Source organism: Perognathus longimembris, chromosome 3 (genome assembly GCF_023159225.1).
Source record: "Perognathus longimembris pacificus isolate PPM17 chromosome 3, ASM2315922v1, whole genome shotgun sequence".
In the NCBI taxonomy this organism is placed as follows: Eukaryota; Metazoa; Chordata; class Mammalia; order Rodentia; family Heteromyidae; genus Perognathus; species Perognathus longimembris.
The window spans coordinates 116,362,827-116,484,722 of record NC_063163.1 but is presented as its reverse complement, the minus strand read 5'-3'; the positions used below and the strand labels follow the sequence as shown (position 1 = coordinate 116,484,722).

Sequence of the window (121,896 nt, the reverse complement as noted above, 5' to 3'; positions counted from 1 at the left end):
GTGTGCGCGCGCGCGCACGCGTGTGTGTGTGTCCTGAAGCCCGGGTGATAAAAGTACTCTTCTGCCCCTGGGACACGGCGCTCCAGATTCCGTTCCTCCTGGAAATGTGTGTGGCATCTACGGAGAACCAAGGAGTCTCTCTGCCTGGCTAGCTAACGAGATTCTGGTTCTACTGAGACTGTGCAAGGAGGCAGAGTCCCCTGGCATGTCTTAAGTTCGCTCATGTGGGTGTGTGTCCGGGTGCTAAAGTGGCCCCAGGGAGGACTCAGGAGGCAGCAGAGGAGCCCAGCCACCCACATCCACCGGTCTGTGTCTCCACGGTTGCCCACACCGGGTCCGGCCCCCTTTCCCCTGTGGTTCTATCACACCTAGGCACTTGGGGGACCAGATCTGGAGCCTGCCGCCTCCTCACCTCTGAGCCAACCTACCAAGTTAGTTTCAAGGGCAGCTCCTCTGTGCTGCTTTGATTGAGATCATTTCTTCTCCTCTATGTGCCCACCTGCCCTTTATATCTATATCTTTATGTATGCATGTGTGTATATATAAATATATATGTATTTTTTTCTGTCTTTATATCTCTTCACCCCAGCTCACCCTGCCTTCTTTCAGGGCTTCAAGGAAGTGTATTATCTGGGGTCCCGGGGAGGCATTTGGTAACAGTTTCATCCTCTGGTGAAGCAAAGGATAGAACAGTTGCCATGAGAGTTAGAACAAGAAGTGGGGCTTTGGGGTTTTGGACTGATTTGACCTGACTATTCCAGTCTCTGCTCTACCTTAGACACCCCCCCCCCCGAAATGGTACTCACCGTTGGCTACTTTCTCTGGCCACTGGTCCTCTTCCTGGCTAGTTTCTGCTTGTGCTATTTCTCCCGTTCTTTGGCCCACAGGTGTGCAGCCCGTGTCTGGAGTCAGCACTGCTCAGGGTGAAGGTGATGCCTTTACTCCAGTTGTACAAAATGAGTGTGACGTGGTCAGCCAGACCTGGAGCTCAGCCTCACAGAGAGTCCAGGTGGGAATGGGACCCCACGGTGGGAGTTAGCCCTGAGCACACCCCAATCGAGAAGTCAGCCGTGGGGGGGGGGGGGGCTGGGGGAATCTATGTCCCCTGTAAGGGAAGAGAGGGGCAGGGGCCTGAGGTCGCCAGTGCTTCGTGGGTGCTTTGAGCCCTGTGGATGGGGCGAGCAGATGGATGCTGCTGGGCTATCCACTGCGGTTAGTACTCACCCGGGGCTTACCCCTGACGATCAGTAGCAAATGTGACTTCTTTGTGATCACGTGTTTGACGGCTGGCAAGGAGCAGGCTCCACGGGGCCCTCCCGGATTCCTGTGGGCACGGGTGCTTTCATCTCTTCCGTCCTCTCCCTCTGTCTGCAGCCTGCTGCTCTGATGCCGAGAGGGAGGCAGAAAGTGCCACATTCGGATGCCCCCCTGGGCCTGCCCACCCGCCTCCGGCGGGAGCTAGCCGGGCTCTTCTTACTGGTCCCCTGGGTCATGGGCCTGGCCGGGGCAGGTGGGCCTGCCACCCAGAGCACAGGGGGGCTCAGCTGGGCTGTGCACCTAGACAGCCCGGAAGGTGAGTGGGAAGACGAGAACCTGGCACAGCAGGCAGAGGCCGTGGCTCAGGCCGCGGGGCTGGTGAATGCCGGGCGCATCGGAGAGCTCCAGGGCCACTTCCTCTTCGTCCAGCCAACTGGGCACCAAGAGGCAGCGGAGGCGGAGGCCGCGCGGCAGCGGACGGAAGCCGTGCTGGCCGGGCACGCAGCCGTGCGCTGGCACTGCGAGCAGAGGCTGCTGAAGCGGGCCAAGCGCAGCATCCACTTCAATGACCCCAAGTTCCCACAGCAGTGGCACCTGGTGAGTGCTCTGCGTGCGTCCTTGCTGACCGGCAGGGTCTGCTCCTTCCCCCAGGTCCCTAGAGTGTGTATGGTGCCACCAGGCTGCCCGGCCCCCACCCCATCTCCACACACACACACACACACACACACACGTGCCTGTGGGCAAGCTGCTTCCCCTCCCTGTGCCTCCGCCTCCCCCATCTGTAAGACAGATCGTAACGGGAGCTACCTCCCGCTCGAGGCTAGGGTAAAGGAAGTAATGCATATCAGCCACCTAGAACTTGCCCGGCACCTGGCACACGCTGGTCCCTGCATGACGTCACGTTTCACGTGGACCCTGTCGGTCTACAGCCTCTGCCTGGCTCTTTAGTGGAGGCCCCCCGGGGTGAAAAGGGCCCGCCAGCTGTCGTTTGCCTGTCTCTGGGCCAGGCTGTGTGTCACTGCGTTCCCACCCCCATCCTGCTCACAGAATAACCGACGGAGCCCTGGCAGGGACATCAACGTGACCGGCGTGTGGGAGCGCAACGTCACCGGGCGAGGGGTGACTGTGGTGGTCGTGGATGACGGAGTGGAGCACACGGTCCAGGACATCGCACCCAACTACGTGAGTGGGCCGGCGTGACCTCCCCCCCACTCCCGCCGCCACGTCCTCTCTTCCTCATTGCCCCATTTCTGGAGGGCACTGTGCCAAAGCAAACAGCCTGGGAAGTGGGATAGAATTCTCCCTCCTGCCCTGGCACAGGAGGGCAATCCCAGGCAGCACTTCCTGTTTCCTGGGGCTCCTCTCTCTCTGAAGGAGACTTCCTTTTCCACTCAAGTCTCCCTGTGAGGTGTGACGATCGACAGCCCAGTCTCCTATCCCAGGCTTCCCAAGCCAGGGAGCAGTGGGCACATTCCTGCACTAGGCAAGAGCTGTGGCCTTTCTCAGTTTGCCCCAGAATCCTTTGCTCTTACCATGTAGCCCTGATTTGGGAGGGGGGGCACAGAAAGTTGCCTTGCTGCCCTGGCTTGGAGTTGAAAACTCCCAGGTCCTCTAGGACCTGACCACTTGTACCCAGCGAATGACCACGTGTCCTCTCCCCATTGTTTCAGTGCCCGGAGGGTAGCTATGACCTCAACTCTAATGACCCCGACCCCATGCCCCATCCAGACACGGAGAACGGTAACCACCATGGCACGAGGTGTGCGGGAGAAATCGCTGCCGTGCCCAACAACAGCTTCTGCGCGGTGGGCGTGGCCTACGGGAGCCGCATTGCAGGTACCCCCCCCCAGAGGCTTCTGTGGGCACAGTGGGCATCGCCTCCCCCTCCTCACCCCACCATACGTAGCCTAGAGCAAAGGGCAGCCCCCTAACAGGGCTGATTTTTCACTGCAGTAGTGTTTCCAACATGTATTTTAGCAGCAAGCCCTGCTATATAAAACAAAGAAAAGCAGAAAGGCTCTTGATGTGGGCCAGAGGCCCCAAGCTACACCTGCCCTGCTCACTCTCTTCTTCCTTTCTTTTTGTTGTCCCCTGGCAGCACGGGGCTTTGAACTGAGGGCCTCGCACCTGCTAGTCAGACGCTCTACCACTTGTGCCACACCCTCGGCCCTTTGGTTGTTTTATTTATCTTTCAGATAAAGTCTCTAGTTTCTGCCCCGGTACAGGTTCCACAAGGCAGAGATCACAGGTGCACATCCCCACACCCTGCCTGTCCGTTGAGACGGCACTTAACTTTTTACCCAAGGGAGGCTTGAACCTTGCAGGTTTCTGCTTCCCAGGTAGCTAGCTGGCTTTACGGGCGTGAGCCACTACACATGGTGTCCTCTTTTCTTCTTCTCATCATGGCTATGTCCTCCCAATGATCCACGTCATTGTAACAACTCCTCGGACATGACTGCATCATGTTTATAATTTACCAAGTGCCTTCTAATTCCCTCCACAGTCCCATCTCTTCTGTCCCTGGCCCCTTCATGCAGTCACTCTCCCTCCTTTCAAGACCCCCCAGTCCCCCACTAGAGGTGGTTGACAGCCCCTTCACCTCAGTCTTTCATCGGTCAAGCAGGAGACAAACGGAGTGAAAGGGGAACCCCTGTCATGATTCCTAGGGAACACTGGAGAACCTCAGACCCCACAGCCTGGCTGCAATACTCTTCCTTTCCAGCAGAGGGCTGCATCTCTCTGCACATGACATGATGGCGGGGGGGGGGGGGGCGGATAGTAAACTTTCAGGGTTTGAGCCCCTTCTTCTGAAAGCCCTATCTGCCCCTATGTGGTTACTAGGACACAAACTACTCCCATTTTAGGGACAGAAATTAGGCATTACCTGGGAGTACCTGGTCATGAGTACCACTTATTGAAAACCTTTTTTGAGTCAAGTACTCAGAGACCAAAAGTAAAGATAAAGGCATCTTGATTCCCCCCATTCTAGCCTGTCTCTTTTGTCACCAAACTCCAAGACTATTAAGGTCCCAGCATGACAGTAAGAAGCATTTTTTTTTTTGGACAGATCACACACTTACATGCTATAAGAATTCAAAAAGGACAGAAGAGAGTACAGGGTGGGGGTGAGTCTCCTACATCTAGGGTGGTGGGGCCCCTCATCGGCAGTCCTGAGCTGCTGTGCTTCTGTGTCCAGGCATCCGGGTGCTGGATGGACCGCTCACAGACAGCATGGAGGCCGTGGCATTCAACAAGCACTATCAGATCAATGACATCTACAGCTGCAGGTGAGGCAGAGCAGGGAGCAAGCAGAAAGGGAAGAGGGGAGAGGGGCGGGCCACCCAGCCACCCCACCCCCGCAAAGAGGGCTGATATGGGCGGAACCTCTCGTGGGGCTCATCAGATAGGGATGTTGCCCTTATTTCTTCAACTCTCAGCCAGTAGGTGTTCAGTCATCCCAGTAATCACAGCACCCCAGTCTGCCCCACACTTATTTTCTATTTCATACGTCCCCTGGGAGTCAGTGGGCTTTTCTTCTGCAACCACAGGCAAGTGGAATGCTGGTGCCAGCTCCCACCATGCTGAGAAGGCACCCGCAGTGCGGGCTGTGGCTCTGGGAGCTGTATATACAGGAACCTAGGTTGGCTGGTCCCTTGACACATAGGGCACCTGCTCCTCCCCCTAGCCAGTAGCCCTTAAATGGTTGCCATTATCTCAGAGATATTTCTCCTTAGAGAAAGAAGCAAGAATTCCTCAGCTCAGCTAAGAACTTACCCACAATGCCCCTGCCCTCAGCCTGCCCCACCATCAAGCCTCTAGATCACAGAGAAGTGAGGCTGTCCCTCTCTGCCTCTGGGGACGTCTCCCGCTCCCTGGGACCTGAAGAAGGGGCAAGATAAAGTTGCCCTAAGCTGGGGACATTCCAGGAAAAGAAGAACTTTAGCACAGACTTCCATTTTCCATGGTGGAGAAGGGGTGGACCTTTTAAAATCACAAAAGTCCTATGGGACCAGAGTTAGAGCCCCAGGCAGAGGAGTGGCCAGCTTGGGCCCTGGGTGGGTAGCCCCAGGCACAGGCAGAGGAGTGGCCAGCTTGGACTGGGGCCCTGGGTGGGTAGCCCCGACCTGGCCCTGCACTTCCCTCTGGGTGTTTCTTAACAGCTGGGGCCCAGATGATGACGGGAAGACAGTGGACGGCCCGCACCAGCTTGGAAAGGTAAACAGGCTGCATGGAGACGCCAGTCCTAAGAAGTCCCGAGAGTCAGCCCTCTTCCTACACATTCAACTCTCAGTGCCCAACTTAGCCATTTAGCCCTGCTAGAAAGAGGCACCTCGCTGGGTGTGGTGGCACACTCCTGTCATCCCAGCATTCGGGAAGCTGGTGCAGGATTATCTTGAGTGTGAGGCCAGTCTGGTTTCAAAGTAAGATGAAATAAGAAAGAAAGAGACAGAGAAAGAGAGAGAAGGAGGGAGGGAAGACAAGGAGAGAAGAAAGAGGAGGGAAGCAAGGAAAGGGGAGCTGACCCTGGGGCAGAGGAGGGATGGGTGCTGAGTCCTTAGAGCAGTGGATAGAAACGTGGAGTGGTTGCCTCCCATTCTACACCGGGCGCCCCTTCCTAGCCTCCTCTGTCATCTGATAAACACACAGCACCTAGCAAACGATGTTCACCTCGGGCTCCCTCCCCATCTGTGCCATCTCTCTATCCCCTCCTATGCCCAGTGCCCTCTGAGACTTGTTTCCTTTTCTTTCTCGATGGGGCAGAGGTCTTTCCGTGAGCTCCTCAGTGACCGCCCAACATGGCTTTTCTCCCCAGGCTGCCTTGCAGCACGGAGTGATGGCAGGCCGCCAGGGCTTCGGGAGCATCTTCGTGGTGGCCAGCGGAAACGGGGGCCAGCACAACGACAACTGCAACTACGACGGCTACGCCAACTCCATCTACACCGTCACCATAGGTAGCGGCCTAGGGCTCTGTGTGCATGGGGGGGTGGGGGGGAGGTCCCTAGCTTCAGATTATCACCTATCAATCGTGTGAGTACCAGTGTCTCTGGGCTCCGATGGCCCAGCCCTGATCTCTGAGGACCCCAGCGTTTCCCCCTCCTGCCCGGCTGCCATTTCCACCACTACTAAGGCCTCTGCTTTGGCCTCTCTTTCTGTGGGCCACTTGCCTCCCAATTGAAGCCTTCCTTCCCTGCCTCCCCATCAGCCTAAACTAAGGACCCTCTGCCTGTGCTCACAACTGACTTCCTTCCTTACCCGCCTCCTTGAGACCAACCTAGCTGTGGATCCTTAGCTCCCAGCGACCGCATGCCTCTCCTCGCTACCACCCTCCTAGCACTCCACTCCTCCCGGGATGAGGCATTTGTTTGCCTTAGGGCCCTAATGCCTAGCATAGTGTGTGACTCGCAGTGTCTGCCCAGTTCGTAGTTTTGTGAAAATGAAGCCAGGCACCTGTGTGGCTCACGCCTCTAATCCTAGATACTCAGGAGGTTGAGATCTGAGAATCACAGTTAAAGTCAGCCCCAGCAGACAAATCTGAGAGCTATGTCCCACTAATCAGCAAAACCCCAGAAATGGAGGCATGGCTCGAGTGGTAGAGTACTAGCTATGAGCAAAAAAAGCCAGCCAAGAGGGCAAGGCCTAAAGTTCAAGCCCCAATACTGGCACCAAATAAAAGGCAGGCAGGCAGGCAGGCAGGCAGGCTAGGTATATCAGTGGGCCTTGCCCTGGGGTCTTTGAGAAAGACACTTTAAGGGACAGCCCTCTGCCACTCACGCTGCCCGCGCAGATCGTTTCTAAAGCTCGACATCACCCCCCTGATAGTACCTCAAAGTGACACGGGCCCCCGAGGCCCCAGCACAGGCCTGGCTCTTTATCTGGGCTCCCGTCTCCCCGTGTGGCCAGGTGCTGTGGACGAGGAGGGACGAATGCCTTTCTACGCAGAGGAGTGTGCCTCCATGCTGGCGGTCACCTTCAGCGGTGGGGACAAGATGCTCCGGAGCATCGTGAGTGCCGCCCTGCCCTCCTCACCCCTGCCCCGGTGGCCAAGATTTGTCTTAGCTAGGTGCCGATGCCTTGAAAAAAAAGTATCTCAAGGACGGCATCCAGGCCCAGAGTTCAAGCCCCAGTACTGGCACACACACAAAAAAGATCTCAGGTATCACTAGGCGTTTTCCTTGTTCCCAGCTTCCTGTCCCCGCAGGTCAGTATCTCTCTGAAGGCATGCCACCGCTGGGGAGAAGCTCCCAGGACTCTGAAACGCCCCACGTGTGGGACTGTCCACATTCTTGGAGGAACAAGAGTCGCCTTGATTAAACAGTCTCTGTGCAAAGTCTCCCTGTGGTAGAATGTGGGCCTTTGCTACTTTGTGTGGATTTTGCTTTGCTGTCCAGCCTTACGTGAATACTGAGTCTGTGGGTGGGTCTTCAGGCGTATCTCACGGGAGTAGGGGTGAATAGGGGACTCCGAGGACGGCCGCTTCCCTGCCCGAGATTGGAGCCGGGGAGTGGAGCTGCCCCCAGCCCCTAGAATCCCGTGGCGGCGGGGCTGCCAGTCAGGGTGGGAAGTGGGGACAGAAAGCTCCGGGCCGAGTTGCGCCGGCCAGCCGTGGGTGGGCCACTCCCGGGGCTGGCTCGGGACAGCTCTCCAGGGCCCCTGGCGGGGAGGCTGCTTCATCTCCCCGCAGGGTCAAGCCCATTTTCCAAAACTAAAAATCTGTTATGCCAGTAAATGACTTCTGGTCAACACAGTGTTCCAGGGCTCTGCGCCAGCTGGTCCCTTCTCCCTCCCCGCTCCTCCCCCCCCCGCCCCCCCGCCTGTGGGGGGAAAAGGAGCGGACCACAGCGGGAAGAAAAGGCAAGACAGGGTCTGCAGGCCGCCCCTTGAGGCCGGGCCGGGCTAGCAGGCTGTGTTCTTCACCCATGGTGGAGCTCCAAGGACCCAGCTCACCCCTGGCCCAGGCCTAAGAAGGGTCCAGAGCATACATAACCCAAGCTGTGTGGAGCCTGCTCGCCCCTCCCCCCGCGTCCCTCTGCCCTGTCATTTGTCCAGAAATGAAAAGCTTTTATTTAGCCAAGTTCCCATCTCCAGAATGTCTTGCCTTGGGAGCCTCCTGTTGCGGGTTTCTATCCAATGGCCAGGGCAGCGGGGTGAAGCTGTTTCCGGGGGGGGGGGCAGGTGGGGGAGCTTATGCTTCCCACCCTCTGACTGGCTGGAGAGCCTCCCTAGCTGCCCCCCTCTTCCCCTGCCCCCAGGCGGCCACCGCCATGGCCAAGTTCACAGGCTTCATCGCTGCACAGTAGACTGTCGCCATAGGGTCATTGCCTTAACAGGAAAAAATCAATCTGCTCCCTGGCACCGGCCAGGCTCCCGCGCTCATTACGACTACAACTTGGAGCGTGTTCCCCTTCCTCCTGCGAATGTACAGTGTCTGGGTGAAAACGACATGTCTTGGCAGCTGCCCTAAGAGCTGGGAGGGGGGAAGTGGAGGAAGCAGCCTCGGATGGATGCTGGCACCCCAGTCCCTGACCCAGAAGGGAAGTCAGGAAGAGGCGTTCTGCACGCTGTGCCAGTTCCAAGTGCCTCCGCACGATGGGAAGGTTTAGCAGGACCCTGCTCAGCAAAGCCTTTGCTTTTTACTTTTTTCTTGTCAGTCAGAGGGCTTGAACTCTGGGGCTGGGCACTGTCCCTGAGTTCTTCTGCTCAAGACTAGCGCCTGCCACTTTGAGCCATGAGCACCACTTCTGGCTTCCTGGTGGTCCATTGGAGATAAGAGTCTCGTGGGCTTTCCTGCCCCGGCTGGCTTTGAACCGCGATCCTCACATCTCAGCCTCCTGGGTGGCCTGGATTACAGGCCTGAGCCGCATCGCCCGGCTAGCAGAGTCTTTCCTTTTTTGTTCATTTTGGTTTTTTGGTGCTGATCCTGGGGGTTGAATTCAAGGTCTGCACACCGTCCCCTGACCTTTTCTTTTGCTCAAGAATAGCATTCCGCCCCTTGAGCCATAGCACCACTTGCAGCTTTTTGGCAGTTTATCGGAGATAAGAATCTCATAGACTTGTCTGCCTGAGCTGGCTTCGAACCACAATCCTCAGATCTCAGCCTCCTGAGTAGCTGAGTTTACAGACGTGAGCCACTGGTTCCTGGCTGTTTGGCTGCTTTTGTTTTGTTGTTTTTGTGAGACGAAGTCTTCACTCTGTAGCCCCCCAGGTTTGAGGTTGTCCTCAGACTTGCTGTGTAGCTCAAGCTGACCTCAAACTTGCAGTCCTGCCTTTGCCTCTGGGGCGCTAGGATTATAGACGTGCGTCACCATGCCCAGCTCTTAGCAAAACCTTTTGAGGTGTTGAAGGGACGTGAAAAGAACTTGATACCAGGCAGAGGCTGTCTGTCCCCACTCTTACCGCCCTCCTGAGAGCCTCGTGGAAAAGAAGGGCTCATGGGAAGTCCACCAAAGCCCCTGTGGGCTGGGGAGGCAGCTTGTCCTGTGGACGGCCGGTGGGCCGTGTCGCTGTTGAACCCACCGTGGGCTGCAAGCTCACCGCTGCACTGCCAACTTGCGTTTCTTCGGCTGGGGCTGCCGTTGCCCAGGAGCCCCGCGAACCGCGACCCCGGGCTCCATGGCAGGAACTAGAGCGTTACGGGGTGGGGGGGGGAGCAAAAGAGGAGAGGACCCAGATCCTCGTGTGTGCCCCGCGCTTTTCCCACCCCACCCATTTCATCATGCGGAGGGTCTCCTCTGATCAGCCACACACAGGTGCCCGGAGAGGGTCCCAGCCACAAGACCGGGGACTTCAGGCTCCTCCGTCCCCAGCACTGCTGACTCCACGTTCCACTTCCCAGGTGACCACCGACTGGGACCTCCAGAAGGGCACGGGCTGCACCGAGGGCCACACGGGGACGTCGGCGGCCGCGCCCCTGGCAGCGGGCATGATCGCCCTCATGCTGCAGGTGCGGCCCTGCCTCACGTGGCGGGACGTCCAGCACATCATCGTCTTCACCGCCACCCAGGTGAGGGCCCCGAGCTGGGGGATTCCAAACGTCCCGATGGCTGGGGGCCAAGCGCCCCATCCAGAGCGGCATGGTTGAAGGGGACCCCATCAAGGCCACACCCCTGTTGGGCCCCCGTGGCTCGCGTCTATACCTCTAGCTACTCAGGAGCCTGAGATCGGAGGCTGTACTGGGCAGGAAAGTCGATGAGACTTCTATCGCCAATAAACTACCATCAAGCCAGAAGTAGAGCTACAGCTGAAGTGGTAGAGTGCTAGCCTTGAGCAGAAAGCAAGCTCAGGGGCAGCGTCCAGGCCCTGAGTTCAAGCCCCAGTACCGACGTACCCACACACAGCCTGAGCTGACACATGCCTCTTCCGCTGGGGCACCATGACCCGGCCGGGCCCCTTCCCTTAGGAGCCGATTCCTCCTGGCTCCCCCACCCACCCCCCGGAAGCAAGCCACTGGGGCGGTGACATCATGGCGCGCTGACCTTTTGTCTCCGCTCCCCTGGGGGAATCCATTCCTAGCAGCCTGGGTGGAAGCGGCTGAACTGAGACACGCCAGGCTGGCGAGGTGGGAAACGAACCCGGGCCCGTGTCTTTTCAGTATGAGGATCGCCGGGCAGACTGGCTCACCAACGAGGCGGGCTTCAGCCACAGCCACCAGCATGGCTTCGGCCTGCTCAACGCGTGGAGGCTCGTCAACGCGGCCAAGGTGAACGGGTGTTGGCACGGCAGGGCGCTCGGGGCGGCATGAACTGTGGGGCACAGCCCGGTGCCCGGGGCACTGCCTGACGCACTGTAGACGCTCAGTAACTACTCATTCCACGGGCCTGACCCCTCTCATCCTCCCCCCAGCCCGCAGCCATCTTTCCCGCAGAGCGCGCGCAGGCTCAGCTCCGTAGTGATAGGCGGACGGCCTGAGCGCGGCCGGGGGCCGAGGATGTGCTGGTTCTCATCTTCCGCCCCAGACACGGCCATTTCCTCTGCTTCCTCATCCTGGTGACCCCATGAGTATCTGGGCCGTGAGCAGGCGCCCCAGGAATGAACATGATGAGACGGAGAGAGGAGCCAGAGAGCTAGGCTTTGACGATCTCATTGACCCCTACATGCATGTGCTCGCGCATGTATGCACACGCACACACACACACACACACATTCACATGTGCATGCATTTTTGAGAATGTGAGCGTGGTCCGTCTTGTTTGTTGATCTTCCACCCCCCCCCCTCCTTCCCTTGAACAGATCTGGACGTCCGTCCCTTACTTAGCTTCCTACGTCAGCCCCGTGCTGAAGGAGAACAAGGCTATTCCGCAGTCCCCCCCGCTCGCTAGAGGTCCTGTGGAATGGTAAGTAGTCAGCACAGAGGGTTCATCTGAGATCCAAGGCCCGGGGCGGGTGCTGAGGAAGCCAGGCTCGTCCTCCAGGGTCCTCCCCTCCTTCCTTCAGGAGCTGAGCTCCAGCCAAACCTGTGGAGTTTTCTTTGACCATTTTAGGACATGTTGCTGCTTCTGACTTGGCTGGTGAGCGGGACCTTTCTCCTGCGCTCCTCTGGTGGGAAGGAGCTGCGAGCCCCTCCCTGGGAAGGAGGGGGGGCGGAGGAGGGGGGGGCTGGCGGCAGTTCCTCCCACTCCAGCCCCGCGGCCTTTGGATGGAGTGGAGGAGTTGGGAACCCCCTCCTCCTTGGAGGGGAGAGAGCCAGATGTCATCGCAGGGGGGGGACAGAGGCATGAAGCCCCCCGGACTGCAGTTGCCCCTCCTCTGCCCCCAGCTCCATGGCGCCCCGCTCACTAGAAATGTCTCAGGGAGTGTAGGGGTGGCCCCCTAAGTCAGCACAGGGATAGAGGCCCTTCCCCGAGGAAAGGGAGGCTGGGTCAGGGTGCTTGTGCTAGAGGAGTCCTGTCTGCGCCATTCTGTTGTTCTTGATGTTGTTGTTGTTGGGGTGCTTGCAGTGGAACCCAGGGCTTCACACATGCTAAGCACAGACTGTGCCACTAAGCTATACCCCAGCCCCTCCGTCCGTCCATCTGTCCGTCCGCACACTTCCCGATTTTCACTACCCTCAGTGCCTTGGGGGATTTATCCCTCCCCACCCCCCCCAGTACTTTTGACACACAATCTTGCACATTCCTTTTTCTGGAGACTGATGGGTGCTGAGCCCCATACCCACCGCAGAGCTTGGTCCTTCCTTTTCCTATGCCCCAGGAAGTGTGTTCAAACCAGAGGCCTGGTAGGGGGAGAAACGGCTGGAGCAGGAGGACTTGTGCAGGGAGGGGGTGGGGAGAGGCAGCCCCCATTTTCAGTGGCGGTCCGTGTGGGAGAGTTTCTCTCCGTAAGCATGGCCAGCTCTTGGCAGTCCCCTTCACGTGGACGGAGACCTGAGGCCCAGTCATTGCCTTTTCTGTGGAAGGAATGCTGTCTTGGAAAGGGCAGAAAGCATCAGTTCAGAAACAGGCCCAGGAATGCAGCTCCCTCCCAAGCCCCTGGCTCCCACTCGCCCTCCTTCGCCTCTGTCCCAGGAAGTTGGCTGAGGGCGGTGGTCCTGGGAGTGGGGGATGGGAGGTGGGGAGGAGCTCGCAGGGCTGGGAATGTGGCCTGGTGGTAGAGTGCTTGCCTCGTTGTATACATGAAGCCCTGGGTTCGACTCCTTAGCACCACATATCTAGAAAAAGTCAGAAGCGGCGCTGTGGCTCAAGTGGTAGAGTGCTAGCCTAGAGCAAAAGGCAGCCAGGGACAGTGCTCAGGCCCTGAGTTCAAGCCCCAGGACTGGCAGGAGAGGGGGGGCACGCAGAGGGGAAGGGGATGACCTGGCTAATGGGGGGTCTTCATCTGCTTGGACAGCAGTAGGCAGGCCTGCCACCCATTTCAGAAGCCAGCAAAGGTGACTGCTCTGAGCAGAAGGAACAGATGGGCCGGTCACTGGTGGCTCACACTTACAATCCTTGCTACTCAGGAGGCTGAAATCTGAGGATCAAAGTTCAAAACCAGTATACATGAAGCCCTAGGTTCGATTCCCTGGCACCACATATATAGAAAATGGTCAGAGGTGGCGCTGTGGCTCAAGTGGCAGAGTGCTATCCATGAGCAAAAAAAAGAAGCCAAGGACAGTGCTCAGGCCCTGAGTCCAAGCCCCAGAACTGGCAAAAAAAAAAAAAAAATTCAAAACCACCTTGGTGGCAAATCCATGAGACTCTTATCTCTGATTAACCACCAAAAGGCTGGAAGTGGAGCTGTGGCTCAAGTGGTAGAGCATTATCCTTGAATGAAAAAGCTAAGCAACAGAGCCCAGGCCCTGAGTTCAAGCCCCACCCAGTACTGGCAACAGAAGGAACAGGTGTCAGCTGGAGGGTTGGCATGGTGGTTGGTTGGAGGAAGGACTCTCAGATGATACAGAACTGAGAGCCCCGAGGCACCTCGTCCCCTGCAGCCAGCGGGATTGGGTGACTCCGGGCCTGGAGCTGGAAGTCAACCTTTCAAAAGCAAGAAGTGGCTGGGTGCGCCAGGGCCTCACACCTGCAGTCCTAGCTACTCAGGAGGCCGACAGCTGAGGATCATGCTTTGAAGCCAGCCCTGGCAGGAAAGTCCTTGAGACTCTGACCTCCAATTAGCGACCAAAAGAAGCCAGAAGTGGCGCTGTGGCTCAAGTGGTAGAGTGCTAGCCTTGAGCAGAATACCTCAGGGACAGCGCCCAAGCCATGAGTTCAAGTCCCAGGACACCCCTCCCCACTGCACACACAAGTAGAAGAGGAGGCGGGGAGCATTGTCCCACAGGACTGTCCGTCAGGACAGAGACGCTCTGGACCCACGCCACTGTGAATCTGGTGAACATTTCACATGTGGCCAGGGGGGCTGAGGAACCCAGTTTTTCTTGAGATTCAGTGGTAGTCAAGCGGGGCTGGCGGGGCTGCCATGCCCATCGGCACACCGAGAAAGCAAGCTGGGCTTTCATGCTTGCACTGACAGCAAGCTAGGAGGTGGAGAGGAAGGCGCCGGCCACCAGAGGCCCGGGGGCGGGGGGGGGAGGGGGGGCCACCAGGATGTGTCTCCTCCTCCACCAGAGGAGCTTCTTTGCCTCCCACTTGCACCTGGCCTGTGTCCGGGGGTACTGAATGCTCCACTGCCTACACCCCGGCCCTCCTGCCTTCCACTCCCCGTGCCCTCCCCACTCGGCCTGCCCTTCCCTGACCTGCTGACTCTCCCCCCTCCCCGCCCCCATCTTCCAGCCAGAGGCCCTGCTAGGGCTAGAAGAGAAAGAAACTGACACCACTGCAACCCAGAGCTCACTCGGCCTCCTCCGGTCTCCCTTGCTCTCTGTGTGCGTGCGTAGCTGCGTGCAAACACCACAGCCAGGGTCCTCTGTTGCCTTTTCACGGCTGCATACACCCCTCCCTTTCCCATCCCTCAACCCCGGGAATTACACAGTCGGAAGCAGCCATTCCAGATTGGTGGTTTTATTATTATTATTATATTCAGCATAACTTCCTCAAAGTTCATTCCCTTAAAGTCATTTCTGAAGTGACTTTTGTGCACAAAAGTCATTTGTGCATATATGGGACTTGAACCCCTTGATGTTTGTGTTCTAGAATCCTTTCTGTCAACCCGTCCATTTCCTTCTTGAGTTCACCTCCCTGCTCTGCGCCTCTCCTCGTTCATCTCATGTCTTCCCCTTCACCCGTTTTGCGTCTCATGCATCATGCGTGGGTGCAGGCGGGCATGCCCGGCGTCTAGTGCAGAGACCGTCTTGTAGGAGGGGTTGCAGGAGGTAATTTGCAGATGGAGGGATGACCCATGGTTCTCGGATGAGCTGGGTGTGACATGAGAGCAGTACCGCCGCCCACCGCTCGGGCACACAGCCCCCTTGTCTTCCACGCTGGCCTCCGTGACGGCGGTGGATGTAGGGTGCAGTGAAGGGGGAGGTGGGGGCTGCTCTCCCAGCTGCCCGGCCTGACTTCCTGTAGTCAGCAGGACGGACCTGGACATGTCAGGGCTGAGGACGCTGGAGCACGTGGCCGTGACGGTCTCCCTCAGCCACCCCCGGCGCGGCAGCTTGGAACTGACGCTGTTCTGTCCCAGTGGCATGATGTCCCTCATCGGCGCCCCCCGCAGCATGGACTCGTACGTATGCCCACCCCACCCCACCCCCCGCCGCCCCAGCGGGCCGTGCTTGCTTCAGGGGCTGGCGGCGGGCTTGCCGTCGCACCGCATGTACCCTTTCCCGCGTCCTTTGGAGAACTCTGGGGCAGGGTACACCTGTCCACACCTGCAGTCCCAGCCCTCGGAAGACAGGCAGGCGATCGGCACGCTGAAGCCCGCCTGAGCTCCAGAGTAGACGCAGACCTCCCCAGACACAGCGAACAAAAGCCAGCCAGTGGCTCACGCCTAGAATCCTGTCTAAACAGGAGGGTGAGATCCGAGGATCCCAGTTCAAAGCCAGCCTGGGCTCAGCTGTGGCTAGAGTGGTCAAGTGCCAGCCTTGAGTGAAAAAGCTAAGGGACAAGGCTGGGAATGTGGCTTAGGGGTGAGTTCAAGCCCAGCCAGTGCCTGAGACTGTAAGGATAACCCTGTGGGCTCGGGGACTCACAAGCGCAGTGCTCTCTCCACGAAGGCATTTCCTACACCACCAAGGCGCACGAGCCCCTCTCTTCCCGAGACCCCAAGGGCACGGCGCAGCGCCTGAGGACCCCTCCCGTCACCCTCCCACAGGGCTGCGGCAACTTCGTGTTTGCGGGAGGCGGAGGCGGCTCCCGCCATGATCTCGGGCTTGGTTCTTTCCCCAGGGATCCCAATGGCTTCAACGACTGGACCTTCTCCACCGTGCGCTGCTGGGGGGAAAGGGCACGAGGAACCTACCGACTGGTGATCAGGGACGTGGGTAAGCTCCACCCCGCCATCGTCACCTCCCCACCCCACCCCACCCCACCCCCGCATGGGGAATCCACACGGTTGCCAGTGGTGAAGAGGGTAGATGCGAGAAATGGGCCCCCCCATCCCAAATCAGGGGCACTGATCCCCGACACGAGACTGTTTACTTATCCAGCCTCTCTCGGAGAAGTGACTGATCCACTCTTCCTTAGGATAGCAACAACAACCCCCCCCCCTCCCAAATCCTTGTTGACAAGCCCCATTTCAAGTCATTTCTCATATTCCCATCCTCTGGCCAGCCCTGGCAGGCAAGGAAGGGCAGGTCTCCTTTTCACCATTTGGTTTTTTGGTTTTGTTTTTTAAACTGAGGCCTCGAGGTTTGAAGTGACTCCCATAAGATCCCATCAGCAGTGAAGGCCATGTCCTCGGCACACATTGAAATGTCTGACCTAGGCATTGGTGGGGCTCACTCCTGTAACCCTAGCTACTCAGGAGGCTGAGATCTGAGGATCGTGGTTCAAAGCCAGCCGGGACAGGAAAATCCATGAGACTCTTATCTCCACTTAGCCATCAGAAAACGAATTGGTGCTGTGGCTCAAAGTGATAGAGCATTAGCCTTGAGCGAAAAAGCTCAAAGATAGCACTCAGGCCCTGAGTTCAAGACCCATGACCAACATCAATTTAAAAAGGAAGAAAGAAAGGAAATACCCATGCTAATAGTGAGGAAATAAGCCCAGTTATCCAGTCGAGTGAAGTGTTCACCTAACCCTTCCTTTTCAAACCTGCAGTGTGAGAGAAAGTCTTTTCTTTTCTTTTTCTACTTGACAGTTGTGGGGTTTGACTCGGGGCCTGGGTGCCGTCCCTGAGCTTGCCGCTCAAGGCTAGCACTCTAGCACTTGAAGCCACAGCACCACTTCCAGTTTTCTGGTGATTAACTGGAGATAAGTCTCAGACTTTGTTGCCCAGGCTGGCTTCGAACCTTGAGCCTCGTATCCTGGCCTCCCGAGTAGCTGGGTTATGGGTGTGAGCCTCTGGTACCCAGCTAAGACTTTCATTTTTTCTTTCAAACAAAATTCCTGGGATATGGGCGATAAAGGCAAAACTGTTTCCAGTACATGTTCAACCTCCCTGTTCCCCGGGGTACCGGGTGGCCTCGCCACACAAGCCCTGGTCTAGGGGACCCAGTTAACACAACCATGACCACACCCCAGTCTGCGTCTGGTGGGGGGGCGCTGGCTCTGCCGCGTGGGCCTGGCTCATCGCGCACCCCCTTGGCTCCCCAGGAGACGAGCCGCTGCAGGTAGGCATCCTCCAGCGGTGGCAGCTGACCCTGTACGGCTCCGTGTGGAGCCCCGGGGACATCAGGGACCGGCAGAGGTGGGTACGGCCACGCGTGTCAGTGCGTGCTCGCGAGGGGGTGGGGCGGAGGCCGCCCAGGGCCCCTCCCCCGTCTCCCACACCCCAGCTCCAGACTCAAACCCGAGGTCAGAGCCACAGCCGGGGAGCCCGTGCTGTACCGGGGCAGCTTTGCCGCGGGGCTCCCCCTCCCCCCAATCTCCAGCCCCTGGTGGGAGGGCGGTGTGGGAGCCGCGGGCCTCTTTCTTCCCGGCAGGCTGTTGGAAAGCGCCATGAGCGGGAAATACCTGCACGACGGCTTCGCTCTGCCCTGCCCCCCCGGGCTGAAAATCCCCGAGGAAGACGGTTATGTCATCACGCCCAACACCCTCAAGGTACTGACACCGAGACCCCACCGCACAGGCCACCAGGATGGCTCCGGGGCGGGGGGGGGGGCGGGGGGGAGTCAGTCTTTGGTGTTCCTCAAAGTGAGCTAGGGGATGAGAGATTAGGACCAGCGGTGGCCGGTAGCCTTGCTCCCACCTTGCTAGCTGACACTTGGGGTGGCCCCTGGGGTGGAGGAGGGGGGTGGGATTCGGGAGGGCAGTCCCGTGAGGGAAGCCCATGGTTCTAAGCTGGGGCAGCCCCTGACGTGGGGGTTCGGCCGGCTTCCCAGACGCTGGTGCTGGTGGGCTGTTTCACCATCTTCTGGACCGTGTACTACATGCTGGAAGTGTACTTGAGCCAGAGGAACGCGGCTTCCGGCCCCGGGTGCGGCGGCCCCTGCCACTGGCCCCCCCGGAGGCGGAGACCCAGGGAGCAGGGCACGGAGCTGGAGTCCGTGCCTCTGTGCCACAGCAGGGCTGCGGACGGCACGGAGATGGAGGGTGGGGGGCCTTCCTGTACCTCCGGCCCCCTCGGCCCAGGCCTGCGCCAGGAAGGGGACTGGAGCCCGTCCCGGAGCAGCCCCCCGCAGCCCCGGCCCCCCGACCTGCTGCAGGGAAAGGAGGCGCAGATCTGCTGACCCCAGGGCCTGACGACTTCCCTGCGGGACGGGCTCGGCCACCCCCCCACCCGGGGAGGAGCCCCGCTTCCTCCCGGCACGGACGCCCTAGCAGCCCTCTTGGGCCGCCCCCGGCGAGGGGGCCGCTGGCCGGAGCCCCAGGGCCGCCCGCAGCCATGGGGGCTGTGGGCGAGGACGCGCGGCACGCGTGAGAGCGCTCGGCACCCGCACCCTTGGGGGACCCCGGCCCGCGGGCAGACGGCGCAGATCCCACACACCACAGAAACCGCCGCGGGGTCAGCGGGGAAGAGGGCACGGGGGGGGGGGGGGCGGGGGAGAGGCTGGGACGAGCCCCCCGACGGGCCAGTCCCCTCGGCGGCTGCCTCCCGACCTGAACGAAGCCAACCTTGACCACGCCCCGCACCCCTGCGCCTCACCCCGCCCTCCGTCCGCGCGGGCACAGCGAGGGCGGGCGCCACTTGCCCCCCCCGCCCCCCCCCCCCGGCTTGTGCTGCCACGTTGAGGACGTCGGTGACACGGCGAGACAAGAGTGTTTTAGGGGGGAGCCCGGGGGCCCCTGCGCCCCCCACCCCCGGCCCTGCCACCCGCCGTCTTCCTCCGTAAAGTGCTCAGGGAAATGGCCTCTGCCACCAGGCCGGCCGCCCCCCTCGGCAGCCTGCGACTCCCCCCCCCCCCACCGCCCGCCTCCTCCCTGCTCCCCAGCTAGTTGATTTGTTTTTAATACCTGAGATTCGATGAGTTACTCTTTTCACAGCAACATTTTCTTGAATTTTTTTTTCTGCAACAGCTTTTCCAAAATAAAATCTATTGAGTGACCTGCAGCCTCCCTGGCCTTTCCTCCCGCCAGCCTCCCCAGCTCCCCCTCCCCGTCCCACCTGCCCTCCCCAAAACCATCGCCAGGGGCACCCTGCTCCCCGCCCGGGCGCCCCAGAACCCCAGCAAAAGGCTGCCAACCAGGCCTGAGAAAAGACATGGATATATTTGTTTCTTTTTCTGAATTTCAATCCCAAAAATATTCCAGCAAAAGAAGGGGGGGCAAGGAGGCGGGGCCGGGCCTCCTGCAGGCGCCTCTGCGGCCCAGGGGGACAGGCTCTGTGCCCAGGCCCACTGCCCCCCGCTGAGCCCGGGGGCCGAGAGGGGAGAGGTGGGGTGCGGCCGGAGGGGCCAGGGCCACGGTGCTCGGAGGGAAGAAGCTGGCTGAGGCAGGGGCGTGGAGAAGCTGCCTGCGTGCGGTCACCTCTGCCCGGGGACAGCCCCAAAGCTTGGCCAGGGCTAGGGATCCCCACAGGTGTGGGGGAGGGGGGCCGGCGAAGCAGGACGGGGCTGGGGGGGGGGGGGCAGGGCTCTAGCTGATGATCTGCCGAGGCCGGCCGTAGCCGGTCATGCCCGCCTGGGAGGCCCCTCGGTTGCTGCCCATCTGCAGGCCGATGACATGCTTCCCCTCCTGCAGCTGGCTCTCTGTGAACTCCCTCTTGTGCTCCTGGGATTTCCTGCAAGAGGACGGACAGGATAAGCCTTGGGAGAAGGCAGTCTTCCCCACCCATTTTCTCGTCCCTCTCCTTCTTTGCCCCGTTCCATCCCCTTCCTGTTTCCTTCTTCTCTCTCCCCTCAGTCCAGCTCGCTCCATGAGCTGGGGATCGAGCACAGGAGAGCAGAAAGGAAGGATGACCGGGTGCCAGTGGCTCACCCCTGGCATCCTAGCGACTCGGGAGGCTGAGAGCTGGCGATTATGGTCGGAAGCAGGCTGAGCAGACAAATCTGTGAACCAGCCCAAATCAAGAAGGGGAGGCATCGCAAGAACAAAAAGATCTGAGTTCAAGTCCTAGTACCAGCACCCCAAAAAAAAGAAAAGGATGGAAGGAAGCATCAAGAAGTATAAAGGAAGCCAGGAGCTTGCTGGCGGCTCCTGCCGGGAATCGAGGCGATGTGGAGCTCGAGATGATGATCGCAGTGTGAAGCCAGCCCAGGCAGAAAAGTTTGTACTCGGAAAAAGCTGGAAGTGGCGCTGCGGTTCAAGTGGTAGAGCACTAGCTTGGAGCAAAAGAAGCTCAGGAACAGCGCCCAGGCCCTGAGTTCAAGTACCAGGGCCAGCATACACACATACACAAAAGATATATAAAGGTCCTCTTTCCTTTCTACCCTCATCGGGTACCTTCCTGGCTCTCTGCCTCACCTCACTGTCTTCCTAAGCTGACCAGTCCAAGCCCAGCCCCCCTCCCCGAAGAGACCCAAGCTTAGAAGGCAAGGATGCCTGAGGGCCACCTACTTCATGAACCAGTTGGGGTCCCCGCGGTAGTGCCCGTCATTCTTGGTCACGGCCAAGCTGCCCAAAGCCATCACTGTCCTTTGCACTGCTGCCAAATCTTTGCCTGTGAGAAGAAGAGACGGTGAGAGGACAAACTTCAGCACTGTCTGGAACACTCGAGCCCGCGCCTGCCCCAGCCTCTCAGGGAAAAAAGAGAAGGCCAAACGAAAGGCAGGTGCCCTTGGATCCAACAGGACCTCTGTAGATCCCGCAGCGAGTCTCTGCGTGTCGTAGCACGGTATAAACTTCAGCAGGGATTGAACCCAAGGCCTTGTGTGTGCCAAAGAACACTGGGCCGCTGAGAAACACCCCAGCCCCTGTGGGGTGACTTGAGTGTGCTATTCCATTCCCTCTAGGCATAGATGAGCAGAGCCCTGGTTGTGGCCCTCCCTGCCTCCGAACCTTCTCCACGTGCCCACCAGCCCCTGCCTCTGCGTCCTCTGTACCTTCAAAGAGGTCAACGGTCTGGAACATGTCCGTCTTGGTGACCCCATAGTCCTCAGCGGCCTTCAGGAACTGAGCCACCTGCTCCATCTGCTTGAACACCATGGAGGGCGGGTTCTCGGGCACCTTCACCGGCTTGGAGCCCTCGGGATACAGGCTGTTCACCAGCTTGCTCAGGATCTGCCAGGCGCGGGACACAGAGGGGTGCACCCTCAGAGAGCCCGCCTGCCACGCGCGGGACGGGACCAGCCCAGCCCCGGGCCCGCGGGGGGCACTCACCACGCCGTTCTTCAGCCACACCTGGAAGCCCAGGCGCCCGCGGTCTGGACGCCCCACGTCGGGCCCGCACTGCATGACGATCCACTCCACTAGCCGCTCCTCCAGCTCCTCGTCGTACTTCTTCTCGATTTTGGATTGCACCTCGCGGCTCATGCCGTAGGAAGGACCCTTGTTGGCCATGTTGGGGCAGAGCTAGAGCGGGACGGGGCAGACGCGGCAAGGTCAAAGGGTCAGGGAGCAGCCCTGCTTCCCCTGCGCCAGGCGGGACTTCCGGCTCTGCGTGGGGCCTCCACAGACCTACCCCCCCCCCCCCCCCCCGCCAGGCTTACCCCAGCGCAGAGGCTTCCCTCCAGATACTAGACGTCTGGAGGCCTAGAGCAGGGGTCTGCAAACTTTTTGTGAAAGGACCAGATAGTAAATACCTTAGGACTTGTGAGTCTCTGCTACTGTGGCCGGAAAACAGCTGTAGACAATATGGAAGCACGTTAGTATGGCTGTGTGCCAACAAAGCTTTAGTTACAAAACTCCACTACAGGGCTGGGGATATGGCCTAGTGGCAAGAGTGCTTGCCTCGTATACATGAGGTCCTGGGTTCAATTCCCCAGCACCACATATACAGAAAATGGCCAGAAGTGGCGCTGTGGCTCAAGTGGCAGAGTGCTAGCCTTGAGCAAAAAGAAGCCAGGGACAGTGCTCAGGCCCTGAGTCCAAGCCCCAGCACTGGCCAAAAAAAAAAAACAAAACAAAAAACTCCACTACATGGCTGGCACCCGTGGCTCACACCTATAATCCTAGCTACTCAGGAAGCTGAGATCGGAGGATCGCAGTTGGAAGCCAGCCCAGACAGGGAAGTCCGTGAGATTCCTCTCTCCAATGAACCACCAGAAAAACTGGAAATGGAGCTGTGGCTCCAAGTGGTAGAGTGCCAGCCTTGAACCCAAAAAAACTCAGGGACAATGCTCAGGCCCTGAGTTTATGCCCCATGTCAAAAAAGAAAAGAACAGTCCAATCCAATCCAAAGCCACAACAGGCTAGATTTGGCCCATAGACGTCAAGGAATAAATTGCCTCCACCTCTTTATCCTCTAGGCCAGAAGCTAGAAGCGCCAGACTTCCGGGCCTTTGCCAAGTCTGCCTGGCCTCTGGCCTGCAGCTGAAGAGGCTCAGATTTACCCGCACCTGGCGAAGCCCAAAGCATCTGTATCCTAGGGCAGGGGTTGGGGATGGAAGCGTCTAGAGAAGAGAGGACCTCCGTCGATTCCCCTGCCGTCGCTGGAGGAGCCAACAGGCAGAGTCCTCAGGGGACACCCAGGGCCACGAGCCTGCCTGCCAGCCAGCGGGTACAAAGCCCACGGGGGAAGCCGCAGCAGCAGCAGCCCAGAGGGCCCCGGCCGGCCACTGCTCAGAGGCCCCGTGGGCAAAGAGGGAAGATGGCTACCGGGGCAGGAGGGCAGTCACTGGGAAGACGGGTAGAGCCACCACTGGATGTAGGAATCACGTGCGGTAAGATGTCATCTGCCCAGTGACTGAAGAACTCTCTAGAAGAGAAGCCGAGGAGGCCCAAGACACCCCTCAGCCTCAAAAAGTGGAAATGTTGTGAGGCAGGTTCCCCCACCTGGGGGGAACCTCTGTACCCTGGGACGGCTGAGCCCGCTCCCCGCCTCCCCGCTCGCTGCCCGTGGGAAGCAGAGTGAGCGGCATCACAACCCTCCGCTCCCAGCCCGCAGCCGGGCCTGCCGTCTGCCCTGCCTCCCCTCCCCGCGCTGACGGCCTCCTGGAGCTCTGAGAGGTCCCCCGCTGTGGAGAGGAGCGGGGATCTGCCTCAGAGGCTGCGAAAGTGAGCGTGTCTGCGAGCGCCTGGCGGGGAGCACAGCCTGGGAGAGGGCCAGCAGCCAGCCGCTTCCTCTCCCCAACCTCCTCCTGGGTCCCCACCCGGGAACTCTGCGCTTGCCGGATTGGCACTCCGCCACTCGCACCGCGCCTCTAGCCCTCCTGTTGGCTGGTTGTTTTGGAGGCAGGGTCCAGCAAGCTTTCTACCCAGGCTGGCCTCCAATCACAGTCCTCCTGACCTCAGCCTCCCCAGCGGCTAGGATGACCCCGGCGCCTGGCCTCATCCCCTTCTTCACGTTATTCTGTGGTCCGTGACCAAGTTTGAGAGAAAAACACCAATGTCTCATCTCAGTGCTGCCAGCAATCAGAAACCTCGCTTCACTGAGTCTGCTATATTTCTTATTCTTGCCAGTTGTGGGGCTTGAACTCGGGGCCCGGGCACTGTCCCCGAGCTCTTCAGCTCAAGGCTAGTGCTCCACCGCTTGAGCCGCAGCGCCTCTTGCTGGCTTGCTTTTGAGGTGGGGTGGGGACCAGCACTGAGGACATGGATTTCCCAGCATCCTCTCCCAGCAGGTGACTCTGAAGGACACAGAGGTGCAGGCGGCTGAGTCTCTCCGTCCCTCACCCTGCTCCTCCCTTCGCCCACAGGCTCTTGGGCAGAGTAAGCCGCCAAGGCCAAGGGGCCAGGTGACTGTCGCCATGGCTCCCCTAGCTCCTGCCCTGCCTGTGTCTCCCTCGCACCCACCTTCCCTCCAAGCAAGGAAGGGGAGGGTGGAAGGAGACTGCCCCTCCCCTACAACCTGCGGACTTCAGAACTGACAGGCGAGGCAGTGAGTGGAAGCTCGGGAAGGCAGAGCACCCCGTGATGGCTGGACATGCAGAGGCGGTCTCGGGATTTGGGTCCCAGCCAGGGAGGGGAATGGAGCCCCACTCCCTGCTGCTCCCCAGCACCACCCCAGCTCCCCAGCTGCTTCCTGGCAGAGTGTGAGAGCAGAAAGTCCCAAGAAGCCCCAGAGTCCCCCAGTAAAAGCCTCTCCTGGGAGCGGAAGAGGGGGTCCCAAGCGGGAAGCTTGCACCCGGCTTGGCTTTGACAGGGGTCAAGTCCGGGGTATGCGGTAGCGCCTCCCAGCAGGAGCCCCAAAAGACAAGGAGAACCAGGGGTCTCTCCAAGACAAAGCAGCACGTGTGGGAGCCCTTCTGGCCCCTCAAGCGCGCATGCGGGCACACAGAGGGGCCAGGCCACTGTGTGGGGGAGATCCAGCCTCCCGCTGCCTCCCAGCCACGAAGGGGAACCACGCACACCCTGCGCGGGGCCACGTGTGCCCGGCCTGACCAGACACCGCTGCCCAGCGCCTCCCCCTCAGGCTGGAACAGCACACGGCCAGAAGAACAGCATCTCACCAGGCCCTGCACCCCGCCAGCCGGCCTGTTCTGGGTGGCTGTGGGCGTTGTTCCGTGGGTGGCAGAGGGTGAGCCTAGCACACACGGAGGCCCTGGGTTCGACTGCCAGCCCTAGAAACACACAAAGCTCCATGCTCCTTCACAGTTCCTCCCTGGGAGTCCTGGGGAGCAGCCAGGGGCCAGGGCTGTGTAGAACAAGAGGACTCCCCACCCTTCGCCTCTCTCAGAGACAGACAGACAGACAGACAGACGGAGAGCTGGCCAAGCCAGACAGCCTGAAATGGGGGGGCCGCCGTCTCGTCCCCAAGAGTTCCACCATCAGATCTTTTCCACCAGCCAAGTCGGCCCTTTGAACAAGACCAGGCAGCCTTGCTGGGGGCTCTGTGGCTTTGTGGCTATCCCCCACCCCGGGGATCCACCCACCCAGAAGGTATGGAGTCCCCATCATCTGGAGCCCCCCGGCAGGGAGCCTGTGCTCAGAGCCCGGCCTGCCCGGTGGCGAGTCCCCTGGCACTCACTGGCTGGCGGGGTCGCTGCGGGGCTGGCGGGGCCGCGCTGGTCTCGGTGTCTGGGCTGGGCAGACAGGCCGGGCGCCCGGGGGAGAGGGGTTTAAAGGGCTGCGCGGCGGTGATGTCAGCCGCCCCCCGCCGGCTCGCCCCTCGCCCCCTCCCTGCCGGAGGAAGCCGGCCCTGCTCCCCACCGCCGGCTCCCCCAGTCACTCCGCACAGGCTCCATATTTGGGGAAAGACACCAAGTCGGATCAGTCTGTCCGGGCTGCCCGAGACATTCCCCGCGTGCTTTGGGGATGGAGCGGCTGGGGCGGGGCGCGGCCGGGGCGGGAGCCGGCCGGGAAAAGCCTTTTATGGGCAGGAGCTGCAGGCCTCGCCTGCTCTTGGGACTTAGGGCTGTTCCTTCCTTCGTGGCTCCCAGCTCCCGAGTTTGAGCGCAGGAGATAGTCAAGCGAGCTTAGCCAGAGAGGAAAAGGGCTGGGGGGAGTTGGGGGTTCCTGGGGCTTGGGGGGGGCAGCAAACAAACCCCCCTCTCCTCTGGGGGCCGTTAAGCCTGGGCGTCAGGCACTACGCCCAGTGTGCAGGCCAGAAAACTGAGTCTCAGAGTGGGAACCCGGCCCTGTCCAGAGGGCAGGAACAACGGGGGGGGGGGGACGGGACCCGGGGGGGACGCCCCAGGACCCGGCAGGGATGGGCACCAGCACTGGAGTGGGAGGCCAGGGAGCCAGGTGCTTCCTCTTCCCACCCCATCTATCCCGCTAGACGCCTCCATCATTCCCCTTCCATCCTATGCACTCCCCTCTGTGGACCCAGCTGCAAGGATCTCTTGCAGGGACGGTTGAAGGAGGTGAGAGACGTTACCCTTAGGTTGGGGTTTGTGGCACTCTCCATCCTAGGCCACTTGGTGGGGAGATCTTAACACTCTCTGCTGTATACCCAACACACACACACACACACACACACACACGCACACGCACACGCACACGCACACACCCCACCTAAGACAAACAGGGATCCAGGACAGGGGCGATCAAACCTGGCAGGCAGGGGAGGAGTTGCCTCAGAAGCTCCACCCACCATTGCCAACCTGGTGAGGAGCCCGGCGGAGGGAAGAGCCAGGGCGCCTCCTAGTGGTGTCTACGTGGAAGAGCAGGGAGGGACGCCCACACCCTTTAAAGTCCTTGTGTCCAGAATTCACTCTTCCACCCCTAAACCTTATCATCCTTTTGCCTGCTGAAATCTAAGTCACCCCTCCAAGATGTCAAATCTCCCTCTTCAAGCAGGGAACCAGCGGCTCACGTCTAGAATCCTCGCTATTCTGAGGATCAAGGTTCAATGCCGGCGGGGCCAGGAAAAGTCCATGTGATTCTTACCTCCAATTCACCACCAACAAGCCTGAAGTGGCGCTGTGGCTCAAGTGGTAGAGCTCTAGCCTTGAGCAAAAAGAGCTCAGGGACAATGCCTCTGTCCTGAGTTCAAGCCCCAAGAGCAGCACACACAGGTGCACACGCACGCACACGCACACACACACACTGCCAGAAGTGAAGCGGTGGCTCAATTGGTAGAGTGCCAGCCTTGAGAAAAAAACAAGTTAACTGGGGCTGGGAATGCGGCCTACTGGTAGAGTGCTTGCCAAGCATGCATGAAGCCCTGGGTTCGATTCCTCAGCACCACATACACAGAAAAAGCTAGAAGTGGTGCTGTGGCTCAAGTGGTAGAGTGCTAGCCTTGAGCAAAAAGAAGCCAGGGACAGTGCTCAGGCCCTGAGTTCAAGCCCCAGGACTGGCAAAACAAACAAAGAAACAAAAACATTAACTGAAATCAGCAGGCCTTAAGTTCCCAAACTGGAACCCCAAACCAAAACTTCCTCTTGATGCCTATCACCTTGTCCTGCATGTTCACCACCACCCACGAAAACCAGGGCAGAGGGCACTGCCAGGCTGGCGGAAGGAGGCTGACCTCTGCCTGGTGGGTGGGGCCAAACGGCAGAGGCAGGTGGCGGTTGCCGGGCGAGGAGGGCATCGCGGTGGGAGGAGCTTGCCAAAGGCTTTTCCAGCACCTTGCCTCCGCGGAGACCCCTGGCCAGTGCTTCCTGAGTCCGTGCATTCCTGAGGAAAACCGCAAGGCAATCAAGAGGCTGCAGTTCCCAAGGTGACAGTGATGTAGGAACCAGGGAAGCGAGAAGAAATGGGGCCTGGAAGACCCTGGCCCAGCCCGGGCTTCATATTCCCACCCAGGCCAGGAGCAAACAAAGGCACAGGAGCAGAGTCTGGTTCTTTATTGAGTGCACTCATTCATACGAAACAAATGCAACCGTAGCATGGAAAGACATAAAACAGGGCTCTGACACCAAGACCCAGGCCCCCTCCTCTCCCCAGACCGAGGAGAGCTATAAAAACAAGTCCAGGGGAATGAAACACATTCCCAGCTCCAAGGCGGAGGCCCAACCTTGCTCGCCCCATCCTTGGCATCTGGAATGGACCCGGTGGGGTGAACGGAGCCAAGGATCAGAGCCACTAAGGGCCCAGAGCTGGGGCGACTCCATGTAAACTCCAAGGCTGTGTGCGCGCGCGTGTGTGTAATTAACACAGAACTTGGCTGAAGATGGACGGAAACTGAAGAGCCAGCCCTAGGTCCTGGCATGAGGCTGGGACGTAGGACACAGAGGAAAATGGCAGGTCCCCTCTCAAGCCCCTTCCTCACACAGGCACTGGGGCTCCATGGTCGCAGGGAGGCGGGACGGGCTGGGTTCTCGGCAGCACCCCCTCCTTTGCCCCTGGACATTCTTGGGCAGTGTGGATGGCACTGAAAGGCCCCCCAGCAGGGGCTTGGCAGGACGGTGGGTGCGGAAATGGACAGGTGAGCCCCAAGTGTCTCCAGTTCTGCCGCTGGCGTCAGTCTGGAGGCTGATGGCATGAGGAGCTGACCTCTGAGCTTGGCTGATCCTCATTGCTCAAAAGCCAGCGTGGAACACAGGTGGGGGGAGTGTCTTGCTCGGGGGCCCCTTGAAGGCCTTAGCACCGAAAGCCTGGCACCAGGTGGCCAGCCCCAGAGTCCTAGGCCCGCATCCGTTCTGGCTGACCAGAGTGGGCAGTGATGGCAGCCAGGTGCGGCCCCAGAGAGAACTGGAGCGAGAGAGGAAAGGCTTCGGGTCCCAGGCTGCAGGGGAGGGGAAGACGGCAGAGTGCAAGGCATGAAATGGGGGAGGAAACGCCTTCACTCCTTCCTCCTGTAGTGGGCTAGACAGACAGAGGGAAAGAGAGCCAACAGGCAGGGGCCCAGGAGGGCCCAACACTGAGAAGAAAGCAGCAATCTGTCCCGTGTCCAGGGAAGCAGGGGAGCGGCCTCCTCCCCGGCCGAGGGCAGCGACAAGGCTCAACGCCCCCCGCCCCCTCCATGACTGTCCTGACCCAGGCCCGGGCTAGACCTCACTGTCCCACCGATGTCCAGTGCTGGGCAGCCGGGCTGGGACTCACCCCCCAGTGCTACCGAGGCACCTGGCAGGGCACGCAGGGGAACTCAGAGCTCCATCAAGTGCAGCGAAGGGTCCGGTGCAGGCTAGAAGACGTAGATCTTATCCCGCTGCACTGTATCCAAGTCATCATCCAGGGTCAGCAGCACCTGTGGAGAGGACGTGGGGTCAGCCTCTCCCCCTCTCCTCCACCCTCCAGGGTCTTGGCCAGGGGACCCCGGCCTACCAGGAAGGACCCGCCCACCAGGAAGGGCCCCACCTACCAGGAAAGACCCGCCCACCAGGAAGGACCCCACCTAACAGGAAGGACCCGCCCACCAGGAAGGACTCGCCCACCAAGGACCCCCACCTACCAGGAAGGACCCCACCTACCAAGGACCTGCCCACCAGGACGGACCCACCCACCAGGAAGAACCCGCCCACCAGGAAGGACCTGCCCACCAGGAAGGACTCCGCCTACCAAGGACCCGCCCACCAGGAAGGACCTCCGCCTACCAAGAATGACCCGCCTACCAGGAAGAACCCTATCTACCAGGAAGGCCCCCACCTGTCAGGAAGGACCCGCCCACCAGGAAGGACCCCACCTACCAAGAAAGACCCGCCCACCAGGAAGGACCCCACCTAACAGGGAGGACCCGCCCACCAAGAAGGACCCCCCCACCTATCAGGAGGGACCCGCCTACCAGGAAGGACCCTATCTACCAAGGACCTGCCCACCAGGAAAGACCCACCCACCAGGAAGAACCCGCCCACCAGGAAGGACCCCACCTACCAGGAAGGACCTGCCCACCAAGAAGGACCCCGCCTACCAAGGACCCACCCACCAGGAAGGACCTCCGCCTACCAAGAAGGACCCGCCCATCAGGAAGGACCCTACCTACCAGGAAGGCTCCACCCACCAGGAAGGCCCCACCCACCAGGAAGGACCCCCGCCTACCAGGAAGGACCCGAACATGGCGATGGAGGACAGGAAGTGCCAGATGTCATGGTCATCGAAGAAGTCCAGGAGGATGCAGTCCCGATTGTGCTCCCTCGACTCGGCAGGGGTTTTCTGGGGTAGGGACAGGGAAAGCAGCCTGCCAGGCCTGCTCTGGCCAGGCCTGAGCCACTGGCCCCCTACCCCACACCAGAGCACCGACTCCCGGCCTCAGGCAGGAAAGCATGCTCCCCTCCCCTCCCCTCCTCTCCCCTCCTAAGAAACAGCCCTGACAGATTCCCATCCTTTTGTTTCGCAATTGTTACAAGGTTTCTGTTCTTCTCACTCTGCTCCCTTTAGACAACCCCCCCCCCTTTATCTTAGGGCAGAGGCTGGGGTTGCCTGCAGCCCCCTCCAACTCAGACATGCCAGAAAGCCACCGCTCTGCCTTGGACTTGACCCTGCTCTCACCCACCCTCTGAGTCAACATACCACATACCAAGCCGGATCCACATGACCTCAGGGTCATGTGACACTCATGGTCCTCCTTGCTTAGCCCACAGACAGGCTTCGATCCCACCCAGTGTCTGCCACAGTCAGTATTATGCTTAGGGCCCGCCCTGGCAGGGCTCTCAGTCCTCATCGATCAGCACCTTCACTGACCTCCTTTTCTGCCTCCTTCATTCCCGCCTCTGAATCCTGACTTGGAGCACAGCATCTCTGCACCTTGGAGTCCCGGGTCCCATCACTCACAGACTTGACACCCAAGAGCAAAGCACAAAGCCTCCCCCTCCACCAAGGTTTCCTGGGCCTCACCAGCCTCTCCCCTGGGTAGTCCCCCTACCCGCCTGGCCTTTGCACTTCACCACATTGTAAATGACATGAACTAGGGGCTCAGGGTAGAGCACCGGCTTCCTCTGAGACTCAGCTGCCTCCTAAGTAAGATGTGAACGACTAGAATAGTGAGTGCTGGGAAGACTGAACAGGAGGGCAGTTACACGGAAGTGCTGGGCCGAGGGAGGGACAGGCCAGGCAGTGGCTCGCGGGGAGCTCAGGTACCCACTCACCTGCCAGGTGCTGAGCCCCTGGAAGAAGAAGAAGAGTGCAAAGCCCCAGACCACAGAGGTGCAGACGATGCAGAGCAGGGGGATGAGCTTGATCGTCTCTCCACTCCGGAGCTGGCACGGGGACAGGGGTGTGCGCTGAGGGCCAGGCCTCCACACAGGCCACTTCCTGCCCTTCCCAGTCTCCCCTCCCAGGGCCAGGCCGGGCACTGAGGGCCCATCCTGCAGGAAGCCTCGGCCGGAGCTCAGGCAGCCTTCTGTCCTCATGTCTGCACCTGCAGAGGATGCTTTCCTCTGGCTCGGATGGCATCTGGTCCTCAGGGGACTGAGATGCCCCAATACCACCCCCTTCAGCTCCTCCTGCAATAAAGGGGCTCCAGATTGGGGTGCAGTTTGGTGTAGGGCACCAATACGTAGCAGATGGCCCCCCAGGAGCACACGAAAGAGCTCTCATCTCCCCTACTCTGGCATAGATAGAGGCCCACGCAGGCTGGGCCTGAGATCCATCTCCACCCGCACAAATCAGCAGGGCTTCTGCCAGACACGGCTCAGCCCTGCCCTCCCTACCTTCATAATAATGTAGAAGGCAAAGTAAAGCAGCAGGTTGCAGATGCCGATGGCCAACAAATAGGAGGCGAAATCATTGGGGCGCATGATGAGCCCATAGGCAGCCCTGCCAGGAGGGGAACAGAGCTGATGACGCCGAAGGCCTCTCCCCGGGCCCCTCCGCACCACACTTTACACTTATGCTAAGTTGGACTCAGAAGCCCATAGAACATTCTAGAAACTCAGAGCTAACGCCTGTCTTCTCATCTCCCGCCCCCCTCAGCCCCCATCCCCATTCCCTAGAGTTCCTGAGGCGGTCACAGTTGCCAGGGTCCTGGCTGACCACACCCCCAGCTGTCCACCGGGGTCAGGGGCCACCACAGCCAATGGCCACACTCACAGCGACCAGTTGATAATGTTCCCCATTACCAGCAGCACCATGCGGTCCTGGGGGGAAGCAGAGACACGGAGACTGAGAGGGGGAAGAGAGACAGGGAGAGAAGTGGCAGAAGGCCCGAGTCAGATGGTCCCCACCCCTGCCCCGGCCTCCCCAGGGTGAGAAGCGAGTGAACTGAGAAGGGAGAAGGGGCCGGGGCGCTGGGCAGGTACCACGTAGAGGGGCCCGCTGCACTGCCGGATGCAGTCCGTGTAGAGCACGAGCAGGATGCGGCGGAAGATCCCCGAGTCTGCAGGGAGAAGGGCACGGTGCTGAGCAGCGCCGGGGGTGGGGGGGGCGGGGGGGAGGAGGGGGACCTCCTGTGCCGGAGCCTTGGGGCGTGCACCTGCTGAAAGGCACTAGGCCATCCGGGGGCACAGCAAGGCCGGGGTCCTAATTGTTCACTCAGTGATTCCTCCGGGCCCCCCACTCAAAGGATATAATCCAGCCGTCTCCCGTGGGTCCAGGAGTGTGAGGTGGCCGACCCCTGACCCCAGGCGTCCCCCCAGGGCGTGCCCCCTCACCCAGCTTCCAGCGGCCCATGTAATAAAGCTGTGTGCTGAGGAGCAGGGTGGCGACGATGTGGATGATGGAGAAGACGATCCAGAACGCCGTGTTCCCCTTGCCAAAGACCTGCCGGGGAGCCTGCTCAGCCGGGGGCGGGGGGGGGGAGCGGGGAGGCAAGGGACTTGGGTGTCAGGTGTCAGGCCCTCACCACGCCCAGCACAGAGAAGAAGATGACGATGGCCAGGCAGGCATAGGCGCTGTACGCGCTGGCGTTGATGTCCGGGTGCCGCTTCTGGTAGAGCTTCAGCATGCAGAGTCCGGCGATCATGTACATGAACGACGTGTCTGTGGCGGGAGTGGTGGCCAGTTGGTACTTTAGCTCTGATCTCTTAACCATCCCTGATACTTTAGCTCCAGTCCCCTAACTATCCCTGGTACTTTAGCTCCAGTCCCCTAACCATCCCTGGTACTTTAGCTCCAGTCCCCTAACCATCCCTGGTACTTTTTTTTTTTTTTTTTTTTTTTTTGGCCAGTCCTGGGCCTTGGACTCAGGGCCTGAGCACTGTCCCTGGCTTCTTCCCGCTCAAGGCTAGCACTCTGCCACTTGAGCCACAGCACCGCTTCTGGCCGTTTTCTGTATATGTGGTGCTGGGGAATCGAACCCAGGGCCTCGTGTATCCGAGGCAGGCACTCTTGCCACTAGGCCATATCCCCAGCCCCATCCCTGGTACTTTAGTCCCTTAACCGTCCTGGTACTTTAGCTCCAATCCCTTAACCATCCCTGGTACTTTAGCTCCAGTCCCCTAACCATCCCTGGTACTTTAGTCTCTTAACCATCCTTGGTACTTCAGCTCTAATCTCCTAACCATCCCTGTCACCCAGAAGGAAGCCTCTGGGAAGGAAACTTAGGGTGTCCATCTGTAAGCAACCTGAGATCAGGGAGCATTTCTTGTTATCTTCGCTTTCTCAGCATTTCTGCAGGAAAAGCTCAACAAACGCTCGTTTTCTATATGCCAGGACCGGTACACATTCATTTGCACTTCATCATCAGAGCCACCTACAGGCTGAGTCTTGGGGGGTGTGTGGGGGACCCTGTGGGTGACTTGGAGATGGTAGAAAGCTCGGGCAGGTCCCCTGCTCTAGGTTCTACCCGAGAAGAGAGGGGCTGTACTCACCAAACTGGAAATTGGTATAGTTGGGGCAGACGTGATAGCAAGCACTAAGCAGCCCCTCCATCATCAGAGCTGTGCCCATGGCATAGAACAGCCCGAAATGTTTAGGGATCCCACATTCCTGTGCAGAGAGAAAGAAGGGAAGGCAGGGCAGAGGTGAGGTGGGAAGGGAAGAAGGAGACCTGAGAAGGTAGAGGAGGAAAAGGGGGTGGACTGTACACTGAGTGTGTATGTGTTCAAGGCATGGCAGGGAGGAAGATCAGGTTGGGAAAGTCTGGGAAGGGCAGGGCAGTCCTGGGTAGGGAAGGCCTAGGCAGGACAGAGCAGGACTGGGCATGGTAGGTCAGGTCAGGGCAGAGCAAGCCTGGGCAGAGCAGGCCAGAGCTGGCCAGGGAAGGCCTAAACGAGTGAAGAGAGAGCTGGGCAGGGACAGGCTGGGAGAGGGAGGACAGGAGAGATCTGGGCTGAGCAGAGCTGGCTGGGCACAGCTACATCTTAAGAGCGGGGGCACCAGAGCAGCAGGAGCCAGAGAACAAGGCCTCAGCGGGCAGGCAGGTGTGGGCTCACCAGGGCGTAGAGGTCATTGCGCATCAGGGCCCGGTTGTGGTTGATCTCCCGCTGCAGGATAATGAGCAGGAAGAGCAGCCCCAGCAGGATGTACCCCAGGTTGCTGAGGATGTTGTTGAAGGCGCTAAAGGGGACAATGCCAGGGACTTGGCTCCAACCTCACACCGGACCTCTCTCTCCTGGGGCCCAGATAGGCACTCATTCACAACCCCCTCCCCCCAGCCCTGCCCTGGTCACCCTGAGCCTGCAGAAGGGGCAGTCCCCACAATCCCCAGCACGAGGCCCACCTGAGGTTGCCCAGTGGGTGAGCACAGAGGAAGTTGTAGTAGCAGATGTCCTGATTCCCTGTGACATTCACCACCTAGGGGTGGAGGGGGGGGAGAAGGGGAGGCCGGGGGTGGAGCTGCTCACACGCCTGCCTTGGTCCACAGCCCACACACACCACACCACCCGCCCCTGAGCAGCCAAACAGAGCAAGCGCCTTCCAGCCAACAACACAGATGCACGTGATTCCTTTTTCTTTTTTTTTTTTTTTTTTTTTTGCCAGTCCTGCGCCTTGAACTCAGGACCTGGACACTGTCCCTGAGCCTCTCTGTGCTCAAGGCTAGCACTCTACCATTTGAGCCACAGCGCCAATTCTGGCCTTTTCTGTTTATGTACTACTAAGGAATCGAACACAGGGCTTCATGCACGCTAGACAATCAATCCCTCTACCAGTGAGCCACATTCCCAGCCCAACACCTACATGTAATTCCTCAGGCACATGTTCTCCATGACAAGATACCAAATGGCACAGTCACTGTCCCCTCTTTTTAAAACTGTGTGCCAGTTGGGCTTGAATTCAGAACCTGGGTGCTGTCCGTGAGCTCGTGTGCTCAAAGCTAGCACTCTGCCACTTGAGCCACAGCGCCACTTGAGGCCTTCGGGTGGTTAGAGTCTCATGGACTTTCCTTCCCTGGCTGGCTTTGAGCCATGATCCTCAGATCTCAGCCTCCGGAGTAGCTAGGATAACAGGTGTGAGCCACCAGTACCAGGTCTGTCCTCTCTCCTTACATGTGGCTGGAAACCCCAAGAAGGGCTTTGACAGTTTTTGCCACACAGTACAGAGAAAAAAAGGAAGAGAAACAAACACGTGCGAAGTGCATGACTCCCGTTGCACAATCCCCACTGCAGTGCTGCGGAGCTGCTAGCCCCACAATTTCCAGATGAAGAAGAAACTGACGCTTGGGGAGGTTTTATGACTTGACCAAGGTCTCTCTGCTGGGAAAACAGAGGCAGAATTGTGTGTGTGTGTGTGTGTGTGTGTGCACATGTCTACACGCACATATATGTGGGTACCAGTACTGAGACTTGAACTCAAGACCTAGCCTCTTTCCCTTAGCTTTCATTTCCACAAGGCTGGCTCTTGAGTGACAGCTCCATGTCTGGCTTTTTGTTAATATAACTGTGAGACCAGAGTCTCACAGACTTTCCTGCCTGGGCTGGCTTTGAACTGCGATTCTCAGATCTCAGTCTCCTGAGCAGCTAGGATGACAGGGTGTGAGCCACCGGTGCCTTGGCTTCCAAGATGGCTCTTAAAACCCGGGACCTGTGCTCACTGCAGAGCCCCTGGCTGGTGGCTCCCCAGCGTGAGGCCGAGGTGAGCTGGCGCCTGCCCCCTCACCGTCTGGTAGGTGATCACCAGCTGCACCACAGGAAGGGCGTAGAAGACAGCAATGGTGGCGATGTTCCTGAGGAGAGTAAGAAAGGTGTTAAGGAGGGCAGGACCTGGGGAGCCGCCTTCCTCACCCAATGACAGGGCCCTTCCTGCTTGGCCTGCTCACCAGAAGTAGATCTGGTACTTTTTCCGCAAAACACGTTTGTCCTTCCGTGCCAGGTCGGCCACACAGAGGTATTGCTGGAAAGAAGCGAGAGTCAGGAGCCTCCCTGGAACAGGTTCACATTCCGGTGGGCAGGGTTCTAGGCTACCCCCCCCCCCCCCACTGCCAGTTAAACCAGGCCCAAAGGGTCAGAAGGCCAGTTAGCTTCTCCCGGCATGCCTCCTGCCCCACTCGGCTTCCCTCTGCCTCCCCCCTGCAGCACAGTGGACCCAGACTGCATCTTCCTCCACAAAGCCCCGACTGCGCCCCCACGGGGGTCAGACCTTGGTGCGGATGACATTCTTGTCAGAATCGATGTCGGTCAATGTGTCATAGTCATCCTCCTCCACGGAGCTCATGGAGTCCAGGCGTGGCCGCGAACCTACCGGTTCAAAGGAACGGTCTGGCAAGGCAAGGAGGAGGAGGCTGGGCTGGTGGACGCAGGGCCTGAGGTCGGCCCCCACCCATCTGAGGCAGCTGTCTAAATTATTGGGCACTTGGGAAGAGGCCAATTATGGTCCAGGGCTCAGAGCAGGGCTGCAGGTGGGCGCAGGCCCTAGGAAGCGTCAGGGAGGGAGGAAAGGGAGCCCTCCAGGAGGCCGGCACGCAAGGCCAGCCCCAGCTCTGCCCCACTCCTGGCTCCCCTCCCTGAGCTAGGGCTCCCCAGATCAGTCGCTGAGCAGATCCACAGCCCTGGACACAAGCAACAGAATTCAACTCTGCTGATCACACTGGCTGCAAAGTGCTCAGTCTTGTGGCTTCTGAGGAGATACTGCCTGGGCCACCCCTAGAGGAAAGCCACGGAGGGCCCGGTGCACGGAGGCGAGAGGCTGCCACGAGGCTGCCTTCAGGGGCTCTCAGAGGCCAAGAGGCCAGGGAGAGAAGGAGCCAAGACAGCAAGCTAGACCATATGGCCCGGGAGTAGCCAAGGTGCCTGTCCGCTGTCACTGGTGACCAGTGCCTATTTCAGAAGCCACATGAGCTGGCATCATTGGCATTAGATGGGGAAGCCATGCACCAAGCGTCCTTCTGGCTCTGGAGCTGACAGACTCCAGTCAACCAACCGCCCTGGCAGGAGCTGATTGGCAGGGCAGCCCCGCCCCCTCCCCACATCTACCCATGGCAATGCACAGCTGCCGCATCTGGCCAGAGGGAAGGCGTCGCTTGAACTGGTCGTGCCCTTCAAAGGAAAGGGAAAGTTACAGAGGGGCTGAGGTCAAGGAGGAAAGGAAGAGGGAGAGCAGGGGGAAGGGGAAAAGCAGCCCTTCCCTGGTTCCAGCATCTGGCAGAAGAGGCAACCGCCCACCACGTTTCACCCAGCCAATAGCAGCCCGGCACCACATGCCCCTCCCTGCCTGGCCCACTCACCCTGATAACTGTAGGAGAGATCCCCAGTACCCGAGCTGTCGGCCAATCCATCAGTGGATCCAGAACCAGTGTCTGCAGGGAAGACAGGAAGGGAGATTGAAGGGAGTGTCCTCAGGGAAGGGGACCCCAGAACCACTCCCCCTAGGGGACGCAGGAAACCTTGGAGGTGATAGCCGAAGGAGCCAGGCCTGGTCTCTAGCTTTGATACATACCAAAGGAGCCATAGTTGTAACCCTCATACGGCGCACTGCCAGGAAAGGAATCAGCCAGGACCCGAGGGTGACCTGCAATGCAAAGTCAAGCTCCTCTTAGCCCTAGAAGCAGAGAGAGAGAGAGAGAGAGAGACAGACACACACACACACACAGACACACACGCACACACACCCCTAGAGCCGGGGAAGGAGAGAAGGGAGAATGCAGTGGAGAAGGGAGAACCATAGAGAGGCCAGGCCAGACGCAAATAACAAGTATTTATCCGACGGGCCAACTTCATCCCAGCCCACCGCTGTGCCCCAACCTCCGGCATGCCCCTCAATGGAGTCACACACCTCCCTGTGCCTTCCCTTCACAGAAGAAGACAGTTAAGAAGACTGGCAGCTAGGACAAATGGCATCCAGCTGCCCAATTCCCCAGAGACAGCCCTCGGGCTCCACCTGCCTCCCCCTGGACAGCGGCTCCTCTGCCCACTGCACCTGGGGCTTACCAAGGAGAGAAGCTGAGAGAGAAGATCCCCAGCAGGAGAAGAGAGAGAGAGATGACGAGTGGAGGAAAGGGAGAGAGCACAGGTTAATCATCCCAGAGACAGAGCCAGGCTTCCCGAAGCAGACAGTGCCACTAGACGCAGAACAGGCCAAGCGACACCTTGCAGGACGCGCGTGTTAGGGAGTACCAGGCCCCGGGCCCATTTCCACCTGTGGCATGTCGCTCACAGTCGGAACATGCAAAAGCCCCCAACCCTCCTCCTCCAGCTCCCAAGGGAACCATCCACCATTTTCCCTCCCCCCAATACGAAGTAAATCCTGCCCATCTCCGCCCCAGAGCTCCTGGTGAGGTACCACTTTCTGGGCAGGCTCGGTCAATGGCCACCAGTAGGGTCTTCTTCCTCTGCCTATAGGGACAGAACCCAGAGAATACCCAGATGAGCAGCTTCTGTGCTGGGCTGTCCTTCCCTCTTCCCTCTCCGCCCACTCTGGTCCCGTCACTCTCTCCTCCACCCTTGGTCCCAGGGTCTCTCCCAGGCTGGAGAACGCTGCAGGATCTTCCTGCTCGGGTCAGAGATTGAGGGGAGTGGCCAGTGATGGACCAAAGACCCCACAGGATAACCCGTCTCCTGACTTCCCAGGGACAGTTCCAAGATGACCCTGGGCCAGTGCAGATCCCCAAGGGCCATGTTCCCCATACCTCCCATCCAGTTCACCCCAGAGCAGGAGAGGGCCCTGCAGTTCCACTTTACCTCCAGTTCTCCCAACAGGCCAGGAGGACGGTCAGTAGGTAGAAAGAAAGAAATATGCCCAGGCAAAAGAGCATCCCCCCGACATAGGCCTCAGCTGGGGGGGGGGGGGGGAAACAAGGCAAACCTTCCAACACTGCCCACCCTGGTATCCAAGAGCCTTTGTGAGCCCGCCCAAGCTCTTCCCACCTCTCCTCTAAACGTAATATCCAGCTTGGGTGAATGACTGGCAGTCCCCCAACGCACCAAACCTAGTCACAAAACTGACTTTGCTCCTGTCACTTCCTGTGCTAGAGGTTTCTCTTCTTGAAAATGTCACCTTGACAACCACAGCTTAGAGGTCTTCTCCGTCCTAATCTCTGCAGTGACCTATCCTTAGCTCGCTACAGCCTCCTGTCCCTCGACACAGGAGCAACCTGAGAATGGCAGCCTGGCACCGCAGCAAGCTTGCAGGAGGGCTTCGGTAAATATTTGCTGAATAAATACGACAGACAGAAGACTCGGCTTCTTTCCCTTCCTACCATAATCCTTTTCAGTTTATGAAGGGCCTTATTTAATCACTCAGTAAATATTACTAAGCATAACTAGAGTTCTTTTTTTTTTTTTTTGGTAATTTTAAAAATTCTTTTGGCAGTTCTTGGGTTTGAACTCGGGGCCATGAAGGAACCAGGCAAATGCTGTGGGCTTAAGCCACGCCCCACCAGCTGAGGCCCTGTTTGTTCATTTACTTTTGTGCCAGACCTCAGGCTTGAACTCAGAGCCTAGATGCTATGTCCGAGCGTTATTTAGTGCTCAACACTACAGCTCTACCTCTTGAGCCACAGCTCCAATTCCAGCTCGTCTAGTAGTTAACTGGAAATAAGTATCTCACAGGTTTTCCTGCCCTGGCTAGCTTTGAACTATGATCCTCAGATCTTAGCCTCTTGGGTAGCTAGCCTCTTGGGTGTGAGACCCCAGGGCCTGGGCTTAGCCATGGATTCTGCTCATGGATTCTGTCCTGCATCAAATGGACCCACCCTCTCAGCTCTCCTCACCGTAGAGCCCTCCAAGAATACCCCGCCTCACTCATCACCCTTGCCATTCAGCGCAGGGCCCCATTCCTGGACCGGAGAGGAAGAGCCTGGGAGGCTTGGCCATCGTCCGACCCACTCAGCCACCCACACTTACACGTGACGGCTTGAGAGACCAGCACTGACAGGGTTTTCTGGCGATGCCCTTGATCAACCGGTTCATCTGGAAGTCAAATGTCAAGAACGATTGCTCGCAGCATGCTTAAAGATGGTGGGATCAGGCTTTGCCAAGTCTGGGACCCCAAACATCATGTCCCATCACATCTGCCAACAGCCAGGCAGGTTTTCTACCTCCTGGGAGGCCACTGTCCCTAGCCAGGCACAGGGCACAAAACATACCTTCCATGAAGGGGTAGAAGGGCAAGGAACCCCCACAGGCCTGGTCTTCGGTCTTTACCACAACCACCACATAAAAGCTGTTGCTGGGGAAGTCTTTGCGCTGCAGGATAATGAGGGGGAGAGGGAGAAGCATCACCACCACCCCCCATTCTGAATACTCTCTGTTATGCTCTTGATATACATTACGTTATTTAATCCTCATAAGGACTGCTCCCCTTTTGTCTGTAGGGCTGGGAGTGGAACACAGGGCCATACACATGCCAGGCGGAGGCTCCACTACTGAGCTCCACTACTGAGCTCTACCCCTGAGCTCAAAAGGATCCTTGGGAGAGTATTATTATTACCCTTATTGGACAGATTCAGGGAAGTGAGCTTAGAGTCATGTTGTCAGGAAGGGGGGAGAGCCAGGATTATCTGACTGCTGGTTTGTTGCTAAGCTTTTCAGCTGAGTGAGTCTAGGGGACCCCTCTGATTACTTCTGTTATAGAGCTAGGAAGAGGTGGGAACTTAGCTCTTCACTCTTGGCTCCTGACCTGGCCTGTACCACATGGGGACCTACTACAGCCTAAACCCTGGACTCACAACTTGACCAGGTTAAAAAAAAAAAACAAAAAAAAACCCTGCATGAGGGGCTGGGAATATGGCCTAGTGGCAAGAGTGCTTGCCTCTTATACATGAGGCCCTGGGTTCGATTCCTCAGCACCACATATACAGAAAATGGCCAGAAGGGGCGCTGTGGCTCAAGTGGCAGAGTGCTAGCCTTGAGCAAAAAGAAGCCAGGGACAGTGCTCAGGCCCTGAGTTCACGGCCCAGGACTGGCCCAAAAAAATAAAAATAAAAAAATAAAGAGCAGTCAACAACAATCCTTCCAATAAAAATATTAAAAAAAAAAAACAAACCCTGCATGATAGCAAGGCCCTGGTGGCTTAGCAGATAATCCTAGCTACTCAGGAGGCTGAGCACTGAGGACCCACAGTTTCAAGCAGGTTAAAAAAGTCTGCGAGACTTCTTATTTTTAGCCAATCCTAGGGCTTGTACTCAGGGCCTGAGCACTGTCCCTGGCTTCTTTTGGCTCAAGGCTAGCACTCTGCCACTTGAACCACAGAGCCCATTTCTGGCTTTTTCTGTGCAGGTGGTGCTGAGGAATCGAACCCAGGGCTTTATGCTTGCTAGGCAAACACTCTACCACTAAGCCACATTCCCAACCTCTCTGTGAGACTTTAATCTCCAATTAGTCAGCAAAAAAACAGAAGTAGAGCTGCGGTTCAAGTGGTAGAGTGCCAGATTTGAGCAAAAAATGGTGAACAAGAAGAGTGTGAGACCCTGAGTTCCAGCCCTAATACTGAAAGAAAATATGGACAGAGAGAGAGAGAGAGAGAGAGAGAATGTGTGTGTGTGTAAGAAAGAGAGAGAGAGTGTGTGCTGGTTGCTCACACCTGTAATCCTAGCTACTCAGGAGGCTGAGATCTGAGGATCACAGCTCAAAGCCAGCCTGGTCAGGAAAGTCCCTGATACTCTTATCTCCAATTTACCACCAAAAAACTAGAAATGGAACTGTGGCTCAAAGTAGTGGAGTGCTAGCCTTGAGCACAAAAGCTCAGAGATAGCACCCAAGCCCTAAGTTTAAGCCCCAAGACCGACCCTCCCCCCCCCCCAAAAAAAAGGAAGGAAGGAAGGAAGGGAGGGAAGAAGGGAGGGAGGGACAGACAAACAGGACAGCCACGGATACACACATGCCCTCTGTCATCAGATGAGCCATCTATTCCAGGCTGGACAAAAGTGGAAATGCTCCTTTGCCCATCAGCTGCATGGTTTCCTCCTCCCTACCCTCTCTCCCCTTGGCCTTCACCAAGGGTAGCACCCAGCAATGAACAGGGTCCTAGCAGCCTTTCCTCTCCTCACCATAACAGCAAGAAAAGGAAATCTGAGCTGGCACCCATGGCTCACGGTCTGTCATCCTAGCTACTCTGGAGGCTGAGATCTGAGGATCGGGATTTGAAGCCAGCCCAGGCAGAAAAGACCTTGTAAGACTCTTATCTCCAATTAATCACTCAACAACCAGAAGTGGCTCTGTGGCTCAAGTGGTAGAGTGCTAGCCTTGAGCACAAAGAGGCTTAGGGGCAGTGCCTACTCCCTGAGTTTAAGCCCTATAACCGACAAAGAGAAAAAGAAGAAAAGGAAAAGGAATCTGCTCCCCAAAGGGGATTAGGATCATGGCTCCATGCTCCAATATCTGAGGGGATCCTAATGCAAGGGGCTGAAGTGCAGAGACTCAGTCTTGTATATGGAAGGATGGGACAGAGAAAAAGGGGTGGGGCAGTTGATCAGCCCCCATGTCTCCCAGAAGGCCTTGTGCACTTCCTACCTGCACAGTGATGGCTGCCTTCTTGGTCATAGTCTGGTACATGCCAATGAAGGCTACATTGTTGTCCAGATCATAGACAGGGCACTGCAGAGAGAGGAGGGGAAAGGCAGATGAAGCTGAGCCCCATTTCCTCATCTACCTGTTCCGCTACATGCTGGTGGATGGTCAAAGTGCAGGGAACTCACCAGGACATCTTGGATGGAGATGACTGAGCAGGGGAAGGCCGTTTTGGAGGTCACCTTGACAATCACAGAGTCCACTCCCTCCGGGAACTCATACTTGAAGTACTGAGGGGAGGAGGAGGAGAGCATCATTTCAGGATGATGCTCCCACAATCCTCTCATGTTGAATAGGAGATGGGTCTGGGCATGAGTAGTCCAACTTGTTGTGCAACATCCTCTAACTCAGGACAGCCCTGGAGAGGCAGAGTGAGGAAGACCAAGCCCAGAAACACAGCCCTATCTCTGCACTGTTCCCAGATGCCTACTTTCACCACCAGAACTCCTGCTTCCAGAGGTGCCCACCATGGAGAATGGAACCGCTGGCAGTCCTAGCAGGACCATCAACCACTCCTGCTCTTGTCTCCAATCTCCCCCATGTCTCCCTGGGATTTTACCTGGGGCTGGGCTGCAGTGGTATTGAAGCTAAACAGTTCCCCGGTCCTGTAAGGCAGAGAGGAGATCCCCCCGTCAGTCCCAGGGCTAGAAAGAGGGCCAGGCCGTGCGGTCCGATCATTCTAGCCGGCAGACCTGAGCACGAAGTTGTCCATTCGGCTGGCCCGGAGCCGGTACTTGGTGTTGACCGGGGACAGAGTAGACACATCCACGTAGAAGAACTGGACCTCAGACTCATTCTTGGTGGGAGGTTGACACAGCGTCCGTTCCACCTTTTGGTAGAGGTACTTCCGCTGATATCTACGGCCCAAGGCAGATCGTCAGGATTCCTGGCAATTCAGAAGAGCAGGACCCCACTTCTTTCTCGCAGGCTCCCCTAGCCCCCAAGCCCTAAGCTGGCAAGATCCAGGCTGGCCCGCCTGCCACCGCTCAGCCTCCGGGCTCAGGGAGGGGAGAGGAACACACGGAGGGATGGTGGATCAGGTTGTGAACAAGGCCAGGCCTAGGCCAACCCCTCCCAGATCCCCGGGGCCTGCTACTCACAGCCCCCGCAGGATTAGGGGCACCTGGAAGGACACCACAGCCTCCTTCTGGCGGACCACGAACAGCAAAGGCGCCCCCTTCTGCTTGTCCAGGACGTTCACGGACACACGCACACCCTCCGTCTGTAGGTGACAAGGAAGTGCCCTCAAACCGGGCCCCACCCGTCCCCCAAACACGGGGCTCCAGATTCAGAGCCTGGCCCCCACCCCCCCATTCATCCTTGCCAGGTGTGGGGGCCACCGCTGCTCCTTCTGCCAGAACAGGTGGCCTCGTCACCACAAGGGGCTGCCTCCGAGATGCACGTGCGGGTGTGCCCCGTGGGGCCCAGGAAATGAGTGCACAGACACAGGAAGGACAGAAGAGGCCCGGCAAGTCCCCAGGATGCCCCATTTCTATCCACGTGCCGCATGAGTTGCACAGGACTGTCTGCACACACATGAGCATACATACGCACAGACACAAGGAGAGCAAGAAATTTCCACACTCTTCTGCCTTGTGACCCAGGAAACCAGCAAGAAGCTCTGGTTCAACAACTAACCAGGAAGCCAGAACCCATCAGAGATGGAGAAGAATGATAGGGGGAGGTGCTGAAAACCAAACTGTATCTGTAGCTTTGGGGGGGGAGGGGCAGGTGCTAGTTCTAGGGATTGAACTCAGGGCCTGGGTGCTGTCTCTGAGCTTTTGCGCTCAAAACTAGTGTTCCACCACTTTGAGGTCACCTTGACAATCACATAGCCCCATTTCCAGCTTTTTGGTAGTTAATTGGAGATAAGAGTCTCACAGCTTGGGGTGCTGGTAGCTCCTGCCTGTAATCCTCTGAGGATCATGGTTCAAATCCAGCCTAGACAGGAAAGTTGGTGAGATTCTTACCTCCACTAAACTATCAAAGAAGCCAGAAGTGGAGCTGTGGCTCAAGTGGCAGAGCACTAGCTTTGCTCAAAACAAAACAAAACAAAACAAAAACTCAAGGACAGAGGCCAGGCCCTGTGTTCAAGTCTTGGGAACAGCACGCGTGCGTGCGCACACACACAGTCTCACAGACTTTCCTGCCTGGGTGGGCTTTAAACCATGATCCTCCGATCTCAGTGTCCTGGGTAGCTAGGATTGCAGGCGTGAACCCACTGGTGCTTACAGGCCAGACAGCCATGGTGCCTAGCTGAGTCCTTAGCTCTGACCAAGGAACAGGTTGTGAGGAAGTCACTTCATATCTGTGAATCTGTTTCCTCCTCTACAAAGTAACACTTTCACCCTTAGCCATGAAGGAACTTACACAGTACAGTGGGAACTGAATCAAGAAAAAAAAAAAAATCCTAGGATTGCTAGTTATTAGGCTGCCGCAACCCAACCAAGCCTTAACTTAGCATTTCCTTATAAAGGGTTTAGACACTGCAGCTTGGATTGAACGGGGACACTCCAGATACTGGACAAAAAGGAAGGTAGGACTCTAATAAGCAAGAGATCAGACTTGAGAGAACCAGGCACCCAAGGCAGATCCTGCCCACCCCCTCCCACCATCCCCCTACCCCGCCAGAAACCAAACCCCTTTCCACCCTCAAGAAAACCCCAGATTGAGGGCTCTCAACTCCACTGCCTCCCAGATAAAGCCCAGATCTGGGCACGGAGAAGAAGAAGAGATCAAGAGAGCCAAGCAGGAGAGAGAGCACAAACAGCTCAGGTTGCCAAGGATTCTGCGTCTGTTCTGACTGCTCCAAACTTCTCAGACCAAGCTGGGCTTTCACTGCTGGAAAGCAACCAGTGGAGAAGAAGCCAGGATGGGTCTGGACCTCCATGGGGGTGACGAACTTCCCTTCTGCTTGCCACCCAATGTGCAGCTGGGCTTCTATCTACAAGGCCAGCCGGCTTTCTGGGGTGGGGGGGGGGGGGGAAGAGATCCGGGCAACCCTGCCTTCACCTCCCCGGGGAGCCTGAAGTGCAAACTTGCCCGGGCTGAGCCCTGCTTCAATCTTCTGGGGGTGGGTGGGGGGGTGGGAGGGGGAGGGGCAAGCCATCCAGACCCCCCCCGACCCCCTCCCCCCCCCCCCGCTCACCCGGTTGCGGGTCACGGTGTGGTTGAAGGTGTAGATGTTGACCAGCTCGCTGTTGACCTCGTGGGCGTAGGTGCGCTCAAACTCGGCGTCGTTCTGCGAGACGTTCTTGGGCCCCAGCACCCCGAGGTGGCTCCGGACCGAGGCCGCCAGGAGCACCACCAGGCAGGGCAAGCCGCGGGCGAACATGGCCCCGGCCGGGCGGCAGCGGCGGCGGCGGCGGCGGCGGGGGCGGCGGGGGCGGCGGCGGCGGCGGCGGCGGCGGGCGGCCGGGCACCTCGGGGACGGAGGGCGGCGGCGGCCTCCAGCATCGCACCGGGACCAGAACTTTAACCCCGGCCCGCGATTAGGAAATGTCCCCTCCCGCGGAGCCGCTCCCCGGGGCCCTCAGGGGCGGGGAGGGGGCGGCGGGGAGGGCGGTCGGGGAGGGCGGGCTGGGGGGTGGGGGGCGGCCGGAAGGGACCCCGGCCCCGCGCGTGGGGGCACCCAGCCCGCGCCGCCGGCCTGCTGCAGCCCCCCCCGGGGGCCGGGGGTGGGGGGGAGGGGCGTGGGAACCGGGGCGGCTGGTTGCCGGGAGCCGCGAGACGCCGGCGCGGAGGAGGCCGGGCGGGGGGCCGGGGGCAGCCGGGAGGGGAGGGGGCGCGGGCGAGGGGCGCGCCGGCGGGACGCGCGCTCGCGGGACGCGGGCCCTTTAAGAGCGGGCCGAGCGGGCGCCCGGCGCTCGGAGCTCGGCGACGCGAGCCCGGCCGCCGCGCCGCGGTAAACAGCGCGGCCGCCGGCCCGCCCGCTGACGTCAGGGGAAACTGACACGCGTTTAAAGGGCCAGGCCCCCGCCCGCCTTAAAGGGGCCGCGGCCCGCCCGGCCCGCCGCGCGCCGCTGGGTGGAGAAACCCTCTCCTCGTGGCTCAAGCCCAGGGCTACCGCCGCCCCCACGGTCCTCGCGGACCGCATTCTGCACCCCGTCCCACGATCCACCCTGCCCGGGCTCTGGAAAAGAGAATTAACAGCATGGGAAAGGGGACGGAGGGGAAACGGAGGCGGCGCTGCCGTGGGAACCGGCCCCGTCCCCCGCGGAAGGGGGCGCCGGCCAAGCCCACCCGCCCATCGGGTCACTGCACTCCGGGGACGACGCGGTCCCGGGAATCAGAGATGCAGGTTCAAGGGGCGGGGAGGGGCGGGCCGGGGCGGGGGAGGGGGTGGGCGAGGGCGGTGGGCGAGGGCGAAACTCAGAGGAAACATCTGGAATCATGGCCGAGTGGCCGAACGCGCTGCCATCTGAAAACACCCAGTGCGACGGTCGACGTGGAAGCGGGCGGGCGTGCGTGCGAGCCGGGAATGGCGGTGTCCAACCCAAGCCTGGGCTGCCAGTCCGGAGACACCTGTCCATCCAAACCCGAGCAAGGATTGAACAATAACCGTGCGTACCGATCGCCTCAAATTCCGGGAGTATAGACAAAGCACCAGAAGATGAGGAAAATCACTATAGGTGGCGTGTGGTTTCTAAACTTTATTTTCTGCGCTTTCTAAACATGCAGAAGAGCACAGGCTTAGCATATGGGAAGGCCTGGATTCGATCCACCAAGCTAAAAACAAAAATGTATGTTTTGGCTACAATGTGTATATAAAGTTGTGTGTGTGTGTGTGTTTGCTGTTATTTTATTTGCAGTGCTATCTTTCAAATCTACAGCCTTGCTGCTAAGCAAGCCTCTACCACTGAGCCATTTCCTGTAAGACAAGTTCAATATGTTTGAAGGAAGAGAACTCTGAAATTGTTAGAGATCTTGACCAAAACGCATAGGCTAGTGGTGCCTGCCAGGGTTTTCTCTGCAGGCAAAGTTGTAGCAGTGTCTTTGCCACCAGGGCTTTGATTCCCTGATGAGTTATAAATATTCATTTCCACAATAAATATTTAATAAGCCCCTACGATGCACCAGGTACTGTTCTAAGTTCACAGGGATTGGGGGGGGGGTGGGAGTGGGGAGGATTAGAGTAACCCTCTGTGCAAGCATAGCACGCACTTGAGGACAAAGACCAGAGCAAGTGACAGTAACAAATCCAGCCACTCAGGCAGGAAAACATGGTGGGTTTGAGGCCAGCCAGAGTAACACAGCAAGACCCCCTCTAAAAAAAAAAAAGAAAGAAAGAAAAGAAAACCCTGGAAAGCCAGCCAGACTGCACCTTGGAGGGTTCCTTGGCCAACCACTCATTGTACAGATGGGTAAAGTGAAGCTAAGAGAAAAACAACTCAGTAGTAGCTAGCCCCTAATTCTAGGGGTGTGGAGGAGGGAAGCTAGCCACTGAACCCAGGCATTCTCTGCTACCGAGCTACATCCCCAGCCTCTATACTCAAGTCTTGCAAACACATCTAGACAAACTTGGGTCAGAAGACCTCAGGATAACAAGAACCATCTCCTTAATGAACCCTCAGTGACTATCTGAGGCCTGGAGGGCTGCCTCAAGCAGTCTGTAGCACCAGGCCCTGAATTCAAACAAACCCCAGTACTGCCAATAAAAATTAAATTAAAAAAAAAAATCCATGGACTTAACAGCTGAATCTAAGAAGTCTGCATATTTTTCCCATTTTTTTGTTTGTTTTAAATTGGCAGAAGTCTGCATTTTAACAAATACTCCAGGAGCTTAACTGTAGACTACCAACATTCCTATGTGCTGCCTTTCTTCTGGCAGTATCTTGATTAAAAGAATCCAGAGGGCTAGGAATGTGGCTCAAGTGGCAGAGTGCTAGCCTTGAGCAAAAAGAAGCCAGGGACAGAGCTCAGGCCCTGAGTTCAAGGCCCAGGACTGGCAAAAAGAAAATAATCCAGAAAGGATCCTTCCCATTTGCCAGGTCTCCAGGGTTTGACGTGTGAGTCTGCAACAGTCCGGATCTACAGACCATGTGGAAGGGCAGCAGTCCCAGATTTTCTTGAGGTCTCAGGTTTACAGAACTTTCCTCAATCCCTGCTCCACCCCCTCAGAAGAGAACCGCATGACCTGGGATGAATAGGCCCTTTCTAAGAACTGGCAGAGGGGAGAGAAGGCCCTTTTGTTGCCTCTAGCAGTCAGCATAAAAGGAAAGAATGCTGGGTCTCAAAGCTGGACTTGAGAAATGGAGACCTCCACCCAGAAGTGGAGGGCTTGGGGTGGCGCTTTTGGCTTTCCGTGCAGGTCTAGCTACAGCGTTCTCTGTAATATTACACAAATAGTTCAACCCTACCCTAGCCCAGAAGGGTGTGGTTGTAAGTCTCAGATGACTCCTATTGCACCATCCACCATGCTTCCCAAACACTAGGGCTGAATGGACCCAGCAGCCGTTCACCACACAGCTTTGGCCAGGCCCAGTTCCAGTGTAAGGTACTGGAGTTTTGATGAAGTTTGAGGTGAAAGGGAAGGCCAGCTGGCTCAGGGGCATTAGAATGAACCAGAGAGACTATACACCAAGAGGAGGATACTGTAAGAACTGCAATGAATAGAATAGCTGCAATTCATAAGTTTATCACGTAGGAACTTGGAAGAGAGTCATCACTTAGGAACTTGGAAGAGTGGCCACACCTGCAGGGAGTGATAGAATGAAAAGATTTTAGGATGAAAGAATTGCATAACTTTTTCCCCCCAGTTCTAGGGCTTGAACTCAAGGCCTAGGCACTGTCCCTGAGTTTCTTTCGCTCAAGGATAGCACTCTACTACTTGAGCCAAAGAGCCTCTTCTGGCCTTTTCTGTTTATGTGGTACTGAGGAATCGAACCCAGGGCTTCATGCATGCTAGGCAAGCACTCTACCGCTAAGCCACATTCCCAGCCCTGATTGCATAACTTTAGCCCAGCCAAAAAGCCTGCAAAACAACCCCAAGGAAATAGACTTGGAGTTCCTGTTTCCATCCAGCTCATAAAAAGGGTTTAGGGTGTGTATCTGGACCTCAAAATGAATTGTCAGAACACAGGTAGTCCCGGCAGCAGCCAGTGAGTTATATCCCTGCACTCTTCCACGGTCCCCTTCAAAGACTGAAAACGGAAGATACAGCAGACTGGATTTGATTTGATCCTTAGCAAAACTAAAACAAGTAAGGACATGGTACTGGCAGTTTGAAACACTCAGAAGACTTAGGCAGGAGGGTCACAAGTTCAAGGCCAGCTTGGGCTACATAGAGACACAGTAGGGGTGTGGCTCAAGACTGAGGCCCTGAAATTGAGTTCCAGGACAACAACGAAAACAAACAAAAAACAACAACAGGAAGGATGCTGAAGGCTCAACTGAAGTATCTGTCTAGTGAGTTCTAATCTCAGTATGGCCAGAAAAAACTAAGTAAAAGGCAAGCACCTTGATGTGAGCAAGTTCTACTCTTGAACCGGGTGCCTTAGGAAAATTATCTAAAACTCTTGAGGCTACAGGAGCCAAGCCCAATGGATATTGTTCTAATACTGCACAGTGGTGTTGGGCTTGGCTTCTTCAACGTTCTAAATTGTTCTCTAAATAATAGGGAGAGGAGTCAAGGATGGTGGTTCGTGCCTGACGTGTATTCCTACTCTAGAGGCTGGTATCAGGAAGTTATGGTTTGTGGATCATGATTCAGGACAGGGGCTAGATCAGCTCAATCAATACAAAACAGAGGCTGGTGCCTCACACCTGTTAACCAGCTACAAGGCAACTGTAAATAGGTGGATGTGGTCCAGGCAAAAATGCAAGTCATATTGAAAAGAAAATAGCAAAGGCAAAAAAGAAGGGTTGAGGGTGTGTCGCAAGTGTTAAGACTGCCTGGCCAGCACGTCTAAGGCCAGAGTTCACACACACATCAACAAAGCAGGGAGACAAGGAGGAACAGCTTTGACCACGTGGGCAGGACTTTCTGCCAGAGACAGATCAGTCACTTTCCATTTCCTAAAACTGAGCTTTCACCATCCATCCTGGAAGACAGCTGCAGTACATTCAGGCTCTGCTTCTGGTTTCCTGCCGCCATGTGATGGAACCCTGACAGCTTTCCAGGAAAGGAGTCTGGGCATCAGGTTGCAGGACACAAGCAGATAAATAATTTATCCGCTCAAATCTGTGCCTCTTTGTTCTCCAATTCAAGAAAGCATAGCTCTCTGGCTAAGAAATCGACATGCAACCGAGTTGTTTTTGCCCATCTCTGGCTCTATAATATTATATGCAGTGGGGCTGGGAATTTGGCCTAGTGGTAAAGTGCTTGCCTCGTATACATGAAGCCCTGGGTTCGATTCCTCAGCACCACATATACAGAAAACGGCCAGAAGTGGCGCTGTGGCTCAAGTGGCAGAGTGCTAGCCTTGAGCAAAAAGAAGCCAGGGACAGTGCTCAGGCCCTGAGTCCAAGGCCCAGGACTGGCAACAAAAACAAAACAAATAAACTAAATTATATGCAGCTTCCCAGTCCTTATTCCAGATAGTTCTCATTAACAGCAAGAGCTCTTTACCCACTGGATGACAACTCACATCTTCTCACAAGACCCCAATGGCCCTCCACCAGGTGGTTTTCTCATTCACTGCTCCTATAAAAATTATCCATTCGTTCCATCTAGTTTTCACTAAACAATTCCAAAAGATGTCTCAGAAGCCCAGTGCTTTTGTATTGGGTATGTGTTGCATCTTTTTTGCTCTTCTCTTCCCTGCGATGCTGGAGATCAAATCTAGGGCCTTGAACATGCTACACTATGCTTTACCACTGAGCTACACCCCAGCCCTTTAAGAAAATGTTAGGGCTGGGGATGTGGCTTAGTGATAAAGTGCTTGCCTGGCATGCATGAAGCCCTAGGTTCCATTCCTCAGAACCACAGAAACAGAAAAAGCTGGAAGTGGTGCTGTGGCTCAAGTGGTAGAGGGCTAGCCTTAGGCAAAAGAAGCTCAAAGATGGTGCCCAGGTCCTGAGTTCAAGCCCCAGGACTGGCAAAAAAAAAAAAAGTTAAATCAACTACAAAATACAAAACTTGGAAGTGGTGTTGTGGCTCAAGTGGTAGAGCAATAACAGCCCTTGCTCACAGAGGCTCAAGGACCGTGCCCAAGCCCTGAGTTCAAGCCATAGGACTGGTAGGATAGAAAATCAAAACTCATTAGCTTTGCTAATTAGTTCCTCATGAACTCAAGAAAAAGCCATGATTCTAGAGCTGGGGTCAAAATAATGGTATGCCAGCAAGGGGGCCAAAAGTTGGGCTCAGGTGTAACCAGTCCAACTTTGGTTCTGAAGTTAATTTTGTTTCTATTTTTCCTGTATTTATACTGGCAAGAATAAACTTGGTTGTTTCTCAAAAGCTGCATCATGCTGTCATTTAGAAACTAATGTCAAAAGATTTGTGTTCCAGTTTTAATTTTGATACATACTAGCTAGATGATTATAAAGAGCTTCCCATTCATTCAGGTTAGCATAGACTAGAGCGTAAATATAATGATAAAAAGCTTTAGACCGTATCTCAGGGGAACTCAGAAATGAGACCTAACATGGATCCAGGTCAAATAGAGAAGTCAGAAAATACCAGGTATCCCCATGTTATTGGCATGCAAGTTCAAAGTAATGGGGGAGGAGAGGAATGTACAAGGGCCAAGTAATGACATCTGTTGGGTATGACATGACATTTAGCAGCTTGCTCTTGACCTTGTAAGTTTGTGGTTATCAACAAAGTGTGCTGGAGTACACTGATGTTACAAATTCTTTTCCAGTGTGTTGGCAAAGCTTGATCTGTGCTTATAAAGTTTGTGTGTGTAAATGTGTTACATTGAAATGTGCCAGCAAAAGGCAAGAAACCCAGCTTAAAATCAGGCAAGTGTCAAAGGAAGACTATGTTCAGAAAGTGTTTTGAGTCCTCTGTGTCATGGGCTATGTGAACAGGTAGCCAGCCTGAGAGTTTACCTCTGCCCCAGCTGGAGGAACACGGGACAGATTCTATTGGTTTTGTCTGTACCACAGACAAAACCTGTGGTACAGGTACAGATGTTGGTGAGGGAAGCTGTCTTGAGACACACCTCTATCTTCCACTTGTCCTGGGCCATTCAAAGTCTCACATGGGGTAATAAGGTACCGCCCAGCAAGGCCTCAGGAGGGGAGCTTGGAATAGGTATGGGGGGGTGGGGGCATAACTGGAAACGAAATCTCAGCTTAATATTTCCATATTCTATCATCCTGTAGCTTTTGAGGAGCATATAGGAATATGCTTTAGCTGTCACTAGTGCTGATGTAGTGTGTCCTCAGGACAGACACTGATGAGTAACTGACCCTTGCTCTAGTCTCACAGCTCCCCAGGAGAGAGAACTTGGGGCAGGATGTCCTATCTTGGGCGGTAAGGGTGATAAATGTGACTGTGTTCAAGGTTCCCCAGTCAGATGTTCATCCAGTTCAGGATAAGGCCGCCTAGTATTCATCCAGGTGTAAAAATGGACTTCAAGGAAACAGCTGTGCTGTCTGAAGGCTGCACACAAATTCTCATTTGACATTTCCACCTGTGATTGCAGCTCCTCTGCTATGGCACTGGAAACCAGCAACACTTGTCTACTTTAACATTTTTGCAACACATTTTGATTGTATTCCTTATATTTTAAGTTCATTTGCCCAAGTAGTGTTATCCTGTTAATCACAATCTATTCATTTAAAACAGCAGCTAGACAATCTGTGAACTCCTCCAGTTATGCCACAAAATTCTCACTCCATAAACAGGTTTTAATTCTGCTGGGTTAAGGTGTGAAGCACTTTCAACAAATATAGTAACTCTCGCCACACAGAAGGGAGAACTGAAAAGGATTGTACTGGGTGCAGAAAGACTGAATGAAGCTATTGCCTAGGCAGGTCAAAGACTGTCACTTCATTCTCAGGACAACTGAAAAGAAAGCACAGGTCCATCCTTCATGAACTCAGTAAATCAAAACTTAGGGCCAGTGTGTGGGAATGTGGCTTAGCGGTAGAGTGCTTTCCTAGCATGCTTGAAGCCCTAGGTTCGATTCCTCAGCACCACCACATAAACAGAAAAAGCCAGAAGTGGCCCTGTGGCTCAAGAGGTAGAGTGCTAGCCTCGAGCAAAAGGAACCCAGGGACAGTGCTCAGGACCTGAGTCCCAAGTCCCAGGACTGGCAAAAACAAACAAAACCGAAGGCCAAAAAGGTACCCCAGGTTGAGAGAACAGTGCCAAGGGCAAGAACTCTGAAGTCAGGTAAAGCTGGATTCAAATCCTTGAACAGTCATTTATCATCAGTCTTAGACAAGACAACATACCCAGTCTTTGAGCCTCTTATCCAGTAGTAAAATGGGGATACACAAAGCACCTAGAAGACTAATGGATGGAAAATATTATCTTGAAACTTTTTTTTTTGATTGCCATCCTGGGGTTTGAAATCAGGACCTGGGCACTGTCCCTGAGCCTTTTCCACTCAAGGCTAGTGTTCTACCACGACCCACAGGTCCACTTCTGGCTTTTTGGTAATTTTATTGGAGATTAGTCTCATGGACCTTCCTGCCCAAGCTGGGCTTTAGTGACCCTCAGAACCAGTTTGTGGTTTAAAAGTTATTTTTTTAACCATCAGATATTCTTGTCCAATAGAAACACTGCACCAGTTTTTCCTTTATCTATTCAGGATTCCTATTTACTCACCCCATCCTACTCTCTACTCCCACTCCCTGCCCCTGGCCCCTCCAGAAGATGTGATAGTCAGTCTGTACATTGAGTTCCACAGTAAGGAGGCAAGATGACATGGTAGGAAAAACCATCCCTTCTTTTTCCCACTGGAATCCATACAATGAAGGAAACAGAAAGACATCAGCACGTTTCAGTGAAATGTTGACATTTATATTGAAATATGCACTTGACAGAAGAAATTCTACTAGTCGAGGAAACTTTGCCAAAGCAGAGTCACAAGCTCCACCTGGGGAGTTCAGTCAGCCAGCAGCAGTGATCCCAGAGGGGAAGGCAGCAAGAGGCCGGGGGCCCCTCTCCACACAGTCTCCTTTCAAGAGGCCCCCACTCACTGCTCCCACATGCACCCACAGACTCAGGAGCCATGCTCCTCCTTCTCATATATTTTTAGTTTCTTTTTCACTGCAATAAATATAAAATTGGCAATGTTCATACAACACAGTACAGACAGTATTTCAGGCTTTAGCATACAACTGTAAACAGTGACTAAGTTAAGAAAACAAAACAAAAAAAAAAACCCAGAAAGCTGGGACTTGAGTTACAATTTTGAAGAACAGGGGTGGAGCTATTCAAGGTTTGTGAAATTTTTGACAGAAGATTCAGGTTGGGCAGATGTCCTGAAGTCCCAGTGGACCAAAGGAGGTAGCCAGAGCACTCACCTAGAATAAGCTACAATCAACGCACCCGCAGCAAAACCACCTGCCCTCAACCTCCCTTGGCAATACAGCTCCAACCTGTACTTTATAGAGACAGGGCCACAGACATCAGTCAAGTCCCCTCACTGGCTGTCATGTACCAAGAATGGGTGGGCAAAGGGATTAAATTTTGCTGGCAAAGGAAACAATACCTGTGCTAGCTGCCTGGTAAGTTGGCCCCTTAGTTACGATGACAAGGACATTATATGTGGACAGTGCATTAAAGTCACATTTTTTTTTTTAAAGTACAAAGACCTAAGCTGGAAGTTTTGTCACTGAAGCAGACTGAGATGTCCAAGAATAAAAGACTAACACTTTTTGCCTAAAGCAGTGCAAAGAAATCTGGCAAGAAATGACAGTGGACTCAATATCTGCACATTAGCAATGGGGAAGAATTTTATTTAAAAGGCTAGTGGTTCAAATACTATTGCTTGAATAGCTCTGGTGAATATAAAATGTAGTAGTATCAGAGGTTTACACATAGAAGCAAAGGAGCTGAAGGCCAGATCACAAAGGGATTATTTGATTCTCAGTTAAGAGAGAAGCTCAAAGCACATGCTGCAGGAGTAGCCTAATAGATTTATTTGAACCATCTTCCCACACTCTTAACACAGAAAGACCTGGATAGAAAAGTGTCTTTTTACACACAAAACTCTCGCTTAAATTTCCTTCCTGTAATGATACCTCATTAAGAAAAAAATCTGTCTTGAAAAGTCAAGAACCTGGGTTACTACAAATAGAGAGAAAAAATGAATATAGTAAACAAGTTTAGTAAACACCATGTGTATTTTCTGTTGCTAATGAAGACATGATACATTCAGGACGCTATGTTTTTTAAAAAAGACAAAAAAAAATATCCTAGAAAAAGCCTCAACAACAACCCATCACAAGTTCTATCTTTCTCAGTCAGAACTGGGTCTTAACACAAGCTCAGCACACACATCCTTGCCCTTTGCTTAGCAAGCAGAACACAGAGCGCACACATTAGTCACAGAATGGAGCATTAGGCGGAGTTACTGGAACGGGTTACTTCAGTACTCAACCTGGTCCAGTTTAAATGTCTGCAGATCCAGTCTGTACATATCCTACAGGTATATTAGACAAGAACACATCTGCTGTTCCATTATTCTTTAAATACAAGTTTGGGTAGCTCAAACAAGCTTATAACGAGCTCTCTTGAAAGAAAATTCTTAGATGAAGGCATGTCAGGAAACAGGAAGTAAGGCTGGGATGTTGCTCAGAGGCAAAGCACTTGCCTAGCAAGTACAATGTCCTGGGTTCAATTCCCAGGACCAAAAAAGACAAAAATTGTTAAAAAGAAATAAGAAGTAGACCTCATTTCTCTTTACTAAGATGGTGGAATACAGGTACAATGTCTATTTTGAGAATAGCTTCACTGTTTCCCCATGGAAAAAGCCAACTCTTTTTTTTTTTTTAATACTAATATAAGAGCTAAGCCAATTAAGAAAAAAAAAAATAGGGCTGTGAGTGTAACTCAGCCATACAGTGTTTGCTTTGTATGTGCTAGGGTTTGATCCTCAGCATTTGCAGAAGGAAAAAAAAAGAAAAACTAAACTAAAAAAAAAATACACCTTGATACTACAAAACACAATGTTAGGTGATATGGAATGAGAAACAGAGTTCCGATTATTATTTTTTTTCCCTGAATAAAGGAGACTGTAACAAGTTGTACTGGAAAAACAAACCAGAACTCTTGAATATGGATACCACCACACAGACTCTACAGCACAGAACACCACACAAGAATGAGATACATCAGTAATATCATCATAGAGAGCTGGCTGGGGACTTACACTTCCAACAACAAAGCTCCTAATGTGATAAAAAGCTTGTCATGTCAATAAGAACCCCTCTATAAGGAAAAAAAAAAGTGAGAGGAAAGGAGCGAAAAGGCTGCATGCATGGGTCTATTATAGACATGATATTCAGCAGCATATACATAATACCCTCCAAAGAGGTCCCCAAAGGGGACACCTGTTTCTCACTGCTAAGCGTGGGATAGATTGAGAGGAGCAAATTCACTGGTAATGATAGCTCCTCCCAGATTTGAGAGATGACGAGCGTGTTTAATCTGATGCTATATGTTAAGAAAATACTGAGGATACACATGAGCAAGACAAAAGGTAAATTATAGACCATAAAAACTGGAAAAGACATGTACTTTAAAGCCAAATAGTTGTGATTCTGATTATTACATATGACATAATCTACAGAGAAAAGGTCAAGAAAAGAACCTTCATATTGTATAGTACTTAGGCTTGATGATGTCCTAGGAAGAACAGAACAGTAATTCAACGAATGTGTCACATATACAACTAAAAAGTCCCCTTGTAGTTTGAAATGAATTTAAACAATCTTCCTTGGCTAATTTTTCTCTTGTGTCAAACGAACCTTCTATATACAGGACCAATTAAAAACCTCTTCCCTTTCAAACACTAGATGTGAGCATCCGGGAACATTCTACAATGCAAAGTGCCTTAAGAAAGAGGATTCTGTAGTGCCAGTGACATAACTGATCTGAGGAAGCTGGCAGGTTGTGAACACTGATGGGAGCTGGTCAGGCAATGGTGGTTTGCTTCTCCTCAGGCGTTTCCTCCAGCAATTGCATGATCAGTTCATGGAGGGGCTTGCAGATCTTTGCGTAGCCCCCTCCCGTGAGATGCAGAAAATCAAACATGTCGTGGCAGGAGATGGCACCGTCCGAGTGAACGAAGCCCCCATCTGTATCCAGGAGCTGCACGTTAGCAAGCTTCGGCAGTGAAACCTTGAGAAGTTGGTTCACCTTGGCATTCTTTTGCCTCAAAGGGTTGGGCTTTTCACCTCGAGGTAATAAACCCTGGGACAAAGCGGAGAAGACATCAAATGAGAAGGTTGGTCTTTCATTCATTCATTCATTCATTCCTGGAATATTTCATCTATTTGACACTTTTAAATAGTTGATTTCTCAAACACTGAACTAGATTACTTTTTGTTTTGTAGTACTGAGGTTTGACTGAGGGCTCCAGTCTTGCTTTTTGCTAGTTAGTTGGAGATGGAGTATGGTGGACTTTTCTGCTCAGGCTAGCTTTGAACTACAGTCCTCTGAATCACAACTTCCTCAGAACTACTTGTGTGAGCCACTGGCACCTGAATGGCCTAGACCGGTTTTAAAGAATGCTGACCAGGGCTGGGAACGTGGCTTAGTGGTACAGTGCTTACCTCATATACATGAAGCCCTGGGTTCGATTCCGCAGCACCACATATATAGAAAAAGCCAGAAGTGGCACTGTGTGTGGCTCAAGTGGTAGAGTGCTAGCCTTAAGCAAAAAGAAGCCAAGGACAGTGAGTGCTCAGGCCCTGAGTTCCAGCCTTGGGAGGGAGGGAGGGAGGGAAGGAAGGAAGGAAGGCAAGCGGTCTACCACTATTCCTAGCCTCTGTCCTGGCCCATTCCTTCTATACTTCTGTTCTTGTTAAGCATCTCAAAAACTTCAAATGGTAGAAAGTTGCTTTTTGTTGAAATCCAGGGACATAGACATGACAGTGCCCCCACCTAGCTGCCTCTGATCTGTGAACAATGAAACTGTCAGTAGTTGGCACCTGAGGCCTGCCTCCACTTGCTACCAGGTCCTTAATAAAGTGGAGCTGATGCTGACCAAGAAATCGGGACTAGTATACAACGACCTACCAGGCCTAGAATGACTTTTTTCTGGGCTTCATTATGAAATTGGGTTGGCAGAAATGTCCAGAACCACAGAGAACCTCAGCAGCACTCTCAATCCAGGGTTTGATGGCTACAAGGGCTTTATTTGGTCAAGATACTCACTTCTAATTATACCAAAAAACTGGAGTCTGTTTGCTGCTAATTTCTTTGTGGGAGCAGCAGGAGCCTTTCTCATTTCTTTTGTATTTGAAGATATAACCTATAACTAAAAAGTTAAAGAGACCAAGCAAGGGCTCCTAATCACATGAACAATTTAGATGTGAACACAACTACTAGGACTAGTTTATTATTAGATTACTGATAAGCTGATGTTAATTGTGCTAAGACTTGAAAGGTACCACAAACAAAACAAAAACAGACTGTAGCTTAAGACTAGTGCTTGAAAAATAAAATGAACGTTTTTGTGTGTGGTAATCTAAGGCTTGCACATATTATATTAAGAGGTCTGCCAGGTGCTGGTGGCTCAGGGTTGTAATCTTAAGATACCGAGGAAGCTAAGATCTGAGGATCATGGTTAAAAGCCACACCAGGCTTTTATCCCTGAATATCCCTGACACATTGTCTCCAATTAACCAGTAAAAAGCTAGAAGTGTGACTTAAGTAGTATAGCCTCAGCTTTGAGTGAACAAGACAAGTGAGAGCATCATGCTCCAAGTTCAAGCCTAGTACTGGCACAAAGAAAAGAGAACAGACTTTAAGCACAAACTGTGTCACCTGATTTTATAAGTCTCCACCCATCAAAGACTACTTACCAATACAATGATTTTGGCCTGTGGCTGCCTGGTGTTGATAAGTTGTACAATGGCCTCAATTCCACCTGCTACCTCTTCTGCAGTATTTTCATGGTTGTTGGTTCCTACCCAGACAACAATGACCTATAGTGGAGGTAAGAATTAAAGGGGAAAAAAACCTTATTCCAAAAATTACACAACAAAAGGTGAATTTCTTCAATGAGATTGGATAACTTTAACTGGGCACCTACTCTAAAACATTGATTTATGCCTCCTATCATGTATCAGAATAAATTACAAGCATATTAATATTTAAATGTCACAATTACATTAGAAAGGAAGGATTCTATCATCATAGAGTTGTAAGTTCATTTTTGAAAATCTAACAAGGCCAAAATACATTTTTGAACATTCTTTAGTTATGACAGAGGGCTAGGAATATGGCCTAGTGCCAAGAGTGCTTGCCTCGTATACATGAAGACCTGGGTTCAATTCCCCAGCACCACATATATAGAAAACAGCCAGAAGTGGTGCTGTGGCTCAAGTGGCAGAGTGCTAGCCTTGAGCAAAAAGAAGCCAGGGCCAGGGCTCAGGCTCTGAGTCCAAGGCCCAGGACTGGCCAAAAAAAAAAAAAAAAAAAAAAAAAGATATGACAGAGCTGGGCATGCCTGTGTCCCTCACTACTGAGAAAGCTGAGATCTGAGAATGATGGTTTGAAGGCAGCCCATATAGGAAAGTCTATGAGACTCTTATCTGAAATTAATTGCCCAAAACAAAAACAAACCAAAAAAAACCCCGACAACAAACAAACCCATACATGGAGCTGTGGTGTGAGTGGTACAGCACTAGCCTTGAGCAAAAAGCAGCTCAGGGATAGGGGGGGAATAAGGTATGATGGTATCACATACTTTAAAGAGACATCAGGGAGTAAAGTAGTGCTTTAAAGTAGTAATGTTTGTGTCTTAGTACTTCTAAACATTTAATTTCAAAAAGCACTCAAGATTAAGGATATTCTTTAAAAATAAGTTTCATTCCACTTTAGGATTATTTTTGGTGGAATTTGAACCCAAGGCCGCCAGCCCCTCACCTTAGGTTTAATGTTCTCCAGTTCTCCATTCTTTAGTCTCCACAGAACATGTCTTGTTGTATCTCCTCCAATTCCAAAATTAAGTGCATGAAGTGGGGAAAAAAGTTCTCGCCATATCTAAAGACAAAAAAACACTTGATTTAGTTAAGATAAAATCAGTGGAAAATAAAGTCCTTTAATTAAATGTATTGTGAGGCATCTAAAATATTCCCATTTCTCCACTCAAATATAACACTCAAGGTGATGTGCGTTAACTGCTTAACTCAGTTCCTCAGTAACTGAGTCACAGCTAATTGCTTCTTAAGGGATAATCAACATCTTAAAAAGTTGTCAACTGTATAAACTCTCCTTCCTGTTAATTCAACTGTTTAAAAATAGCAGGGAAATGCTGAAACGTAAGACAAAAAAAAATTTAGAGCTGGGGCCACAAAAAAATAAAGCTATCTTTTTCTGCTAAGTTTTCCTTGGAAGAATGCCTTACCTAAAGATTTGCAACAGCTCACTTTAAAAATATATAAAATAGGGGCTGGGAATATGGCCTAGTGGCAAGAGTGCTGGCCTCCTATACATGAAGGCCCTGGGTTCAATTCCCCAGCACCATATGCACCATATATACAGAGAATGGCCAGAGGTGGCGCTGTGGCTCAAGTGGTAGAGTGCTAACCTTGAGCAAAAAGAAGCCAGGGACAGTTCTCAGGCCCTGAGTCCAAGCCCCAGGACTGGCTATATATATATATATATATATATATATATATACATACATATATACATATATACATATATATACACACACATATATATAATAAGAAAATACAGAAAACACAAAATAAATGAGAATCATTACACAGACAAACATAATAAAAAAAATCACCACCAGCACATACATAAACAGACAACATAAACTTCTTTGAAACCAGATGACAATTGGAATTTAGTTATAAACAACAGTTTTTTGTTTTCCCATGCTTGGTGGCAAAAAGAACTCCACTAGGTAGGTCTAGTCTCTCTTCTACTTTGAACCAGAGCTTTTTTTATTATTATTACAGTTGTTGTAGAGGTGATATACAGCTGGGTTACCTTTACATATGTAGGGTGGTAAGTACATTTCTTTCCTTTTGCTTAGTATCAGCTGTTTCTACATTTTCTTTCATTCCCACCCCCCCCAAACTTGAGTCGTGAAGGACTCTACAATGCCACTTCAGAATGAAAGTCTGATAGTAACTATTGGACATACACTTTTAACCAAAAACCACCCTCGCCCTCCATCCTCTTTACCTCATACTGCTGCATTAACTGTACCATGGAGTCTCCCACAAACAGTACATCAGGCTCTTTGTCTTTACAGTCCAGGACGAATCTATTGTGCTGGTATAAATAAAGGGAAGTTAGAAAGTGGTTTTTCTAGATGGATGCTGGTGGCTCACACCTGTAACCTAGTTACTCAGAAGACAGATCTCTGGATTAAGGTTAGCAATCAGCCTGCACAGGAAAGTCTGTGAGAGTCAACTCCAATTAACCAGCAAAGGTAGAGCTGTGGCTCAAGTGGCACAGTGCCAGCACTGAGTGAAAATACCAAGTGAGAGCATGAAGTACATGCATGAAGCCCTGGGTTTGCTTCCTTAATACCACACAAACAGAAAAAGCTCGAAGTGGTACTGTGGCTCAAGTGGTAGGGTGCAAGCCTTGAGCAAAACAATCTCAGGGACAATGCCCAATTCCTGAGTTGAAGCCCCAGGTCTGGCAAAAACAAAAACAACAAAGAAAGTAACCAGGAATCCTTGGAGAAATGGTTGATTTCGAGAAGCAGAGGAAGTAAGGAAAGTAAAAGACGAACCTATAACATCTTGTAATAATCAAAAGAGAGGGTTTGGGGCTGGGGATATGACCTAGTGGCAAGAGTGCTTGCCTCATATACATGAGGCCCTGGGTTCAATTCCCCAGCACCACATATACAGAAAACGGCCAGAAGTGGCGCTGTGGCTCAAGTGGCAGAGTGCTAGTGAGCAAAAAGAAGCCAGGGCCAGTGCTCAGGCCCTGAGTCCAAGCCCCAGGACTGGCCAAAAAAAAAAAAAAAGAGAGAGAGGGGTTATGTCCTTAGTCCATCACATAAAAGATATGTGATATTGGTTATCTTACTAAAGATGCTAATTTTGATAACTGACAGAGCCTCCAAAGTGAAACTGAAAAGTTTTGAGCAATATAATAACTCAAAGATACTTAGAAATATATTCTTTCATAATCAAATAGGGAGAGAGAAAAGAAAATCATCTTTAAGCCCAAAACCAGTGGCTCATGCCTGTAATCCTAGCTACTCAGGAGGCTGAGATCTGAGGATCAGGGTTCTAAGCCAGTCTAGGCAGGCAAGTGTGTGAGAAAACTGGAAGTGGCATTGTGGCTTGAAGTAGCAGAGGTCTAGTCTTGAGCAAAAGAGTTCAGAAACAGCACTCAGGCACTGCATTCAAGCTAATAACGCCCCCCCCCCCCAATAAACAAGCACCTTTAACCACCATTGTAACAGTCACTGAGATCCACTGGTCAATATGCCCCTGAGCTCTTCAGCTCAAGGCTAGAGTTCTATCACTTGAGCCACAGTGCCACTTCCAGTTTTTTGGTGGTTAGTTGGAGATGAGTCTTATGGACTTTCCTGCCTAGGCTGGCTTTGAACTGTGGTCCTCAGATCTCAGCCTCCTGAGTAGCTAGGATTACAGGCATGAGCCATCACTGGGCTGAATATCAAATTTAAGGAGAAACTACATCCTATATGACTGTCCTCAAAGATACTGTTACCCTTTAATATTAACAAGAGGACTGTTACCAAGCTATCAAAACATTCTTCAGTGGATCTACCACAGAAAAAAAATCTAGCTGATCATCTGGAACCTGGTTGGAAATCTGGTTGTTTATTTTAATCACTTGACTTGTCCAAAATCATGTTTCACTTTGTCAGTACCAGGGACTGAAGCTGAGGCTTTGCACTCACTAGGGAGGTGCTCTCCCACTGAGACAGACCCTCCTCTCTTTTGTAACTAGCAGGTGCAGAGATAGTCATATATAGTCCCTGCAGTGTCTACAGGCACGAACTTGATAGGCTATGTGTACAATATAAAAACTTTCAAATAACATTACAATCCCTCAAATCCAATGGCACACTGATGATCCAATAACTACATGAGACTTGTAATTTATAACATTATTGTAATTTTGTAATTTCTTGCATTATTATTATTGAATATCGAAATTGATCGCTTGCAGTTTGGTCAAAAGACCCTAAAAAACAGAAGAGATTCACCCCACATGATATATATATATACATCTCCTTTTACCTGAGACATCCATCTGTCATCGCCTTGAATATCTTCTGCTGCATGGGGGATAGCTGCTGGGTTCGAGTCTCCTTGGCTCATTCTACACCTGAGAAACAATGTCCATGTCATATTTCGTTTATTAACAGAAATGTACACTGCCACTCAACTAAAATATTAAATTAGGACACACATGGCTGCTTAAATATTATTTTATTTTTTCTTATTTGTCAAAGTGATGTACAGAGAGGTTACAGTTTCATGTTAAAGCATTGGGTACATTTCTTGTACTGTTTGTTACCTCTTCCCTCCCCCTCCCCCGCTGCTTAAATATTAAATACCAAAAATACAGTATCACTAAAGTTCTAAACAGGTTAGAGTATCACTCAAGAACAGTAAACCACCCCCTCCCCATACTCCCCATACTGGGGTTTGAACTCAGGGCCTGGGCACTGTCTCTAATCTTCTTCTTTTTTTTTTCGGCTAGTCATGGGCCTTGAACTCAGGGCCTTAGCACTGTCCCTGGCTTCCTTTTGCTCAAGGCTAGCATGCTGCCACTTGAGCCACAGCGCCACTTCTGGCCGTTTTCTACATATGTGGTGCTGGGGAATCGAACCCAGGGCTTCATGTATACGAGGTAAGCACTCTTGCCACTAGGCCATATCCCCAGCCCCTCTAATCTTCTTTTTTTGCTCAAGGCCTGGGCACTTGGAACTCTGGGCCTGGGTGCTGTTCCAGAGCTCTTCAGCTCAAGGCTAGACCTCTACCACTTGCGACACAGCACCACTTTTAGCTTCTTATTTGCTAAAGGCTAGTGTTCTACCACTTCAGCCACATTTCCACTTCTGGCATTTTTGGTAGTATTAGAGATAGAGTCTCACAGATTTTACTACCCTGACTGGCTTACAACCATGATCCTCAGATCTCTGCCTCTCGAATAGCTAGCTAGGATTACAAGCATGAGCCACTATGCTCCAGCCAGAGAATCACATTTTAAAAATATGCTCCAGAAACGTCTTAGCCCTTTAGCTAAGATGCAGTGTAAACTATCTCAAGCAAAGCCAGGCACCAGTGGCTCACTCCTATAATTCTCACTATTCAGGGAGGCTGAGATCTGAGGATTGAGGTTCAGAGCCAGCCTGGCAGGAAAGTCCATGCGATTCTTATCTCCAATTAACCACCAGAAAAATGGAAGTGGAGCTGTAGCTCAAGTGGTACAGCGCTAGCTTTGAGCTGAAGAGCTCAGAGACAGCACCCAGGCCCGAATTCATACCCTCCAACCGACAAACAACAACAACAACAAAAAACCAACTCAAGCATACTTTTTTTCTGTTTGGCACTGGGATTTTAACCCAGGGCTCAAACTTACTTGCTTGGCTGACACTCAACCACTGAGCAATACCTCCACCTTTCTGCTGGTTATTTTGGAGGAGTGTATTGGACTTTTTGCCTGAGCTGACTTCAAACTGTCAGCCTCTGGTTATCAGCTTCCTGAGTAGCTAAGATTAAAGCTGTAAGCCACCAGCACCTGGTTACATTCTACACTTATGTTAGCATCTCATGATGACATGTTATTTATGGCAAGTACCAAATGACACCAAGAGATAAAATATCATCAAATCTACATCACAGCCTTTTAGGCTGCTAGAGTTATACACTAAAGAATTACTAGAAGCTGGATACATAGCTCATATAGTAGTGAAGCCTGTAATCCTAGCTACTTAGAAGGTGGAGACTGGGGGATTGCAGTTAGAGGCCAGTCCCAGCAAGAACAAGAATCTCCAACTCAACCAAAGGCTAAGGTATTATATAATCTCCAGTGACACAGAAAAACAGAAGGATTGCAGGCCGGCCTGGGGAAAACCCAAAAAAAACAAGCCAAAAAAACCTACATCTTATCTTGACAACAAACAATGTAAAAAGGAGTGGCAGTACTGCTCAGGTGATAAAGTACCAACCTAGCTAGTATGTGGATCTGAATTCAATCCCTAGTAAAGAAACAATAAAAAACAATAACAAAACTAGAACTCCTTAGGAGGCTAAGAACAGAGGATTATTGGTTAGAAGCCAGCCCATGCAGAAAAGCCTGTAAAGTTCCCATCTCCAAACAACCAGCAAAAAGCCAGGCTGGAGTTTTGGCTCAAGTAGTCATGCCAGCTGAACAAGCACAAGGCCCTGAGTTCAAATCCTGTTGCTGAAAAAAAAGTGTTAAAATACACTTCATAAGACAAAATAAAATGTTTTTCAATTTCATTACTGTTCTTAAAAACACCACTTACGATGGTATTAATATTTAGGTTTTTTTTTTTTTTTTGCAAGTCCTGGGCCTTGGACTCAGGGCCTGAGCACTGTCCCTGGTTTCTTTTTGCTCAAGGCTAGCACTCTGCCACTTGAGCCACAGAGCCACTTCTGGCCATTTTCTATATATGTAGTGCTGGGGAATTGAACCCAGGGCTTCATGTATGGGAGGCAAGCACTCTTGGCACTAGGCCATATCCCCAGCCCTAATATGGCTGAAAGAAATGAGTTATGTTTACAACCTAAAGAAAAATGAGAGGAGAAGGAAAACAAAGGACATAAACAGCTGCCTTAAAGTACCTGGAGATTACCTGGAAAAGATACATGCTTAGACTATATGACCCTAAGCCAAAAGAGAGGACCAGTGGATGGAAAGTGAGATCTAAGTACATACAGGTGAGATTAAAATACAAACCAAACATAAAACCCTGAAAAAAAAAACTAGGAGCAGCTCAGGAGGCTGAGATCTGAGGACCAAGGTTCAAAGCAAGCCCAGGCAGGAAAGTCCATGAAGGACTTTTTTTTTTTTGCCAGTCCTGGGGCTTGAACTCAGGGCCTGAGCACTGTCCTTGGCTTCTTTTTGCTCAAGGCTAGCCCTCCACTTTTTGAGTCACAGCGCCACTCTTGGCCTTTTCTAGATATGTGGTGCTGAGGAATCGGACCCAGGGCTTCTGGGTTCTGAGGCAAGCACTCTACCAGTAGGCCATATTCCCAGCCCCCATGCATGAGACTTTTACCTCTAATTAACCATCAAAAAGCCAGAAGTGGAGCAGTGGCTCAAGTGGTAAAACCTAGAGTGAACAAGCTCAGGCCTTGCGTTCAAGCTCCAGACCTAGTGTGTGTGCGCACGTGCATGCACATATACACGCCCCAACTTAGGTGCTGGGGATTGAATCTAAGCATGCTAAGCATGAATCTTACAACTCAGTTGTACCTCCACAGCACAGTGAGATAAATTTCTAATAAATGAATACAAAATGAAATGATTTGTCTCTCAGGGTAGATTTGTCTTGAAGACAGAGAAGGTAGGTGAATACGTAACAAGCCAGCATAAAAGAAACTCAAGCATATGAACAAAGGATGATCCACAATGAAGTCCAAACACTTGAATGTTTCAGAACTTTTTTTTTAGGTCCAAGATTGGAACTTGAACTTGGTACCTGCTGCTTTCATTCACTGGCTAGCGCTCTACCAACTAAGCCATACCTCTAACTGCTCAGCATTTTTTTTGAAGTAGATCCCAATATGCAAACACTGGCATATGGGCTGGGATGTAGCTCAGTGGCAAAGTGCTTGCCTAGCAAGTGCAACATCCTAGGTTCGATCCCCAGTATCAAAAAAGAAAAAAAAACACCCTGGCATGTAAATTAGTTACTATGTATCTAAAATTATTATTTTCTCTTTAGATTAAAATGTAAGTTCAAAGTCAAGCACTGGTGGCTCATGCTTATAATCCTAGCTACTCAGGAGGCTGAGATCTGAAGATCATGGTTTGAAGCCAGCCTGGACAGGAAAGTATGTGAGACTCTTATCTCCAATTAGCTACCAGAAACCCAGAAGTGATGCTGTGGCTCGAAGTGGTAGAGTGCTAGCCTTGAGCAAAAGAGCTCAGGGATAGCGCCGAGGCCCCAAGTTCAAGCCCCACCACTGGAAAAATGAATAAATAAGGTCAAGAAGTTCAGTTTTTTGCTGTGTGAATGCTGGTCATGAGGCTTGAACTCAGTGCCTGGGCAGTCCTGGAGCTTTTGTGCTCAAGGCCATCACTCTTTTTTTTTTTTTTTTTGCCAGTCCTGGGGCTTGGACTCAGAGCCTGAGCACTGTCCCTGGCTTCTTTTTGCTCAAGGCTACCACTCTGCCACTTGAGCCATAGCACCACTTCTGGCCGTTTTCTGTATATATGGTGCTGGGGAATTGAACCCAGGGTCTCATGTATAGGAGACAAGTACTCTTTGCCACTAGGCCATATCCCAGCCCAAGGCCATCACTCTTAACACTTGAGCTACAGCACCATTTTCTGCTTTTTGCTGGTTAATGGAGATTAAGTCTTATGGCTTTTCTGCCTGGGCTGGCTTCAAACTGTGATCCTCAGATCTCTGCCTCCTGAGTAGGTAGAATTACAGGTGTTGAGCTACTAGTGCCTGACTTTCCTTTTTCTTATATCCCAAAGGGTCATATGTATCCCAGAGGATATGTGTGCCTCATTTCAAAACTAGTGATTTATATAAACTTTAAGATCTCTTTAGATCTACAAACTAATTTACAGACATGGACTTTCAAAATTCATCCATCAGATAAACAGCTGATCCAAAATAGCAATATTTATTAAAAACTAACAATTTATGGGGCCTTTGCTAGGAACTAATATATATTACTTAAATCAAACTACACTCAGATCTAAGAAATACGTCAAATAGGAGGAGTGGAATTGGAAACTACAGAGATGTACAAGTTGGATATCTTTTTCTGGAATGTTTTGGATTTCAGAATGTTTACAAACACATAGCCTGAGGTATCTTGAGGATAGGAACAAGCCAAAACATGAAATTCATTTATGTTTCATATGTACCTTAGATAGCCCAATAGTAAGTTTCTACAATGTTGTTAGTGCCCTTGCATTTTGACTGTGATCCATCATATGAAGTCAGGTGTGGAAATTTCCACTTGTGGTATCATGATGGTTTAAAAAAAAATCAGAGTAATTTTGGATTAAGGATACTCAATCAATTACGTCCATTGTGGTTTAGGCCCCCCCCCCCCTTCTTCCTTCTGTTTGTCCATCGCGCACACAGGCACAAGGATGGGAGAGGTTGTTTGAGGATCAAACATGCTAGGCAAGTACTCTACCAATGAGGTAATCCCTAACCCCAATTTATTGTTGTTGAGCAAACTAAAGCCTATTACTCTTGAACAAAGGATATTACATTTCATATAGAAAGGAATGAAGAAACTGTGATAAGCTAGTTTACCAAGTTGTTTCACTTACATTTTTATTATTACTACCTATATTTAATGACATTTTGAACTCTTAAGAGAACTACTTTCATCTGAATTCTGAAGTTCTTCAATGGCAAAAAAACAGAAGGCAGATGAGTGGCTCTTATCTGTAATCCTAGCTACTCAGGAGGCTGAGAAGTGGTTAAGGTCTGAAGCCCATCTGGAAAGGAAAGTCTGCAAAATTTCCCATCTAAAATAAACAGCATGCTGGGCTCACATTTGTAATCCTAGATCCACAGGAGGCTAAGATCTGAGGATCCCAGTTCAAAGCTAGCTGGGGGAAAAAGTCTGAGACTCTTATCTCCAATTAGCTACTCAAAAAACTGGAAGTAGAGCCATGGCTCAAAAGTGGTAGAGTGCTAGCCTTGAGCAAAGAGCTCAAGGAAAGTGCCCAGGGCCTGAGTTCAAGCTCCACCACTGAAAATACACACACACACACACACACACACACACACACACACACCCAGCAAAAGCTACGGGAAGGCATTGCTGAAGTAATAAAGCTTAACTGCAAGCAAGGGGAGAAAACATAAGGTCCCGAGTTCAAACCTCAGTACTGGCAAAAAATAAAAAATAAATAAAGCTAAAGGCAATTAAAACCGTGAAACAATTAAAAACACTACCAATTTGGTCATCCTTTTATTTTCTTTAACTATGAATACAAGGTCATCCTTCCTCTCCAAGGGCAAAGTATCTGAGTAAAAAAATTTGTTTCTTGGGCTGGGGATATGGCCTACGGGCAAGAGTGCTCGCCTCGTATACAGGAGGTCCTAGGTTCAATTCCCCAGCACCACATATACAGAAAATGGCCAGAAGTGGCGCTGTGGCTCAAGTGGCAGAGTGCTAGCCTTGAGCAAAAACAAGCTACCAGGGACAGTGCTCAGGCTCTGAGTCCAAAGCCCAGGACTGGCCAAAAAAAAAAAAATTTTTTTTTGTTTCTTGACTGGGGATATGGCCTAGTGGCAAGAGTGCTTGCCTTATATACATGAAGCCCTGAGTTCGATTCCTCAGCACCACATATACAGAAAACGGCCAGAAGTGGCGTTGTGGCTCAAGTGGCAGAGTGCTAGCCTTGAGGAAAAAGGAGCCAGGGACAGTGCTCAAGCCCAGTCCAAGCCCCGGGACTGGCCAAAAAAAAAAAAAAAAAGTTTCTTTGTGCTTCAGACTTGGATTTTGTGTTTTGCCAATCCAAAAAAATGTTAAAAAATACAAAGTAACTTTCATGGTCTATGGCTTTTAAAGTGGTAACAGTTTTAAACAACCAGAAAAGAAAATTGAGCTATAGTCCAGGTGTTCTCTTCTTTTAACAATCAGGCTAGACGCCTAGCACTAGTAACTCATAATCCTAGCTACTCTGGAGAACTGAGGTTCCAAGCCAGCAGAGACAGAAAAGTCTGCAAGATCCCATCTCCAACTAACCAGCAAAATGTTGGGCTGGGCTCAGGAAATAATGCACCAGCAATGAGCAAGAAAGTGGAGTAAGAAGCCCTGAATTCAAGCCCTGGAACTGGCAAAACAAACACACAAACCAGGCCAGAAATGCAAAACCAAGCCAACTGCTTAAGATTCAAATTTGGGACTACTTTACTGCAAAACAAACAAAAAATATGAATGAACAATTAGGAGCTATCCAAAGGAATCTTTTGTTGCACACCATAAAAATGTAAGTGAGATTTCTGTCCCAGGTAAAGGACAATTTTGTAATACAGACATCCTCAGAATAATGAAACTGTAACAAAAATTCTTTAAAAGGGAAGAGAGCTTCTAGTATACCTCAGTGAGAGAGCACTCCAAAGTTGTGGTTCTGGATTCAATCCCCAGCATCACACACCAAAAAAATGTACCAACACAGAGGGATTTGGTTTGCTCCATTTAACCTTACTGATTCACAACAAGTTATTAAATGCAGACTCAGTCTGCTGTTAAAAAACAAAACCCAGCTGAGTGACAAAAGGTGGGCAAACAAAAGTTCTGTCCGTTTCCAGGACAGACTACACTCCAGAAATAACTTTTTCAATACTAGAGTTTGAACTCAGGGCTGTTTGCTCCTCCATGATTCCTCCTATGCAGTCTTTCTCCACCTCTTGATCTCCTATACCAGTCCTAGAAGCAATTTTTTTTTTTTTTTGCCAGTCCTGGGCCTTGGACTCAGGGCCTAAGCACTGTCCCTGGCTTCTTCCCGCTCAAGGCTAGCACTCTGTCACTTGAGCCACAGCGCCGCTTCTGGCCGTTTTCTGTATATGTGGTGCTGGGAAATCGAACCTAGGGCCTTGTGTATCCGAGGCAGGTACTCTTGCCACTAGGCTATATCCCCAGCCCCATTAGAAGCAATTTTAAATGTAGGTCAAAATGAGTTCTTCAGGAAGAGTAAGCAGCTTGCACATTACCCCTGCCTTTTCTTTCTTCTCTACTTAACCTGGATTATGACAATACAACACTTAAATTTCCAGATGATTATACTATCAGTAGTGGAGAAAGCAGCTTCAAAAAGAATTATTAAAAAGCTGTACACCTGTAATCCTAGCTACTCAGGAGGCCGAGATCTGAGGATGGTGATTTGAAGCCAGCCAGGGCAGGAACATCTGCTCTCCAATCAACCACCAAAAAGCCAGAAGTGAAGGTGTGCCTCAAGTGTTAGAGCTCTAGCCTAGAACACAAAAGATCAGGCTTAGGCCCTGATTTCAAATTCCCAAGACTCACCCTATATACAAACACACACACACACACACTCAAGTTCAACTGGGTCCTGTGCTGTGTCCCGTTGTCCCCCTGCTGGTCATGGGGCTTGAATTCTGGGCCTGGGCACTGTCCCTGAGCTCTTCAGCTCAAGGCCAGCACTCTACCACTTGAGTCACAGTGCCATTTCCAGTTTTCTGGTGGTTAACTGGAGATAAGAGGTCTCAAGCATAGCCTTTCCTGCACGGGCTGGCTTTGAACTGCAATCCTCCAATCTCAGCCTCCTGAGTAGCTAGGATTACAGGTGTGAGCCCCCCCCCCCCAAACTGGCTTCAGGCTCAACTGGATTTTTTAATTTTTTAATTTATTGCTAGTCCTGGGGCTTGGGACTCAGGGCCTGAGCACTGTCCCTGGCTTCTTCTTCTTCTTTTTTTTTTTTCTTTTTTTGCTCAAGGCTAGCACTCTACCACTTGAGCCACAGCGCCATTTCTGGCTTTTTCTGTTTATGTGGTGCGGAGGAATATAACCCAGGGCTTCATGCATACAAAGTGAGCACTCGACCACTAAGCCACACTCCAGCCCCTCAACTGGATTTTTATGCTGAGTTAAATTTATGAAACAGAAAGAGAACAATGAAATAAGAATTAATTTAGGTTTTCTCTCAGACCTGAGGACTCCTCATTCTGCTTCAGACAAGAGTTGGCTGGGGCTATGTTGCCTCATTGGCTGGTGGGTGGATCACCAGGGTCCAGCACATCCATTATTTATTATCAAATGCCCTAGCCAAGAAATTAATGCACAGTGATTTCCTCCCCTGCTCCCCCACAAGGAGGCAACCTTTATGTCAGAACACGGTACCCAGAGGAAAAACAGAAAGAGACAAGGCGACCATGACCCTCTGTATTCCATCTTTCTCCACACCTTTACCTCACACTCTACCTTCCCACCTAATTTAAAGCTGTACAAAATGAAGTCCTGGGTTCCAAGTGGCCTCTCCTTTCTCCATGGCCAACTCTACAAAGAGTGGGAGCTTAAAGTGTAGAGTTTTCTGAAGGTCTGTATCTAAGTTTTGAAAGCCAATGTTGACCTGGGAACTATGGAAAACCAAATAACGAGTACCCTACGACTCAAATTTGTGGACCACAAGTCTCTGACCCAGTAAACGGACTTGGCTTGGGTGGGGGAAGACACTCAGGAAGAAAAATCTATCCACTTAAGTTTTGAGCACGGTGGTATACTCCCGTAATTCCACCACTTGCAAGGCATTCAGCAGGAGGATAGATAGAGTTCAAGGTCAGCCTAGGCTACTTAAAAAGTTCAGTCAGTCTGAGCTTCCTAACAGGATCCTGTCTTTAAAAAAAAAAAAAATGGGACGGGATGCAGCTCAGTGGGAGAACCTTGTGCACAGTAGGTACAGGACCCTGGGTTCCATCTCCATCGCTGAAGACGAAACAAATCCCCCAATCCGTTGACAGGCTGACGAACTACTTGGTACTGGACAAACCATCGGTTTCTCAGGGTCTCCTTTCTAAAAGGTGCTGGGTGCCCTGACCTGGATTCTCGAAGGAGGTTAACAGAGAAGTTTCTAAAGAGTAGAAAATTCTCAACAAAAGGAGAGGGGAGATAGTGCACGCGCCGCGCGCACACACGCGCACACACACGCGCACACACAGGTCTGCGCCCGAGGAAGAAGCGATGGGAGAGAGAAGACACACAGGTTCCCCCTCGGGGATGGAGGGGAAAGGTAACAGCTGCGTCTGGAGGCGGGAGGAGCCCCCGCGGGCGTGAACGCCCAGCCTCCGGGAGCCCGGGCGCGGGGAGGCCCAATCCAGGGGGGTGGGAGGGAAGGGCAGGGCGCGGCGCCCCACCACGAGGAGCGGCGGGGAGGGGGCGCCGGCCCGCGGCGGAGGAAAGTGGCCACAGGCTTGGGGTTGGAGGCTGGGAAGGAGGCTTAGGGGGGCCGGCCGGCCGGCCGGGCCGCGGCGGAGGCCGGCGCGAAGCCTCCCCCCCCCACCCCCTCCCCCTCCTCCCCAGGCCGCCCCGGTGATGGCGCGGGGGAGGGGCCGGCGTGGGGGGAGGGGAGGCCGCGGGCCTCTCACAATAACACCTCGCGGTCCCTTCCCGCCCCGACCTCGGAGCCACGGGTCCCCGCCACCCGGCATGCACTCACACAGGGAGAGGGTCCGTGCGGGCCCCCAGAGGCTGCGGCGTCGGCGGGTTGGCGCGTCGCTGTCGCTCGCTCAGTCGCGGCGGCCCCGCTCCGGCGCGTCCCTCCACGGGCCCCAGCACCAGCAGCAGCGCCTCCACTTCCGGTTCCCCTGCCACTCAGGCAAACGGGTTCCGGAAGTCCCGCCCCCGACGCCTCGGCCCCCGCCGCTGCGTGGCGGCGCGGTCCCCTCACTTTCACTCGGGCCCAGGTGCGGTGCCCGCCTGCCCCGCCGGCGATGTCCCCCACCCCTCCGCCCCGCTCTTTTCTCTCTCCTGCAGGTAGTCTGCGCGACTCGAGTCTCGCTGCCTGTCCTCCAGCCGCATCACCCCTGCATTCTGCGTTCCTGCCACCTCGGTGTGATGGACGCCTTCCCAAGGTGGCCCTGGGGACCACGCAGCCTGACCTCACACGGACGCCATTCCCTTCCCATTCAGCCAACCCGGCTTCCTCCTCCACCCGTGGAATAACCCAGACTGCTAAAACGGGGAGGGAAATGCGTCCCCCCCCCGCCCCCAAGGTGAAGGAGGCCGCCTCCTGGATTTATGGGTGGACTTTCTGTTGCTTTGGATGAAAGTACAAAGATGTGGATGGCCCCATAGCGGGATGGGTGAGCTCCAGTCTCCGCCTGAAGATCGCACCCAGTTTAGGGGAAGGCCTACAGAGCCAACGTGGTACACGTTAAGTGCCCGTGGGATCCTAAGAACAAGAGAGCAGGAGGGGGAAAGATGTGCTCAGCCTTTGCTGGTGAAATCGATGGTGGAGCGGCACCTGAGATAGCCCTTTAAAGATAGAGTGCATTAGGATCTATGCTGGTGTACAGGCAGAGCCTTCCAGGTTTGAAACTAGTCGAGGTTCAGATTTTGTTAAAAAAAAAAATCTTTATAAAGAGTACTATGAGCTAGGCACTGGTGGCTCATGCTCGCAATCCTAGCTACATAGGAAGGCTGAAATCTGAGGGTCACAATTCAAAGCCAGCCCAGGAGGAAAGTCCCAGAGGCACTTTATCTCCAGTTAATCACAGAACTGGAAGTATGGCTGTGGCTCAAAATGGTAGAGCACCAGCCTTGAGAGAAAAAGCTCAGGGATAGCACCCAGGCACTGAGTTCAAGCCCATGACCAACAAATGAAAAAGCTAGAAGCAGAGCTGTGGTTCAAATAGTAGAGCACCAGCCTTGAGCAAAAAGAGTAAAAGGGGGGCTGGGGATATGGCCTAGTGGCAAGAGTGCCTGCCTCGGATACACGAGGCCCTGGGTTCGATTCCCCAGCACCACATATACAGAAAACGGCCAGAAGCGGCGCTGTGGCTCAAGTGGCAGAGTGCTAGCCTTGAGCGGGAAGAAGCCAGGGACAGTGCTCAGGCCCTGAGTCCAAGGCCCAGGACTGGCCAAAAAAAAAAAAAAAAAAGAGTAAAGGGTCAGCACTTGGCCCCTCAGTTCAAACCCTAAGGCCTGGGAACTTGATGGTGTCAAAGAGGTTATCAAATATTTTGATAAAAGAATAGAAACTGCATAAATTGTTTTTTGCCAGTCCTGGGGCTTGGACTCAGTGCCTGAGCATACTATCCCTGGCTTCTTTTGGCTTGAGGCTAGCACTCTACCACTTGAGCCACAGCGCCACTTCTGGCCTTTTCTGTTTATGTTGTGCAGAGGAATCGAACCTAGGGCTTCATGCATGCAAGGCAAACACTCTACCACTAAGCCATATTCTCAGCCCTGCATAAATTGTTTTTTGTTTTTTTTTTTTTTTTTGGCCTGTCCTGGGGCTTGGACTCAGGGCCTGAGCACTGTCCCTGGCTTCTTCTTGCTCAAGGCTAGCACTCTGCCACTTGAGCCACAGCGCCCCTTCCGGCCATTTTCTGTATATGTGGTGCTGGGGAATCGAACCCAGGGCCTCATGTATACGAGGCAAGCACTCTTGCCACTAGGCCATATCCCCAGCCCCTCTGCATAAATTGTTTTGAAGCAACAAATCTATAGAATCTTGCATAACTTCATATTTATTTATTTATTTATTTGATCTTGGGGCTTGAACTTAGGGCCTGGCCACTGTCCCTGAGTGCTTCCACTCAAGGCTAGCACTCTACCACTTTGAGCCACAGCACCACTTCCAGTTTTCTGGTGGTTAATTGGAGATGACAGTCTCACAAACTTTCTTCCTGGACAATCTCAGCCTCCTGAGTAGCTAGGATTACAGGTGTGAGCCACCAGCACGTGACTTAAAACTATGTGTTGATTTTGATTTGTTAGTTTTTGAAGTCCTAGAATTTGAACTCAGAGCCTCACACTTGCAAGCCAGCTGCTCTAGCACATGAGCCATATTCCCAGCTCATAACTTCATTTTAGTACTGAATATTTCACATTCATGAGAAAATTTTCTTCAAGTCCTTGGGATTCCCACACACACACCTTTTTTTTTTTTTTTTTTTTTGCTATGCTAGGGATCAAACCCAATGAGAGGCCCTACTTTGGAGAACTCTAACATGTTTCTCCTCTCAAACAGTAAAGATCAATCCTACCTTAGGAAAACAGAAAGGAAATTCAACTTCCAGCCCATTGAAAAGTCATCTTCAAAGTGAACTCAGAATTAGAAGCAATCAGTTTTTCTCTCTACCCCCCATAGCTTCATTCCCGCAAAGATACTGGGCACTGTGGCTCACACCTGTAATTCTAGTTGCTTGGGAGATGGGTATAGGGAGGATCATCATTCAAGACCAAACTGGGCATAAATTTAGTAAGACTTCATCTCAAATGGAAAAAAAACAGCATGGTGGCTTGTCTGTACCTGTTGTCAGCTATGAGAAAGGAATAAAACAGGAGAGTTGTAGTCCAGGCCATCCTGAATATAAAAAGAAAGACCTTTCCTGGAAAATAACGGAGGCAAGAAGTGTGGCTCAAGAAGTAAAGTACCTGCTTAGTAGACACTGAATTCAAACCCTAATATTGAAAACAGAACAAACCAAAGGCAAGAAGAGTACCTGTCTCCTGTTTTCAGGGAAGAGTGTTGCCTGTGGCAACCACCAGATCACTTGAGGCTTACTGCTGCAAGTTCCCCCAGCAACTCCCAAAAGCACCTTTGCCCGGAATCTGCTGTGGGAAAAGGCTATGAATACACTAGTTCTTTTGCATCTGTGGCTTCTTACCTGGTTCTGACTTTTCTTGGGTAGCATAAGGGACTCTGAACAACCTATTCACCAGGGAATGATTTAAGGCGTCTGTCTCCATTGGGTCCCTGGGGCAAGGGAGAACACAAAGGAAGCTTTCTTTGCAATAAGTAGAAACAGCCTCTGCTCTGAGTCTAGGCAAATAGGAACTACCTGCCAGGGAGATTTGCTGCCCTGTTCATAGCCTGGTGCAGCCGTGTTAAAGTGACTCTTCAAGCTCTGTTTGTGCTTCTGGGTGTTAAGGAATTACTAGTTGAGCAATTCCTCTAAGAGCTGTGGTGTAAGAGGTACCTGTCAACTGTAGGAAGTGAATGTATTTGAATTTGTTGTTTTGGCAGCATTGGGGTTTGACTCAGAGCTTCTCACTTGCTAAACACACACTCTAATACCGAGGACAACTTCCAGCCATTTTTTTGGTGATGGTTATTTTATTTTATTTTTTTTTGCCAGTCCTGGGGCTTGGACTCAGGGCCTGAGCACTGTCCCTGGCTTCTTTTTGTTCAAGGCTAGCACTCTGCCACTTGAGCCACAGCGCCCCTTCTGGCCATTTTCTGTATATGTGGTGCTGGGGAATCGAACCCAGGGCTTCATGTTTACGAGGCGAGCACTCTTGCCACTAGGCCATATCCCCAGCCCTGGTGGTTATTTATTTATTTATTTTTGGCCAGTCCTGGGGCTTGGACTCAGGGCCTGAGCACTGTCCCTGGCTTCTTTTTTCTCAAGGCTAGCACTCTGCCACTTGAGCCACAGCGCCCCTTCTGGCCATTTTCTGTATATGTGGTGCTGGGGAATTGAACCCAGGGCCTCATGTATACGAGGCGAGCACTCTTGCCACTAGGCCATATCCCCAGCCCTGATGGTTATTTTTGAGAGGAGGTCTCACTTCCTGCTAGGGCCTTACCTAGCAATCTGACAGCAATTTGTCTATATTTTTAAGTTTCCCATTGTATCTAGGATATCAGGTACACTTCACCATGCCCAGCTCTTGGTTGAGATGGGGTCTTGCAAAGTGTTCTGCCTGGGCAAGCTTTGAACTGTGATTTTCCCAATTTCAGCTTTTCAAATAGCTAGGATTACTAGTGTGAGCTACCATACCTGGCTCTTTAATAGGGTTTGTGAGATAACCACAACCAATAGGAAACACACACTTGTATACACAGAGACACAGAATTGTTTATTGTGAGTGACTGGCTCATGAGACTATGGGGGCTGCAAGCTGGAGTTCTTAAGAAAGCTGGAGGTATGGTACCAGCCTATGCAGGAAGGATCAGTAGTCGGTGCTGTGGTTCACGTGTGCAAACCCAGCTTCTCACAAAGCAGAGGTGGGAAAGATTGTGGTTTGAATCTAAATGGGGCAAAAAGTTCATGAGACTCCATGTCACTCAATAATCAGGAATAATACACATCTGTGGTCCCAGGAAGGTGGGACGTTGTAGGTAGGAACATCTTGGTCTCAGGCCAGTTCTGCACACACACACAAAAAAAACACCAATAGTACAGGAAAAACAACTAAAACAGAAAAGGGATGGGGGGTGTGGCTCAAGTGGCAGAATCTTACTAACAAGTGCACATGCCTGAATTAGAATCCCAGTATTATAAACAAAAAAGGAGTACCACTGACTGAAGGCAGTAGGAGATGGATGTCTGTCTTAAAGAGGGAGAATGAAAGAGAGAGAGAGAGAGTAACACATAGTCACTCTTCCCCTACCATTTGGTTCTAATTGCACCCTCAAGTGATTGGTCACTGCCCATGCACATTGATGAGGGTGAATCTTTTAAAAAAGCATTACTTTTTTTTTAGTTTCTTGATCTAAATACTAGTCATCTGAAAACATCCCCACAGTTACCCTTTTTAGAAATAATATTTTACTAGCTATCTGGGTGTCTTAGTACATGCCAATTGACATATAAAATGAAGCATCACAGGGATCAACAAGGAATGAACTTAAAGATTCCAATACCATCTCCTCTCAAATGTCAGTGACTGCAGTCTACCAACCTGTCTCCTTAGATAATTCTGTACCATGCAAACTTTCCTTGCCTTTTGAAAAAGGCTCATCTGCTAGTATAGGAGCCTCTTCTATCAACCGTCCTGGCAATTCTGTATGCTGTCTCCCACCATTTATCCTAAAATGTCCCTAGGGCTTTGTCCAGAGCTACTGCTGCCTCCCCACAAGTCTGAGCATTGTAGTTCCTGCCTGAGACTGTCACTGCTCTGGTGGGAACAATGCCCCCAGTTATTGTGCTGTGGTCCTTACTGGATATTGGCACCTCTGCAGGCTGGCAGTGCCATGACACTGCCCTCTTGAGCTCTCTGTGCCTCTCCCACTGTTCTATCTTCGGGGCTTGGGGAGCTGGTGGCTCACCTATGTAACCCTATCTACTTGGGAGGCTGACACTGGAAGGATTGTGATTCCTGGCCAGCCCAGGCTTACCCTTGACACCCCCTTCTCAACCAATAGCTGCATGCCTGTCATCCTAGCTACACCAGGAAACCTGAAACAGGTGGATCGAGGTCCAGGCATATGCCTAGGGGATGAGGTCCTATCTAAAAACCTGTGCAACATGGTTTTTGTTGTTGTTGTTGTTATAGTTGTCACTGCTTTTATTTTGAGTTTTTTTTTGTTTTCTGTCTTTTGGGGAGGCAAGAGGGAGCACAGAAATGGGGGGGGGAGGCAGGATGAACAAATGCAAGGATGATGTGCAGTAGATACTATGTGGAAAATTAACTATGTAACTTATGGATAGGGATGGGAGGGGGAAACGGGGAAAGTGAAGTATGGGTGACACTGTCTACAAAGGAATTTTTTCATTACCTGACTTATGAAATGGTAACTCTTCTATAAAACATCTCAATTAAAAAATAACTTGCACAAAAAGAGTGTAGCTCAGCAGTAGAACACTTGCCTAGCAAATGCAAGGCCCTAGGGTTCCAACTTGTTCCACCAAAATAAATAAATTTTAAAAAATAAAAATTACGAGAGAGAGAGATCTTAGACACCTATAATAGAGTAGGCAATTCTCTTACTGTTTGTTTTGTTTATGTTGCCAGTCCTGGGGCTTAAACTCAGGGCCTGAGCTCTGTCCCTGGCTTCTCTTTGTTCAAGGCTAGCACTCTACCTCTTGAGCCACAGCGCCACTTCTGGCTTTTTTCTATATGTGTGGTGCTGAGGAATCGAACCCAAGGCTTCATGTATACGAGGCGAGCACTTTACCCTAGGCCATATTCCCAGCCTCTTACTGTTGTTTCATATTCAGACAGAAGTCAAATCATACTGTTGGAGCCCTCATGTTATGGAGCCAGGGACATAGCACTTGGAGTATCTCCAACAGCCTTGATCTTCCATAGAGCTGGATCCTCAGCTAAGGACTTCACAAAACATGTGTTGCAGCAAAAATGGCCACACTATTCTAATGACCAAGGCATTGATTCTTGATTCTTGGTGAATCGTGTGTGTGTGTGTGTGTGTGTGTGTGTGTGTGTGTGTGTATGCAGTTACAGGGCTTGAACTCAGGCCTCACACTCTTGGCCTAGCTTTTTCACCCAAGGCTAGCTCCCTACCACTTGAGCCACAGCTCCACCTATGGCCTTTTGCTGGTTATTTGGAGATAAGAGTCTCAGGAGCTGGCTCTGGTGGCTCACACCTGTAATTGGGTTGTGGTTCAAAGTCAGCCCAGACAAGAAAGTCCATGAGACTGTCTCCAACTGTAGACTATCTCCAATTAACTACCAAGAGCAGGCAGTTGAGCTGTGGCTCAAGTGATAGAGTGCTAGCTTTGCCTAAAAAGCTACAGGACAGCACTGAGTTCAAGCCCCAGTAGTAGTTAAAAAAAAAAAGTTTCACAGATTATTCTGTCCAGGCTGGCTTTGAACTATGATCCTTAAATATCTGCCTCCTGAGTGGCTAGGATTACAGACATGAACCATTGGTGTCTGCCTCTGACTGTATTGGTCTCTCTGTTTCTGTCTCTTCCTCTCGTGGTGGTATCTAGTTAAGCTGTACACTGGGAAGTGTTTATAGAGCGGGCAGTCAGGTTGTGTGCTTGGTTTTAGTGTACTCTCCCTAACCCACTAGCTTTGGGGCACTGTGCACAGCCATGCTGCGCTGTTTTCTGTGGAAATGGTGCTGGCATTTCTCTATTATGTTTATGGCTTGGCTCCCACCAGGAGTAAGAGGTGAGTCAAAGTATATCATTCTAGGTCTTTCCTCAGTTTATACTTCAAATCTCACTCAGGAGGAGAGTTTGTTCATGATCTCCCCTTAGATCTGTCCAATGGCCCTGCACAGCTGGTTTCCTAGCTGTGAAGCAGCAGCTTTTAGCTATATACACATTCAACCCCCACCCCAAATCAGCAAGGCACTAGATAAACACAGAGAAGCTGAAAATAATTCAGCCCATGAGACTGTCTCCAAAAGGAGACTACAGTTGACAGCCCTTGAGGTCTAGCAACAAGGGAGAGACAAGAAATAGCAGACGTGGCTGCTGCCAGTGAACCAGCTGAGTTGATTATAACCATGAGGGCATCTTCAGGGACTCCAGGGAAAGGAAGGGGGGTGTTTCCTAGGAATAATAGGATCATCTGTGTGGCCCATTAAATCACTGGGGGTGGAGTGGGTTTGTATTGAGAGCTTTTTCTTAGTAAAACTGCTGAAAGGGATCAGGGAGAAATTTTGTTTCTTCCTGTGGAAGGTTTCTTCTCTCCTTCCTTGAAATATGTCCCCTCCCTCCCCATCCCCTCCCTCCCTTTCTCCCTTCATCTCTTCCATCCATCCTTCCTTTTTCATTTTTCTTCCTATCAGCCTCTGATAGCTGATCAGGTGCTCCATCACTGAACTACTCCACAAGTCCCCTCTTCTTTTCTTTTTTTGCGACAGGATCTTGCTATACCTAGCAAAGTTGGTGTTCTTTATGCAGATGAAACAGACTATGGATCTGGATTCTACATGTTAAGAAGTAGTCGTTAAGTGTAGTCTGGGCATGGTAGTATCTGCTTATAGTCAGCACTTGGGAGACTAAAGAAGAAGTATCACAAGTTTGAGGTCACCCTAGGCATAAAAAGTTTCCATGTCAAACTGGGAATATGGCCTACTGGTAGAATGCTTGCCTTGTATATATGAAACCCTGGGTTAGATTCCTCAGCACCACGTATGTAGAAAAAGTCAGAAGTGGCGCTGTGGCTCAAGTGGCAGGGTGCTAGCCTTGAGAAAAAAGAAGCCAGGGACAGTGCTCATACCCTGAGTCCAAGCTCCAGGACTGGCCAAAGAAAAAAAGAAGAAGAAGAAAAAAGAATGAGGCCCTGAATTCAAGCCTCAGTACTGGTACAAAAACAAAAACAAACCAAGTATTAATGAAAGCTGTTGATCAACATGGGTTTGGAGGGAGGGAAAAGAGAAAGCAATAGAGAGGGTTGTTCTGAGAAAAATACAATGTGCAATATATGGACTGGGAATATGGCCTAGTGGCAAGAGTGCTTCCTTTGTATACATGAAGTTCGATTCCCCAGCACCACATATATAGGAAATGGCCAGAAGTAGCGCTGTGGCTCAAGTGGCAGAGTGCTAGCCTTGAGCAAAAAGAAGCCAGGGATAGTGCTCAGGTCCTGAGTCCAAGTCCCAGGACTGGCAAAAAAATATTAAATTTTTAAAAATGCAATATATGCATATCCAAAGTATCATGGTGAAAAAATCCTTGGTGCGATTTCAATGCACACACACACACACACATGATGATGTGAAAGGAAAATAGGTTCTATTAGGGGGATGGTTACTAGTGGCTACTAGTGGAACTAACAAGGATGGTGAATTAAGATGAATGTGGTAGAAGTAGTTTGCCCGTATGAAATAGAACAACAAAATCTGTTGAAACTGTTTTAAGAGGTACAGAGGCGTAGGAGGAGGTCTAGGATTAATCAGAATATATTTGGACACATGTAGAAATGTCATAATGAAACCTCCCTAGACAACTAACCCCCCATGTAACCCCATTTGTAGCACAGACTTTGATACTCTTCCTTGGCTTTCCTTGGTGCTTGGATAAAGCCATTTGATTTTATATAAACAAATATATATTATATAAATATATCAATTATGTAAGTAAATAAAAAGAAAATATAAGTATATTTACATATAAATGAATAAATCCATATGTATGTATACACAGACACGTGTAATTTGAAGTTGTTTTGTTTTGTTTTATGTCTCTTTCTACATATATACTGGGAGGTGTAGCTCAGTGGTAGAACCGCTTGCCTAGCATGCATGAGGCTCTGTGTCAAATTCCCAGCACTGGCAAAAAATGTAAATTACACACACACACACACACACACACACACACACACGAGGCATGGCTCAAATAGAAGATCTCTTACCTAAATGTGAGATCCTTAGCATGACCAAAAGGGAAAGAAAAAAGAAAGTTTGGTAAGACTGCCTTAGAATTGCCTCTCAGATTTATCTATCAGACATTCACCGATCACTAGACAAGGTCAACTTGACCGTCTATAATATGGGATAATAAGTACATTGTGAAGTTTGAGTGGAAGAATGTTTCCTTTGGACATACACAGTCCTGTCACAAACACGACTTTGCCCAACTTCCAAAGACTGAACTCTGTGTTCAAGAAATCGAGTCAAAGACATTCAAAACTATTACATTCTCCCTTTAGTTCTGTAGTTAATCAATTTTCCAATCTCAACCATTTCTAATCTTTTGAAAGTGATTTGGAAGACAACGTATTATTGTTTACTGAATCTGCATTTGGCATTTAGCAGGAAGAAATCTACACCTGAGTGCATTCTCTTAACATCATGAAGCATGGATGACTTTTTTTTCAGAGAGAAAAACTGGAACCCAGAGATAATATGTTTTTATTTATTGGCAAAGAGATATACAGAGGGGTTACAGTTTCATACTTAGGCAGTGAGTTCATTTCCCAGAGATAATTTTGTAAGTGGAAAAGTCCAGGTCTAACTGCTCTTTTACTAGTCATGTCAGACTGACCCTGAAATGTGCCAAATGAGTGAAATTATTTTTTGTTGGCTGGGCTGACATGGATTTCCTGGGTTCAGGTAATCCTCCTGAATCAGCTTCCTGTGTAGATGGGACTATAGGTGTGCATCACTGTGTTTGGCTTTGAATTAAAAAAATTACATAAATAAAAACAAAGCTAGGCACTGGTGGCTCACACCTGTAATCCTAGTTTCTCAGGAGTCTAAAATCTGAGGATGACAGTGCCAAGCCAGTCCTTGAAGGAAGGCCCATGAGACTCTTATCTCTAACTAGCAAAAAGTTGGAAGTGAAGTATGGCTTAGGGTAGAGTATCAACCTTGAGCAAGAAACCTAAGAGAGATGCCCTGGCCCTGAGTTCAAACCCTAGTACACACACACACACACACACACACACACACACACACACACACACACACTTAAATAAATTTCATCCCTAAGGAAAAAGTATGCCACAAGGACTGTGGATAAAGGGTAATGAAACTATGGTAGGGACTGCGACTTAAGCCTAAAACCTTACTGTAAATGGATCCTACTGGACTTTCTTTTTGGATATAAATAAATCAAACTTCCTGGAGCCAGCTTCCATTTGGATTCAAGCTTTCTGGCTTGTGTGTGGACCTGTGGTTTCCAAATGCCTGCTATTTAAACAGAAAGAATCAGAAGGTTTCTATATTAAAAAAGAAAGAAAGAAAAAAAAAGGGTTAGACATCATGTACATTAGTACTTTGACCAGCAGGTGTCTCTGCAGACAAGGGAGAGGGTTCCTTTTGGCTTCAAGGGATAGAAGAATTTTGAAGCTGAACTAGAGAAAATTGGGGTGGAGATGAAGTGAAGACAGCACTGGAAACTTGAGCAGATGCCACTATGTGCAAGGAAGCTGCAAGGTGCGGTAAAGGAGCTGTCTTGTGTCTTTCCTTGGGAAATAAGAGACGTGTTTGCAAGTAAGCACGGGGGACCCAAGGGCAATTCCCAAGGCAGGTGCTGCACTGCTGGAGGCAACTGGGGTCAGGAGAAAAGCCCAGAGGCCTGGAAAGGAGGAATTGGGAAGTTCTGCAAAGGCAGGCTCCATGAAACAAGGGGAGACTTCTACCATAGGTACATTTTGAAGTATACTTTTATTTTCTGTGAAATGTTCTGACTTCCTAGAATTAGCTACACTTTTATATTCAAGTGGAATAAAAGGATCTAAATATGCCAAAATCTAGAGCACCAATCATGAGCATATAAGCTGAGTAAGAAGAGCATGAGGCCTTGTGTTCAAGTGCTGGCACTGGTTCAAAAGGGGAATATATATATATATGTATGTATACATATATATCTTAATATTTTTGAGTACTACATTTCTAATTTGTGAGGAATAGGTCAATGATGAGAGTTATTTTGACATCACTGAGATCTCTGCCACTGAGCAGTTAGGATTCTGGGTGTGAACCACCCAGTGGTCCTCAGATTGTATACTACTTTTTGAAATTTCTAATGTTTTATTATGTTCATCAAGAATGCCTGTTTTCCAGCTGGGAATGTAGCTTAGTGGTAGAGTTCTTGTCTAGCATGCATGAAGCCCTGGGTTCAATTCCTCAGCACCACATAAACAGAAAAAGGCAGAATTGGCGTCGAGGCTCAAGTGATAGAGTGCTAGCCTGGAGCAAAAAGCAGCTCAGGGACAGTGCTCAGGCCCTGAGTTCAAGCCCCAGGACTGGCAAAAAAAAAAAAAGAACGCCTGTTTTCCAATTCTAGAATCAAGACAGAATGATAATACATTGGAAAAAGTCTCCTCGTTACCTTTGAAAAATACCTTTTGTTTTTTCAGGAAAGAGTTGGCTGATTCTTAGCTGGCTAGCTCTCTGCTTTTTTGGGCACTGGAGGATCTTTTCTTTCTTTTGACAGTACTGCAGTTTGAAACCAGTGCCTTGTGCTTGCTAGGCAGGCAATCACCTACTGAGCCATACTTCACCTGGACTATAGCTCTTAATGTAGCTCCCAAATCATTTCTCTGAGTCTGCTGCAAGACAGGAAGGTACCACAGTTTTAAGAGAGCAAAGGTAAGCAATGAGTTGCTTCAGGGTACCATTTACAAGTGAAGCTATCCTTAGTCTTTTTGTTTAGATGTGGTTTGGTTTTTGTTTTTTGTTCTCAGATGCTTCAGTTGTCTTCGCTGTCTTGCTTTTAGGAACTTCCAAACTCTGTTTCCTCCCTAGGTATATTAGTTAGCATCTCTGTGTGTGTATGCCTCTGTGTGTGCCTGTGTACATGTCCAAGTATTGAAACTCAAGGCCTGGGTACTATTCCTAAGCTTTTTGCTCAAGGCTGGTGCTCCACCACTTGGACCCCCATCCTCAGATCTCAGCCTCCTGAGTAGCTAAAATTACAGGCTTGAGCCACTGGTATCTGGCTGACTCTTTATTACATACCTGCATCTAGTTTCTTTTTCTTTCCTTGATGATCTCCTTCATTGAACCCCTTCCCCACTTCCTGTATCCTCACTAAAGATTCTTCAGGACAGCCTCCACCAAGTGTTCATCCAAATCACAAACCACAACTGAACACATAATCTCCAGGCTCACTTTACACAGGCCAAGAGCACAAATGACACAGCACACAGTATGTGGCTACTTTCTGCCTGTTATTAGAGAACTGTGGTGATAGGCCTCTTCTATTTGGGAATGGGTTCCATGTCTTTAATTCCTCGCAGTGTTGGCTTTGATGTCCTTAAGAAGACAACAGCAAACAAGTTGTACTTGATGTTGAAATTATCTCTGTGAATGGAGGACACTCTTAAATGTACAATCACTCATTAGAGTCGTATCAGTGCTGTTCCAGGGCTTTGCTTTGCCTGCCAGCCAAGGGTTCTGTTGATCCCTCCATTGAGATGATAAAACTGGGGCTCTCAGGCCCAGCACCAATGCTCCATTCCCTGCCAGCTGCAGAGGAGAGCCATGAAGTGCTAAGAGGCCGACCACACCCGGTAATTGCTCTGGGACTGAACAAACTCAGTTGTTGTGTAGGTTTAGCTAGTGCAAGGAGCAATGTCCACTTCATCCTCATCCTCATTCCCTTGTAAAGGAGCCAATTACTGTTAATTGTGTTAGCAATCTGGACTAGCCACCAGGGAATTGATCTAAGACAATTGTGGAATGACCCTTCTGTTTCATCCTTGTTCCAGCTATTACTCATAGTCAGATGGGGGAATCTCAGCACTAGGAAATGTCCTTTGGACAGAGAGTAAACATGTGTTCCCATTCTCAGAGTTACAATGCTCTGGGTGTCAGTTTTCTTTTCTCTTTCCTTTCTTTCTTCCTTGCTTTTCTTTCTTTTCCCCCTCTCTTTCTGCTTTCCTTTTTTTTTTTTGCTGCTCCCGGGGCTTGAACTCAGGGCCTGGGTTCTATCTCTTGGGTTTCTTTTGCTCGATGCTAGCACTCTACTGCTTGAGACATAGCTCTACTAGCTTCTTTGGTGGTTTATTGGAAATAAGAGTCTCACAGACTTTTCTGCCCAGGCTGACTTTGAATTGTGATCCTCAGATCTCAGCCTCTTGCATAGCTAGGATCACAGGTGTGAACCACCAACACCCTGCTAGGGTGTCAGTGTTTAACATAGTGCATACAGTAACCTGACAAAACAGTTTTGCCATCAAGAGACACACAGGCATGTGCGGAGAGACCAGGACTAGACTGACGGCTAATATTTTAACATAGGAGTGTTTGCAATCTTCCCTCTTCCCTTCCCAGCCTTACCAAAGCCTTGTCTCATCAGTAGCCTAATTTTCCACTCTCCATACCCATCTAAAGAAGTTAAATGGCTCTATGTACTACTAAAGGGTAGGTGGTGGTGGTGGTGGTGTCTGGGAGCTAGTGGTGAGTGTGAAATGTCGGATAACAGGGGAGGGAAAAGGACACGGGCTGCATTTGCTGGCGCTGTCCATTTGATCACCTTTAATATTTTCGTAGAATCATGATTAGTAAGCACGGGATTTTTATTTTGTGAATTACTTACCTAATGGCGTGTTCACCTTTCAACACGACATGGCTCAATCAACGCACGCCACAGCCTAACCCGGCTTACACAAGCAGCAGTAGTGTGCAGAGGCTCTGACCGACGTCTAGCTATAGAAACCGTTCAGATTCGGGGGTGAGGGGGGGTGGGAAGGGAAGATGACATGCTTTCCCCGGCCCTCACCCCCCCCCCACTCCCGCCCCGGCCCAGTGACTGGATTGGGGGCTTACTCGGGATGTTTTCCACGCCCTTGCACAGTCACCCCTGGGCTCCCCGTCCTCTCCCGAGCGCTCGCTCGGCGCGGCCGCGGGCACTGGGTTTTGTCAGGAGGAGGAATTTTGCCGGACGGGCTCCCCCGCCGCCGCCGCCCCCCCCACCCCCCCCTCCGCCCGGCCACCGGGCTGCGGCCGCCCCGTCCGGTGGCGATTCCTGCCTGGGAGGCCCGAAGGGCTGGAGTGGGACGCGGCCGGTCTCGTCGGTCATGAGGAAATCCTTTCCCAGGGAGGCTGGGTGTTTGCAGAACTGGGGCAGAGGTCACCGTGGGGATCCTACCGGCCCGGGGACGGCGAGCGTCCCGGCTTGGGGTTCCCCCCTCCCCACCCCAACCACCCTCGACGTCCCCCCAACTCCGTCAGGAAGGCTTGGAAGTCGCGGGCACCCCGGGCTTCTCGAGCCCGCTTCCCCAGAGGGGGGCACCCGGGAGCCGGCCGGCGCCTGAGGAGCAGGGACCCACTCGGGAAGGTCGAGCTCTCCGGTGAGGTCACCGTTGCCATGGCGACGGGCAGTGACGCGCGTCGGCACGTGACCCGCGGTTGCCATGACGCCGGGCGCCCGGCGGCCGCGGGAGCCCCGCCCCCCGGAGTGACGTCCGTCAGCTCCCCCCTCCCCCCCGCTCCTTTCCCGCCCCCCCTTTGCCCCCTCCCCCCCCCAGTCGGCTCCCCGCGGCCCCGGAGGTTTCACTGCACAACAAGATGGCGGCGGCGGCGGCGAGCGGAGCTGGCGGGGCTGCCGTGGCCGGAGCTGGGGGAGCCGGGCCGGCGGGCCGCTTGCTCCCTCCGCCCGCCCCGGGACCCCCGGCTGCCCCCGCTGCGGGACCCCCTGCGGCCGGCCCGCCGCGCCCCTCAGCCCCGGCCTCCCGCGGGTCCATGCCCGCTCGCATCGGCTACTACGAGATCGACCGCACCATCGGCAAGGGCAACTTCGCGGTGGTCAAGCGGGCCACGCACCTCGTCACCAAGGCCAAGGTACCGGCGTCCGGGGCCCCGACTGAGGCGCTGCGCAGCCCGGGCGCGCCGGGGGGGGGGGGCGGGCGGCGGGGCCGGGGCACTTGCGCGACCCTCCGCACTCCGGGGCTCTCCGGGGGGGGGGGGGGCGGCCAGCGGGGTCGTCCGAAGGGAGAGCGTTGGGGGCCCGGGTGAAGGCGGTGGGGGGAGCCCGGCGCGCGCGGGGTGGGGGCCGTCCGGGGTCGCGGCGGACCCGGGAGCGGAGAGGGGAAACTCCACAGCGGAGGGGCGCAGGGGGGACCCCGGCGCCGGGCGAGCGGCGGGCTCGAGCAGGGGCTCCTCGGGCTGCGTCCGAGGGTCGTGAGGGGCGATCGGAGCGGGGGAGCCCGGAGGACGTCCGAGACCCCCGAGGGGACGGAGGGCAGGGGTCCGGAGCAGGGGGCGGGGGGGGGGTGCCGGCGGTGCGGCCGGACTGGGGGGGCTTCGGAGGTCCCCGGGACGTCAGTCAGTCCCCCGGGCACGGAGCGGGCGCCGGGCACCCGGCGCCTCATGACCGAGATAGGAATCCGCATTTGATCACCTACGACTGATAAGGATGGAGGGTGCGAATGGGAGCCCGAAGGGGACACTGAGGCAACCGAGGCGAGAATGTGGTGCTGTGCGCGTGTTTGTGGGAGGGGGCCGGGGAGGGGATGAGAGCCGGAGGTCCCGGGGTGGGGGAGTGGGGGGAGGTGGTGGAGGGGGCGGGCTCCACGGTGGCACTAGCTGCTCAAGGGTTAACGAGTCCGGGAGCGCTGGGTGACCGGTTATTTTTAGTTGTCATCGGAGGGTCTGGAAGCGTGGGCTGTGTGGTAGCCCAGGGTGGGCTCGCGGGGGTGAAGGAGGGGGGTGGGGGGCAGGCCTGGGACCCAGGGGCCCCCTCGCCGGAGGACCGCGCACTCTTTGGGCCCTTCGGTTCCCAAGGGATTTGAGGAGCTGTAGTAGTGAAATTGGCCAAGGTCAATTGGGAAACCGTCTATGGATAGAGACAGAATTCCTTCTTTCCTTCCTTTCTTATTTTTTTTTTAAAGGAAATTTGGGGTGCAATTTTATATGTAGCCTTCTTCATTTGAGGATTGGACTAGAAAAAAGAGAGGAATCCTTTAGTTTTGCTCGACCCCCCCCCCCCCACACCTTCCTGTCCTTTTTGACTCCTAGTTTTTCTTCGCTCAGACATCTCACTTGAATGAGTACTTTTAATTTAGTCATTCATTCTATGTAAAACTGCAGTTTGTGTTCTCCCTCACACTGAGGGAGAACCCTTGCCGGTGCTGCTGCTTCCTACCAAAGCCTTCTTTTCCAGTTCCCCTCAGCCTAGTCCTGGGGTTATCACCTCCTACCTTCTTCTTCCTTTTCTTCTTTTTTTTTTTTTTCTTTTATGGTAATCAGTTCTTTTCAGAAGCCAGGGACTTATCTAGACCTTCTGTTACCTTGCCACCTGAGTTCCTTTCCCTGCCTCTTGCTCTGTCAAGGGATTACACAGGGTGGCCGCCTGGGTGGCTGTGGCCAATTGGCTGGGCAGTTTCACTTCCTTTTGAAGACCCCTTTCAGCTTTCTGGTCACTTTTATCAGTGGGCCTCAAGTCTTCAAATGACAAATGACACCCTCAGTTTCACACCCTTGTTGAGACTAAGCAGAATTTAATACTCTGGTGCATCTTCTCACTCCCCCCCCTCCCCACTAAGTATTTTCAGCCTTGCTTACTATTAGCCAAAACAAACAAATTTACAAATAATGTGCCTAGTTGCTTGTTTGGTTTGGGTTATTACCCCCCCCCCTTTTTGTTTTTCCTTTCCCTTCTCTAAATAATCACTTTGTGCTTCTGTGATTACTTTGCTCTGACTCTGGGGAATGGACTCCATGGACTTAATTGGTTGCCTGGTGCCTATGATTTACAAATTTTTGAGTCTTCCAGTCCTTAGATATACCAAAATATTGATTAAAAGATCTATTACAGGCAAGGTTGAATGTTTTTGTAAATGTAATTGTGAACAGTTGACTCTTGGCTTTATATATAAAAGAGAAATTTCTATCTTCAATAGTCAGCAGAGCAGTGCCTAATTATGGCTGGTCTGCCCGCTTTCTAATTTTCCTCGTGTGTGTGTGTGTGTGTGTGTGTTTGTGTTTCTCTGAGACATTGGTATCCTTTAGGACTGCAGCATTTAAACCATTGGCTTGTTTATAAACGGGTGTCACTGTTTATGTTGGTTTTTATCTTTGATCATTTGTGGTGTGCAGTTATGCAATTCCCATGTATGGAAATATTCAGTCTTGAATGAGTCTTGAATGGCTTGGACAATGAGTTGCATGTGTGAAGAGACCACACCAGCATTCATTTGTGTTTTTGTAGCAGTATGCAATTTCTTAGTTACAGTTACAAGTGCCCCTCTTTTGCCGGCCTACATTACTCTGAGGACTTGAGTGAAGCTTGATTCACAAGAAGCTGTCATGTGCTCTGGGAGAACCATGATCTGGAAGGGGTGCTCAACTGCTGACAGCTTAGATGTGCCCAGCAGCTGTTGACATAGAGAACGATGGCCTAGTCAGGCCATGGTTTGGTTACATAATGGCGGGGAAGGTGCCTAGGTACAGAAGTTGCAGAGGATGCTGCTTCTGTTATTCAGGTACGGAGATTTTTTTTCCTCCCTTTACACTGCAGCATTTATCTTCTGCAGTCAGGTCAGATGGAAGCAAAGAGTTACTTCTTTTTCATTGTTTTCTACAATGTAATAGTTTTTGTCTTTTAGAGGTATGTGGTATGTGATCTCTTCCCTGCCCCCCCCCCCCCCTTTTAGGCCACCTAATGGTTTTTTGTTTTTTGTTTTTTGGCAGTCCTGAGGCTTGAACTCAGGGCCTGGCCACTGTCCCTGAGCTTCTTTTTGCTCAAGGCTAGCACTCTACCACTTGAGCCCCAGGGCAACTTCTGGCTTTTTCTGTTTATGTGGTGCTGAGGAATTGAACCCAGGGCTTCATGCATGCTAGGCTAGCACTCTACCACTAAGCCACATTCCCAGCGGGAGGGGGGGGGCCTTTAAAAAATGTAACTGTATAAACATTTGACTCAGGTAATTCAGATGATGTGTGTTGGCTGAAAGAGGTTAGGTAATAGGTATTTTCTGAACTTTTGGGAAATATTTATGACCATCTTTTCTTATACAACGTTCTTACATGAACTTCTTTCATTTATTGGCTAAGCTACTGTATTTCACCCAACAAGAAGTGGTGAAGCTGGCCCTTCCCCAATTTCTGTTAACTCTTAAACATCCCAGTGTAGGGACCCTGGGATGAATAGGTCAGTAGAGAAAGGAAGTGACTTCCTGTTTGGTTTGGGTACTTTTGCAGCTTGGCTTCATGAGCTCAGACTTGATGTTAGAGCCGTTCACAGGAGCAAGTGTCCATCAGTGATGTGCTGTGCTCATTCTTTGCTCCATAGCTCCCCCTGTGTTTGTCCTACCTGTATTGATTCCCCCCTCCCTTTTTTAGGAACCTTGCCTAAGATTCTCTGTTCTTTTGTTAGAACATTATAAGGCGGCAACGGGATTTTAAAAAAAAGTTTCCTGCTCTCAGGTGGCTTACAGTTTCCTATGCCTAACTATACCTTCAAACTAGCTGGACTAATAGGAATAAAAAGGAAATTTATTTTACATAAGTTTAAGCAAGTATATGTGACTAAAAAGCCTTTGGCCAATTTTGTGTGTGTGTGCGCACGCTTGCGCTTGCTTGTTTGCTTGCTTGTGCTAGAGTATGAACTCAGGGTCCTTGTGCTCTTGCTTAGCTTCTTTGCTTAGTGCTGGTATTCTACCACTTGAGCTATACCTCCACTTTTGGCTTTTTGCTAGTTAATTGGGAAGAAGACTTTTGGGGATTTGTCTGCCCATGCTGGCTTTGAACTATGATCCCCAAGATCTCAGCCTCTTGAGGAATTAGGATTACAAACCAGAACCACTGGCACCCTGCCAGTGGCCAAATAGTTTGAAACTGTGATGTCAGCAAATACAAATCACTTGCCTATTTGAGGTGTGGGGTAAGAGCTTCGGCTGTGGGTAAGACCAACTTGTTTGAATCCTCTGCTGCTTACTAAAGTGGGATGATTTGGGCTTGTGAGAAGTTGCTTACTGACATTCTACTTGGGTTTCCGCACCTGTAAAATGGGTGGATGGCAGTCAGTACTGACCTCACCGGTTAGAGTATTGTAAAGTTAGGTAAGACAGTGTGTGTCAGGTTGCCAGCTCAGTGCTTGGCACATAGTAAGCATGTAGTAAGTGTCATCGTTCTCATCGCCAGCACCATCAGGTGTAACCAAGATGAATCAAGACACAGGCTCCATTTAAATATACCCTTGGGAAGAGAATATGACTGCATATGACTGGTTTTATGTAAGGTGGAAGCAGTCCTGATGTGTTTTCATGTGGAAAAAAAAACCCACAACAAAAATGAACAATTTTCTCCTATTTCAGATGCTACTTTGAGATATCGGGACTAATTCCTATGGGATGGCTGGTATCATGAAATTGTCATTTTAAAACATCTTTTCATTAAGCTTTTCTTTTTTGGTCAGTTGTGGGGCTTGAACTCAGGGCCTGGCCATTGTCCCTGATTTCTTCAGCACAAGGCTAGTGCTTAACCACTTGAGCCACAGTGCCACTTCTGGTTTTCTGGTGGTTAATTGGAGATAAGGGTCTCATGGACTTTCCTGCCCTGGCTGGCTTTGAACCACAATTCTCAGATCTCAGCCTCCTGAGTAGCTAGGATTATAGGTGTGAGCCACTGGTGCGTGGCTTTCATTATTTTATTTTATTTTATTTTTTGCCAGTCCTGGGCCTTGAACTTAGGGCCTGAGCACTGTCCCTGGCTTCTTTTTTGCTCAAGGCTAGCACTCTGCCACTTGAGCCACAGCGCCACTTCTGGCCATTTTCTATATATGTGGTGCTGAGGAATAGAACCCAGGGCTTCATGTATATGAGGCAAGCACTCTTGCCACTAGGCTGACTGCCCCTGACTTTTTTAAATAACATTTTTGAGAGTTGTCCAATGAAAATTGGCACTGGCTTTTACTTTGGGCTCAAAATTAATCCTCCTTTCCTCTATGTTTCTCCTCCTCCTCCTTCATTAAAAACATAATTTTATTATTATTAAAGTGTTGTATAGAAGGGTTACCATTTCAAGGTGTTGTATAGAAGGGTTGCCATTTCATAAGTCAGGTAATGAGTATATTTCTTCTTTAGGACAATGTCACCCTTTCCTTTGCCTTCCCCTAGTCTTCTTCATGTTTTTGACAGCATCTCATTATATATAGCCCAGGCTAGCCTCAGAATACTTCTGTCTCAACCTCCTGAGTGTTACATACCAGGCTCAGTTTTCATTGTAACTAATTTTATGTCACATTTATAATGGAACAATTGGTTTGCATGCAGACTTTTCTTGGGAGATTCACTTAAATTTGGTGGAAAATATGTTAAAATGTTCCTATAAGCTTAACACATTGGCCGCTGATTGTGGAGTTCCATGTCTGTAATTCTAGTCCTAGGGGAGCTGAGGCAAGAAGATGAAACATTTGGTCAGTCATAGTGGGGGACATAGAAACAAAAAACAAATTACAACAAGACACTTTTTTGTTGTTGTTGTTGTTGTTGTTGCCAGTCTTGGAGCTTGAACTCAGGCCATTGCCCCTGAACTACTGCTTCTTTTTGTAATAGGTTTTTCCTTTTATTAATTGTTTATTTTATTTTATATTTTTGGTTGGCTCAAGGCTAGTGCTATACCACTGGAGCAACAGCGCCACTGTGTATTTATTTTTGATATTTTGATGTTTTGATATATGGTACCAAGGAATTGAACCCAGGAGTTCATGCATGCTAGGCAAACATTCTACCACTAAGCCACATTCCTTGCCCCCTGAACTTCTGCTCAAGGTTAGCACTCTACCACTTGAGCTACTGAGTACTGAGATAAGAGTCTCATATACTTTCTTTGCCTGGGCTGTCTTCCAACCATGATCTTCAGATCTCAGCCTCCTGAGTAGCTTAGGATTACAGGTGTGAACCACAGGCGCTCAGCTACATTTGTGTTTTTACGCAGTGTGCTGTGCTACTTAGAAGGACACGTTTAGATTTTTTAATGTTGAGATCAAACCCAGGGACTTACGTATGCTAGTCGAATACTCTACCAGTGAGCCACATTCTGAGCTAGATCAGGATTCCTTCTTTCTTTCTTTTGCTGGTCGTAGGGCTTGAACCCTGGGCCTTGGTTGCTGTCCTTGAGCTCCTTTTTGCTCAAGGCTAGCACTCTTCCACTTGAGCCAAGGATTGACTTCCTGCCCTTTCTGTGATTAATTGGAGGTAAGAGTTTCTTGCATGGGCTGGCTTGTAACTGCAATCCTCAGATCTCAGCTTCCTGAGTAGCTAAGATTACAGACGTGAGCCACCAGTGCCTGGCTTAGGATTCTTTTTTTTTTTTTTTTTTTGGCCAGTCCTGGGCCTTGGACTCAGGGCCTGAGCGCTGTCCCTGGCTTCTTCCTGCTCAAGGCTACCACTCCGCCACTTGAGCCACAGCGCCGCTTCTGGCCGTTTTCTGTATATGTGGTGCTGGGGAATCGAACCTAGGGCCTCGTGTATCTGAGGCAGGCACTCTTGCCACTAGGCTATATCCCCAGCCCTAGGATTCTTAACTTCAAATGTTACACAGAGAAAACACTTTGCCCCTGTGACCCCATTCCAAAGACTGAGCAGCAAGGACGTGTGTGCGTGTTTTCCTGCAAATCCATTTCATGAAGAGAACAACTCAAAGAGGGCCGAAAGCCTTATATTTACTTTTAAGAAAGTTCAATGAAGCAGATGAGGTGGTGCTTGTGCCCTTTATTTAAAAAGCTGGAAACAAGATTCATTGGTAAGTGGTAGAAAGAGTTACGTCAAAAAGAAATTGAAAGCAACATTTGTATGAGATACATTAGGGAAGATAGTCTAGAAGTGGCTGTTGAGAGATGACTAAGCTCATTTTGATATAGTCATGTTGGGGTTGCTAGCTGTGGAAATTCTGTGAAGAGTTGAGACTGATTAGTGTTAACTAGTCTCTCCAGAGTCAAAATATCAGTATTCTACTTTGCACATCAAAGATGTTTATTTTAGCATTCTGATTTTGGTGCCAGCTCCCTAGAAAGTCATAGATCTGGCTCAAGCCAGGGGTGCCCAGACTAGTTATTTCTGTGCCAGAAGTGTTGTTTTCATTTTCCAGGCATCAATCTGGCTAATGTTTTCTAGATCATGGCATAAGAGGAAATAAGATGAATGCTTTGAAGAGAAAAATGTTCTCTACTCCCCAGTGTCCAGATTGTAAAAACACCTAAGACACTTCTGTTATGAGATAGAGCCTCTCCCTCATTCATTCATTCATTTGTTCATTCATTCATTCAGAACATATTTATTGAATGCAGGTTTTTTTCTCCCCAGTCCTGGGGCTTGAACTCGGGGCCTGAGCACTGTCCCTGAGCTCTTTTGCTCAAGGCTATAGCATTCTATCACTTGACCCACAGCGCCATTTCCAGCCTTTTCTGTTTATGTGGTGCTGAGGAATGGAACCCAGGGCTTGGTACATGCTAGGCAAGCACTCTACCACTAAGCCACATTCCCAGCCCTTGAATGCAGTTTTTTTAGGGGTCAGATTCTAGTCTAGGCTCTGGATCACACCAGTGAAGAAGAGAAACAAAAAGTACAGCCTTTCTGGAGCATGCTTTCTCATAGATGTAGGCGCACGAGATGTATAAAAATATCCAACCCATCCCAACCCAGACTTGTGTAGTGATGAGGAATATGAAGAAAATGCTTGGGTGGAGGCCATCAGGGGTAGGTGCTGTAGATGGAGTGGTCAGGAAAAGCCATGGGCAGGGTGGTGGTGTTGAACTAGGAGCAAAAAGCTAGTATGTAAAGTTTTGGAAGACAGAACATTCTGTGCAGAAGGTATGGCAAGTGCAAAGGCCTCCTGGCGTGGGGTGGGGTGGCAGAAAAGAACTAATCATCTAAGGTTCTGTGTCCCCATCTTGTGAACGTGGAGCAGGATGGTTAAGATTGAGGTCAGCTAGCTAGATAGAAAGAGGCTGGGTCACATAGGCCTTTATGGGCCACTCTTGGAATTGGATATGAAACAGGATTGACATAAGATCAGAGCACTGATACCACCTGATTTATGTTTCAGAAAGTCTTGGAACCGTATAGTTGAAAGCTGCTTCTGCCTTCCCTTCTGCTCTTTCTAAAGCTTGAACTCAGGACCTGAGCATTTTTTTTTTAAGCTTAAGGCTAGCACTCAAGCGTTTGAGTCACAGCTCACTTCCAGGTTTTTGATGGTTAAGTGGAGATAAGAGTATCATAGACTTTTCTTCCTGGGTTGGTTTTGAACCTCAATCTTCAGATTTTCACCTTCCAGGTAGCTAGGATGATAGGCATGACCCATCATCACCTGGTTTATTGTTCTTGGTTTGGTGCTAGTGTCTGTTCTGACCTCACCTGTCAGGTGAGTCCCTGGCCCCTCCTAATATTGAGTAACTTGACCCTTTACTGGTGTGGTAGTATAGTTAGTGTCCTGTGGAAGATCAATAACATTCAGGGGATGAGATTTATGTCCTATTTCTTGGGCCTTTGTCCTTATATAATAAATCATTACATGGTCTAGGCTTTGTTTTTGAGAAGCTGTGGCAGACTAGGCTGAATTTGCTTGGCAGGCCTCCTTTTGGAGCTACTTAGAGTACAGTCCCACAAACTACAGAACTGATGGATGAGCCATCATGAAGTTATGTGAGGAACATATTTCTGTTCCGCAGGTGTGTGATCTGCATACAAGCAGTTACTATCACTGATCAGATTTGGCTTTTCAAAGAGGGAGTGGAATTGTGAATACTTAGCTCTATTTCCCAGAAACTGATTAGGAAGGAGAAGCAAACCTCTTGCCTGCTTAAGTTTGTTTGTGTGGGCTGAGCCACTCAGTTGGATATTTTTGCCAGTTATTTAAAACTAAATGTAGGTTTTGATTAGGAAGTTTTGTTTCAGTTCTAATGCTTACTTCCCAGCAGTATGCTTTCTTCCAGTCATGGCTAGAAGAATGAAAAGTGACAAGTTAGCCATCCACATTTCATATTTCTTTCTTTTTCTCCCATTCTGGGTTTCTTTTGATCTTCTTCTTCTTCTTTTTGCCAGTCCTGGGGCTTGAATTCAGGGCCTGAGCACTGTCCCTGGCTTTTTTTTTTTTTTTTGCTCAAGGCTAAGCACTACCACTTGAGCCACAAGCGCCACTTCCTACTTTTTCTGTATATGTGGTGCTGAGGAATTGAACCCAAGGCTTCATGCGTCGTGCTAGGCAAGCATTCTACCATTAGGCCACATTCTCAGCCCCTGTCTTTCTTTTTTGTGACACTGAGAATTGAATGCAAGACCTTTTTGCACTTTGCACTTGCACAAGTACTGTACCACTTGACCCATGTCTCCAGCTCTGTTTGCTTTAGTTCTTTTTCACCTGGGGTCTTTTGCTTCTGTCCACTCCTGTCCTTAGGTTGCATTCTTATTATCTTTGCTCTTTAGGTATATCCCACCACTCTTGGCTTGTGGGTTGTTGGTGTGTGTGTGTGTGTATGTGTGTGTGTGTGTGTGATAACTTTTTGCCTAGGCTGGCCTCAAATTTCAGTCTTCCTACTTCTGCCTACCTGAATGCTAGGATTCTATGTGTGTTCTTCCACATCTAGCCCTAACCACATTTCTTGAGACTAAATTTTTTTTTGGAATAAAAACTTGATTTTAAATGCTTTTGAAATAGAAATAGATGACATATTACACAAAATTCAAAAAGTACAACAAAGGAGTATCAGTGAAATCGTCATCTTACCTTCACTCCTATTGTCTTTCCCACATAGTGCCTTAATTTTGTCTCTAAACAGTTATTAAAGATTTCTCCAGATAACTAAATGCTATATGCCATTTATTTCCTGGAAAGACTTGGACATACTTGAAATCTGTACAAATCATTTTCCTTCAAATTAAAAAAATAATTTCTATTGCTTGATAGGATGGTGCAGTATAATAGCTTAATGCAATGAAATAAACTGTTAGTATAACTTCATATGCATTAAGTGGATACTTAATGCTTATCTTAGGCTTATTTTTTTTTGTTTTTGTCTTTGTTTTTGAGATAGGATTTCCCTGTGTAGTCTTTGCTGGTCTTAAACTCATCATTCTCTTGCTTCTGTCTCCTGAGTGCTAGGCGTATAAGCAGGTACCCCTATGCCTGGCAGAAATTTGCTACTTACCCTCCCCCCCCCCCCGCCCCTTCCCATAAGGGCTTGAACTCAGGGAATTGGGCATGCTAGGCAAGTGCTGTGCCACTGAGCTAAATCCCCAGCCCCCAAAGTCCCCTGCTTCAAATGGCAGGTTCTTCCCCTGCATTGCTTTCCTTGGGCTAATGTAGTTAGTGTGCTGAGCTCATGCTCCACTTCCCCTCTTCTGCCTAGGAACCTTTCTTCCTTTGGAGGTCTGTGAGACTGTCAGGCTATACTGGCTTGTCCTGAAATAACTTTTCACTACTTGTTGAGTTGCTTCGTTCTCTTTTCTGTGTACCAAGTGATCTGATTAAATAGAAAAAGGTGAAAACCAAAACACAAAATTTTCTATTATTGACCAGTATTTTTGTTGTTGTTGTTGTTTTGCTTTGTTTTTTTTGGTTCTGGTCCTGGGCTTGAACTCAAGGCCTGAGCACTGTCCCTGAGCTTTTGTGCTCAAGGTTGAGTCACAGCTCCATTTCTGCCTTTTTGTAGTTGATTGGAGATAAGAGTCTCAGGGATTCTTCCTGCCCAGGCTGGCTTTGAACCTTGATCCTTAGATCTCATCCTTCTGAGTAGCTAGGATGACAGGCATGAGCTACCAGTGCATGGCTGGCCAGTAATCTTAATGAGTTACTTTTCATTGGTTCTTACATGTGCCAGTGGATTTTTACTTTTAATTCAGTAATTCAGCATGTATTTGCTATGTCATATCAATGTAAAACATAACTGCTGATACTAGAAGATAGGCTTTATTTATGTATTTATTTATTTTTTTGGCCAGTCTTGGGCCTTGGAATCAGGGCCTGAGCACTGTCCCTGGCTTCCTTTTGCTCAAGGCTAGCACTCTGCCACTTCAGCCACAGCACCACTTCTGGCCGTTTTCTGTATATGTGGTGCTGGGGAATCGAACCCAGGGCCTCATGTATACGAGGCAAGCACTCTTGCCACTAGGCCATATCCCCAGCCCCTAGGCTTTATTCTTGTCAGGGCAGACAAGGGGTTAAGTTAAAGGAACAGTCAAATGCTTGTAGCTTCCACCAAATAGTGGAAAGAAGACAAGGTGTTAAGCATAATAATAAAATCTTTTACTGCAAGAACACAATCTATTTTTACTGTCTCCTTTTACCACTTTCCCCCTCTTCTGATTTTAAAAGTAACTTTTTTTTTTTTTTTGGTCAGTTCTGGGGCTTGAACTCAGGGCCTGGGCACTGTCCCTGAGCTTCTTTTTGCTTAATGCTAGCACTCTGCCACTTGAGCCACGGGCCACTTCTGGCTTGTTCTGTTTATGTGGTGCTGAGGAATCAAATCTGGGCATGCATCCTAGGCAAGCACTCTACCACTGAACCACATTCCCAGCTCCTGATTATAAAAGTAACATTTTACTTATAGAAAAACTGGGAAACTTTGGGCTGGAAATGTGGCTTAAACAGTAGAGGGTCTGCCTGGGAAGCATGAATCCCTGAGTACAGGCAGGAAAAGAAAAGAAAAGAAAAGAAAAGAACCTTTGGGAAAATTCAGAAATTAAGTTGAAACAAGAGGCCGGGTGCTGGCATCTCATACCTAGCTACTTAGAAAGCTGAGATCTGGAGAATTGAGGTTTCTTGCCAGCTGGGCAAAACATTTTCTGTATTCCACCTCCAAAAAATAACCAGCAAAAAGCAGAACTCAAGGTATGGCTGGACTATCAGGCTTGTAGGTGCAAGGTTCTGACTTCAAAATCCTAGTACCGATTAAAAAAAAAAAAGGAGAAACAGGTCACCTATCATCTTGCCACTCAGAGGTAGTAATTATTGATACTGTGAAATACTTAACTACAGTGTATACGTTTTTAAATAGGATTCTATTGATACACTGTTTTATCCCTTCCCCTTTGATTATTCTCATCACTTGAGAAGATTAATATGTATCAGTTTTAATGGATATATAACTTTCCATGACAGTCTTAATGTTAATTTTAGAACCTTTTCCAAGATTTAAGATTTTTCTTATTTGTTCATTTATTTTTACTTTACAAGTTCACTATGATAACTATTTTGTCTGTGTGTCTGACGTGTTTCTGATTTTCTGCTCTGGGTAGATTGTGGTAAGTGAGATTACTGGGCCAGAGGGAACACATGCTTGCAAGACACCTGATATGTGTATTGCCACATTGCTTTCCAGAAAGATTGCAGCAGTTTGCCTCCACAGCAGTGTGTAAGAAGCCAGTTGCACAGCCAGTGCACAGGCTGTCTTATCTGTCTCCCCTTCTGCCTGGGTTGGTATGGGGGTGGAGGCTTTTAAGTCACTACTTTGCTTCTAAGCCTACTGCCATAGGTACGGTACAGGGCAGAAGTGGGTTCATACAATTGCCTACTCCGTTTTTTCCCTGAGCCAAAACTGCAAGAGGAAAGAAAAGAATAAGTATGTATCTGACCTTTGACTTGTTTTTGTGGAGCATTATTTTCTTCTTATCTTTCACAGGGGACACAATTTCTACACTGGAGAAATTGCTGAAGGGAAGAGAAGAAAGGTTGATGAGAGATAGGATGACTATCTGAGCCCTTTTCTTTCTCTTTTCTTGGTCCAAGATTGGGACTTGAACTTGTTACCTGCCACTTCACTTTTACTCATTGGCTAGGCCTCTACCAACTGAGCCATGCTTCTGGCCCCTTCTCTGGCTCTTTAAAAAATTGTTCTTTTTTGGAGGGGAGTGGTAGAAAAAGTTTTGCTGTGTAACTCAGATCACCTGGAAGCTGGGTTCTCCTACTTCCATCTCCTAAGTGAGGGATTATTAATGTGTGCTACCATGTAGGGCTTCAGTTTCTGTGATGTTTTTGATCACTTTTTTTTTTTTTTTTTTTTTTTTTTTGCCAGTCCTGGGCCTTGGACTCAGGGCCTGAGCACTGTCCCTGGCTTCTTTTTGCTCTGCCACTTGAGTCACAGCGCCACTTCTGGCCATTTTCTGTATATGTGGTGCTGAGGAATCGAACCCAGGGCTTTGAGTATATGAGGCAAGCGCTCTTGCCACTAGGCCATATCCCCAGCCCCTGATCACTTGTTTTGAATCAAGATACAAGCAAAATCTATAAACTTGTGTGTATGTGCGCGCACGCGTGGGCGCGTGGGCACATGTATATGTATTTTGCCAGTTGTGGGGCTTGACCTCAGGGCCTGGGTGCTGTCTCTGAGCTTTTTTGCTCAAAACTAGGTTTCTACCACTTTGAGCCACAGTGCCACTTCCAGTTTTCTGGTGGTTAATTAGAGATAAGGATCTCATAGACTTTCCTGCCCAGGCTGGCTTTGAACCATGATCCTCCTGAGTAGCTAGGATTACAGGCGTGAGCCACCAGCACCCTCCACATAGGTGTTTTTATATACTTTTGTAGTATTTATAATATATATGGCATTTTGTCCATTCATATTAGGGTTTGTATGAATTGAATTTGATAAAATTCAGTGGTATTAAGAGCTTAGTGAGGAAACAGTCTAAACTCTCTAGTTTAGAAGTTTGTATCTGTTCACTGCCAGTGTAGTGTTCCATGGAAGAAGCTGACATTTTCATGTAGTAAGTTCTTCTGTTTTTGGCAGAAGAAATCTTGCTTCAGATGCCATGAGAAACAGAATTGTTTTTATTGTGGAAGACAGGAGCAGCGCTGTATGTTTTTTATTAAGATTAGTTGGGCACCTGCAGGATTTCTTACTTCTGTCTTTGCTTCCTGCCTCCTGTTGTCCTTTGCTTCTGTCAAAATGTTCTCATGTTGCATAAGCAGTATTCTGACAATGGATAAGGTTTTCAGTCACTCATTTTTTAAACCCTCAAAGTAATGTTTTTAGTGATTATGTGTCCTTGGCTTTCTCTCCATTCCTGCATCAACAGTGATATTGTTATTCTAGTTCCTTGGCCTGTGGTCCAGCTGTATTCTGACCATGATCTTGTGTCCAAGTCAACTGCAGAATAAACGACTTCTAGATATGTAGTAATTCTTGGAGGCAGTTAAATGTTGGGATGGTACTTTAGCATATCTTAAAGGGTTTTACAATCCTTGGGAAGAAAATAACATCCTTGAAGCATATTATGCGTTATTGGCCTCTGACATTAGAAGAATGGCCTGTGATTTTAGCCCTTGCCTCCTCTTCTTTCTTCCTCCCTCTGTCCCCAGCTCCATCCAGTGCCCTGCTTTAAAGGTGCTCCAGAAAGGGTAGACTCATTCACTACCTTTGAGTGGATCAATGCTAATTAACCATTTTGGGTTCTTAGCTGTTTTAGGCCAACAATCTACTTTTGGAGTAGTATTAAAATTTGAAAACTGCCTTCCGGTTAGTTGCTGTTACTTAAATTCATCTTCCACCTTGCCATCTGTTCTTAATATGGGTTCCTTGTCAGATTCATGAGTTACAAATATTTTTCCCCTTCTGTGTGGATTGTCTTCTTAGTTTTGAATGCTGTACAAAACTGATCAAATTTGATTCTCTAATTTATTAATTTGTACAGTTATTCTAACTCTGAAATGATATGGGCATAGTTATTTTCCTATGTGCTCATTTTGTACCTGTCTTCTGTTTTCACACACTTCTTTCTTTCCCAGGACATTGTCTAGCTATCTGATACAGGTATCTCATAAAATAATCAAACTTTACAAAATATGTCACAAAGTGCTAATTCCCTCTATCCAGAAAACATGTTAGTGTTTTATAAATATGCTGGGTATGAGGCTGTGGCAGGAGGATTACAGTTGAAGGCCATGGGACTCATTTTCAAAAGCAAAAGTGAAAGGGCTGGGAGTGTAGCTCATGTGGTTGAGTGCTTGTCTAGCATATATGCATGGCCCGGGGTTCAATCTTTAATACTGCCCATACACATGCGTGTGCATGCACATGTGTGTGCGTGCACACGCACATTACAGCCAGATATTTTTATTAGGGAGGTCATACCATATAACCAGTGTGCTACTTGTTTTGTACTTCATAAAATATCTCCAACATTCTTCCATGTAGTACATTTTTGCCCTGTCTCAATCATTCTCTACCTTTAGAGTATGATATAATTTATTAAATTCATATGAGTATAAAACTGTAAGAGTAGTACCTTAGGGTCTTCAGGGCATACGCAAGTGGTAGAATATACCTGTCTAGCAAGCAGGAGGCCCTGAGTTCAGACCTCATATCACTGAAAAAAAGTATCCTATTAGCAGATTTTAAGAATTAAAAAAAAATTTTTTTTTTTTTGGCCAGTCCTGGGCCTTGGACTCAGGGCCTGAGCACTGTCCCTGGCTTCTTCCCACTCAAGGCTAGCACTCTGCCACCTGAACCACAGCGCCCCTTCTGGCCATTTTCCATATATGTGGTGCTGGGGAATCGAACCCAGAGCTTCATGTGTAGGAGGCAAGCACTCTTGCCACTAGGCCATATTCCCAGCCCTTAAAATTTTATTGTAAACTATACATTAGTTAATATTTCTGAACATTTATATTTGTACACTTGGGACTAGCCCAAGGAAATACTAATTTCTTATTCAATCTATTTGTTATTGTACTATTTACTATTTATATGACTTTCAGGTCAGATTTGTTTAAAAGAAAATACGAGAGCTTTATTGGACCTGAGTTAGTTGCCAAAAGTTATGAATTCTTTTTTTCCCATCATATTTATAGTGTTGGGGGTCTGCTTTTGAAGCTGACTTTTCATTTTTTCAGAAATTGTATAGAATAATTTACTACAATTGGAATGACTAGGTCACCATATGATAATCTCCCTTCTTGCTACATATCATAGGAGACACATACTTAACTTACTGATTGAACATGTAGTCAATTCTGAGAGTCAGCCTGTACCACAGAAATGATTGGGGGGTGGTGGTTATGGTATCTATCAAAGAGTAGTACCTTAGGGTCTTCAGGGCATGACACAAGTGGTAGAATATACCTGTCTAGCAAGCAGGAGGCCCTGAGTCCAGACCTCATATCACTGAAAAAAGTATCCTATTAGCAGATTTTAAGAATTTAAAAATTTTTTTTTTTTTTTTTGGCCAGTCCTGGGCCTTGGACTCAGGGCCTGAGCACTGTCCCTGGCTTCTTCCCGCTCAAGGCTAGCACTCTGCCACCTGAGCCACAGCGCCACTTCTGGCCGTTTTCTGTATATGTGGTGCTGGGGAATTGAACCCAGGGCCTCATGTACATGAGGCAAGCTCTCTTGCCACTAGGCCATATCCCCAGCCCTCGAAGAGTTTCTTTATAGCATATTTTAGGTTTTTTTTTTATTTTTTATTTATTTATTTTTTTGGCCAGTCCTGGGCCTTGGACTCAGGGCCTGAGCACTGTCCCTGGTTTCTTCCCGCTCAAGGCTAGCATTCTTCCTCTTGAGCCACAGCGCCACTTCTGGCCATTTTCTGTATATGTGGTGCTGGGGAATCGAACCCAGGGCCTCATGTATACGAGGCAAGCACTCTTGCCACTAGGCCATATCCCCAGCCCCGCATATTTTAGTTTTGATTCGATTTCCTTTGTTTAAAAAAAAACACATAACTTTTCAAATTGCTAGAAAAACATTTTTCTCATAATTTTTAAGTGAAGAATATAGAGAGAGAAGATGCCAGGAAAGGTATCAAGATAATTATGTTGGCATTCTATTGCTGGCAAAGCAGATGGTCCAACAGGTATTACTTAAAAAGTGTTATTACATAGAACTCAGCGTAGTGACCTTGATTTCCCGCCCTGTGTGTGACACCGGCCCTTCCCCGGGGTATTCGGTACTGCACTGATTCATTGTCCTGACACTGTCATGAGCTGCAGGTCACGTTGCTGAGCAGTCATTTTCTTCTTCTTTGATGTGGCCTCCTCCTCTCCCTAAAGCATTAGAATTTCATAAACTCTGAAGCAGGACTTGGGATTTTTCTGTAAGGTCTTTCTCATGCAGGAACCAACTTCAGAGTTTGTATTAGAGGAGTTTGGAACAGAGATCTCTCCTAAAGCTCAGGGAGACACAGGGCAGGAGAACAGGCATACTTATTGTGATAGAAATCCCTATTTTATTTTTGATTGGAATGTTCTAGTACATTTCAATGCAACTATTAATTCTGAACCAGTACAGACGTACAAGTATATTTTCTCATAGTTAGCCATTTTTCTTTTAAAAAATAAATAACAAGTTTCAGCAAGCTCTTTCAGACTAATAAGTCAAACTATGGACTTTAGAATTATTAAAGGAGAAAAATAACTCAAATAGGTTTGTTTGGGACCCTTAGTCTCCACCCTGGAATTAAGTGCCACTGAAAATAGCTCTGCAATAAAGGGTTTTTGTGTGGCTGGGCTAGTGAATTACATGGATTCTTCTTCTGCAAGTTTTCTGTGGGTAGAAAATGGGCTTACTTTTCTCTCCGTTACATTTTTAATTTTTCTCCATTCAGATGTTTAGGCAGTTAACTGTTCCAGTACCACCAATAAGCAACTTGCTAGTAGATGTTATCTTCTGTTGACTTGTTCCTTTTCAAATTTTCTGTGTTTACCAAACACCTGTCTGTATTTGAGCTTTGCTAGGGGGCTGGATTTTTGTATTTGATTTGCTCCAAAGAAAGCAGATCCTTATTGGAACAGTAGAAAGGGGGAAAAAAACCAGTCAGCAAGTTTCTATATGCTTTCATGGAAGAGATTTCCCAATTAGAAAGCTTTTGTAGGCTTAACCTTCTTGCCCTAAAGTAACCCAGCATTTCATTATGTATTCCATTGAGGTTTTGGAGCTCTGTGCCAGAAAGCCAGGACCAAGGTTGAATGTGAAAGGAATATTCAGATGCAGTTCTTGGTCAACAAAGTGCTGCTTCATAGGCAAGGTCCAAAAATAACCTGCTTACCAGAGGGAGCGAGAATGTAGGAAGACTTAGCAGCAGTTGGAAGCAGTGATACAGGTCTCGATCTCTTTCCCCAATGTGACTAAAGGCATGTTAAAGGGGTATAATTTAAAAAGGTCATTTGGAAGAGTGTTGCTTGGGGGGGTCAATTTTATTTACTCCTGTGTAAGAATTATTCTGATATTTGGGCGGATTTTTTCTTCTGACAAATTAGTGAACATTTATTTAACTAAATAGGTGTGTGTGTGTGGGAGGAGGTGTACTTCCTTATAGATACCTAATTTTGGGGGGTAGGGTATGGGTACCGGGTCTTGAACTCAAGGCCTTGTCCTATTGCTTAGCTTTTTTACTCAAGGCTGGTTCTCTGCCATTTGAACCACACATCCACTTCTGGCTTTTTGCTAGTTAATTAGAGATACAAGTCTTGGATTTTTCTACCAGGGCTGGCTTTGAACCGGATCTTTTGATCTTTTGAGCTCAGAATCCTAGCCTCCTGATAGCTAGGATTAGAGGAGCATGAGCCACCTACCTTTGGCCTTGAAATTCAGGCAAGTGAGCTGCCTGGATACTGTGGTGATCTTGAGTGATTAAGAGGCCAAACTTAGTATGTGGTTCAGAGGAGTCAGCATTGGAATGGATTCCCAGGATGCCCTTAAGATAGGAAATGTGAAGGTTTTGATGGTGTGGTCTGAGGATTGAAGTAGAGTTCTAAAACAATAAGTTTTAAGAGTTATAAATAATCTTCAGTGTGGAAAGGCACAGTGTACAGACACATAATTAACAGTTCAGGAAGTTTGACTAGAAGGAATAAATTATCTTTAGTCACTTGATTGAATGAGATCACGGAAGGGAGCTCAGTTTGTTTTAGGTGGTTGGAATTGTGATTTTGCAGCTTGCCCAGGAAATGAGTTGTGAGATATGTTGTCATCGTCATTAACGGTTCAATTTTACAGAAGTGTGACAAAGCCATCCAGTCTTCATTCCCATAGGCAATCGATGTTATCTGTGTCTTACTGTCCCAAGGTTCTCTTTTTTTGGGTGGGTCGGGTGGGAGGGAGATACAGGCGATTGATCCTAGGCCTTATGCTTATTAAGCATGTGTTTTTTGTTTGGTTTTGTTTTTTTGCCAGTCCTGGGGCTTGAACTCAGGGCCTGAGCACTGTCCCTGGCTTCTTTTGCTCAAGGCTAACACTCTGCCACTTGAGCCACAGCACCACTTCCAGCGTTTTCTATATATGTGGTGCTGAGGAATCGAACCCAGGGCTTCACGTATAGGAGGTGAGCACTTGACCACTAGGCCACATTCCTACCCCTAGGCATGTGTTTTTCCACGGATCTTCACCCCTAGCCCTCCTGAGTTATTTTATGTGTATATAAGTAAGTGTGTATACCTGTTACTCTCCTGCTTCTTTTAAAACAAATTATAGAAAATTTACATAGTAATCTACATTTTCCTTTTTCCCACTGATGCATTCTGAGGACTATGATGTGGAACTGGATGTGGAATTTTCTCATTTGAAAAAAAACAAACCACAACTATATAGCATTTTAATGAAAGGACTTATCATACATTTAGCTATTTGAATTGTTTTCAATCTCTTGCTAATAAAATATGCTAGGGGATTTTTTTTCTCCCTTTGGGGTGCTAGAATTTGGACCCAGGCTTTATCCATGTTAGGCTGGTACTGTACTACCAGCCCCATAGAAGATCTCTTTATATATATTAAGATTTTTATCTTGACTAAGTTATGATAGAAGCTTGTTATAATTAAATTTATATATCATATTAAAATGTCTTATTAGGCTTTCTAGTATCCTGTTGATGTAAGCACAGCATTTTATTTAATTAATTGAATTATTTTTAAAATGTATTATGTTTTTGCAGTGCTGAGGATTGAAATCCCAGACCCTTATATGCACTAGGCACCTAATCCTCTCTACTCCTGAGCTATGTCCTCAGCCCTAGTATAACATTTTATACTGAACTGGTGTTTATATAGAACTAATGCAAAGTGGAGGGAGAACTAAGGTCAAGAAGACTTGTATTTGAATTTTTTTTCACTTTACCTAAGATATAAATGCTGTGTGGGAAGAATAAGAGGAAATAAACTTAGGTGAGGCAATCTCGAGAGCTCAGGGACACACCTCTGTTGTAGAAATCAGGATCTTGTTTGCCAGGAGTGAGAAGAGATGGTCATGAGCTGTGACAGAGACAGAAAAGTATTTAGGCGATGGCAGAACATCATGGTTTGACTGCCATCTTGCTGTTTAGTAGTATGGTAAGCCACAACCAACATGGTGGTTCTTAGTGAAACCTGTTGAAACTGTTATAAGTGGGAGGGGTATTTAGCTGAAACTAATAATGAAACAAAACAAAACAAAATACAGTAGTTCTTGAGGAACTGGGGATTTTCATGACACTGTAGAAGAGACTAGGAGTCAAATAGAATTCAAGATTTATTGAGGAAATTCATTTTGTCTTGAGGTAAGGAAACAGGGATGGAAATAACAGTGAAAACAGAATTTTCTTAGAGGCCCCAAGGTTAGGGATGGTTTGATAGATGATAGCAGGTTAATGGAAGACAATTTTGGACTCAAAACTGAGGCCTAGGAAAGAACTTTCTTCTTCCTGAGACTGGATGACACTTTGTAAGGATAGGCAAGTCATCTCAGTAGAGCTGAAGATAATGTGAAGCTGATTCATGCTTTCATTATGTGGTTAATAATGTCTGGAAACATAAGTGTAGGCTTGGTCATCAGCCTTCTGTCTTAATTATCATATACTAAAAAAATTAAAGAAAAAGAACCCACCCTTAACCAAGGGGTTGGAGGTGTGGCTCAGTTGGTAGAGGGCTAGCCAATGAGATAAAGTGGTGGGCAGAGTTTGAGTTCTGGGCTTGGACTTTACAAAACAGATAAGAATTACTATATACGGTGCCTATTGTGTTTTCTATATTTCATGCCATTCTTTCTAGCCAACAGGTTTGCAAAATAACTGTTGTTGTTTCTCCTTCCATCAAGGAAGCAGGTTCACCACAGTGGAGAATTCCAGTTTCAGCTCCATAGAACTAGAGTGATGCCACTGTCATGAACATGTTAAAAATATGACTGGTTGATATACCTATTGGAGATGATTCTGGTTGAAAGGAGAGAAAAAATGCTGAGAAACTTGACCAGTATTTGCTAAGAGCTGACCAAAGTCACTCTGAATATGGAGAGAAGGGAAAAGAACGCACTTGTTGTGCATATGTAGCTTTAAGAGAAAATTTCCAGTGCCTTGGTTAAGTTGCATTTCCTGAAATCCTAGTGTACAGAGATTATATAGCTAACACTGAAGTCCATCATTGGTGGGACCCAAGTCTTGGAACTTTTGGAGGTGGGACATTCTGACTGCTGGATGCATGATGTCCTTAGAGATGCCACACAATTATGATTTCTCACATTCTGAAGTTGGAGGAGGTAAGAATCTCCTTGACTTAACAGATTTGTACATACAAATGGTAGGTACATATCTAGACTTTATTGCTTGCCATCTCTTAGCATTTGCTTGCAAATACTCATGTATATTTTTCAGATAATACTTTGATGTACTTCCAACAACCATTGTCATGTTGGAAAGAAGTGTTAATATGGGAGGTTGATGTTTCGGTGAAATAAAGCACTTGGAAACTATGATTCAGCATTAGTCACTGGCTTTGCTGCTATGTTATGTTCTCCTGTCTCTTGCTTAATTGTGGTGAGTCTAATGTCATTTGATTACACAGCCAACTGAAGATCTTGACCTTGGTGATAACCCAATCACATTTCTAGATAGTCAAAATATCAGGGACAAAATCTTTCTTCTGTTTTAACAGCTAGTGCTATTGTTTCCCCTCTGGAGAAATATTAGCATACTCTCCAAGTTATCCCAAATAATACAAGTCAAACAATTATCTTAGGAAAAATGGCTGTTTATACTTTTAGTAACTGTTCTTTTAAATTTTTTCCAGTTATATTTAGTTTTATGGTTTTCTGTCAATCGTCTGTGTTGCCTGTGTTATCCTACAGGTTGGCTTGATTTGGGGGACAGAGGGAAGAAAAGGAGGCTCAGCTGGTGATAAAATGTATTTGTGGGCCTGGGAGTGTGGCTTAGTGGTAGAGTGCTTGCCTAGCATTCATGAAGCCCTGGGTTCGGTTCCTCAGTACCACAGAAACAGAAAAGCTGGAAGTGGCGCTGTGGCTCAAGTGGTAGAGTGCTAGCCTGGAGCAAAAAAGCAGCTCAGGTACAGTGCCCAGGCCCTGAATTCAAGCCCCAGGACTGGCAAAAGAAATGTATTTGTGATGAATATACATCTTATTTTTCCTCTTTAAGTGTGAAGTGATGGCTGCAGATCGGAAATGAACCAAATCATGTTATTAAAAAGTGGCAAGGTGACAGAATGTGATTTCTGCGATCATGTTAGTACTTTATATAGGGGTAGGCCTCTCTCTCTCTCTCTCTCTCTCTCTCCCCCTCCCTCCCTCTCTCCCTCCCTCCCTCCCTCCTTCCCTCCCTCCCTTCCTCCCTGTCATTGAGAAATGATTTTGTTACGCAGCTGAGGCTAGTCTGGATCTCTACATAATCCAGGCTGGCCTTGAATTCATAAGGCCACAGCCTCCAGAGTTCAGATGGCAAATTTTTACCAGGAGACCTGGCTTCTGTTTGAGTTCTTTGGCCCTTTCTAACCTATACCTTCCTTAACTCACAGTTGAGTGCTTATCAATACAGTGTCTTACATTTTAGACTGATTATTTAAGTTAGTATAGTATTTTACCAGCCAGAGTAAAAATTCCTTAGGGCAGAGAAGATTGTTATTTTTTTTTCTTTTACAATGTTGAGCTCAAATACATAAGTAATTAAGAGTTTTAATTCAATCTGTCCTGTGCATTTTCATGGTTACTAGCTGTAGGACTTCGAAGGAGTCACGATGATTAATCTGTCTCAAAAAGTTCCTTCTAGAGGCTGGAGATGTGTCTAAGGGGTAGACCGTGTGCTTAACATGTGTAAAGCCTGAGTTCAATCTCCAGTGTCAAAATTAGTCAGTCAACAACCAGCCAGTCGGTTTATCTCTGGGCCATTTGTTATCTGCTTCTGTTAGTCTATGGTGTAAATAGAGGGAAATGACCCAATGGAGCCACTGTCTGTATTTATATTATTTTCTAGTGATGTGGTTGCATTTGAGATAGTTATTGCACATTTTCTTACCTACTCTGTGACTCATAATGCAACTGAGCTAACGTTGAGTCCTTTAGCACTATGCTATAATCTTTTTTGGTTTACATACTCATCACTATGTCTTAGTTCATGAGGTGTTAAAAGTAACTCACTTCAAATAAGATGTTGAACAATGTAATAACTTAACATTCAAATTGAACTCCTCAGAAGGATTAATAGAAATGGAAAATAATCTTTTAATGGGCCAGTATTATTTCCTTCATATTCTGTTAGAGTGGGAAAAGCTTCCTGAGTGGTAAGTGAATATGACAACTTAAATGTAAAGGAAGGGAAGCTGTTGTGATGGAAGTAAATGTCTTTCTGCATGTTTAAAAGCTCTGAGGTAATGGCAGACTTAAGCGTTGGGAGTTGGAAGGGATGTTTATTAGGTAGAAGAGTAGACGACACTGGAAGAAATGCTCTTCTGCCTAAGAATTAAAATAACTGTATGACAAGGAAGGAGTAAAAGCCCCATGGAGCAAGAGAAAAGGAAACGGTTTTCTCTTGTGAGATCACCCTAGGATTGTGATTTGAACAAATCAAATGCCAAAAATTTTTATGACAAAATTTTGGCAATTTGGTTACTGGTGGCTCAAGACTGTAATCCTATCTACTCAGGAGGTTGAGCTCTGAGGATGAGGCTTGAAGCCAGCCAGCCCAGACAGACAAATCCAAGAGAGTGTAATATCTGCAGCTAACCAGCAAAAAGTCAGAAGTAGAGTTGTACCAAGTGCATCAAATGGTTGAGCCTTGAGCAGAAAAAAGCCAAGTGAAAGTGCAAGGTCCTGAGTTCAAGCCTTAGTACCAGGATCCCCCCCAAAAAGGGTGAGGGGGTTTGAATTTGACTAGACACCTACTATGAAAAAACTACTATCCTTTTAGGTAGGGTGGTAGTATTGTCATATGACAAATGTACACTTGAAGTACAGGTAGATAAGAGAATAATGGGATCTGAGATCTGAGAAGTGGTCAGGAATAGAGATAGAAATGAATGTAAGATTGTCTAAGCGGATGAGTACAGGAATGTGTGTATGTCTGAAAATTTTCCATAATAGAAATGACCCTCCCCCCCAATCCCAGAACGTCCCATAACTAACATAAGGAATCGTGACAGATCTACCACTCCATCTTCTTCTTACCTAACTCTCATTGGAGTTGTAACAGTTTTTGCCCCAAAATAGTGTCCTGAAATTTTGGCATCAATAACAAGACCAAGCACCAGTTGGGGAGGAGAGACTTATATTTGTCCAATAATAGAAGAAATGGGAGATAAAAAAAAAAAGCAACTTCTGAACTGTGGTGGTTGGGGGGTTGTGGATAGAGTAAAAGAAATGAGGGATGGGCTTGCGCTCTAAAGGAGAAGAATATTCATGATTTCTGAAAATGGGCAGAGATTTTTCTGGGAAATCAGATGCTGCTGCTTCTTTTCCTTCTTGTGAGTCTTTCCATTTGTTACCGTGGCAACTATCAACTGCCATGGCAATTGTCAACTGTCATGACACCGGGGGTGTGTCATTTAGCATGCAGAGGAGATTATAATAAAGTTAGAGGTTGTCTAGAGGTCACTCAGGCTGTTCTTAGATCCAGCGAGTTTCAGCTGGCCCACCTGAAGGGGAACCTGTGGCCTCCAGGTATCCAGTCTTCAGGGATAAACAAGTCTAGGATAGGGTAAAAATCCAGCTAGGTCTCAGAGGCAGTGCTCTGGGTAACAGGCTGAGGAAAACTGTAGTCTTGCTGCCACTGTTTCCAAGTGGATGTGGTTTAGGTTTCCATCCCCTGAACTTTGGGTCTGTGGCTGTACAGCACTGCTGATAGCAATGGGGCCACCATCTTTCCAACAGTGGAGAAGCATACTACCCACCCATCTTTAAGACTCTTCTTTCTTATCCATGAGGACAGAGACCTAAGAGCAAAAGACAATTTGAAACAATGCTTCAAATTAAATGCCATGTTTTTCTCTTTTTCATACAGACTAAACACTAGAAAGAGAAAGGAAAGAATATTTTGGTTCTGTAATAAACTCCTGTGTATGAGGGCTTGCTTGGCCTGTTTGCTTGGCTGGTGCTCTAATACTTGGGCCACACCTCCAGCCCTGCACTTTGCTGGTTAATTGGAGATGGAGTTTCCTGGGCTTTTTTTTTTTTTTTTTGGCCAGGCTGGCTTCAAACCTCCATCTTCTGGATCTCAGCCTTCTGACTATCTAGGATTATAGGTGTGAGTCACTGGTGCCAGGCACAAACACTTAAAAAACAGTTTGGGAGTAGTATGGGGGCAGTATGGGAAGAGAATACACTGTGTTTGGGGGAGAGTAGATGAATTTAGTTGGGTGGACAGTAGAAGGTATTTTCTTTCTTTTTTTTTTTTTGCCAGTCCTGGGGCTTGAACTCAGGGCTTGAGCACTGTCGTCCCTGGCTTCTTTTTGCTCACTACCACTTGAGCACTCTACCACTCTACCACTTGAGCCACAGCACCACTTCTGGCTTTTTCTATATATGTGGTGCTGAGGAATCAAACCCAGGGCTTCATGTATTTGAGGCAAGCACTCTACCACTAGGCCATATTCCCAGCCCTTTTTGTTGGTTGTGGGGCTTGAACTCTGAGCCTGGGTGCTGTTCTTGAGCTCTTCAACTCAAGGCTAGTGCTCTACTACTTGAGCCACAGTGCCATTTCCAGTTTTCTGGTGGTTAGTTAGATAAGTATCTCACAGACTTTTCTGCCTAGCTTGCTTTAGATCTCAGCCTCCTGAGTAGGTAGGATTACAGGTGTGATTAACTGGTTTCATGGTCCACCTTTAGAAAAAGGGATGAAAAACCAAAGTGGAGCCCCATTTTGTGTTTTCAGTGTGCTTGATTTTGTTTTCATCCTGTCTGATATGTTTTAGTTCTTGGTTGGTTACTTCTAGTAATTGCCACATTGGTTAGGAATAAGTTGGTGATCAAGTCAACCTAAACAAGCACTTTCTGTTGTCTGAACTATTTTTCTGGGGGGGGAAAAAACCCCTTCCATTGGGCAGTCTTCTTGAGAGCATACCATTTTTTTTTCACACTTAGTGAACTGGGGGTTGGAATTTGCAATTAGTGAAGGGTGACAAATGGCTCAAAAATCCCCTCCAGGTTAGTGACTATGAAATGATTCTTAATTAAAACAGAAGTGAATATTAAGTTGCTATATTTCCTTCCAGATTATTTTAAACAGTTGCAATCTGTTATTAATAGGCATGTTTTGGACATATGGCTTCTATTTGGGGCCAGTATTTTGTGTTATGTTGTTAACTATCTTGACTGGTTTAGTCAGTTCACTTCTGACCTGGGACTGGCTTCTGTCACAGTGCCTTTGGAAATTAAATATGGTGGCTCATTTGGAGAGCACAAATAGTTGACACATTTTACTTTAAGAATTCTTAGGATGGGCTGGGAATATGGCTTAGTGGTAGAGTGCTTGCCTAGCATGCATGAAGCGCTGAGTTAAAATCCCAATACCATCAAGCAACAGTAGAAAACGTAGAAAGGGCTAGGGGTAAAAGCCCAAGTGGTAGAGCCCTGGCTAGCAAGCGTGAAACCCCGAGTTCAAACTCCAATACCATCAAGCAACAGTAGAAAACCTGGAAAGGGCTAGGGGTACATAACTCAAGCGGTAGAGCACTTGCCTCGCATGTGCAAGACACTGCATTCACTTCCCAATACTGCTAAACCACCCAAACCAAAACAAAGAACAAATGAAACCCCCCCAAAATGTAGGGTAATTTTGATAACATGAGATTTCCAAATGTCATAATATTTTAGGGACAGGTAATTGCTTGGCCATTGCTTGGGTCTCATGAACCTTTTTTCTAGGGTAGCCTTAAACTACAATCCCCCAACCTCTCTCTCCCATGTAGCTATGGGAGAGTACAAGCTTGAGCTCCTGCTCCTGGTTTGTTTTTGAGACAGGAACTCCCGGTGTACTAGAGGCTGTCCTTGAATTCTTACCTTCCTGCTTCACTCTCCCAAGAGCTTGGTCTTTTTGCCTATCTTTAAGTCATTTAGTTTTCTCATTGGTGAGTTTCAAGATTTGTGTATTTTGAATTTAACAGATACTGTGGCTTGTTTCTGCTTTGTTCCCCTTATATTCATATGATTCTTGGTTTCACATATGATGTGAATTGTAGTTCCTAACTATCCTAGAAGGCTGAGGCAGGATGATTGTGAGTTCAAGGCCCCATTGGGGCAATATAGCAAGGCTGTCTCAAAAAATAAAAAAGAAAGTAAGTTTCCTTTTCTATATGTCTTTCTAAGAGCTTGAGTCACAAATGGCTATTCAGGGAAGTCCTTGAAAATTTCTTGGCAGAACAAACATATTAAGCTTTTTGTTTTTTGTCAAGACATCCTGTTTTATTCTAGATACTTAAAATACATTCCTTATGGTGTAATGTTTAAGAATCTTAACTAAAAATTAGACTCATCCTTGTAAATAGTTTAGTATCTGTGTGTATTACTTCTTAACCTCCTAGTCTCATTCTGACTTTTTTTTTTTTGGTGTTGAGACAGGCCATTGGTGTGAACCCCAAATTGACCTTGAGCTTTTGATCATTTGGACCCATAGGATTAGTGTACCCTGCCCAACACCTGAGTTGATCGTAGTTAATTAATTTATTTTTGCCAGTACCAGGGACTGACTTGGCCTCAGGCTGCTAGGCAGGCCCTCACCCCTTGAGCCAGGCCTCTAGGTCTGAGTGCAATTTCCCATCTTTTTAGCTCTGCTGTTAGCTGAATTTCTGCTGTGACTTCAGCCCTTTTCCGTCCTCCGTGGCTCTCTGTGTGTGCCATTCTTCTGGCACCCCTGTCTCATGTGGACACCGGGACTGGTCACTCCTCAGTGAGTCGTAAGTGGCCTCCATTCTCCTGCATCTTTGTTCTCTGCCTCACGCCATGCAGCTCTCCAGCTGTGGATTCACAATACTGCCCTTTCTCTGTGTTCCTGCACTAGGGCCGAAAGAAATGATTTAATCATATTAATTTGTTCTATTACTAATTCATGAGTTCTAGCCACATCTGTGCTTGTTATTCTCGTTAGTATTCTTCTCTTTCTCTGTCATCAGAATGACTGTTTTTTTTTCCTAAATCTTTACCCATTTTCCTTAGGCTGGTGTCACCTCCCTCCATCGCAGCTGGCTCCAAACTGCAGCAGAGTGACCTTTCAAAGAAAGAGAAAAACAACAACTGATCTATTGTATTATTTCCTGTATAATAATACCTTTCATTATTGAGCTGAACATAAGATCTGAAGTTGGATGGGGCCTGTCTGGTCTCCTAGTCCAGGGCTCCAGCCTCGCTGACCTCATTGCAGACTTCACTTGCCAAGTTCATTGCGAGCAAGCATAGGGCTTTGTATATTCTCTTAACTGGATGCCTTTTCTGTTTTCTTGTTTAAGTTGTATTCATCTTGGGAATATGGTTTATATGTCACTTTCTCAACAAAGTTTTCCTTGCCCTCCCATCTGCCTCAAGGTAGATTAGATTCTCTTGAGATCATAACAGTAATGAAGTATCATCAACAGTGATAGCAAACTTATGAGTGTTTATTGTTTGTCCAGAAACTGTTCTAAGCACTTTACAAATAGGACCTCCATGAGTTAAGGTAGGTTAAGATGAAAAAGACCTGCAATTGTCTCCATTTTCTAGGGGACAGTACTGAAGCTGAGTGTGAAGTCACTTGTTCTAAGTCAGCCACTTGGTCGGTAGCAAACTTGAACACAGAGTTCAGACTCCAGAGTCTGTGTTGTAAACTTCTGTGCTGTATTTTAATGGTGATTATAATTGTGCAATTCCCTTTTCTTTTTGTCAGTACCCATATTCTTGGTAGAGTCTAAACTCCTGGGGTCAGAGATCACATCTGTCAGGTTAATTTTTTATTCACTAGTGTCCAGGACAGAGCCTGGCATTGAATAATTTGTGATGGAGTCCTTGTAACTAACTGACTGCACTACTTGTTGGTTAAAAGAAGAGATGGTATCTTTTAGAATCTGACCACTCTCTACATGTTTACTGTGTATATCCTAGAAAGTAATACACACACACACAATATATTTATACTTTGTAAGTAAGAAAAGTTAGTGTAAAATTTGTATTATGTTCTCTATTTTCTTCCTCCTTTAACTTTACACGTTTTGTAGTTGTCATTTAAATGTATGTCTTTGCTAGGCATGGTACTTCATGCTTGTGTTCCCAGAACTTGGAAGGCAGTGGTAGAGAGATCATGAATTTGAGGCCAGGGTGGGCTACACAATGAGATCCTGTCTCCAAGAAGGAGAAAAGAATAAAGAAAAGGAAAATAAAGTGTATATGTGTCTTCTTCTGGGCTAGGCACATTGTATGGGCATTTAAAATATACAATAGAGAATGTCTGCAATATGCATACTATTCTAAAGTTTTAAAATCACAAATTAAATTACAATATGATAATTTTGCTTAGATGTCACCAATGAGGGTAACTAGGTATTGTTGTGTTGTTGTTTTTTTAACAACTAAACATGACCACGATTTTCTCAAAAAGTGTAATTAAACAAACAAGTTATCAGGGCTGGGAATTTGGCCTAGTGGTAAAGTGCTTGCCTACCATGCATGAAGCCCTGGGTTCAATTCCTCAGCAACATATAAACAGAAAAAGTCAGAAGTGGCGCTGTGGCTGAAGTGGTAGAGTGCTAGCCTTGAGCAAAAGAAGCTCAGGGACAGTGTCTAGGCCCTGAGTTCAAGCCCCAGGACTGGCAAAAGAAAAAAAAAGTTATGAAAGTCTCTCCATATCAGCACATTTATGTATTTATTTATTTTTTTTGGCCAGTCCTGGGCCTTGGACTCAGGGCCTGAGCACTGTCCCTGGCTTCCTTTTGCTCAAGGCTAGCACTCTGCCACTTGAGCCACAGTGCCACTTCTGGCCGTTTTCTGTATATGTGGTGCTGGGGAATTGAACCCAGGGCCTCATGTATACGAGGCAAGCTCTCTTGCCACTAGGCCATATCCCCAGCCCCCACATTTATCTTTTAAATGGTTGTTGCATCAAGATTTCATTGTAAAGTGGACCTGACTTTGTTTCACCTTTCCCCTGTTGATGGACTTAAAAGTAATTTCCATTCTCCCCCCACTGGTACTGGGAATGATCTCTTCACTTGAGTTTGTATGCCTCACCATGTTGTGGAGCAGGACAAAGGGCTGAAAGATGTGTGCACACTTGAAATGTTTATGGGAGTTGGTAGGCTCACCTCCAAACGACTAAACACTTTCCAGCAGTTAGGATAGAAATTGTGTTCACCTGCACTGGCTTGATTCCATTCTGCCACTTGTTCTATGGGGATTGTATTTAATTGTGTGTGTGTGTGTGTGTGTGTGTGTGTGTGTGCGCGCACACACACCAGTACTGGGGCTTGAGCTCAAGGCCTGGGTGCTGTCCCTGAACCTTTTCATTTAAGACTGGAACTCTACCCATGTGAATCACAGCTCTACTTTTGACTTTTAGGTAGTTGGAGAGAAGAGAATCTCATGAACTTTATTACCCAGCCTGGCTTCAAACCATGATCCTCATATATCAGCCTCTTGAGTATCTAGAATTACAGATGTGAGCCATTAGTGCCTGGCTGGGACTGTGCTTTATTGGTTCTTACCTACTTTGTCTCCTCTGTTGGTTCTGTCTGCCAATTCTCTGGAAAGTCCTTCTCACTGATAGGACTCCCTTAACAGCTATCTTAGTCCATTTGTGTTGCTATAACAAAGTATCTAAAACTGAGTAGTTTATAAAGAACAGTAGTATATTTTTTCACAGCTTGAAGGCTGGCAAGTCCAAGATCAGGGTGCAGGATGTTTTTTGTGTTTAGGTGTAGTCCATTTCCAAGATGGCGTTGCCTTCAGAGGGAATACTCTGTCCTTGAACGGGGAAAGGTGGGACAGCAGCTAGGGGGATGCAGTCCCTCTGCCGAGCCCCTTTACTAGAGCATCCAATCCCACTCATGAAGAAAGGACTCTTCACAACCTAATTCGACTTTAAAGACCCCACTTCCTAATGCCATCACATGGGCAACACCTGAATTTTAGAGGTGGCACACTCAAGCTGTTCTGGAGGTGGTGGAAATGAGATGGCCAAAGTATGATTTCATAAATCACATGGATAATTGACAGAGATTTTCTTCCTAGGTTCACAGTGTATAAAGAGCATGGCTCGGGCTGGGAATATGGCCTAGTGTCAAGGGTGCTTGCCTTGCATACATGAAGCCCTGGGTTCAATTCCCCAGCACCACATATATAGAAAATGGCCAGAAGTGGCGCTGTGGCCCAAGTGGCAGAGTGCTAGCCTTGAGCAAAAAGAAGCTAGGGACAGTGCTCAGGCTCTGAGTCCAAGGCCCAGGACTGGCAAAAAAAGAAAAAAAAAAAAAAAGAGCATGGCTCATGTTTGTAATCCTAGATACTTAGGAGGCTTAGGCCTGAGGATTGTGGTTCAAAGCCAGCCTTGGGCAGAAAAGTCCAGGAGACTCAACTCCAATTAATCAGCAAAAAGTCAAAAGTGGCACTGTGGCTCAAGTGGTAGAGTACCAGCCTTGTGTAGAAAAAGCCAGGCAAGAGCACAAGGCTCTGATTTCAAGTATGTGTGTGCATGCGCGTGCAAACACATGTACACACACAGAGAAACAGGGAGAATGATGTGAATCAGCCTCCCAGAGACTTAGTAGACTCACGCTAGCCCAGTTGCCTCCTGTCTTCTTCATGGAACCTATAATCTTGTCCTCAAAATTGCATGCCTTTGTCTTGGACCTGCTGTTACTATTCCTGCATTCTTTTTTCTTCTTAGAGCATTGTCCTGTAACCATTCCCAGCAACTAAACTCCCAGCCTTTTACCCCTAGTGTCTTGTCTAACTGGTGAGCTGTGGGTCCTCCTTCAAGGTGAGTCTTTGGTATACCACATACTCTGCTTTCTTTTGTCTTAACTGCCTTCCAAGGCAGCAGTAACCGGCCCTTCATTAGGAGCCATTATAGTAGGTAATTGCAATCCTTGGTTTGGAGTTAGACTCCTTGTTAATAATATAGCTGCCAAACGGGGATAAAACTGTTTAACTTCTTTGTGCCTCAGTTTGCCTCAGTTTTCTTATCTATAAAAAGTAGATAATACTAGTCTTGTGAAGCTGAAATGACTGTAGCAAAAATGCTTTGAAAAGAGCTTTCCACAACTAAATATTAATACAGCTCTTTTTATTATTCCCAAGTA

General features: G+C 49.6%; 5 protein-coding genes and 1 long non-coding RNA gene across 11 annotated transcripts in view; 3 read left to right on the top strand and 3 right to left on the bottom strand.

Annotated features, from left to right (window-relative positions):
• Positions 1-887: 887 nt before the first annotated feature.
• Positions 888-18,513, top strand: Pcsk7 (proprotein convertase subtilisin/kexin type 7). Its single transcript, XM_048343901.1, is given in 17 exon segments — positions 888-1,009; positions 1,375-1,854; positions 2,305-2,439; positions 2,928-3,093; positions 4,454-4,544; positions 5,418-5,472; positions 6,071-6,209; positions 7,159-7,259; positions 10,091-10,258; positions 10,847-10,954; positions 11,485-11,559; positions 11,561-11,588; positions 15,198-15,354; positions 16,017-16,111; positions 17,385-17,478; positions 17,714-17,831; positions 18,113-18,513. Coding segments are annotated over 16 exon segments (2,346 nt in total). The 5' UTR covers positions 888-1,009; positions 1,375-1,386; the 3' UTR covers positions 18,461-18,513.
• A 907-nt stretch (positions 18,514-19,420) lies between these two features.
• Tagln (transgelin) lies at positions 19,421-25,269 on the bottom strand. Its single transcript, XM_048343902.1, has 7 exons — positions 25,237-25,269; positions 21,911-21,951; positions 21,489-21,680; positions 21,212-21,389; positions 20,727-20,829; positions 19,786-19,950; positions 19,421-19,753 (listed from the first exon to the last, which is right to left on the bottom strand). Exons 3-6 carry the CDS (start codon positions 21,666-21,668, stop codon positions 19,806-19,808), a joined length of 606 nt encoding a protein of 201 aa, XP_048199859.1. The 5' UTR covers positions 21,669-21,680; positions 21,911-21,951; positions 25,237-25,269; the 3' UTR covers positions 19,421-19,753; positions 19,786-19,805.
• A 2,221-nt stretch (positions 25,270-27,490) lies between these two features.
• Sidt2 (SID1 transmembrane family member 2) lies at positions 27,491-45,930 on the bottom strand. 2 transcript variants are annotated; one of them, XM_048343898.1, is made up of 27 exons: positions 45,564-45,930; positions 43,516-43,637; positions 43,108-43,272; positions 42,975-43,020; positions 42,544-42,645; positions 42,359-42,442; positions 39,994-40,093; positions 39,752-39,817; positions 38,588-38,681; positions 38,190-38,242; positions 37,347-37,418; positions 37,135-37,206; positions 36,884-36,946; positions 36,051-36,169; positions 35,731-35,804; positions 35,571-35,637; positions 34,195-34,268; positions 33,908-34,031; positions 33,344-33,461; positions 32,377-32,513; positions 32,186-32,294; positions 31,835-31,911; positions 31,626-31,672; positions 31,247-31,352; positions 30,683-30,793; positions 29,637-29,750; positions 27,491-28,848 (listed from the first exon to the last, which is right to left on the bottom strand). In XM_048343898.1, the coding sequence occupies exons 1-27, from the start codon at positions 45,747-45,749 to the stop codon at positions 28,786-28,788; spliced, it is 2,565 nt and encodes an 854-aa protein (XP_048199855.1). In that variant the 5' UTR covers positions 45,750-45,930; the 3' UTR covers positions 27,491-28,785. The 2 variants fall into 2 exon arrangements, with proteins under 2 accessions (XP_048199855.1, XP_048199856.1); XM_048343899.1 differs by lacking the exon at positions 36,884-36,946.
• An 8,383-nt stretch (positions 45,931-54,313) lies between these two features.
• On the bottom strand, positions 54,314-74,003 carry Pafah1b2 (platelet activating factor acetylhydrolase 1b catalytic subunit 2). The gene is made up of 6 exons (XM_048343897.1): positions 73,857-74,003; positions 63,740-63,827; positions 61,692-61,781; positions 60,417-60,533; positions 59,351-59,473; positions 54,314-57,734 (listed from the first exon to the last, which is right to left on the bottom strand). The coding sequence occupies exons 2-6, from the start codon at positions 63,818-63,820 to the stop codon at positions 57,456-57,458; spliced, it is 690 nt and encodes a 229-aa protein (XP_048199854.1). The 5' UTR covers positions 63,821-63,827; positions 73,857-74,003; the 3' UTR covers positions 54,314-57,455.
• LOC125349599 lies at positions 62,221-62,743 on the top strand. Its single transcript, XR_007210539.1, has 3 exons — positions 62,221-62,281; positions 62,435-62,439; positions 62,498-62,743. It is a non-coding gene; the product is annotated as an uncharacterized LOC125349599 (long non-coding RNA).
• A 15,010-nt stretch (positions 74,004-89,013) lies between the features above and the next one.
• Sik3 (SIK family kinase 3) overlaps positions 89,014-121,896 on the top strand; it is a 180,470-nt gene continuing 147,587 nt past the window's right edge. For all 5 annotated transcript variants that reach the window (XM_048343895.1, XM_048343893.1, XM_048343894.1 and 2 more), the window contains exon 1: positions 89,014-89,303. In XM_048343895.1, coding sequence (XP_048199852.1) covers positions 89,031-89,303 — 273 coding nt within the window. In that variant the 5' untranslated portion in view covers positions 89,014-89,030. The remainder of the gene's footprint in view (positions 89,304-121,896) is intronic.

Excerpts from the sequence above, each read along its gene's own strand:
- Tagln (XM_048343902.1), bottom strand. The coding sequence starts at position 21,668 with ATGGCCAACAAGGGTCCTTCCTACGGCATGAGCCGCGAGGTGCAATCC. Across the intron at positions 21,390-21,488 it reads TGTGGCTGAAGAACGGCGTG|ATCCTGAGCAAGCTGGTGAA; the intron begins GTGAGTGCCCCC and ends CGCGCCTGGCAG. Across the intron at positions 19,951-20,726 it reads GACCCCAACTGGTTCATGAA|GAAATCCCAGGAGCACAAGA; the intron begins GTAGGTGGCCCT and ends GTCCTCTTGCAG.
- Sidt2 (XM_048343898.1), bottom strand. The coding sequence starts at position 45,749 with ATGTTCGCCCGCGGCTTGCCCTGCCTGGTGGTGCTCCTGGCGGCCTCG. Across the intron at positions 35,638-35,730 it reads AAGTACCAGATCTACTTCTG|GAACATCGCCACCATTGCTG; the intron begins GTGAGCAGGCCA and ends TACTCTCCTCAG. Across the intron at positions 31,673-31,834 it reads GCAGCGGGCCCCTCTACGTG|GACCGCATGGTGCTGCTGGT; the intron begins GTACCTGCCCAG and ends GCTTCCCCCCAG.
- Pafah1b2 (XM_048343897.1), bottom strand. The coding sequence starts at position 63,820 with ATGAGCCAAGGAGACTCGAACCCAGCAGCTATCCCCCATGCAGCAGAA. Across the intron at positions 61,782-63,739 it reads ATGACAGATGGATGTCTCAG|CACAATAGATTCGTCCTGGA; the intron begins GTAAAAGGAGAT and ends TATTTATACCAG. Across the intron at positions 60,534-61,691 it reads AGTTAATGCAGCAGTATGAG|ATATGGCGAGAACTTTTTTC; the intron begins GTAAAGAGGATG and ends TTTTGTCTTTAG.